Consider the following 144,179-nt stretch of genomic DNA (forward strand, 5'->3'; position numbering starts at 1 on the left):
ATTGAAATATTTAGTTGTTTTTAAAAGCTTTTAATTCTGATGCTTTAATCAATTTTAATACAGTCTGTTCCACAAAAGGATAACAAGGACAACAAAAGAATATTTTATTTAAGGTCAAAATTTAGTTTTGGATTGTTTTGTACTTAGTTTGATCACATTTTTTTATAAAATTGAAAATCATTTATGGTCTTACCCTTATTTGTAAATGAAGTCCATGTGCCTATCCTTCTCCACGAAAAGCTCTTTCTTGTAAAAGTCCTCCTTATTTTCCTTTAGTTTTAAAAATCTTAATCTTCCATTTTGGCAGTCAGTCAGAATAAAAAATAAAAATAAATGGACTGCAGTGCACTTGACTTTCTGATATTGATAACTTATTGGCGCCGAGGCCCTGCGTAGAAGAACAGCATCAACAAGCACCTGCTGGGCTCACATGCGCCCCCTTCAGAGTGGCACGGTACTGTCTGCTTCACCTTGTACCTTTTCACAGTAGTTTTATGTCTGATCAGCAAGACTAAATATGTCGCACACATTCATTAAAGATATTAGCCAGACTGTGGAAAGTCTGGGTGTATAATAAACATGTCTGCAAACATTATATTGGCGACACACAGACAGACAGCAACAAACATGCGCCAATTGCATGCATCAACCCAGCATGTGAGGGAGAACACAGTCTGAGTTGAGGTGAGGCTTCTTGCTGCCGCACATAGCGTTTCTGCCCCGAATTTGAACAGGAAGTGCGCCAATTTACTATATAAATTATCAAAATTATTGAAATCATACAGAAACCAAATTTATAGTACAGACCAGTGGACACATTTATTTTATGTTATCGTTATTAGTTTTTTTTTACTTTTCATGATCACCTGCCTTCCCTGACCGCACGTCCCTGATTGTCTCTGTATGTGTGATTAGCAAAAGCATTGATTCAGAAAAATGAAAAGAAAAAAACAAATAAACATTATATATAGTGAACCAAGGGCAGACGCTTGAAATTGCCAAAAATAAATCAGAAATGTTACAGAGGCAGTGGTCAAAACAATCAGGAAAAAAATTCTGGAAAAACAAAACAAACCAAAACTCAAAGTCTAGAACTAGCAAAGCCAAAAATGTGGAATTCATTGCCTGGTTTAAATATTTCTTGGGAAGAGTCTTTCCTTGTTTGGTCACTAGCCAAAGTAACCATCATTGCCCGGGTATACTTGTATAGTGGGTTAAAGTAAGAAAACAAATGTTTAGGTGTTTTTTAATTTGGCCTTGTCCCATCCATCATTTGCACTGCCTCTCTGACATGAAAAGTTGTTCTTTCTGTGCATAATTTGATTCCATAACTGTTGTAAATCCTTGTTGAGTTATTTGTATTTCTTCTTTCACTGTGGTTTCTCTAACAGATGTTTAATCCTACATTAATAAACTGGGTGGCTTGTTGAAAAATGTAATCATTAATATAGAATGTGAGCTGGGCAACACTGTCTGTTTTTGAGTTTTTCCCTCTGTTGAGTGCCTATTCACGATGAAAACTTTGAAACTCCATAAAGTATGTATGCTAGGCTGGGTTAGTTGTAATATACTGTGTATGCAAAATTTCATAAACATCCACACAGCTGTTTTGGAGTAATATGTGTTTTATGTGGTGTTGGCTCTCCCATTACGACTCCCCAGTAAATTCTTTGAATCATCTGCAGTGGCTTGGTAACACATGAAGATACCTCTGCCAGTAAATAATTACGGCAGGCCAATGCCAGAACCAGACGTTGTGCTGCATTCTCCGTCAGATACGGCCTGAACTTGTGGAATTGGTATATCATGAATTTGCATGAACGAGAGACAGTTTCAGCGTGTCAGTGAAGGATAGCTGGACATCATTTATCACCCCAAGGTTGCATGCTGTCTAGTTAGGTGTTATTCAGAGATAGGGTGCTGAATGAGCAGACTGGCAAGGATAACAAGGATCTGCATTTTTGTCAAGTTGAGCTGGAGATGGTGTTTCTTTAGCCAACTTGGAATATCAGAGATACAAGCCAAGATTCTAGGTAAGACCATGTTGTCCTCTGGAGGGTTCAACAAGTACAACTGGGTATCATCAGCATAACACAGATATGCGAATCCATTGCATTTGATGATTATTTTATGCTCATGCTCTATGTTATAATTTAAATAAGCACATTGGTAGAAAATAATGTAGATAATAACAATTTTCTACTAGGACACTTTATTTTTCTTTTAAATTTGTGCTTACATTAGGACTTCATGTGCATGAACACCTGTAGAGTAATGTAACATAAATGACTCCATGTTTAAATAAAAAGAGGTACATGGCGATGATGATTTAATTTTGTTACACACGATTGCCTCATTGTGAAGTCAGACTATCTGAGATACCACCCACTCACACACATAATACATAATGATGACACAAAGATTTACCAAATTGAAAGAAACAAGACTTTTTTTAACTGAAAAATGGTTATTCTTCCTCTTGAACTTTCCCTTTTCCAGAAAGATACCTTTTAAAAACACATTTTGAGGCTGTGATTTACAAGTTAATTATGGTACTTGGCTGGTGCCTTTCCCACCTGTAAAAGCAAACCATACTATGAGTCAATGGTATTATATTAAAAAAATTTCCACAGCAGAAAGTCTCGGTGAGTGGTGCTGCTCATCATACCTGCCAACACTCTGATATAAAAGATGATTACCTTTTAACTTGCCTTCTAAGTTACTTCATTTTACTTTAGGCAGAAACAACCTTCCATCTCTTATTTACTAATGACAGTGTTCTGAATGCCAGGGTTCCGTAAAAAAGTAGAACATGTTTTGATCAGCAAGTCCAAGCTGGTCGTAATTTCAGCTTTGAAATTAACACCAACATAAATTGAAGGTAACGGTGCTTTGTGGTCTTACATATCAGATAAAAATCCCAGGAATCCACAGCTGGAAAAGTGTATTTTCTCAACCATCATGGAGGAAAAAGAAGGTACCATGAAGGCTCAAAAGTATGAGATGAACAGTGCTTGTTTTTTTGAAAGCCATTTACATTAAATGTGTATACATTTGCATTCTTTTCATATTTAACTTTATAGAGCATATAAATATTCAGCCAGCTTCTACACCAATCTTTGTATCTTCTCATGATTTTGAAAAAAGCAGGAAATTCCAGATGGACTGTCTATAGCATAGTATAGTTGTTTAAAGAATTGTATAAAAATTCAACATAAGTATTCGTAGAACTCACAGTAGAGGACATGGCAGAATAAAAAACAACTGCAAATTAAAAAGAATTATGTAAATTAGGGAAATAAAAATGTAAGATGTTATAGATTATAAAATGCTCCAAGCATAAGGAAAGAGCTGCCTATACCCTGAGGAAGTTGCAAACATGCGCAACATTTTGGATATCATAAGAATGCAGTTATAGTGAATGGGCTGACTTTTAATTTTTATTGACTAACCTCTCATTTAATCCCTTTGTTGTCTTTAGTAAGCTTTAAAATGGAGACTAAGAAACAAAATAATTTTTCATTCAACCAAACAAAGAAACGTGCAAGACTTACTTCAACATAAATTATCTGAAATCTACCATTTTAATCTATTACATCATTTTTTCCAATAAGGAAACCAAGGAAAAATGTTCACTTCTAAACAAAATAGAGACAATGACAGATCCAAAAGATATACTGTATGAGTGTAGATATTTGTGTGTTCAGTATATGGGTTTCAAATTAGCCTTTTCCACATTAAATGTTCTGTGAATACCCTTCAAGAATGGAGGTGGCAATGCACCTTATCATGTAAGTGGCGCAATGGAAGTGTATTTGAACCTTTTTCAGATTTATGTCACATCAGTTAATAATTGCTGAATCCAGCAGCCCCAGAATTGCAAAAATGAGACAGTAAGCATCTGCTTTATTCATTTAAAAAAACAAGAAAAAATCATTTGCTTTCATAAAGCCTAGGTCCTTACACATCTATTCAAATATAATTTAATACACTCCTCTTTAGCACCAATTTTTCTGGTGAGAGTTGTGGTGGAAATTTACCAATATAGATTGACTAGGCCACCTTATCCCTATCAACTTTTTCCTTTTTCTTCTGGAGAAGTCTTAAATACTCCCAGGTCATTTAAAATACATTATGCATTTGGTTTATGCTGAGTCTTCTCCTAGTGGGTTCTGGCAGATTTCCCTCCCAAGAGATACATATGGGGGCATCATAACTACTGTCACACCTGTGTTCTTAGGAGATAACCTGAAGGCTTATCTAATGGTATTCCTCCCTGAGATGAGGGTTGGTGCTGTTTCCTATTGCTTCTCCTCCTCTTCAAAGATATTGAGAGTTCCTCACACACTTTTCCAGCAACCTCATGAACCCCATGTTCTCCCAATCCATCTACTGACCTCATAGGAAGAGTCACCAGAGACATGAATGTCAATGTAAACATGGTCAACATTCTCTCCGCAAACAAACACACTGCTGATAGTTGTGTCAAAGAGATCATTGAAGGTATGAATCTTGGTTTTTATCAAGAACACTCACAAGCCCAGACACTCAAACTTCTCGCTCAGTCTCTCAGATCCACGGTCAGAACCTCCACTGAATCTGTGAATATCACAGCATTGTCAGCAAAGTCAAGATCAGTGAATCTTTTTTCACCAACAGACACCCCACAGCTGATGGGTCCCACAATCCTGCCCAGAGAGAACACACCCTGATGAAAATTAAATTAAATATAAAAAAATAATAATTAACACATATTCACCACTTTAATATGACAGACCTAAACCATCACTGATGTAGCCAAATGATTTTAAAATTCACAGAATTAGTTCACTGGAGGTCATCTGTCAGTAGTCAAGGGGTTTCAATTGATTATAGTATAAGTGCACCTTATCTAGAAGGTCCAACTTGTGTTGAGTCAGTATGGTGATCTAATCTACACAATTAAGACAATGAACATTCCAAGCAGCTCTGTGAAAGATGATTGAAAAGCACAAGCCAGGGAATGGAAACAAGGAAATCTCCAAGTCACTAAAAATTCCCATTAGAGTCTAGTTAAATTAATCATTAAGAAATGTAAACAGTGTGGCACAGCTGTAAATCTGACTAGAGCATGGCAGCAACAAAAACTGAGTGATGTTTCAGAAAGGCGATTACAGAGGGCAACCACCAGGAGACCTATGAGTTGTTTCAAGCTACTTTGGCTAAGACTAGTGTTGCAGTTTTATGGAAAAGTGACAAAGAGAAAGCTGCTCTTTAAAAAACACACATCTCATCTGGAGTTTGCCAGAAGGCAGTTTTCCATGAGAAGATTCTGTGGTCTGATGAAACAAAAATTGAGCTTTCTATGAGAATAAACTGCAAAATTTGGCGCAAGGCAAACACTGCACATTTTTAAAAACAAAACATCCACATCCTGAAGAATGGTGAATGCGGCATTATGCTGTTGGGTTGCTTCACTGAAGCAACTCTTGGAAGGCGCATGAGGGTAGAAGAGAAAAATGAATGCAGCAAAATACAGGGATATTTTGGAGGAAAACCTGATGCCTGCACCTTGGGAGGAGATTTGTCTTCCAGCAAGACACTGACCCCAAATATAATCCAAAGCTACACAGGAATGGCTTTAAAGCAAAAATATTTATGTCCTGGAGTAGTTGAGTCAGAGATCAGATCTCAGTTCATGTGAATTTGTGACTGGCCTTGAAAGAGACACTTCACTCTCGATCCCCATGCAAGCTGACAGAGCATGAACGGTTTTGCGAAGAAGAATGGAAAAAGGTGAAGTGTCCAGATGTGCAAAGCTGATAGAGGCAGACCTGTGCACACAGACTCAATGCTGGCATGGTTAACAAAGGTGTATTTACTGTATATACTCGCGGATAAATCGGGACTTGATTTTATAGTAACCTATAATTTCTGGTATTTTATAATGTTGGTCGTATAAGTTGAAAGCGGAAAACTCACGCTATTGGTCATGACATTATGATATGCTACCGCCCACCTGACAGAGTAACCACAGAGCACACTGTCTTTTTTTATGTGGTTGTGGCAATGTGCTGTATCAGTGCATGCTCCTAACCTCTCTGTCTATCGTTCGCGCTCTCGCTCATGCTCTCGCTCTCTATTGTGCCTACGTGACCACACAGTAATACCCAAACTATTTCAAAGCAACGTTTGCACTGATTTGTGTATTTTGTATCTTACACCTTCATGCACCTTTATCGTAAGAGCATCCCTTATCTACAAAGCATTTGATCAGAAGAAAATATGAAGCTGGTTTTAAATTAAATGTTGTGGAAGTAGCGAAATTGGTAACTGCGCTGCTGAAACAAAATTCGATGTGTCTGAGAAACTGGTGCGAGATTGGAGAAAGCAAGAAGATGTAAAAAAACAAAAAACTGAGTGTCGCATTTTTTAACGGGTGTATAAGTCGGGGGTTTGATTTTATGATCGATTTTTCGGGTTTCAAGTCCCGACATACAGTATACGTGAGCATATACGGTACTAAATACTGTCTTTAAGGTGGGAAATGCTTATGTGATAAATTATTTTTTGTTTTATATTTGTATTTATTTTAGACCACTTTGCAGAGATCTGTTTTCACCTTGACATTTTTCTGTCTACCTTGTTAAGAAAAGCCAAAATCTACTGTGATTTAATGTTGTATAATAACAGGAAACTTTGAAAACGTACAAAAGGGGTGAAAAGTATAATAGGCATTGCATGCAAAACTGCTGCCTCGATCCATTGGTCAGCACATCTACCCTCTCTCATGTACGAGACACACAGTTGGTACAACTGCTTATCTATTACCTGCGGACCACAGTTTTCCAGGAGAGGAACAGCACCTAAGCTTTTGAGGGGCCACTGAAATTTTCATCATAGCACATCATGCTCACCTTTGAACCATTCAGATGCAGGCTGGATATCATAGTCTGGAAGACAACATCTTCTGAGAGAGAAGAGACAAATTTTAGGTTCCCAAACTGGATACTCTCCAAAGGCCAATCTGCACTTTGATATCTCTTTCATTGACATAAGGGAATTAGGAAGTGTTTATTCATGGACAGGATAGGAGACAAAAGCACAATTGGATGAATCCAATGCCCTAATTTAACAAAACTTTGAGGAAAATTTGACACGTCTGAAAATTTTCATTCTTAAGCAAATTAACTTTAAGAGACAACATAACAGGAATGTCAATATCTATGAACATAAACGTGATGATTAGTTTAGTCAGCATTTGTACAAAAACACAGGGGCACAGATGGATGTTTGTAAATTTGCCAAAAGAGTTTTAGGACACGTTTATTGATGGACTGGAAAGCACAAGACATACAGCTGAAGGAGTCCAAAACCGAAATTTAATGTACTTGATTGAACCCCAAATATGTAAACACAAGTCTCACATGCCAAACGGAAGATCTAAATCTCATACAGTAGCAGCCTGGGAACCCCATATTCCTGTAGCGTTTTATATGAGATATCACGGGTACATGGCATTAAGCTTTTTTGAATTCCACATTCTGCATATTCATGGAGTACTATGAAATACAAAACAGCATGTAATAATACACAAAAAGGCAACACGGAACACAAACATTACTTGCAATGTGACAATTATAATGCATATGCAAAAACTGGAAAAAATAAACTTGAAATGAGATGTTTGGTTTTTACTTTGCAGAAAAAAAAATCTCCCAATTGGGTGGTAAGCAAAATTTACTTGACAAGATTTCTTAAATTAAGCTAAATAATTATAAATACACATTGATAAGTCAATACATCTTGCAATAACAAAAAAAAGGTTCATATAAAAACTTTTTATTTGTTGCAGGAAGTTCAATGCTACATACATATCATAATTATCACAGATGGTAAAAAAAACATATTTTTAGAACTAAAAACAATTTGTAACTTTTGAGAAGATGTAATTGGTTCTTATTTGACAAACAAACTGATTGCTCATTGAAATGATCATAAATCATTCATTTTTTTATTTTACCTTTAGCCTGAAAAAACAGAATAAAAGTATTTCCATAACAGGCTAGTCATACAAATGTAGTGCACCACTGGATCTCTAAAGCACAGAAATAATGGTGTAAAGTGGCGCAATTAGGTGAAATCAAAAGTGAGGTCTGACAGGAATTGGCACAGGGTTTGTTACAGTTGGAATTAGAGAAAAATTCAGTTTTGGGTTAAAAAATGTCAAATAATATAAATTTAATATAAAGTATTACATCTTACATACTTAAAATAAAAATATTCCATATAATTAAACATTTTGGGATTTGAGCTGTGAAGTGTGACTGATGAGAAAGAGTTGGCAATCTAACTGTATTCCTTACCGCCCTCAACTGGAGAGTGCAGAGGAGTGACTGAAAAGGCTTTTGGGGGTTAGCAGAATACTGTGTATGCTATACCGTGTGGAGAAAATGTCAAGAAACGTAAAACAGTATAGCAGACTTGTGAAGCCACATCTGAAAACCAGTGAGCTCTTTTGATCTCATTTATTACAAGAAAGATGTAAAAGTGCTGTTATGAATCCGGAGAAAAGACCTTCAACTTGTTCAATTACTGTAAAATATGACCTTTGAGGAAAAGATTGAGTTAATGCTTTTAATTATGGGATAAGAGACTTTAAGATATAATGTACTATTAGTATTTACAGGATGAAAGGGGTAAATAAGGTGGATTTACTTTTAGTCAGCATTTCTACAAAAGCATGGGGCATGGGTGGATGATTGTAAAATTTCATGTTTTAGTATCGGTAAGTGTTTATTCCTGAAACAAGTTACCAAGTAGTAATGCTGAAAGTAACACCTTATGAATCTTTACGTCTGGAGTTAGTGATATGTTGGACATATTAGACTAGGCTGGTTTGCCTTTTCATTTTTTTTTTGTTTTTATTATGTGTCATTCCCTGCCTTTTTCATTCCTAAGGGTGTTTTGAGATATGCACAATCTATTTCTGTGCTTTAAAAATGTATTGGAATTGTTTTTTTCAATATCATTTTATCTTTCCAAAGATTTTGAGAGGAAACAACTCATGCAGAGTTTGGTATGACTGATGCAACACTTTAAACACTCAGCACTCTGCACTCCCTGGTCATCCAAAATTGGATATGAAAGCCTTCTGTGTTTTGTCTTACTGTAAAAAGACTTCTTTTAAGCAAAACTTCTGCCTTGACTTTAAGACAACAAAAATTTGGTTTCTTACTGACCTTTTATGAAGATACATTTGTTGAGGGTAATTTGTTATGAACTTCACTCTGTTATTGAAAACATCCCTTACCACATCTGAACACTATGTAACTGAAAATGTCCTGGAAATTGTGAACTTTTTTGAGGAAGAGAATGTCAGTACTTTCTTGTGAGAGCAATAGTAAAGTGAAAACTCCTTTTGTTATCTTTTCTGTAGCTAATTCTATTTTCACAAAAAAAGGTGCTAACCTTGCCAACTAGCAGTGATCTCTGTTACAGTGTAGAGTGCTCATGAGGTCTTCAAGGAACCCTGTAAGTTAAAAGTGTTCTCATTTGCAAAGAGAGAATTCCATGTGATTTTTTTTTCTAATTCAGAAGTAAAGAACCTCACTGATATTAGTTTTGGCCTTTTCACAGACATATTGTGGAAGGAAATGTTTACTGGGAAATGTTCTCTGGCTGTGAATGAGGCCCAAGTGAAATTATTTTGAAGTGTGCACTAGGACACAAGAAAACAGCCAATGATCCCAACGGCTGTGGAGACAAATCCAAGTCACCAACAGCACAGTTAAAGAAGGGATAAGCATTGTCCTGTCTTTCCATGGACCCTGAAAGGAGATTATCAGAAATGCAGTGGATTCAGAAAGTATTCAGACTACTTCACTTTCATGTTTTGCTATGGAACAGCCTTGTTCCCTAGTCATTTTAAATTAATTTTCCCCTAGTCAAGCAAAACTTAATACCCCAGAATGACCAGGCAAAAACAGGATTTTAGGAATTGTGCAGCTTTGCACACCTGGATTATGGGATTTTTTTGCCATTCTTCTCTGAAGATTGTCTCAAACTTTTATATTGGATGGAGACCATCGGTGGACATCTGTTTTTTGGCCTCTCCAGAGATGTTCATTTGGGTTCAAGTCCAGGCTCTGGCTGAGCAACTTTAGGGCATTCCCAGAGTTGTTCCTAAGCCACTCCTGTGTTGTCTTTGCTTTGTGCTTAGAGTCATTGTCCTGTTGAAAGGTGAACCTTCAGCCCAGTCTAAAGCAGGTTTTATTAAGGATATCTCTATGCTTTGCGCTGTTCAACTTTCTCTCAACCTTATCCAGTCTCCAGGTCTCTGTTACTAAAAAACAAACCCACAACATGGCATTTCCACTAACATGCTTCACTGTTGCAACTGTATTGCACAGGTGAGGAGTGGTGCCTAGCATCCTCCAGACATGACACTAATATTAATTTCATCAGACAAGAGAATCTTGTTTATCCCACTCTGAGAGTTCCTTAGTGGTCTTTATGCAAACTCATGTCTGGCCACTCCGTCATGAAGCCCAGATCAATGGAGTGTTGCAGTGATGCTTGTCCTACTGGAAGTTTCCACCATCTCCACACAGGTTCTCTGAAGCTGAGCCAGAGTGAACATTGGGTTGTTGGCCACCTCTCTTACCATGGCGCTTCTCTTACAATTGCTCGGTTTGTCTGGGTGGTCAGCTGTATAGAAAGTGTTGTGGTTGTTTTAAAATTCTTCCATTTATGAATTATGAAGGCCACTGTGCTCTTGGGAATCTTCAGTGCTGCACAGATTGTTTTAGCCTTCCCTAGACCTGTGCATCGATACAATCCCAGCTCTATGCTCTGCAGGCAATTTCTTCAACCGCATGGTTTGTTTTTTTCTCTGATACACATTGTCATTTGGGAGACTTTCATGCCCAATAAATTGAATTGGACCAAGGATGACTCCAAGCAAGGTGTAGGAACATCTTAATGATGATTAAAAGAATGTGATGCACTTGGTCCAAATTTCAAGTGTCACACATAGTAAACGGTCTGAATACTTGTTTATCTTTAATTTGCAAAAATTTCTAAAATCCTGTTTTCATTTTGTCATGCTTAAGCATTGATGTGGGAAAAAAATGAATTAGAATGATTTTAGCACAAGGCTGCAACATCACAAAATGTGTAAAAAGTGAAGGGGCTAGAATACGTTCTGAATCCATTGAAAATAACAAGGTCTCATAGAAAAATAATTTGGCAGATGTTTTATTTAAAGTATATGTTATAGTATTTTCCCTATAAGTTATTTATTTTGGCCAATAAATTATAGGTCTTTACACTTTCAAAGACCTACAGAATATATACAAAATAAATGCAGATCAAAGTAAACCTCATTTGTAACAGAAACACTGAATCTAATGTCAAATTATAGTAAGACTGACATCTCAAAGGCTAACAGATGCAAAAACATCAATGTATGATTTCATAATGTCTCAAATATTTTTTTTTCTACAGTCCTTAATTCAGAAATCCCAAATGGTCTACTTTGAAGACTCCAGCTGTTTCAAAATGCAGCTGCAAATGGTTTCAGTAAAAATAAAGATCGATCCGTATGTTTCGCCCCCCATTTATTTCTAAGCTACATCATTTAAATACGTAAATGGTTCAGCATTTATGCTCCCATTTTCAACGCTGGCCTGATGACTGTGGGGATCCACATTCATTTTCTTAGAGGTTTTGGAGGCAGGACAATTACTGCTTGCTATAGCCAGACATCACAGTTGTGGCGACAGGGCACTGGAAATTTAGGACTATAAATTATGTAGTACTTTTCCAAGTAACTTCAGGATGTAATATTTTCATGTTGCCGCAAAAATATTTTTTGTAAAAGTTGCCATTTGTTAGAATTATTTATTTTGAAACATTAATGTGGTATTATTGGTTTTGCTAATATTAAATTTATTTAACATAACATTTAAAAATAGCTTATTTTTTAACGGAGATGGCACAGCGGTATAACAGTCACTGGTGCAACCTAATAGCTCTGGGATTCTGGGTTATGATCTTGGTCTGGTCACAGTCTATACAGCATATCCTTCCTGTTTCTAGATGGGGTTTCTCCAGGTACTCCATTTTCTACACTCATCTCAAAATATGCCTTATGGCTGATTGATAGCTTTAAAGCAGCCAAGGTGACATAGAATTTATATGAGTGTACCCTGCGATAAACTGACACCCCAATGACTGCTGGTCCTTGAATTACATGTGACCTAAACTTTGCAACTCTTGAATGGGATAAGTATATTTTAAAAAATACGGCAGCATAGTTGCCCTGATGCTTCAGAAGCCAAAATCCCATCCCAGTCAGTCACACTCTGTTTGAAATGTGTACACTCTTCCATGAGGTCATTTCTGTGGACACTTCAGCTCCTGTCCTGTGGTAGGTTGGCACCCTGCCCGGGATTGGTTCCTGCCTTGTGCCCTGTGTTGGCTGGGATTGGCTCCGGCGGACCCCCGTGACCCTGTGTTCGGATTCAGCGGGTTGGAAAATGGATGGATGGACTTCAGCTACTATTACATTTCAAAACTGTGCACTTTACGTTTACAGAAAACCTGTGTACCTTACAATGAATTAAGGTCTAATCAAACGGACAGGATGGTTACTGTCATGTGTTTTGTGATCACTGCTCTATACCTAGCACCCTAAAATGAAATAAAAAGAGTGGCCAGTATCTATGCAAACTCCAGCCACAGACTTAAATAACCATCTATTTAAAGACTGAAACTTCAAAGCATACAGACAATTCACAAATCCTTCCTTCATCTTTCTTTCTCCCAAATCTCAATTAGCAAGTGTTGTCCTCCTCCTCCAAAATGTGACTCCCGAATGAGATGAGGGGGCCCCTTTAATGTCATACATGAGAATACTTCAAATGCCGCAACATTGTATAAAGCGGAAACTTCACAAAATAAGGACAGCTCTCCATAGCGGCATCCACAGGACAAAACAGGGCTGCCCAACGGGACTACAGTTCCTGGTATGCCCCGCAGGTTTGTGCTTGGGTGCACAAGCCCAGAAACGCTGCCACCTAATGTATCAGGGAAGCATACTGTCCTGGAGGGCCACCTCCTCCTCTCCATCCATTCTATGGTCTCATGTGGCAAAGGGAATGACATCCATTCTGGCCAATGCATCAGTCCAGTGTTGGGGCATGAATGAATGGGGTATGCTGTACTAGTCCTTTAAGTTTACCTTTTCCCTTATTATATTTATGTACTTCAGCATACTGTATTTAGTACTTTAGTATACTGTATTTAGTCAAATTGTCAGCATATCAGTTGCCCTGCCATGACTTATAGCCCCAAAATAATGTAATTTTCAGTCCAAACCCTCACTTTTATCTTCTGTTTCTGATAACAACCTTTTGTCTGCCACTTCACAAAATGCCAATTCAGTCAGTAGCTTTCAGTATTCACATCTCATGCTGCTGCATTACATTAAATGAGAAAAGTGGCAGCTCTTCAAAAGCTGAGACCTTTGTCATTTTTCACAGGGCACATAATTCAAATTCACAATGCCGAAAGTACTGACTGTTGTTGCATTTGTCGCAAAATACAACTTTGTTCTACCTGTTATTTTACAATAAAAAACAAAACAAAAGTCCAAACAGAAAGAAAAAAACATTCCAAACAAATACCACAAATGACATCTGGCCTTTGTTTGCATACACCCAACCCAACACTACCGCAAAATAGATGCAAGCACTTAGTCTTTTTATTCAGAAAGCCAGATAATTGTTGCAGATGTTGTTTTCTGAAACACTACAGAAAACTAAAAGTATTCAATTTGTAAATATTGACTATGCAAGAGTAATTGAAGAGTCTGGTTTTGGTAATATCTGCCACAAGCACCCCAATAACTGTAGATAGCTGAGCCAGCAGCAAAAATGTCAGCGTGATCATGTAGTGTGAGTGATAATTCAAAAATATATATTTTTTAAAACACACTTTAGCACACTATTAACACATTAATAAAATTAGTTTTAGCAATAGAGCAAAAGTTTATATAATCATCATTTTCAATACCCAATACAGTTTATAATCCATCCATCCATCCATGCATGCATCCTCTTCCACTTATCCGAGATCGGGTCACGGGGGCAGCAGCTTAAGCAGAGATGCCCAGACTTCCCTCTCCCTATCCACTTCTTCTAGCTCTTCCGGGGGAATCGCGAGGCATTCCAAGGCCAGACGGGAGACATAGTCCCTCCAGCATGTCCTGGGTCTTCTCCAGGGCCTCCTCCCAGTTGGATATGCCCATAACACCTCACCAGGGAGGCGTCCAGGAGGCATCCTGATGTGGAGGAGCAGCGGCTCAACTCTGAGCCCCTCCCGGATGACTGAGCTTCTCACCCTATCTTTAAGGGAAAGCCCAGACACCATACGGAGGAAACTCATTTCAGCCGCTTGTATTCGCGAATCGTTCTTTCGGTCACTACCCATAGCTCATGACCATAGGTGAGGGTAGGAACATAGCTTGACTGGTAAATTGAGAGCTTTGACTTACGGCTGAGCTCCTTTTTCACTACGACAGACTGATGTAGAGCCCGCATCACTGCAGACGCCGCACCGATCCGCCTGTCAATCTCACGATCCATTCTTCCCTCACTCATGAACAAGACCCCGAGATACTTGAACTCCTCCACTTGGGTCAGGATCTCGCCATCAACCCTGAGAGGGCACTCCACCCTTTTTTGGCTGAGGACCATGGTCTCAGATTTGGAGGTGCTGATTCCCATCCCAGCCTCTTCACACTCAGCTGCGAACCAATACAGAGAGAGCTGAAGATCACGGCCTGATGAAGCAAACAGGAAAACATCATCTGCAAAAAGCAGTGACCCAATCCTGAGTCCACCAAACCGGACCCCCTCAACGCCTTGGCTACGCCTAGAAATTCTGTCCATAAAAGTTATGAACAGAATCGATGACAAAGGGCAGCCCTGGCGGAGTCCAACACTCACTGGAAATGGGTTTGACTTGCTGCTGGCAATGCGGACCAAGCTCTGACACCGGTTGTACAAGGACCGAACAGCCCTTATCGGGGTACCCCATACTCCCCACAGCACCCCCCACAGGATTCTCCGAGGGATACGGTTGAACGCCATTTCCAAGTCAACAAAACACATGTAGACTGGTTGGGCAAACTCCCATGCACCCTCCAGGACTCTGCTAAGGGTGTAGATCTGGTCCACTGTTCCACGACCAGGACGGAAACCACACTGTTCCTCCTGAATACGAGGTTTTACTATCCAATGGACTCTCCACTCCAGAACCCCCAAATAGACTTTTCCAGGGAGGCTGTTTATAATGTAACTCAATAAAAAATCATTTATGGGTAAATAAATTGCAATTCGGTTTTCATTTAAATCTTAATATTGATTAAATCGAATAATTTTAGTCACTAAATGTAATTACTTCAACTAGCAGAATCTTTTGAAAAAGGCAATAATAATAATAAATAATAATTAAAAGTAAAAATGTTTAAATCCATTCAAAAGTTTTTCTTAACATTGATGAAAATACTGTTACTGTATGTCTATAATATTTTATTACAAAAGCTAATGTTATTAAGTTATTAATGTCAAGCACATACTTTGGATTTATTTATCAATGACATAAGCAAAAATAACTTCTATAAAAACCAATATAAGGAAGGAAAATATGTATTTATATCCACAGTATTACAAAAATCAGTTATGGTCTCATTCCATATGTATTACAGGACAAAATCTCAACAGTGAATTATTTAAACAATCATATATTTTCATACACACAAGCATCAGGAGTGCCACATAGGTATTGGAATATGAAAACGTGGGGGCAATAAAGAATGTGGCAGAACCTCTAACCCAGTTTCTGTTTCCTAGAAGACAACATGATCTCACTTCTGGTTCTGCTTTCACTAGCCCCGACTTTTCTGCTCCTATTGGTACCAGAAGTATTTCATTACAGCTGAAGGAGCTTCACTTGCAGACTCTGGAGTCAGCACCTATTTGTTTTTTTCTTCTCATTTCTTCTACAGACATTAAATGGCCTATCCCATTGTATTATAGTATAAATAAAATACAAAAATATATACATATATTATACAATATGATTAAAAAATATATACAACGTATATGCTCATGCACAAATGCACATCACATTTCACTTGCTACAATATTCATCCTCCATTAACGGATAAATTAGTGATGATTGGAGAAATTTTTACTGTTGACTTTGTTCATGAATATTTTTCTGAAAATGCACCTTTGGCCAGCTTATGCAAACATTTTTTCCCAGAGCCTCATGATGCTTTGTGAGGCCACCATGACATTATAGAGCTGTGGCAGCAATGCACAGCCTTTTCACACAACTATTTTAAGATCATTGCCGTCACAACACAATTAGAACTCTAGCTGGATTTCCATCTTACATGTGTTTAAAAAAAAAGAAAAACAAAGTATTTTCATTTGAGGGGTTCAGATGTACTTCTCAATGTTTCTCAACCGCTGGTTCATGGGTCACTTACAGTGAGTGACAAAGTCCCGTCATTGATTCACAATCAGTTGTCTATGAGAACGATAGTTTCATGTTTCATGAGAACGAATGTTTCTGCATTTCTAAGTGTGCCTGTTTCATGAAGTGGGCTTCATCCCCCGGACTTCCAATCACACTTGCTTCATCAAGAGGGAAACTCTACTGATTGAGCTGGAAATATAAAACTGATCCCTGTGCACTGGAAGTGCAGCAACGCATGGCTAATTTGCATGTGTCTCAAAACAAGCCTTAAAGGGTTCTCCCCCCTCCCTACTCATGTCAGAATAAGACCCCATTCAATAATAATAATTAAAGATTTATTAAAATTTAAGAGGAACTTCTTTCTTCTTGATATAAGGAAAAGGTGTGAAGCATGTGCAAAGATACATGAGAAGCTGCACCCGAAGTCACAAGTTCAAACAATCGAACAAGCTTGTTCAGCCAATGTGAGCCCAATAATCTATATTTTATTTACTTAATGCTAGTTTGTGGTCATTTGGTGTTTTTTGTTCATGGTATTCATTCCATCTGTATGTTTTGTTGCTTGAGGCATGGTGGTGCAGTGGTTAGCACTGCTAATGCACAGCTCAGATCACATTTTTGTCCACAATAATTGGGCCAGCATAGCTGGTGAATACTTTCGGTATTCTCAAGGACACATAAAAAGCCATCATACCATTATAGTCCACTCTAAACTAGTTCAGCTTCTCCTTCCTCATCAGCTTCAATTCATTTTGCAAAGTTTGGCAATGCTCACGAACATTTCCGTGACTTCATTAAATGTGTGGCTAAGCAAACTCCACTGGGTTTGCTCATCACTACTGCTAATCACTATCAAATTTTTATTTTCCTTCTGGTGGTTATCTAATCAATGGACTGTCTTTAATCTATGTCTTTATGATTTAAATTGTGTAAGTGAAATTCACCACTTCTGTAAGTGTTATTTCATGGGACAATATCAAAGTTCTTGTTCCAGGTCTCATTATTTAAACCTCCAAAGCGACTATTTTTTACCCTATAAATAAAAAATGTAATATAGTGTGCAATTGAGTATGAAGTTCCTCCGGAAGAAAACTTAAAATTTGATTGTCTGAGGTGAATGACAGTCCGGTTACAACAACTTTTTTTACAACAATTGTTTTTGTAGGAACAACAGGAACCCAACAATATCAGACTGATCATTATTTCACACCATAATAAAATAAATGAATTATACTGAATCAAGGTAATTTTGTGTGCAGTCTCCTTCTGTTTCTACATACTCCAACCTTTTCATTATATCTGAGTTCCAATTGTGAAGAGAAGACCAGTCACAGCTGCCAGCAAATAATGTTGCAGAAATGAAAATGTCTGTGTGGAATCTTGGGTAGAAAACACAAAGTTTTGGGTTAAAATATGTTATAGTCAGAAGTACTGCGGTGCCAGCACAATGTCTTCAATAACAGTGGCAGCTAGAATTTATGAGCAATGGGAGGCTCTTTTGTGGTAACTTTGTTTCCTAGGTATGTTCTAGTAATTAAATGGGTTTATAAATTTGTTTGCACATGGAATCTATTACATTCTCTTTGAATATTTATGCATTTGTGTTGGGCAAAGCTTTTTGTTAATATTTCACATATTCATATAAAATTGCCACAACTGGATACTTACATGTTTCACACGTCCACAGTTTTAGGTTGTTTGTAACAGTAGTGCCACATAATCAACCTGCATAGGTAAAGAAAAATAGTCAGTTGTAATAATTCATTGAGTTTTCTAAGGGAAGTGGCAATATTTAAACCATATTATTGTCTTCAATGCTCATGTAATAAATCATTTTAGTTGAGGTCAGTACAACAATAGTTTTTGGGCTCACTTAAAGGTAGGACTACTTTGTGAGTTAAGTATACATATTCATCCGTGTTCAGCTGAATTTTCAAGTTTTTTGGCATCTTCCAACCAGTCTAACCACTATTGGATACATTTTTGTCATTCCACCAATGGATTGTTGCAGAGTGTAAAAAAAGATGTGCTATGCCTACTTTGCATGCGATTGTTTTTTTTTTTTTTTTGTAAATAAAACAAACTTTACAGTAAGTTTTACAGCTAGATTTTTTTTTTCCTAGTGCTGTAGGTGAATACTGTAATTTTTGTTTTTAAAGGTAGGTTTCAGTGAACAACAGAGCACAACAAGCCCATTAAACTAATAATCAAACAGTTAAGCCCAGCAAGTTAAACATAGTGAAGCCAACACTTTCACACAATTCCTCCCGTTGTCTTTTAACCAACTCTGTGGTGAAATAAAGATGAATAAAAGGATGGTGGTAGTGAGGCTTAGCATGTTCCCATTTTTCAAATTTAGGTTGCCCAGACAAACCTGTTATGTTATTTGCCTATTTTGTAATTAGTTCTAAATTACTGAACTAGTCTGTTAATCATTTTCAAAGTAAACCTATAAATTAACTCCTCACTTCATTTAACTTCTTGTTAATCTGCATCTGTATTCAGAAGCATGTCAATAATCTGAATTCTTCTTTACTTGTAAATATTAGCGCATATATTTTTTTAATTCAAATTTCAGTAGTCTTGTGACAGATGAAGTTTAATGTAACAAAATGGGAATGTAAAAATGCTATATTATCTTATGTGAAGGGTTTAGAAGTCATAGTGGACTCTTCTCTTTCTAGATCTGCAGAGTATAAAGAAGCAGTTAATAGAATATTAGCTTATGTAGCCCCAGATGTGAAGTACAACTCAAGGGAGGGTATGCTTAAGCCAAATAACATACTTGTAAGATTATATGTGGATTAGTACCTGCAGTTTATGGCTTTATGTTACAAAAAAGACATAGACACACTAGTGAGGCTCCATAGGAGAGTGACCAGGTTAAGGTGGGAGCCAAGAGGAGTGATTGAAGAAGTTGATCCTTTTCAGTTTGAGTAAATGGAGATTAACAGGTGGTGTGTGTAATGATTATCACACTCAAAATGAACCAAAAAGGTGAAGACGTGTCTAGAATAGGCCTCACCTCAGACAGACTGTCCTCCTAACTCCAAAGGCAGGCTTTGAACTACACAGACCCACATAGGGTATTTGGCTTCAATTATCAAAAAAATGTCATTCAGGAGAGAAGAACTGTAAAAAATATCTTTCTTGAAAGGACAAGACCAATGCAGATTTTTTTTTTTTTTTATAAATGAACATATTTATTTTAAAATCACAGTTAAAGCACAAAAAAGCAAAAAAAGGCAAAGTAAGGGCATAAAGGATTTGCCTAAAAAGGCATTCCAAAGCAAACAATCCACAATCCAGTAAACAGTAATCCCTAACGCAAAAGCAAGAAATCCAGAAGCCAAAATTATCAAAGAACAGTAATACAAATTCCAGCAACAATCAATGAACCCTTAAAGGATAAGCTCAAATATATAGGCTGAGGACAGTAGATCAGCAGTGACTTAAGAATGGTCCTACCACAAAGCACAAGGAACATAGGTGAACAACACAAATAAAACAGAAATGAAATAATAAATAAACAGATAAACATGTATATTAATACATCAGAAATAACAAAAATGATAAAAGAAATGAAAATAAGCATAAGCCAAGGAGCACACCCAGGCAAAAACATAAAAACATCATTAAGTGTTCAAACATATGCATGGAATTAGAACAGTGGACTTTAGCTGTTACCTTTAAAATGAAGTAGGACTGCAAGCATAACATCTCACCATTACCTCCGCATTGCAGTTTCTCTGCAGCGTTTGAAGTATTTCAACCTGAAAACACAAATGAGTGCCATTAAGAACAATGCTGCACATCCTCTCTCTGACACACTAACATTAAACACTTTCAGCAGAAGTATATCAAGAACCGCTGCTGTATCTTCTTCATTCTACTCACAATATGAATTTATGATGCCTTGCTATGGCTGTGCCTGCTATTTTTGTCTCAGGCTTAGTAAGAATCTTATTTCTTTTTAGCAATTCCTTTATGTGTTTGTTTTATATAATATTTATGTATTTACTTATTTAGTTATTTATTGAGCTATTTTAACGAGGCAAATTTTCCCCTTGGGATAAAACAAAGTGTGATCTATCTATCTATCTATCTAATAGCATTCTCAAACTTGTTTCATTCAATTTTAAAATTGAAAGCTCAGGACATGGCGTCAGTCTATCACTGTCCCACTAACAGACAGACATGCACCACTTACACTTAAGCAGGGACAATTTCAAATCTATCTATCTATTGTACCATATGTAAATAAAGATGATTTGGTGTGTGTTTGTATATGTTTTTTTTTTTCACAAAAATAGCTGTCCAGATTTTACTCAGTATTTCTCCCATCTTAATGTTCCAGGGGCATAAGTTATAACAAGTGCCATAAAATGCTACACTTTAGTTAGGTTACAATGGTGTTATGTTGGAACTTGGTTTTAATACATCTGAGTCTGGATCTGGGTTTGCTTTATTTTACTATCTTTTCATGGTCCCATGCCATCCCAGAGTGTGGGCATATTCAAGGCCAGGTCAAGGGTACATGACACACCTTGGCTATATTGATCCCCCTTGGAGACTGGATCACATTCATATTTGTACATTGTGTAAGTGTACAAGTGGGGGGATTGGGCCACTCTTGGATGATCCGAGCATATACATGTTCATTTTTAATATTTTATAATATGCAGTGGGGGAGAGGGTTCCCCTTAGAAATCGCAGTATGTTCATATTGGTACTGTTGAAGAGCAGGGATCTCTGGTCCTCTTGTAATTGTACTATTATGCGCTATAATGACATTCGATAAAAGAGCAAAGGATGAGGGTTGGATATGCCGTGATGCCCACCAAGTCATGGTGCCCTGAGGCTTATGCCTACTTGGACTTGGCCCGAAGCTGGCTCTTATAAGGTCTCATTGGTCAATTTCACACATGTGCAATTAAGCGATATTGCATGAGTTGATTTTTATTTTTAATTCACATTTGACAAAAGTGAGGCGAAGTGGTGGCTCTGAGGTTACGGATCTGTGTCAGCAATCGGAAGGTTGTCATGTCGAATCCTGTAAATGCCAGAAGTGATTCCACTCCATTGGGCCCTTGAGCAAGGCCCTTAACCTGCAATTGCTCAGTCCTGGGTATGACGTTAACTTGCATCCAGCCCAGCAAGCAGGTCCTCCAACTTGCATGAAAAACTCAGGGGTTGGTAAAAGGATTGGCACTCCAGCCACTGTAAAAAAAACTCAAACTGTTCCATTCCATTCAAACTAATATGGTGCTGATGTGTTGTTCATTGCACAGCTGCACTCGGGTCCTAATTTGTGGTCCTGAGGTGGTCTGTCATGTGGTGGATGTGGCAACCTTTCTCTTTGACAAAGGCTTTTGCTCCATAAATAGTAATAATAATAATAAAAGCAGGTGGGCATGAAGGCAGAGTAGGTAGTGCTGCTGCTTTAGGGATCCAGCATCCTGGGTTTGGAATCACATTCAGATATTGTTCTTATGGAGTTTGCATGTTCTGTCCACATTTTCATGGGTTTTCCTCCCACATCCCTAGAGACAAGTGCAAGTTAGGGTACATAGGTAGGGTATGCAATTTAATGGTGTCCTGTCCAGCATTGTTTCTTGCCTTGCACTTTTGCTGCTTTGAAAGGCTGCTGTCTCTCTGCATATCACAAATGGATTATACTGTATATGTGTATATGAATGTAACAATACATCACATTAGAGATTATAATATTATTATACATGTGATAAAACTATACACTCATAAAGTGTGACAGAAGTCTGTTACAGCAACCAAGGATCTTAGCTTGTAGAATAAGTTACTCCTTTTTTATGGTGTAAGAAATGGAAATGCTCTGTCCGTATTTAAGTCGCGTCTGAATTCATTTTACTTGTTCCAAAATTACAATGAGGGAAGACCTTAGAAATTAAACATATTAAAATCAAGTACTTTGGTACATTACAGACTAGTACTGTCTCTCCAACTCTGACTGATAGGAGTCTGGAAGGCTAATGTATATGAACTTTAAAAGTCACAATTTGATATAATCATCCATGCATTGCCCAACCCGGTATATCCTAACATCATGGGGGTCAGCCAGCACAGGGCGCAAGACAGGAACAAATCCTTAGGCAGGGAGCCAGCCCACCACAGGGCACCCACACAGCAAGGGACAATTTAGGATCGCCAATGCACCTAACCTGCATGTATTTGGACTTTGGGAGGAAAATAAGAGCACCTGGAGGAAACCCATGCAGATACAGGGAGGCTGTGCAAACTCCACGCATGGAGGACCCGGGAAATGAACCCGGGTCTCCTAACTGTGAGGCAGCAGCGCTACCACTGCGCCACCATGCCACTCCCTGAGCTACTCAGTCAAATAAAAAGAAGCCTGAAAATATATTGCTGGCATGAATTGTAATACTTTTCTACAATAGAAAGTTAAAATATTATCATATTGCAACTCAAAATATTCAACACTGAGGCACCTGTCCATTCCTGTCCCTGTTATTCAGTTGTTAAAACTGATATTGTACTATAATGTAGTCAGCCCTTCTACATGCCTTGTGATGATACAGAACAAACTGCTAATGGCATAACATAAAAATAAATATCGACTACCAAGAATTTGTGTTTGGTGTCTGCCCTATCTATCTATCTATCATATCATTTTCTGTGAGATTTTTTACTTTATTACTTTTTTCAAAAACAAATGGACACAGATTTCTAGATTGTTACAAAAACGTTAAGCTTAAACGTTTCAAAAGGAGCGTTACCTTCTTCAACTCACAGTGCTTTGAGTGAGTGTATGGCATATGGGTGTTGTGCCCCAAGTTGCTTAAAAGTAGAAAAATAATAAAAATGTCTAGCAATGGCATTTGAGTCTTCCCTGCATGTGTTTGCTCACATTCTGCCTGTTCTGTGCACATGGCTTTAATACTAGAGATTTGTGTTATTGGAAGAATGTGAATTGGGATCATTGCATTTTACATGGAATTAGCTTTGCTGGAAAAAGAAAAAGAAAGAAAGAAAGAAAGAAAGAAAGAAAGAAAGAAAGAAAGAAATGTGCTCAAAGCTCCATCACCCACACTGAATTATTTTTGCATGGACATTGTGAGACGTAAATCATTGCCATTCTAGCCTTTCTTTTATTTAAGCATGTTTATTGTTTAAAAGCAAATATTTAAAACCCTAATTTTAGCCCATTTCATTGTAACATGTTCTCTTTGCTTGATCAGCCCCCCATGAAGCCTGAATATAAACCATAAGCAGGGAGCTAAAGCTGAATTTAAAGTGATTCCCCCCCACCAAAAAAAATGCACAAAATATTTAAAATATAACTTCTTAGAACAAAAGCATATTTTCTGTGTGTCCTCATTTTTGACAGACTTTCCACTAGCAGGATATAGTGCAAGGCTGGAAAGACGGCTAAAGCTGACGTAGTCGAAGGTGTGCATGCCTAGGATTTGTCTCATATTTCTCTACTTGATCATGTGGATGGAAAAAACAATGCAAGCAGGGTGAAGAAATGACGTGGTGACTGGAGGTTTCCAGCAGAAACCCTCATCCTCAAGCTATCAAATTCCTGCTATTGTAGCATCATTTTTCCATTCTACTGGATGGATTACTGTTAGTAATTGATGTTAGATAAGTATTAGGTTCATATTTGATACAGAAATGGAAAACTTTCCACAAAAATATGCCTACATGTCTGATTCTTATTTGTGTAAAGCTGTCAGTTAAACTGCATGCATTTAGCTGGGAGTGTATTTTATTTTTGATGAAATGCTGATATTGAGCTACTTTAAACCATTCGGTAACATCTTTGATTTTCATATTTTGAGGATAGCAGTATGAGTTTTATGGATACATTAATGTAGGATATGCTAACATTGCATAAACATACCAAAATAATGGATTGGTCTTGGTTCAGAGACAGAGGTGTGATTCAGCACTTAGACAATGCTGCTGGTGGGTAGCCACAACCACCATGCCAATCTTCCATCCATCCTCCAACCCGCTACATCCTAATTACAGGGTCATGGGGGTCTGCTGGAGCTAATCCCAACCACCACAGGGTGCAAGGCAGGAAACAAACCCCAGGCAAGGTGCCAGCCCACCACAGGACACACACACACACACGGGACAATTTAGAATTGCTAGTGCATCTAACCTGCATGTCTCTGGGAGATGCCAGAGTACCCAGAAGACGCCCACGCAGACACAGGGAGAACATGCAAACTCCACACAGCGAAGACGAGGGAAGCAAATCCAGGTCTCCTTACTGCAAGGCAGCAGTGCTACCCACTGCGCAACCATGCTTCCCCCAATCTTCCACACTCTTAAAAGTGTGGAAGAGTGATTCTTGAAAGTGATACCATTGTGGAACCATTTTTGATTTCCAAAAGAGTCATGCATGTGAAGGTTCATTCCAGAACCTTTATATATTTAGCTCTGTAATAGGCTCCATGAATAAAGAATAATCTAATAAACAGATGATAAAAAATTACTAAAACACCAGTGGGTTCATGGTTTTTTTACTGCACAAAGCAACACAGGTTGAGTTCAGGTTTTCTTGATCTGTTAGTTTCCTAGGTAGGCGATTTGACATTAAAGATTTCAGTTTTGTTCATATATTAGGAACCTTTTGCAAAAACCAAAGAACCAACTTCATATGCAAAAAAAAAAAAAAAACCTTCACAGAATAACATGGCTTTTTGAAGAACCATACAACCCAGTAAAGTGCCATTAAAGAACCAGTATTTGACTGTGGCTCCATGTGTGCTTATCTAACTCATCCACTACCTGCACATTCAGACTTGGGGACAAAGACAAAACCATCTGTGTCACCTTCTTCAACTTCTTGAGCCAATCCAAACCAGAATTATTCTCAAGATTCATTGACAGCAACTGAATTAACAGCGGAGGAACACTTCTGAAACGTTTGCAGCTAAGTATGACCCTAAGATGTAAATCTTCTATTGATAAAGTTGCCCCATTTGGTAGTCTGTGGATAAATGAGCAACCTGTCATCTCTCAGGTCGGGTCCTCTGACATTACAATGCTTTAAAGTACAAAATTCCTCTTTGTTCCATTAAATAACATTCTTTTAACAAAACTAACAGACCACATATTGATGTGATATTTTTTGAAAAGGAAAACCTCAAAGGCCATTGGAATGAAAAATAGCTGACGTAGGGTACAAACTGCAGAACAGTACTGTAAAAGCGTGTGCCATTCCCTCTTTTCCCCTTCATACAATATTTGGCATGATGTACTTGTTATTTTCATCGTAATCGAACACATGTGATTTAAAAGGTGCGTGAAAGTGTTTTCTAGAGTAAAGGGTCAGGGGCCTTTTTGACTAGTTCTGTCCATCCATGTAATAGCGGGTCGGCAGTACATAGCCTTTACCGCTAGAAAACAAAGCATTTTGCATAACCTCAATCCAAATACCAAAACTATACGTGTAAAAACCGTTGTATACGATTTCAAGAATTATTATAAAACTATTTAGAAAACCAAAAAGCGTGTTCTGCCGTTTACTTGATTCAACCAAGCCCCGCTGCATCCCTTCACTCCCCTCTGTGTTTTTCTTTTGGCGTAAACTTTCTGTGTCGTCTCGTTGTGCTCATCCTAGCTAAAGGTGTCCGCGTCGATCTTCACAATCCCCTGGAATGTGCGGCGGCAGCTTTGCATGAGGAATGCGTAGAGCGACGCGTCCCGACAGCAGCCAGGGAGGCAGGCAGGCTGCGAGGCTCCCGGCGCGCTCCAGCGGCTAATTCTTTCCAGATTCACTAGGACAGAGTGCCAGCGAGGAAGCGTCATATCCAAAAGTCTCAAGTCCACGTCAGAGTGTTATGTGCTTCGAGCATTGAAAAGAAAAAATGTGCCGTTTGAAATGGCAATGGACCGTTATTACGGTGATTTAACGCCTGCATTGAGACTAGTTACACCAAAAAGATGATCAAAACAGTCAAGTGCGTGTACGCTTAAACCCACACTTGAAGGTGTCGTTTATCATATTGTTGTGACATTGAGTTGCGCTTACTAAATTAAATAGAGCTGTAATTTGAAGTCTTATTTTTTAGAAGCGGCAGGCATTCAGTTCCATTAGAGATCTGAATGTTAGTTCGCCGTTTATTTTAAATCATCATTACAAGAGAAAGTAGTACTAGGGAGAAGCCTGAGAGCATTTCGTGTCCTGCTTTATCCATTGAAGTCCCGAGATCGCACCCAAACCCCCCACTTCACCGACACACACAGTTACACACACACACACACAGAAGAGCGCGCGCGGGCAGACAGACTGAGTGCGCTCTCCTCCCCCCTTCACCCACCCTTTCCTCACTTTCTCTAACTCCTCCTAAAGAATAAGTTCGGGACAGCCTTATTTTATTTATTTATTTATTTTATTGTAAATGGGACCGGCCTGGAAGGGAAATGGGCTGGATTTGGGAATGCCTGCAGGTATATGAAAGGAAATTTCTTGATCAGAGGGGAATTATGTAATTCCGCTGGAGGAATGCATCCAGACATTTTCGATTTAAATTGATTGACAGCATTCGGGAAGGTCGTATAAAAGTGAGAGCAGGCATATCTTCGCCCACTTGTAGCAAAAAAGTTGTATCGTACCTGGATCAAGTGGATCTAAAGACTGTGCTCGTTTTTTATCTTAAGTTTTTTAAAGGGATTTGTACTGCTTCCCGAGATTCTTCTCCTTTATATTTTGTGTTTGGAATACTGAATAGTACTTGAGGGTTTCTGACATTTTACCCTTTTAGCAGGTAAGCTATTTAAATTGTAATTAATTCGTTTATTATTGTTATGCACTGATGCTGGTAGTATTCTATTAACAGATATTGCTTGACTTTTATAAGCAATCTTTAGTACAATGGCACAATCTAAGTATATACTATACTATAAACTATATACTCTTTTATATACTATAAAAATGTGATTTATTATGAAAAGTGCCATTTAGCTTGGATGATTAGGGCTGTGTGTCATATATGAATGTATGATACAATCAAATGATTGTAATTATTTTGCTTTAATTAACCACAATATATGTATATATGAATTGATTAACAATGACATTGGGTGAGCATATATGTAATGATGCTATTGCTCCCTATACAGAGATATTTGTTTGCAATATTTATTCTTTTGAAGATATAATAGTTTTAATAAAATTTGTTATTTTATAAGGTATAGTATTAACTTAATAATAAAGACTTGTTTTTTTAACTTCAGTAAAAACTTCTATATATCTGTTTTTAAACGTGTGTATTTATTAGTTGAATCAAGTTTTTTTTTGTTTGTTTTTTGTTTAAGGAGTGATGGTTCGCTGGAGTAGACTGCTATTGCTGTTAATTCACATATGTTTTTGTGGTTTTGTACAAGCACAAGGTAATACAATTCTTCCATGAATATGGCACGGTATATGATAAAGAAGATGAGTGGGGTTTAATGAAGCACATCTTTTTAATTGTTTTAGATAAGCCCACAATTGAATATTTGTATTCTTGATGGTCGAATGTAGATTGCCAGAAAAGTTGTTGGAAAAGAATTTGAGCCGTTACATTTGAGCAACTCTCACAGAAATGTTTTGCTTGCAGAGTAAGATGTTCCTTTAAATATATAGCCATGCTCTTGGAAAACTGTGTCCTGCTTCAGAAATAAAAATGAACTAATGTATTCGATATATCATCAGATATCACTTTAAAAGCAAATATTTGCATTCTTTCAAATGATTTACTTTTCCTCTTATTTCTAACATTGAATTGGATTAAGTAGTGAGGGGACAAATAGATGGATGGATGAAGAGTGTCAGGTTCAGTTTGTTACTTTACTATTTCTTGCTGTAATAAGGAAGTAAAATATTATTTGAACTGATCAGCGTTCTCCTCTTGTAGATGGTGACTTAGAAGAAGAATTTGAATTTGACCTGTTTGAAATCAGTAATATCAATCGCAAGACACTGGGAGCCAAACTTTTCCGGGGTCCAGACCTTCTTTCTCCTGCCTATCGCTTCATTCGATTTGACCACATACCTCCAGTAGAGCAGAAGACTCTCAATCAGATTCTCAAGCTGATCCAGAACAATGAGGGCTTTGTCCTTACGGCCACTTTGCGGCAGGACAAGGGCTCTCGAGGCACTCTTATATTCATGGAGGGCCCAGACGCCAGTCAGCGGCAGTTTGAGATAGTGTCTAATGGCAGGGCAAACACCTTGGACATGGTATATTGGGTGGAAGGCTCTCAAAATGTGATATCTTTTGAATATGTGGACCTTTCTGACTCCCACTGGAAGAACATAACGATTCAGGTGCAAGGAGAGAATGCCAATTTCTATGTTGGCTGCAGCCTCATTGACAGCATCATATTGGATGAGCCCTTTTATGAGCATCTAAAGTCAGGCATTGGCAGCCGAATGTATGTCGCTAAAGGAGCATATCGGGAAGATCACTTTAGGGTAAGGTAAAAGAATTAGTTGAATGGCATTAGTTGATTTTGTATACCCCAGTGTTTTGCAAGTTGTTTAGCATATACCTATTTTTGTTATAAGGGAGAAACTGAAGACAAAAAACAGTAAATGGAACCTTTTTATAAATGAACTACAGCCACTTTACTAAGACAGTGTATTCTTTTAGGTACTTTAATACATTTTCTAAAACCTTTTCAATGAGAAGGTATTCTTCTAGAATGGCTTTACTTTCCCTTTGCTGCTCAGTGGCGCAGTAGTTAGTGCAACTAACTCTGGGGACATGAGATCAGATCCTAGCTTGGCATGTTGCCCTTGTGTTCACACTGGCTTTTTCCAGGTATTCCATTTTTCTCACACGTCCAAAATATATACATTCAGGGTGATTTGGAGTTGACCCAATGCTTGGGGCTGTGTTGGTTTGTAAAATTATGCACTGTGATAGACTGCCATCCCATCTGGGGTTGGCTACTACCTTGTGATTCATGGTGCATGGATTAGCTTTGGCTCCCTTCAAACCTCAAACTGAAAAAGCATGGATTAATTATATGCCCTACTAATTTGAAGCCAAATATATTTTTCTGCATGTTTCATTATGTGAAATTCCAAGGCATTGGGTTCTTTGATAAAATGAATGTTTTGTTTTAATGGTCATATTTCTCTGTTATTATAGCCTTCTGTGTAGAATGCAATACTATCATCCTTTGATTGATATCAAAGACTAGAGTTTCTTAAAATTAAACTCTCCTATTAAGCTGCATGTTAAAGAGTTAACATCTAAACTACAAACATCATAACACAGCAATACTAAATGTTTATTCATTTACTGCAACATAAAAACGTCTGAGCCAGAAGTGCATCACTAAAATATATTTGTACTTTGACACAATTTTTTTTTGTAATTCAAAAGCTTTCTTGTATCGTGATATGCAGTTTTACACTTTTTGTGAGCCATTAACTTACGTCTTAATATCTCCTCTAGGGTTTACTGCAGAATGTGCGCTTTATTTTTGACACCTCAATAGATGACATTCTTCGCAACAAAGGCTGTGATGTAAATGCACCTGGTAAGTGCTAATGCCTCTTTCAGAAGTGTAACTAGATCATTTCCTCTAAAGATAAAGAAAATAATGCAAGTTAAAACCAAAAGGCAAAATACACACTGCATGTGACTTCAATAACTTGTATTTTATATCTTGTGTGCATTGTGAAAAAAAAAATGTTATAACTTGAAGCTGATATTTAACACCAGGGCAATGGTAGATATGAAGTTACATCAAGGCACTGTGTGCTACTGTATCACCAATCGAGGTGAACCAGGAAGTCATTTATAGTAGAAACATGTGTCACATTTGTCATTTAATATTGTAAATATATGGTTTTATTTAGAAATGCACAACTAAGATTAGTTAAACAATATCAACATTAAAAACTAATACTAATGTAATAAGAGAACTGTACCCATCAGTCTCAAAGCCATATATATGATTGAGAAAGTCACGATTTAATTCTCTGTAATATTTCTCCTACAATCAGACGTCTTCACTGAAAGCACAATTACTATCCGCTCTCCTAGCAGTGGATGTAACAAGTCAGCCTGAAGTACTAAGCTCCTGCAGGATTTTTATATGAAAAAAAAGTTATGCCTAAATACATTCATTTAATGATCTGTGTGACTCATATGCAAGCAGAGTAATGAGAGAGTAATGGGAGTATATGGAATCATTTTGGTCAGCCTGTTTGGCATTCTTCTTGCTGCTGCCTAGAATAGAAGAACGATGATTCACATTAGGAAATGTATCTAGTATTCTGACATCCACTATCACTGTTACCCAGCTGACATAATGTTTGTTAGTCCACAAATTTAAGATTTAATTGAAGTGAACTTAAATGTAACCACTCAGATTTAGAAACTGGAGAAACAGCAAAAATCCACAAAGTTGTATATTTTATTGAAAAGGTTTAGTATTGGAGGAACAAATAATGGATTAGGAAATCTTTAATCAGAGTGGGAATGATACTTATTAAAAGTGGAGTATGAGCAAGCTAGTGAAGAATAATGAAGTGTTTTCTCTGTAACAGAAGTAGACAGTACAGATTGAATTTACATGTGAATAATAGCCTTAATGTAGATTGATGTAAGTCCTATCAAAATTCAGTAAGAAAAAATATAAATAAATATTTTGCAAAGTAGAAAGCTTGCTCTTAATAACATATTAAATTATTAATTAATGGTTTTCATTTGTAAGCTGTTTCAGGTACCAGTAAATTCTACATAAATGAATTACACAGAAACTCATACTTCAAGTGTTTTTTCACTGTACACGATATTTCCCTGTACAGCTGCAGCAAATGAAAATGAATACATTTTTCTTCTCCTCTTTAATATTTGGTATGAAATCTGACGAAATGCAATATATATTTTCAAGACAATCTTATATAATAACAGCCCATTGCTTGTTACTAGTCGCAAATAGGTAATTGTTTATTAAAAATCCATCCACCCATTATCCAACCCATAGCATCCTAACTACAGGGTCACGGGGGTCTGCTGGAGCCAATCCCAGCCAACACAGGGCGCAAGGCAGGAAGCAAACCCCGGGCAGGGCACCAGCCCACTGCGGGGCTTTATTAAAAATGAATCCACAAAATGAAATGATAGTTAAGTATACATTTAATTTTTTTATTGTATCATTAAATAAGAGTTTGTTTTAATCTCTTTCATGACTCATTTAAGTAGTCTATAAATTCAACACATAAGATTTCCTGATGCACTGTTGGAGATAGTGAAACAGCTGTCAGAACACTACTATTTATCTACATATGTTAATGTAGCATACTAGGCCACAATCTACAGAGACCTCAGACAGCATCAAAAATAATATAAAGTGCATCGCTGTGTGCAGAAGATTTTAAATGAATAGCAAAATATGCTACAAATGAATTAGTCTGCACTCTTACATATTTGTGTACAAATGAAGAATATTTGCAACTATTGTGACTGTACCTGCAAGTGGACATGCTTCAATATTTTCCCATAGAATGAGAAAACTCATATTGGTTGGCTTAAAGAGCCTGGGGCTGTACTGTGAATGACTTCCAGATTTTTATTTTTTTTTACGGACTTAATGGTTTCCTTACAAAATCCATATTACCTGACAATAAGGCAAACAATGTTACCTTTTAAATCTACCATTCATACCCATATACCTCTTTCTGTTTCCACCAAGAGGGAGCAAAGCTGAAAGAAGTGAATCAGAAGTAATCATTCTAAAATAGCAACAATTCAGCGTGTTCAGTTAGTCGAGTATAACACTCAATACTGGTAAAAGCTTCAAATGTTCTGTAAAATTAGTTATTCCTTGAATTGTGAATTTAGTTTTTTCAAATGTAAAGTATGAATTCAGTTTGCTTTCTGTTATAGTAGGTGGGTTAACATGCTGCCAGTTGATAGATGATATGCTAGCATTGTATACACTAATTTATCACAATACTGAGTTCTTTAGGCATTAATGTCCCATGAGGCAGTGGCTCAAATACAACTGAGAAAAGAATTATGGGTTATTAAAATGCTAAAGCAATTGGTAAAATACGTGGAATTTTTATCTTGGTAAGATTTTCAGCAAAATATGTACTCCAAGGAAGCAGGGGCTTGGAAGCATCTCTTACAAGTTGGTTCATTTTTGAGAAAAACTGCGGCTCTTATTATATTAAGAAATAATGCATGACTCTGTGTTTTAGAAGAATTTTGGGTTATACTTTAGTTTAGGTATTGCAATAATCCATGTATGACTCAAACAATGTTATGTCACAAGACTTAATAAAGTCATTGTTTGGTCTCAATAAATCTGACAAAGCATCAATAAAGTGCTTATTCAACTCTGCAATGTGGCCTACTAAATCTGGAATGGTCAAAGGTGACTTAAGTGAGAGTTTCTCATGATATTGCATACTTCAGTATAAGATGTGAATCTTTCATATTCACAAGAAATTTACCAGCATACCAAAGGCTCTTAATCCACATGGCACTGAGATGAATCACCGCTTTACTAATGCATTATAAACGTTATTAAGACCAACAGTATATTCATCATAGATGTATTTTTGCAGTATCTAAAGTGTTACCAAATTTTTTACCTGTTTTAATCATGGTTGTGGGATTTTCATTTTTTCCTAACCAATGAATTGTGAATCATGCCAAAATATTAACAATGAGTCAAAGATAAGTTAAAAATGGTTCAGGATTTCAATCAGCCTGTAAACCTACCAAAGAATGCATATAGAGGATGAAGTTTTGTGTTTTGAATCGGTCAAGTCAAAGAGCAGTTCTTACTCAAAAAGTGATGCCATGGCAGACTTGTGGATAGAATGTGCAAAACAGCTAACAATTTTAGAGCAACTGACAATAGTACAGAAGAAACTGCCAAAATTCCTAAAGGCATATGTGAGAGGGAGATTTGGTTGCTGTCAAAGTTACCAGTGGATGTGCCAACAATTACTGAATTCAAAGGTTCACAGGGTTTATTAACAGTCTGTTAAATAAAAACTATACTGTGGATGTGTGTCTATTACTTGAGTTATCTTAATTGAATAATCATTTGAAATATTTGTATATTTACTTTATAAGACATGAAAAGTTCACATACTTTTAAGTAGCACTGTACTAATAGGATTGTTCCTTGCATCTCCATACAAATAGAGAAACACAATTCAGGAAAAAGTAAGCACTGAACTGATAACTGCCCATTATCCACAGCTGTACATGTCAAGGTTTATGCAGCACTGTGTAATCATGCTGTTCCTTCTCAAAATCATAACTCTTCTAAGCAAGATATTAATGGTTTCCTGCTCTGCTGAATGACGGTAAGCCAGCCTTTATTGTAGTAGATGAAAGACATAATTAGCAGTTCACTTGTGTGTGTAATCCTGAGCAGATCTGTCACCATGAAAGAACTTTTAAAGACTCTAATTTAAATGAATGAAATTTGACTCTTAGCATTTACCACTGAGCTGAAAAACCGCATTTGCCAATTTGTAAATAAAAGCTCCTGAAGCATGCAAAGTCTCTAAATAAACAGTTATGTAAAAAAAATTAATAAACCAGATCAAAGGTTTTCTTAAAAAAATCTCTGCTCCTAAGCTGTTTTACATCTGGGCATTAACAATTTAGGGAAAAGATAATTTGGGCAAGAATCACTGTTAAAAGTCGGCCAATGATTTTCATTTTTATTATTTTACTTATTAAGGAAACTATTAGGGTTTTAGAAATAATGCATAACAAATTGTGAAATGTGTGAATAGCATGAGCACTAACTTAAAAGGTATTTATGAATTACATTTAAAAGACAGATAAAAATAGCCCAACCACAGCCTCACATATGGTATGTTCTGTTCCTCGATCCCCTAGTAGACTGGTGCATGAAGTGCTCTTCATGTTTACATTGGACCCTAGACTATCATACACCAATTCAAAGTGACATGGTGTTGCCAAAGGCGCTTCCCAACCCCGGACTGGATTAAGTAGGTTTGAGTATTTTAGGTTACATTACAGTATGTCGTGTAGAAGCTCTGATATGTTTGTGGTGAGTACTTAAAATAATATAAATAGTTCTAAGTTTGTTAGAGAAAGTTCATCTATCACCTGCAGAACACTGAAACTAGAGTAGAAGGAAAAAGAGACAAGGTGGCTTCAATAAACACAAAGCAAGGTGAGCAAAAGTACATCTGGCATAAACAATAGTCACATTCACATTATCCTTTAGACAGAAATTCTGATGAGGGGTTTATTTCTAGCCTTGATGTTGAAAATGGCAGTCCTTCCAGCAAGATGGAAACAAATTTACTGAATGCAGAAAATCGTGAGTGTGTGTTTTTTAACGTGTTGGCGCCTAGTCTAGTGTTGGATCTTTTCCTTGAATACAGTGGTGTTGGAATTGGCTGTAACCCTCCATGGTCCTGAATGTAATTAAGTAGATTGGAAAATTGATGAAGGTGTGTGTGTGTATCTGTGCCAAGAGAGTATGGGACCTTCTTTATTTTTATTTAGTAAACAATAAGTAAATGACACACTTTCCTTTGGTGAAATGCGAACCATCTATTCTATATTGTAATTAAAATATTAAACATGTTTTTTATATGAATATTTAAATACTTAATGTCTGATGAAGTGTTTATACAAAACTGTTTCATTACATCTGCTTGATTGCCTTTCTTTTTTAATCTTGTGTGATGATACAATGTGTTTCTTGGCAGCTGTCATTCTGGCAATATCACATTTGTTAAGGAAGTACAAACAGCTTTATTTGTCATGAAATCAGATGCAAGGCCAAAGAAAAGGCTGGACAGCTCGGCAAAACACCTCTGCCCATCCATATCAATGTGTCATTTGCACATATTCCATGTATGGTCGACACTCCAATTTCCATCCACATTCTGAACACATGAATGTTAGGTTAATTGCTGGGCCCTAATAGTCCCAAAGTGAAGAGCGTGCTGTACATCAGACTGGTGCTACATTCAGGTTTTGTTCGTTCACCTGAAAGTTAACACCCTTGTGACCTCTGTTTTTCACAAGCCAACAGACAGACGGACATACCTGAGAAGTGATAGTTTCCATCATTTTCACCCAAGCAATATGTTACAATCATATTTGCTCAGACTCGAGAGACCGGGATAAACAAATATAGGAGCTTAGACCAGATTTTATTAGACAAACATCCAAAACAACAGACATGCAAATCAGAGGAGGTACTGCCAAACACCAGGACAACATTCAGAAATATAAAAACAAACACAACAAGAACTGCGTCTCCCTTGTTGTCAATTGCAACCCACTTCTTGAAGTACTTCTACAAATTATAAAAGAACGTTAGCCAATACTAAATAATGATGACACGCTGAGAGATGTATTCCCAGAACCTCCGCTCTTGGCATACAGACAACCACCAAACCTGCAGCAACTAGTTGTCCGAAGCTCCCTGAGTGAGCCAGCAGATAATGGTAATTCTCCCTGCCTACAGCAAAGATGTTAAATGTTTGCTCGCATTAATATTACAGATTATGTAGTCATACCACACTGCCGACAAGAACATTGTATAAAGGGATCATTTTCCTGCAGATCATCTAATGTGGTCTAACTAATCATGTGTTTAAAATGTCCCAACACTGCACTCTGTGTGGTAGAATCTGGACAAACACTCTGCCAGAGAATGAATTTACACAGGTTTCACATTAAGCCTGACAATAGGGATGTTCCTGTAGCAGCTCACTCCAGCAGCAATGGACACTGTGAGAAGGATTTTAAAGTCACAGTGCTTATGGGCAGCTTCAGGACACAGCAAAGAGGGAAAGGAATGGGAAGTTAAACTGATGCTAGAATTTAACACATTACAACATGGTTTAAATAGAGACAAGCATTGTATGACCAGATATGATGATTGTTTACATCTCTCTGACTGACCCAGACAACCTGACTACAAATCCAATGTGTATGGAAAAACTCATCAGAAATTTAAAAAGACTTTGTTAGACAGATCTTGACTATATCTTGACTCTCCTCTCCTGCCAAAATAATCTTGGCTTGGAGAAATCTACATTGAAGATGATCCACTTAAATGTTTTCCAATGCTGTCTCTGTCCTAGTGTCTATATAAACACAGGGAGCTCTAACCTCTGTATTAGAAGTTGCCTGAAGAAGGGACCTAAGCTACCTCGAAAGCTTGAATACTGTAACCTGGTCATTTCACCAATACAAGGTGACATTTTGCCTGACTTCTCATTGTTCTTGCTCAAACCCCAAGAGAATAAAAAAAATGATAAAAGCTTGGCCAATTTTGTTTTATACACTGCTCCTAAATGTAGTTTCATCTGCTTCACGTTGTAAAAATGTACAATACATAGGCAAACTAATATTAAAGTATACAAGATGTCTTGTGTAGAAACATTAGAGTATTCAGATATCCTGTATAAAACCCATCTAGGTAGCCCTCAGAATTGGCTGCCTTGCAGTCTTCAAATAAATATTAAAACCTCTGACATTATGCGCTCACAACTATAAAATACTATATCATTCCATTATAATGTTAACCGAATATACCGTACATAAAGTAGCTACCATCCATTCTTTTCATTTTAGCAGTATAATGGCAGTTGTCCATGCATTTATTGAAATCACAGGAGCCTATCCTGTCAGACTCTAGTGCAAGGGAAGAGCAAAACTTGAGGTGGGTGCCAGTCCAGGCCTGAACCTACATGACACCGAGTTGTCAAGCAACCTAATGTAACGTATATCCATTTGGGCTGTGGAAATAAAAAATGAAAACCTAACATATTACTGACAATTTTCTGTGGCCCTCCAACTACTACCCTACCCTGCCGCCCGAGTTGCACGGCTGCAATTGCAAATTTAAATTGCAGTGACCTGTTTTTCCTGCAGACCTCTGCAAATGTGTTCATGAAAATTATCACCCCAGCCATCTTGTTTTTCTCACAGTGGTTTTGGATTACAAAAACACATGCCGGTCAATGTTGTTAAAACAATGAGGAGGTGATCATCTTGCAGATGTCTGGGAAAGTATGGCCCAGTAAGCTGTTTCCTTTGGGGTTAAGCCATTTTAACTGGTTGCATGCCAAAAAGGGCCATAAGGTTGGAATCCAAGTTTTGGACATGATTTGGGGAAGTTCTTGCTGTGGTGAATATGTTGACAAATGCTCCCTCCGAGACCAGCATATCACTGTAATCGACAGTTGCTTTAATTTATACCAGCAATTAGCTGCATTGTAGTTTCTTTGTTGTTTAGCAACAGTGGAATAATAAACGGATGGCATAATTGCAAAGAAAGCAAAAAGAGATTGTTTCCATCACACTATAGTATCATAAAATCCCTGCTATAGGCATTAAATGTAAAGTCTGTCTAGACATTCTCATAGAGCCAACTGTTATTTTGGCAAAAAAACCTTTAAAGAATTATCTCTTCATATTTCTGACTTTCTTAATTGTTATTACTATTGTTATTATTATTATTATTTAATCTTTACAATTTGTACACCATCGGAGCAGTATTCCCTCCTGCTTTTCTCCAGATGGTTAGCCACTTTAGAAATGAAATGTTTGCAATTAGACAGACTTCCGCAAATGACATCTTTCCATTTTCTTTACACTAAAATACTGTGCCAGTTTAAATAGGCAACATTTTAGCTTTGCAAAAACACAAACTACTTGTATAAATGAAGTCACTCTATCAAGGAGACAACTGGGAGTCCAGTGGCTGTCAAAGAAAGGCACTTGATTGTAAATCATTGCATCTGGCTGACTGCATTTGCAGTGTTTTATATTAATAAGCCGCTGTTTGGTCTCTTAGGAGACATACTGTTTCATTTGGCTGATCTGATTTTAAATCAGCTATGATGAGTAAGTCTTCATTTTCAAAAGCTGTTTTGAAGAGAACTTATTTTACTATTTGTTACAGAGCTGTAGTGTCGCCAAGCAACTCCATGGCAAAGTCCCACCCTAAAACTAACTTTCTTTATTTTTTCAGCAGAAGTGAAAACAGAAGGCATAGTAATTGACAGCCCTGACTTACCGGAGATTGTCAGACCTGCCATAACCACTAATGTCATTGAGCACAAGCCTGAGAAGGGCGTGAATTTCTGTGATCGCTCCTGTGAGGAGTTTGGCAGCATGTTTCAAGAGCTGACAGGAATGAGGAACATGGTCAGCAGTTTGTTTGATCGATTGCAGAAATTGGTAAGTATGAGTGTACAGTAAGTTAAACTAAAACCAAAGAAAATGATTAGCCCTGCATCAAGGTTTAGACTTGTAATTAAAAACACAAAATGACAATTTAGTCTTTAAATAACTGTGCATTTTATCAATTTAATCAGTCTTCATTTCCTACAGAGCCTTTGCATAGATAGTCCTCATTTATCATCTGAAAATTAGAGCCATAAATTGTTCTTATCAGTTGAACTGGTATACAGTAGCTATACAATTCAAATGCCTTATCTATTACTAGAAAATTCAAACAGTTGGTGGGCTACCATTTACAGCCAGTGCCTAAAGCCTAAGAATTTACTTATGACAAAATACATTTCTCATTGCTGTGTCTGTGAACTGGAACATGCGATCTAAAAACTTATTAATCTCAAACTTTATCTTCAGCTTTTACTGTTTGTGGCAAACAAACGGTTGCTTTAAACTCTTTTTAACATAACAGAAGAGAATTTTCAAACACACTTAGTCAAATTTCGGGTTATAGTGACCATAGCCTATCTCAGCAGCATCTGATACAAAGCAGAAATTAACCCTGGTTGCACATATACATAAAGTAGGACTAATTTTGAATTACGTAAGTAATTCAGTAAGACATCATCAATAGAGAATATACAGCATTTTGTTTCAGTCATTAAAAATACAAATCACAGTGACATGATTGTGGACTGTTTTCTTACTGTTTATGACACTTATGTTCACTTGGGTTCTCTGGTTTACTCCCACAGTCCAAAGACATGCAGCTAGTGGTTTTAGTAACTCTTAAATTGGTATGCAAGTGTGTATATGTCTGGCTGCTATCCCGAATCCTGGAATCCTGTCAGTGTGTCCTATGACTCTCTGACAGGTTCAGAAAATGCTGACTGCTTCTTCTTCTTCACTGTCAATGCCTACTTATTTTCAATGAATTGTTTTGTATTCTGACTTTGTGGGTTCAGAATGTGGAGATATTGATGGATGGCAGGGTTTGGTCATGCTCAGGGATCCCTTGTCATTTAGATTTGATTTCAGTTACCTTGTCATTCGTCTTGTTTTGCTACCTATTATGTAAGCAAATGCTGTGTGGGACCACCATTATATCTTTAACAGAGAATGCTCACCAAGGCTGTTCATGATAAGGTGAGACAAAAACCTTACACACATAAATATGTTAGTAGAAAAGAGCAGATCGACCCAAAGAAAGCAGACCTGTAAGGTTCTTATCTTGAGCTGTTTTTTGCTCATTAAGCCCGTAACCATTTCATTACTTTTCATAGATAGTGGGCATAAAATTTAGCTACAAACCAAGAAGGTCAAGTCTCGCTGCTGGTTCACTTTTGACCGTCAGCAAGTCACTCTGAATGTACTCCTGGTGCTATACAGTAATTGTAAGAATTTCAATATGGTATTACAGTGTATTGTATGAGCAGGTAACTGTGGGAGTAGTAGAAATCCTGGTAGACATAAAAGAATGGAAATGTGGAATGTAAAGACTTTATTACAGACTTGAAATACTGTTCCGACTCAGATGCCAGACTGTCTTCTGAACTGAATATTGCTAGTACCTTCATTGATACCACAATCCATTCATCCTCATTTAGGCTTATTGGTTATAGCATTATCTGGAGTCTTCTGTAATGTCTATAAATATACAGTAGATTCAGAAAGTATTCAGATCCCTTAAGTTTCTGCACATTTTATTGCGTTGTAGATTTAATTGTAAATGGATACATTTGTTATTTATCTGCATCAGTCCACACTCAATAAATCATAATGACAAAGTGAAAATGTTTTCAAAAAGATTTGCAAATTTATTTAAAATCAAGTATTTAGACCCTTAATGTAGTACTTTGTAGATGCCTGTGTACATCCTCAAGTCTTCTTGGGTAAGTTTCTATAAGCTTGCACACCTGGATTTGGGTAGATTAACCTATTCTTCCTGGCAGATCCTCTCAAGTTCTGTTGGAATGGATGAGTAACCTCCATAAACTTCCATCTTCGGGTCTCTCCGCAGATGTTCTGTGGGGTTTAAGTCTGGGCCACTCAAGGGCAGTCAGAGACGTATCCCAAAGCTGCTCCAGAGTTGTCTTGACTATGTGTTTGGGTCCTTATTGTGCTGAAAGTTGAACTGTTGTCCCAGTCTGAGGTTGTGTGCTCTCTGGATCACGCTTTCTTCAAGGACCTCTCTGTATTTAGCTGCATTCATCATTCCCTCAATTCTAACCAGTCTCCCTGTTCCTGTCACTGAGAAGCAACACAAGATACTGCCACCAGTATATTTCACCATAGGAATAGCATTAGGCAGATAAGCAATGCCTGGTTTTTCAAGAAATTTTGTTTGGAGTTCTGCTCAGAGAGTTTAGTTTTTGTCTCATCAGACTGGAAATCTTTTTCTTCACACTCTGAGTCCTTTAAATACTGTCATATGCCTTTTACTCAAAAGTGGCTTCCATCCTGCAGCTGTATCATAAATGCCTGATTGATGCAATGCTGATGAGATGGTCATACATTTGATAGATTCTCCCATCTCAGCAGAGAACGTCTGAAGATCTGTTAGAGTGACCATTTGGTTCTTAGTCATCTTCCGCGTTCAGGTTGCCTGGTTATTTAGTTTGGCCGCCCTGGCAACTCTAGGAAGTTTCCTGATGGTTCAAAACTTCTTCCATCTTACAATTATTGAGCTCACTGTGCTCCTGGGAACACTCAAAGCTTTAGAAATGGTTTTATGGTCTATGCATTACCATAATTTAATCATGGAGGTCTACAGAGAGATCCTTGGACTTAATAGCTGGCTTTTTGCCTTCACATGCAGTATGACTTGTGGGACCTTCTATACACAGGTGTGCATCTTTCTAAATGATGTCCAGTCAATTCATTTTGCGACAGGTGGACTCCAATCAGGTTCCAGACACATCTCAGGAATAATTAAAGTAAAGAGGATGCACCTGACCACCCTTTGTTGCACCACAGCAGTAGGCCTGAGTACCTACGTGAATTCAAGATTTCAGTTTCCGATTTTTAAAATTTTTTAAAAATTTTTCTGAAAACATGCTTTTACTTTGTCATTATGGGTTATTAAGTGCAGATTGATGGGCATGAATATCAAATTTGTCCATTTAAAATTAAATCTACAACATAATAAAGCATGTTGGAACTGGATAGGTCTGAATACTTTGTGAATCCACTTTATCTAAGTATCTCCTACAAACTCCCCTTCCCCATCATAAAGAGAAATGGAAATTACCACAGAACTTTCTCTGTTTGAAGCCCCCTCACAAGATGTTTAAATTAAATTAATGGTTTGTGAATGTTTTGTACTCACTTACCTGCTGCAGATTTCAGACATTTTCGGCACCAATAGTCATTTAATGTTTTACAGAGATTCAATAAAACACAGCAGTGGACGCAGGTGGTTAACAAAGTTAAACCAATGTTGTTATATTTTTTATTATTGTTTTTATGCCAATGTCTGTTATGACTGACATCTTGACTCTATTATCTGATACATTTTTTCCTCCGCATGTGGCCCTCTCACACTGTCAAAGAAATTGAAATGGTCTGCAAGCAGTAATGGTTAAGCAATCATCTTGAAACATTTCCAGTTGTTAAATTCTGTACATGCAGTCCAATAAAATTAAAATCGGACAACAACACACAATCTTTGCTTAAGTTTAAAATCTGAAGAAGAAAATGTATCTTTGTCCTTTCATTGGTAATCATTGTTAGTGTACCATATGCATTTAAATGATAGAAGTCTCTAAGAGGATACATTGATTACATAGACTAACAACAGGTTACCAATAGCTCGGTACAAATCACACAGTGCAACAGTAAACTTTATACTGTTTGTTTTTAGGACAGTAAAAATGTTCATACAATGATACAGAAAGATATTCCATTGAACCTTGAGCTGTACAAAAGTCAAGTTCACGTTGCTACCTAACGTGTGCTTATAGCAGAGCAGTACCTCAAGTTGTCTTGTTTTGTGACAGTACTGGCCTGAGTTTTCTTCTGGGTGTTATGTTTTCTCATTTAGTCCGAAGACATAATATTAGCTGCAGTGGATATGCTAAACCAAGTGTGTATATATTGTTATGAACTGATGTACCATCCATGGTGAGTTCCTGCCATACAAATATTGTCTGAAGGACCAGTTTTGTACCATTTTGTATGTGAATACATTTTTTCTGAAAACTGATGACCTCTCTTAATATTCTTAAACCTGTGTAATCCAGTTTTGAATGGATACAAATTGTTTCTTCATGTATTAAGTTCAGTTACATTTTTATGTCTATTTATTTATTTTGCCAATCCAAATTTTGAAGTAGCCTTTTCAAATTTAGGGTTGTGGGTAACCAGGATCCTCATTGTTGAGGACCCAAGCAGCTGGACCAGGCCAAGGGGACTCCCACGTAACACCTAGCTACGGCAGATAGATGGTCATTTCAGGAGGATGGGACTGGACCACTTGTCTGCCTAGGGAATTGCCAACTAGAATCCCGAGCAATTTGATCATGTGGTGGGTGCGGCAATGCTCCCCAACCTGACCCGACCTAGTAACCATGCACATCATGCACAAAAGGCTCAACCCTCCAGAGATCATCAGTTTTGACTCCATTACAAGCCACACTCAGTCTTACAATTTCCGAATACAATACAATTGTAATTTTTCTTACAATTTTCTTATAATTTTTTTCTTTTTTTCTGTGTTTAAAATCATATCATATTAACTCTTTTAGGGCTAATGTGAACTTTTGTCAACAGCAGGGCTTGAGGTTGGATGTTGACTTTAGTTAACATCCAGAGGTAGAGGGTAATAATCAGCTGTAGACGTCGACAAAACTCACCATCACGATACGGTAGGCCACCTTTGCTAGGAGGACTGTTAGACTCATTGACTTGACATCGAATCCCTGTGTGTGTGTGTGTGTGTGTATGAGGAGCGTAGAGTGAACAACATCTAGAATGGCACTGATGTCGAACAAAAAAGCAAAGCGATTGTGCAAAGCAAAATACTCTTTGGGCATTATTAATTTTTTTTTGCTTTATACATATTATTGCTATGTCAGACGGACTTATCAAACTCCGATTTTGATGCAAGTGACCTGGAAATCAGAAACTAAAGGCAGGTAGCTGTCTCCTTTCTGGGAAGTTCCTTTCAGAATATAAATGGTTAGACAAACAGGTATGTAGTAAGTATGTAAGCCGTGTTACAGATGATCTTAGAAAGCTAATGTTTAATGTTAGTTAGTTTTGGGGAACAATATTCAGACCTGGGAGAAAAATGAAAAAATAATTAGCCCTGAAAGAGTTAAGATATGGTATACTCCCAAAGTCTTACCAATAGTCAGATGTAAATCTGTTACATTGGTGCCCTAAGATAGGGTCCATATTTTGAACAGAGGTGCAGAGAATTGTTAATTTGTCCCTATACACATCATTCATTTAATCACAACTTTCTTGTAAAGTTTGACCATCACTGAGTGAGATCAGTTGGTAACCTTCATGCAGTTGTATCTGTGTATTTGTTTTCCAGTCAGAAGAAAATATACTCTTGCAGAACATGATGAAGTTGTATGAAAATCGGACAAATGAAGGTATGTGCTGGCAAGACGGTCGACTATTTGAAAAAAATGAAGAATGGACTGTGGACAGCTGTACCAAGTGTACCTGCAAGGTGAACATGAACTGGTGGTTTTTATACATTTTTTCTTTATATAAAAATAATTTTATAAAGGATTTCTTTTTTTGACAATTATATACAGTAAGGCATACAGAGTCTGGCTAATGTTAAATGCTGATATTTAAAAATGAACATGATGACTAAAGTAATCAGAAGATTGCTTGTTTTCTTGTATATCTTTCAACTGAGATTTCAAACAAATATATTTTCAAAACATATGTTTATGATTTGAAGGGATGGATATTTATTTAATTTTGATAATATTAATGTTGTTTATGTTGATTGAATAATTTATATTTTCTTTTGCTGTTTCTGAATAGGAATCTAAAATCGTTTGCCATCAAATCACTTGCCCAGCTGTGTCATGTGCTAATCCATCCTTTATTGAAGGCGAATGCTGCCCAGTTTGCTTACGTAAGATGAATAATTTAATTGCATTCAAGTGTTTTCATTTATTGCATGTTTCATGTATCTTAAACTGTTATTTCAATTTCAGATGAACATTTGACTGATTACTCCATTCCAAGTCAATATGGAACAGATGAAAAGCTAGCAGTGCCAATACCGTTTATTCTTAGTTTAAAAAGGAAAAGCAAACATAAGTATCATGATAATTGATACAGCACAAGACTGTTATTTATTTAATTTAAAGATACAATAGTAACACACAGTGTAACTGTGCTCGAATTAGTGCTTTAACATTATCAATAACAAAGAAGTGTAGATTTCCACTCTATACCTTGGCTACATGAGATGTTATTGACCATCATACAATAAGTTGCGTAGCTGAAGGATAAATTATTATTTGTAACACAAACAAATACGTATAAAATTCTCAAACCATGTTAACCCAGCTCAGCATTTTGGGGGACTCCAGCAAGGCAGGAACAACCAGTTTTGTGTACGTCTCACTCAAACAAACCTAAACCTACTGACATTGAGTTTATTTGGAATTTCTCCTTAAGCTAAATAGCAGGATTTGGGAGAAAACCCAAACAGACATGTGGGTAAGGTGCAGACTTATCACAGAGAGATTCAAAATCAGGACACTGGATCCAATGTGCCACCACATAATATTTATTTATTTTTCCTTTCTTGTTATTTCCATTTCTGTATGTGTAGTTGACTGTAATAATGTGCAGATAAGCACAAATTGTGCTTCTAATACAAGTGAATGAAGACGGTTTGGTTAGGAGCTCACCGCACGGTACAGGATATGTTATGCTCAGTGTTGCCTGTGTAAAATGCAAATACTATAGTTAAAAATGATGTTGATGTTTTGCTGCAAGTATAAATATTTTAAGTCTTGGTCCAAGCTTATATTTTTTCCTACTCTGATGCAGAAAATGGCATTGACTAATCAAGTTCTAACTATTTTATTGGTAGTACTATCATTATTTTACCATATATTGTAAATCAAACATACTGTATGTACTGTACAACACTAAAGACATTTTATATTTACTTAGCATCACATTTAGCAAATACCTGGAAATATACTATGGAAGCATAAGCGCTTAGGCAAGCAAATAGTGAAAAATCTGGAAATAATAGGAGACTTGGTTGTTTTTATTATCATCTCAGATTTCCTAATCCAATAAATTTTCCTAAAATGTTAATTAAAAGATCAGTATTTTAAGGTTTTATTACCTAGGAAGGTTTGGGTTTCTCTCATCTGTCCCTACACACTTGTTTCTAGTTATTTTTAATGTAGCTGTTCATGTTTTTGGAATAATATGAACACATGGAAATGAATGAAATTCATGAAAGCCCTCTATTTCGTTTGGCTAGAACTTTTATAAATATCATGTTTAAATCATTTAAATAAGAACAAGTTATTTATGGCAGCACAAGGCACAAACTAGAGTTCCCTTATGTTTCTAAGGAAATAGGTAAGATTAACGGGTTTAGATAAAGGCTACTCTATATATTATTAGTTAATTTACTCAGTATTGTATATTAACAATATTTTGTGCATAAGACAACAATTAATTGTATTGTTTTATAATTTGAAACAGTACTGTTCAGCAGCAAATAACAGATTCAGCTGCGCATGAACCCAAATGATGAAGAATGTTGAAAATAACAGGGGCATCTTAATGTAAAATAATCCACACCCTCACCTCTAAGTAAATTTTAGTTCTTTTTCTTTAAAGCCAAGGACAGTGAAGATGGCTGGTCACCATGGGCAGAATGGACTGAATGCACAGTGACCTGTGGTACTGGTACGCAACAGAGAGGAAGGTCATGTGATGTAACGAGCAATCCTTGTGATGGACCTTCCATCCAAACAAGAAAATGCAGCCTTGGAAAATGTGACAGCCGCAGTAAGTTCTATGTTAATATTAATTTTTAGAGATTATTATTCTTGACTAGTTGTTTATACATCCATTTTCTCATTTCTGATACATGTTGTAGCTTAGCTAGCATTATAGAGACACAATAGTGTAGCCTAGGTGTAGTGGGTGCTAGAGAGGAATCCTTTCATGAATTACAGTGTTTTTCAATATACGTGTAACATTGTCTCTTCATACAGACTTATGCAATGACAACAAAACAATACAATGACACAGTGATGTCTGTATTCTAAGGTATGCCAAGAAAGATCACATGATTTCCATTGGACTGACTAAATAAGAAAATGCAAAGGCTGGACATTTCATTACAGTGAATATATTTATTGATTCTTGTATAAAGGTTTGCTAGATAGACTGATAATATGTGAATTCCCCTTGCTGAGTGCAGCAATTCAGTTAAAGTGGGCATCTGACTACTTCTGTTCTCTTGGATGTTTTGACCAAGATAACTGTCAGTGTCAGTCTTTTGTAAAACACTTGAGTATATTTTAGTTCTAATAAGGGCCATGCAACAGTGTGTCGATGAGCTTCATCTAATTGAACAGCATGGCCAGGGACAGGATAAAAGAAGACAAGAACTTTTTGACCAGCATAAAAAAATGACTAGGCTGGTGGAGTTATCGTCTAGTAGATTTTCTGTATTGGAACATGTGCCTGATGCCTATAAAAACAAGAGCAGGAGGAAATGGTTGGAAATTTGTTAAGTCCTGATTTTGCACAAATGTTGAAAGTTGTTCTTCATACACAGAGCAATAGATACATGGAATAAATTATCTGCCATGTTTAGAAGTTCTTCAAAATGTTCCTTTCACCTCTCAACAATTTCTTCAGCTGAAGTCATTGTTTCCCAACCACTGCTGAGAACAGATTGGGAAGTATCTCCCGTGTTTGGTCTATGACTACATCTCTGTCAAATCTGGAGATCATACGGAGCCAGCTCACTACTAAGTGGTGATCATTGACCATTCAGCAGCCCTTATTACCTGAGTGTCCAGAACATATGATCTCAGATCAGAAGACACAACTAAAAAGGTTATAATTTACTTTTAGACCAAGATACTTTGACACTATAGGTACACTTACTGTATGAGGGACGTTGTTTTTGAACATGGTACTCAACAAGGACAGTTCATGACTGACCTAGAACTGCCACAACAATTCACCGTTTAGATTTAGATCAGGTGGGCCTTTCCTCCAAGTCACACCTCTCCAGGTTCTGTGTCATTTCGCAGGTCAGAATTGACATCTCCTAGTAAGCTGTGGAGGGTAGCTTTACAAACACTGAATTTGCCGTCTCTAAAAGGCCAAACACTCTGAATAGTTCTTCAGTGCATACTCACAAACAAAACTCAGTTTTTCTCTCTGAATTTAATAATTGCATCGAGGCATTTCTGTTTTCCTAATTCTAATTGTACAGAACCCAGTCATGCTTATAAGTATTCACACACCCACTTGAGACAATTCTAGAGGACGAAAGAGACCATCCTAGATTGAGAAGTTTGGTTCCAAATTCAATAAGGTGCATAGGCAAAGGTCTAACTATCCAGCTAATATCTAGCCTTTATTTTTTAACCCCTGTACATAATATCAGCTCCTTCCCCACCAGAGGAGTTACATTCCAACTCCCAAGAGCCATTTTCTATTGTCATGCAATTACCATGCCTGTGTCCACCTCTTGCCTATCATCTAACTGAGTTTTCATTTGACTCTCACTCCTTGCCTTGTGGGTGGTAAGCATAAATGATGATTGGATGCAGATTTTTGAGACCATGGCTAACCATGCTCCAAGAGTCATTTGGCCAATAGGAGCTTCACTGAATATCATCCCAGGGCTAGACTCCAGACTTCATAAAGGATTCATAGGGATTGTCCAAGCAACAATAGCATAAAGATCAATGAGGTACACAGGCTCTCCCTAACCAAGCAAAAGTCACAGTTCTAGGAGAGATGTTTAAATATAGGAAAATACATAAAAATTTAATGTTGTGTGAGGTGTAAAAGGAAAAAGCTTTAGTCACCAAAAACATTTGAGGTACCAGTTGGTCACCCCATTTAAGTACACATGGGTAATAAGCGACTCCAGGTCAAAAGCAAACCAAAGGTTCATTGAGATTGCTCTGCCTTCTTCAACAACAGCTTGCCCACAGAATAACCAACTTCCTGTGGCTTTTGTGTCAGCCACCTGGAAGTGTTGAAGCTTCTTGCCAGAAGTGGGACTGGGTGACTGGTCTCCCGATGGCCAAGCACTGGAATTGTGGGTAATTAAGGAGAGGTGATCAGTGGCAGTGCCACCTCTTTGCTTAAAATGGTATCGATGATGATGTTCCCTAAATATAAATGCGTGAGAGTGGACACTATATCATCCTATATAAATACACCTTTAAGTTGTTGTTTCTTTGCACTTGGTGTGGAACAACAGTTGTGGAGTGCAACAAGCCATTATAGTGGGCCTACAAGCCATTATACAGTATATGAAAAGTGAGAAAAGTTATCAGTGGGTCACAATGCTTTCAGGACATCTAATGGATTTCAGTTGGAGCAACCAAGTGTGATATTCTAAAAACAATGATGGGGAGCAATAGCTTCTAGGTCACTTCTGTTTGATATAACAGAAATAAATTGGCGGGATGGAGGGTAGCAACACATGGGAAAAAAGCAAGTTGTTTTGATGTGACTTAGTGTTGCCTTGACAGCAGTAGTTAAAACACAAAGCAGTTCAGAATTTCAAGAAATAAAAGAGTTTAAAGCCAAACATTCACCCCATTTTAACACTGTGCATATCTAGAATGAAATCATGTAAATTGTTTTTTTCGAAAAGGGAAAATATGAAATAGTTTTCACATCCTCTGCCATGTTTTATCAACTGATACAACTGGGAAAATCTATAATGAGACCAGCCAGTTGGAGAAGAAACAAAAAGGGCTTATTAAAAGCAACAACAGTATGGGGCAAGATCCATAGTGGCTGCTAGTAGCTAACTTTATAGTTTTATGGGCAGCTACAATACATTGTGTAATAAAGGCTTCCATGCAAAGGGATTTGCTGAGTGTAGACTGTACAACTACTGGCTTATTTCTTTGCCATTTGGGATAAGAGCTGAAAAACATAGCAGATCTTGTTTTGGATTTGAAAGAGCAAGAGGCCTGAGTAAACCTTGCCAAGGACCATACTGCAGTTGTAAATCCTGTTTATCTCTGATTTGAATTCTGCACAAAACCTGTTTATACAGAAGTACAAAAATAAGGAAACTATCTGAAAGTAAATTGCTCATAGTGCTTTTTGTTCCTAGAGTATTCCCCTTGCGGACATTCTTTTTTAATTAGACTGCTCTACCTCACCTATTCGTGCACAAGTTTAAGAGTGTTAGAGCCAGCTGGCTTGCAGCACACCGACCATAATAGAGATTTGTTTCAGTGCCAGAATTCTTCTAAAGGTAGATTCTGGGTAAACTGCAGGATGTAAAGGTTTGGATTTTGTTTCCTTTATGGAAATACTTTCATGTAGAAATTAACAAAAATTACCTAAGGACTTAAGAAAGATTAAGATGAAGGAAGACCATATGCTCCAGTCCTGATTGCCCAGTTGTATTGGCACCACCTACCAGCGCCACCCATAAGTGAAGAATAAAATACTAGTAACAACTACTGTTTTCCTTCTTTTAAATAGGCATGGTAAAACAAACAAACAAAAACAAGCTCATGTCATCACCATGTCCATCTACTCGTCTGCTTATCCACACATAAAGTTTCTCTTGAACCAATAACTATATTTTTAATTTTTCATTTGACCATGAAGAGAGAAGAAGGTCTAGTTTTAGCATTTTGAGGAGATTTGAATGTGTGCTGTTTAAATAAAAATAACATAAAAATAATAATAATAATATCAGGGCCTAACAAGGAGTACTGATACCTTTGTGACATCCTATGAGTCAATTGTACCATTGGTGGCTTAACTGTTGCATTTGATAGCACATGTGTGACTGATTGAAATATGACGTTTTTATCTTAATCTTTTTTTTTTTTCTTAACTAAGCCAATATTTGAGAAGTCTCAACTAGCAAATGATTAAATTGTAACTGTGGTACTGATTGAACAGTTCCTCTTATTAATCATCCTTATGCATGAGGCAGATTTGTATAATTCATTTCTGAATGTCATGCAGGATTGTTTTTGTAACTTGTAACAAAAATATGAAGAAACTAGCAATGGGATTCTAAGCACTACATGGTAGTTAAAAAGTAAAAACTTATTTTCAACTTTTAAAAATGCTCTTGCACTGAACAATACCACCCATTCCCTGGCCACTTGAATATTCAGAAAGAAGCTTGCAAAATACTCCCTATGACAATAGATCGAAAATTGCTATGACAAATTTAACATGGCACTCTTTTTTCAAACACTGATGGAAAATATTGCATACCAGCAATGAATTCTTAGTGTTATGAATGACACCAATTCCGAGGCTTATACTAAGAAATGAGCATACAGCCAGTAGATGATTGACATGAGACAAGAACTGTAGTGAGAGTTCAAGCTGGGGACATAACAAAAAGAGACAAAAGAGCAGGCAACCAAAATCCAATGCCAAGAGAGAAATCAGTAGTTGAAGGCAGAAAGGAGTTCAATAAACCAAAACAAAATCTAAAAGTAGGGCCTACTTAGTTTGAAGCTAACTATAATTAATAGGAAGTTCATTGTGCTAAAGTTTGAGTAATCAGTTGCCTTTTGTACACTATGGGTGTTAGGCCATCACCTACAAAAAATTACAATCATAAACTTACTTAAAGTGAATAATTTTATCAAATAATTACAGCACGATTATTTTCATTTATGTTTAGTGTTGTGTTTTTCAGAAATTAATCTGATTTTCAAAATAAAACAACATTTAAATTTATAAATTACTGACAGTCAGAATCTGTTCTAGGTTATCAGTCAGTGCCACATGGCTTATTCTAAAAGAGCCCTGAGGGTTAACACTTCTGCATGTCCTGAATCGACTTAATGCCCTTTTTATTAGCCAATCAAAAGCACAGAAAAGTATTGAGTTGGAGTGGTGAACACTCTCGTACAACTGAGTGGGTGTAGCTACATGAAATGGTCACATGACATGAATTCTCAAAAAGCATTTGAGAAGAGGATGTTTGCCTAAAAGTTAAACATTAAGCAATTGGGACAAGATGAAGTTTGTATTATCATAAAGCAGCAATTGAGTGACTGTGGCAAAGTTTTTTTAAGGATGTTCTGTCTGTATGAGGACAAGCCCATTATTGTGATGAACTTTTGGCAGCATTTACTGATAGGCATACAAATCCCATTAGCCAGTAGGAGTATGCTGGAAAGCCTTTGGTGTATAATTAATCAGCCATAAGCTGTAGGAAAAGAATTAGGGTGAAGCTGCTGTGACCTTTAACACACAACATCTAAGTGTGTTTTTGTAGCAAAAAGTGGAACTTCCACTTGATGGTAAAAAGTGCAAGGTAATGTGACTTTTGTCTGAAAAGTGAGTATCTATGGATAATGTGAATTATTTACTTAAGATATGTAGATTCTAATAATAACACTCTTTGTAGGAGATATATTGTATGGTAGAACCTCTGTATCCCTTGGTGATATGTTCCAAGACCTACATAGCAAACCCTATTCTGTATACCAGTCATTTTTCATTTACATACATTCTTATGATAAAGTTTAAGTGCAATAAGACATTACTAAAATTAAATAATAACAAAATGTATTGTGCATTATTATACTTGTACTCACTGTCTCTCTCTCTCTTTCTTTTTTTCTTGAATGAACAGAATTCTGATAATTTAGCTTAACCCTCAAGGGACAGTGCAACAATGAAAAATATCTTGAACACACACATAGACTTTAAACACATTTTTCCATTACATTTTTATATATATATTTTTTTTTAATATCTTAGCCTATTGTGGGTACTCACCAACGTATCTGTTCTTCATTGTTTTCACTGGTTGGAAGCTGTTCACTGCTTTTCTTAGGAATTAAAAAACTGCCTGCATCTCCTACATATACTTTGGTTCTTTGAGGTCATTATTAAGCAAAATTAAAGGTTATTTTCACAACAATACTGTGAAACTGTGGAAACAGCAGAAAGCAATTATGGTAGATGCTAAAGGCTGGTTTATAGTGTATGTAATGTTTCAATGCGGCGGAAATGACATCAAACAAATAGGCAAACCCTGTCCCCCCCCAATGCACTGCCGGAGCATGCTGTGTTTTTTGCAGATGCAATGAAACAATCATTTGTTTCTGGAATAGTTCATTGAATATTTTTGGGCCTCGGAAATTTCCAAATAACTGAAACCACAGAAACTGAATTCATGGATATGAGAGATCTACTATATTGTAGCAACCCGTGGTTGAGTATTGAAGTTTTCGGAGCCGAACTCTGCCGTGCACTTCCCCCAAGCTATTGGCTAGCGGAATGCCAGCGTCATGCACGCAGCTGTACCCAGCTCATTAAGTAGGCGAGCACTCGTGTCCCATACACCGCACGACTCCGAGTGTCTCCGTAATAATTGCATAGATGAAATCTAGCAACACACAGCTCTGTCCTTTTGTATCTCTTTATTAGAGCAGATAGTCAGAAACAAAGCTCAACATATTGCAAGGCCATTGCCAAGGTCATTTCTGAAGACATCTTTCTCATTGATGGTAACTGTTACACTTATTATACTTGGGCTACAAATGTCCCAAACCCCCCAAGCAACTGCAACACAATACACATATACATTCCCAATACAAAAGGAAATCGACTGCCTTGCTTGCCCAGCGCAAACAGTGAACGTTACAGAATTACCCACAATGCACCATGCCGCCAGCGCTGACTGCCGGGTCATTACACAATATTCCATAGAACCAGAGTAAGATTTCAGCAATTAGCTAACAATCCACCGTGATTACCAAAGGGTATTTCACGCACTGCTTAAATCCTATAATTTAAGGTATAATTAGAAAATATTAGCCTCACGTTGAGTAACCAGTATGACTGACTGCCCCAACAGGTGTAGAAACCACATGACACCACTACTTGAATTGATTTTGTTTTGCCTGTAACAATCATAATGATTTTTCTATGCGCCTGCTTCTTTGATCTCCACCTGTTAGAACAATATTTAGGCTTTCCCCACTGTCTTTGTCTTGGCATTGTACCTCAAAAGACTCTTACATGTCCTTCTATTGATATTGTCATAAGTATCTCCTTGTTATTTAAATACAGTTCGACAGGATGGAGGTTGGAGTCACTGGTCCCCATGGTCTCCGTGCTCTGTCACCTGTGGTGAAGGCATCATTACACGCATACGTCTGTGCAATTCTCCTGTTCCACAGCTCGGAGGCAAGGACTGTGAAGGCAGCGGGAGAGAGACCCAGCGTTGTGAAGCGGAGCCCTGTCCCAGTAAGTGCCCGGCTTTAAAAATTCAATGAAGGGAAATCTCACATGAGTTAAAAGGGAAATATACTTCTTGTCTTCTCTAAATATTTTCATCAATTGTTTATTGTGTTACTTTGTTGTGTATTTGTTGTTTTTATAATAATGCAAATTACTATGAGGTACTCTATTCTACAAAAACAATGTGTATTGTTTATATTAATTTTGTAAAAGGGAAAACTATACAGTATTTGTCCAATTTTCTTTTTTATTGAATTTATTAAAAGCAAGTAGCGTTCCATACAAATGAATCAAACTTGACAAAACTAATATCAATTAAACCCTCACCCTTGAGAAAGAGAGGAAGGCCAACAGCCAGAGTAAAACTTTAAGAGTAGAAAAGAGGGAATAGAATCCTTTCTCCTAATATAAATGCTTATTCTAAAAAGTTATTAATTAGATCCTGCCAGGTTTCAAAAAAAAAAATCTGATTGTTTTACCATCCATAAAAAATTCTTACAGAAAATGAAAATCAGAGAAAACGTTCTGTCTATATACTGTAGTATCACTTGAGTTACCAGAGTTGTGGTATTGCATAGTTCCCTGTGAAAGAGGAGCCCAAAGCACTGTACCCAATGATGACCCTGCCATTCATTTTGAATCAAAAACTCATGTGTTTGTTTAAATCGAACTGTAGTGGTTCTGAAGTATTATGGAAAAGACAGTGGTTAAGACTGACCTTATGGGTTTGCTTACCAAAACGCATCTCTATTAGGCTGATGAGCTCATTGCATCATATGTGTAAAATGTCGGTCCAGGAGAAGAATCAAAACAAGCTGTTAGCTTCTTTGGCTTTCATTATGATTATCAGAAATAATAGGGAGTTTTCATTTTGTATTGGAACAGAAAAATTAAACAGTTCTAGAAATATTCTAACCTAAAATGAGTTTGCAGCCAGCTCCAAAATAAACCATACTAGTGGTTTTTATGCAACATTATTTTATTGACATACTTTAAAAGTGCTGTTAATGCATTGCACTTAAGCAACCACTGTGTGTAAAAAACATTTTAGAAATTTTTACTTATAATAAGCTGAAAAATAATTCAGTTCTTTCTGGAAAAAATGTAATCACTGTCAGGGTTTAGATTACATGATCAGCTATTAATTATATTTGTTTTCTTTCTGATAAAGAACCAATCTCTTTACTAAAGGAATTAAAGGTGATGCTTAATGATAATGTATTTATTTAACTGTCTTAATTATATATGTATTTTCAGGAGGTGCAGCATTATTTGTTCATGCATGTAAACCTTAGCACCATCCATAATAGTTTTACAGTGAACTCATGATTCAGCCTGACTAATTTCTGGTTTTGCTCCATAGTTGATGGAGGCTGGGGCCCCTGGTCACCATGGGCTACCTGTTCTGCTACATGTGGAGGAGGTCTGAGGGGACGGTCCAGAATCTGCAACAGCCCCCTGCCACAGTATGGAGGCAAGAAGTGTTTGGGAGAGGACAAAGATAGTGACATATGTAACAAGAAAGAATGTCCTATTGGTATGTTATCTCATTTTCTTCCGGTTTTCTTTGGGGACTTTCAAAACTCAACTTGATGTCATTTCAGAGAAATTAAGGGACTAGGGTTTACGAACTTTGTTTCCTGTTCTCATCAAAATGATTGTGATGCTCTAGTACACATGCAAAATTACAAAAAAAAAAAAGTGAAGTTTTGCTGGGGAAAAAAGAAGAAATGCAATGCCTTCAGTGTGTCTAGCTGCAAAACCTCAGTGCCACATCGCTATAACACCCCAACTAATATGGTTCAAATGAAAATTGACAATGTGGACAGATACTAGGATAAATATTAGGATGAGGAAAGGGTGCTTACTTATATATTTTTAATACATATACATTTTTTTAACTATATTAATAACCAATTAAATGACAACCTTTCTGCCATTGAAAGACTGTTAGATTTTAAAGCTCAATGAATATATTATAAAAGGGAGAGTTGTTTTCTTTTAGTGAGCTGGTATCAACTTGATTTTGAACTCATGGCAGCTTTTGCACTCGGACTTCTCTTTTCTTCATGCTGCTTGGCAGAGAGGACAGAAATAATGACATCTAGCAATTCAACAGATCATTTAATTCCACTACAGTTTCCCTTTCCTAAACCTTCAACTGTTTAAACTGTCAACACTAGCCATTAACTGCTGGTTAAGTACATTGACAGTTTGTCTGCAGTCACCAGTACAGGGCAGCGACTAAATCCTCAGATGATGCCTGACAATTCCTACAGCATGCTCTGGCTCAGTCTCAAAGGTGTGGTCCAAGAACATTTCTGAGATTCCCCCTTAGAGAATGAATCCAATTATCTGTCAGGCTAAACAATTAGTCCCTCCACTCCACCCAGGATTGTTCTGAAACACTTATCCCAGCTTAGAAAGAAAAGCTGAACTCTAAACTTCTTGAGACTTAAAATTCCTTCTAAACAGGGCTAGAAATCCTACAGAATAGCAGGCAAGGACAGGCTTGATTTGTTCAGATATGTCCCTGTAACTGGCTGGGTGTTTAATGAGATTTGAGGTTTGGGGCGGTGACTAGGGGATGAATAGTTAAAAAAATATATGGTTAGCTTAAATTACCCTAAAGTATATTTTCATATTAAAGAGAAAATCTGTCATAAATATAATAATATTCTTTACATTTATATAGAACTTTTCTCACTACTCAAAACACTCTCCATGCAGGGAAGGCCAGGGACATGAACCCATGATCTTCTTACTGTGAGTCAGCAGTGCTACCACTACACCACCTGGGTGGATACTATTATTCATACATTTTTCTTCATGTGTAAGGCCTTGTTCACACGGGCGTTAAAATCGAGCGTTTTTTGCGTCAGAAGGCGTCCGTGAGCGGATCAAGCGCCGAGTGTTTTCTACACGTAGGAGTCAATAAGAGTGTTCACACGGGCTTTGGTGACGTGCGTTTGTCCGGCTGCGCGTTAATACGGCATCAAAAAAACGTTGCATGCAGCTTTTTGGCGTTCAAAACCCAACGAACGCAAGGAAACCACTTCTAGTTCGTTTTCTGCGCGTTTATTTTACGCTTCGGGGCATTTCAGTGCATAACACCAGTGTAAGCGCACACTCGACTACTGTTTCCTTACCTCAAAGTGACAAGTAGTCTCTCTTCGGGGCTAACACCAAGTCGCATATTGGTTGATCGGCGTGCAATGTGGCATTGCACCAGCTGCAGCAGACAATCAAAAGTGGAAACCGACATCCGACAGTAATTAAAAAAACTTGCGTGGAAATTTTCGCATTTCCTCATAAAGCACAAAAAAACTTCCTTTAACCCGACGTTGTGCAGTCAGAGGATGAACCCAGTAGCGGCGGGGATTTTTTATCTCCCTACGTCGCCGTATTACGAGTATTTTTAAAACAAGAAGATTAATATCTAACATAGCAAAATGGTCCATATTGAAAGGAGGCACCTCAAATAAAACGACAAGGGCTTTCATATCCAGTTCCCGACACTGCCTCCACAGGTTAACACACAAACTACAATTTGGGCTGCAGGCTGGCGTTAGACAGAGACAAACGAACGCCGGTGTAGAAGTCAATCGATCGCCACCACAAAATGCAACTTAAACGTCTAGGACGTTCAGAGCAAGTTCGTTTGTCCAAAAACTTAACGCCCGTGTGAACAAGGCCTAAGTGTGTCTAGTAGCACAAACTTTGTAAAGCTTTAGTGCCATATCGCTATAACACCCCAACTGACATGAAAACGGACAATGTGGACAGATATTAGGATAAATATTGGCATGAGAAAAGGGTGCTTACTTATATATTTTTAATACTGTGGATTGCATTACTGCTCAACAATTTCAGACCCAGGCATTATTCTGCAAATTATCTTCCTGTCCTGGAGAGTTTTCCTCTGAATTGTGGTTTCCTCCCACATCCAAAATATGTACAGTTTAAGCTAATTAGCAACTCTGTAGGTTTTGCATGAGTATTATAACAATAAAATGGCCCCCATTTCCTGACATTCACTTCATATTAATGGCTTTGCTGCTCCCCAAGTAACCCTTTTCTCAACTTGTATTTGAATATCCAAGTTGGGAAAATGGATGTATAAACAAACAATATTTGTAACCACATTAGTTTTCTGGAGTTCAGGAACTGAGAGAATAAAAACATAAGACATCAGTTGATTCCCAAAGCTGCTTGTTTTACTGATGATAGGAGATTAGCCTTTATGTAAAACACTGTCTGGAGCATTTATAGCAGTAAAGGTCTCATAATACATTTTTGCTGCCAAACGATTCCTTGAATTTGTATCTCTTGACTGGATTATCACAGATGGGTGCCTCTCTAACCCCTGCTTTGCTGGAGTAGAATGTAACAGTTCCCCAGATGGCTCATGGGAATGCGGACCCTGTCCTCAGGGATTCCACGGCAATGGGATTTCCTGTGAGGATCTCAACGAGGTATGCAAACCTATGGAATGACTGACATTTTCTTTTAATTAGGGAGGGATTTGTACTGGTTGACCTAACCTTCTTTACCCTTTCCCCAACAGTGTGATTTGGTATCTGATGTGTGCTTTAAAGTGAATAATGTTCAAAGATGTGTTAACACTGATCCCGGATTTCACTGTTTGCCTTGCCCACCTCGATACAAAGGAACCCAGCCATATGGAATGGGCGTGGAGGCTGCCAAGAAAAACAAGCAAGTAAGTCTCACTTTAATGAAATTCAGCAGACACGTGTATTTATCGTGCAATGTCAGAGCTGGGAAAACTGAGTGGATCAATAGTAGCTGACACTGCTGCATCTCCTGAGCTGGACTTGTAGATCAGTTGGGCTGTTCTGGACTGATGTAATGGCCAATGACAGTGGAATTTATACAGCAGTGTTACAAGTGAAATCAGTTTATGCTGTAACATGCAGAACCCCTCGTGTTTATACAAATACCAAACAATGCGGATCATCTAACAAATGGGTTGACAACACAAAACCATATAAATTAAAGAGTGACCATACTGTGCAATTAATAGTGGAACTGCATTGTGACTTACATGTTTAACATGTTTACATGTTTTGGGGATCCCTGAATATGTCTGTGTGTCTACATGAATGTGTGTCATTGTGTAAGTCCGTGCACATGATACCAAGAAGGAAATCAGTCAGTATGAATGAAACTTGGCATGGCTATTAAGATTTTAAAGTGCTATAAGTCTGTCACTTTTGAGCAAAATAATTTTGCCTTAAAGAAGTAACTACATATACCTCAGGTATGTAATAGCGTTAGGGAGAAGAAAAAGAGATCTGCAATATTTTAAATATATATATATATATATATATATATATATATATATATATATATATATATATATATATATATATATATATATATATATATATAAGTGGTGTTACATCATTGTTACACTAGGGCAGGCATCAGGATTTCTTTTTGCATTTCTCCATTATTGTGATTTGTTTATGTGTGAAACATTAGTGCAGTATGATAATGCAAGCGATGCACCATCTATTAGAATGAAAAAAAAACATTTTATTAGTACATGTGCAAAAAAAAATGTAGATAGATTACGTATTTCAAATGTTAGGTGCAATATAAATAAAATTTATTATTAGTATTATTTTTTATTTGGAATTGCTTCATACATGTCTATACCAAAAGCTCTAACCCACTTATCTGGGTTCATTTTGGGTTTTTCAAAATTATAGTGAAGAAACAACTTAATATGAAACATGCAGTTTGTAAGTATTGTATTAAAATATAATACTTCGGAATACTACAAAGTAAAACTGTACCTCCAGTTCCAGCTGCCAGGAGCGATTAAAGGCTGATTTAGACTTAATTTAGAATTCATAAACTAATATAATCATAGGGATGGCATAAAAGCAAGAAACCTCATCTGAAACTGCATGTCCTATGCAAGCTTTTGCCAATATGTTGTGAGCTGCAAAAACACTCTGAGAACAAAACTGTTTCACCCCAAGAACTGTAATCACATTTCTATCTATTTTAAGAGTATTCTACTGTTTATAATTCTGAAGTACCCTAATGCCAGTTATTGGTTGATAGCCCTACCACAAACACACAGTCTCATCCAGCACAAAGGTTACCTTATGTACCAATATGTGTGTTATGAACTGTAAGTGAATATTCCCAGTCTTACTATGGAGAAAGCAGAGATATTTAAATACGCTTCCACAAAATGGATGGACAGAGTCAAGGTTTCAATGATTACGTATAACAGATTATTGTTATTTTTATAAGAATATGATTTCATCCTCCGATACAGTCACATGAAAAAGAAATAAAGTGAACTGTACTGTAAAATATCAAAAAATATATTGTGTTCTAAGTATTGGGAAATATCATATTGTAGGGATCCCTGGTAATTCTACACCTTAAAACATGAAAGAAATGTTAAAAGTTTCGGCAAAGTGTTTCTAAAACTTTACAGCTCTTATTCTCTGTTCTGATTCTTGGTCGGGGTGCACATTGTTTGGACTTTGCATATTCATTTGATACTAATATGAAGTTTTGGTACTCTGCTTACTGCACATGTTTCTTTTAAAAGCATGTTTTTCAGTGGATTTTTTAAAATCGTCCTGGCATAGAGGTGTCAGTGAATTTGCACTGTGGAGGACTCATGCCAGCCATGCCCTCAAACACCAGCACATTTATGAAGGATGCTTTCAGATTTCATGGCAGTGTGTTTGCTGTTTGATATCTGTCAAGTCTTAGAGCACTGAGTGTGTTTGCAATTTCTGAATGGCAAAGGCAAAAACAAAATTTACACTTCTAGAACTATTATTTTCAATATGTATTGTGTTTTTACAACATAAACACTAAAGGGACTATGGAAAATGATGAATAGTAAAGCTCCTGACTTTCAAAGATGTTCACACACACACAAAGTGGCATTTATGGTTTGTATGTGAGGGATTTATGAGAAATTTAACAATCCTGCCAGTGGTATTTTTGTAACACGACACAGCATTTATTTTTCTAGAAACCCCCTAACCAGCAGACTGAGCAAAACATGAGTGATGTGGCCTACAGCTCTAAGTTCTTCTTTCAGACCACACAGCACTGAACATGGCTCTATTACCATTATGAGTGACCTTTTTAGTTCTTCAGAACAAGGAATCCAGGAACAGAATATACTTATTGCAAGCATCTGTCATTGACTGCCACATGGACTCACTGAACGTTCACAATTACATATTTGTTCAAGGAAATATTAGGTGCAATAAACTTCGTTAAAACCAACTGCAATCATCATCTGACAGCCAACTGAGTGGACCATTACATTTGTTTTATTTCTATTTCCATTAGTTCAGTTGGGCATTGTTGTACTATGGTCGAAATGAGCAACACATCCAAATATCTAAAAATCTACAGCATTGTGCTGGGAGAAGCCCAGTGCTTGTCATGCTTGATACACATTTGAGTCAGGCCTGGGGAAAAATATTAGCGTGACTGATTGGTCTAATTTTGAAAAATACTTCTTACCTGTGTGTATTGTTTTTAAGAAATTTAGATTTGTGTTATTTCTATAGATGTGGAAACAAGTAGTCCAATAGTTTTAGTAGAATTAAGTCCTGGAAACTGACTGTCCCTGTTGCATGGGTTATTATTCACTGGCAGAAGATCACACATTACGAGGTATTGGGATGAACAGGCTTTTAAAGAAGCATGAGGTTGTCAAAGCTCAGTAACAGATAGCAAACACATTAAAACATCCTTATTCATTACCTTAAAAACTTCCCGCAAAGCCGAAATGTGAAAATTTCCCCATCCTTCTTATTCTGTGTTTTGAAATTGTGAAATTCAGTGAGACTTGAATTGGCCAGTCCTGCGGTGGGTTGGCACCCTGCCCAGGATTGGTTCCTGCCTTGTGCCCTGTGTTGGCTGGGATTGGCTCCAGCAGACCCCCGTGACCCAGTATTCGGATTCAGCGGGTTAGAAAATGGATGGATGGATGGATGAATTGGCCAAGTTTTTATTTCTCTGTTTTATGAAGCTTAAAGTTTCAAAATTAAAATAAGGCAAACAAACATACTTAATTATATTGTCATTTAGCTTTGAAATATAACAAATTACTTAATTGTGGCATTCAGAAATATTAGACATTTATTGAGAATTTTTCAAATTGAGCTTAGTAATAATCAGTCCTTCTCTAAAACTTTCAGGGAACTCTGAGTATCCCAAATAAAGAGGGATAAAGCATAACTGCAAGTTTTTGTTTTTTTTTTGCTTTGGTTTTTGTTTACAGTGATCTTTAGTCATATCTACAAATGTCTGATTTTAACAACATGAACATTTGGTCATATATTTTTTGTTCATAAAAATGTAAAATGAGCAAATTGAAGACCTGATTCTTTTTCTGAGCTCACATATTTTCTTAAAACTTTAAAGAAACTGTAAGAATCACAAATGTTCCAATGGGACCTGCCACCTGTTTAAGTTAGCCCACCCATCCTCAGAATAGTAGTCATCCAGATATAAAGAAACTCATTAAAAAAGAAACCAGTTTTCATTAATAGAAGACAATATTGAACTAAGAGACAGAGCATCATAGGAGACAGCCCATACTGTGGGCATTATTATCAAATGTTTATGACTGGGGTCCCACTCAGGTTCTGGAGCCTGTGCCCCTTAACTTACATAAATGACATCCCTCATTTTGTTCAGCGCCCTAGGGAGCCACCTATGCTGCCTAATGGATTCACTAGCTCTGAATTGGGGTCAGTATTGAGGGAGAATGTGTAGATTCATTGGTGACAGGTACTGGCACAGGAACTTAGTTTAGGTCACAGGAACTGTTAGGCAGCTGCACAATCCACCATGATTTGATTATATTATACAAGATCCTAGACTGGAAAGTGGTTTTATAATTGATTCACTATTTAGACTGATACTGTATCTAAGTATTTCATTTTGTTTTGTTTTTAGCCTTTTTGACTTCCAAAAGAAAACAGCAAAAGCAGAACTCTCTGACATTTAATAGATATGAATATTCTAGTAACCTGTTATTCTGTGAGATGGCATATTGCCTAAGAATACACAGCACCAGACCATCACGTTATCCTATTGTAATGGATGTCACCATGTGTCATTTAATAGTGTAGGATTCTTGTAAGGGATAGAAAGTCATTTGGTTCACGTCATGAGGTCTCTGACTTTGTTTGCTCCCAATACCAGAGACCCTTCAGAGAGTAATTTCACTCTTAATTGGAGCTTTTGTTTTTCCTCTGCTTCATTGTCAAGTGTCTAAATCTTTTGTTAGTAAGATCTTCTTTTAGCATGACTTCAATTACATTCTGACTAAGGTTTATAGATTTCTGTATTGCTCTTTCCCTAACTGGACTTGGGTGTTATGTATGTGAATGTTTTACGGTTATACTAGTTGAGTCATCTGGTGTAGAAAATGGAGAAGTGGAAAGGTAAAAAGTAATTCCAGTATATACCGTTTTTCATATGTTTCCTAACTTAAAACTGGGGTGCATTTTAAACTTGAGGTATTTAATTGTCAAACCTCATTACACTTTCTGCAGCTAAAAAAATATGGAAAATAAGCTTCTGTGGACTTTTGAAAGAGAAAAATGTTTTGGTGTGTATTGGTCTTGTCTATGTAAGGAAAAAACAATGGTCTTGGTATACCCATGTATTCACTTTTAATTGTATGAAATTCTTTATAAAGGTACTTTCTTGCCTTAAAATATTTTTAAAAGAGGAGTGCGTCTTAATTCTGAGGGCATCTTAATTTGAAAGCAATACAGTATTATATATTACCAAACATTACCCCTAAATGTAATGCGTTTACCATATATACTCGCATATAAGTGGATTGTATGAGTTGAATGCAGAAAACTCATGCTATTGGTCCAAGAGATTATGACATGCTAACACCCACCTGAAAGAGTAACCATGGAGCACACTGCCTTTATTTTCTGTGTATTGTGACTGCGTGACCACACTGTAATACCCAAACTATTGCGAAGCAACGTTTGCGCAGTTTTGTGTTTTTTGTATCTCACACCCTCATACACCTTTATCATAAGAACATCCCTTATTTATGATGGAGCATTTAAACAGAAGAAAATATGAAGCTGGTTTTAAATTAAATGTTGTTGAAGTGGCGAAAGAAATTGGTAAGTGCACTGCTGCAACAAAATTTGATGTATCTGAGAAACTGATGTGAGATTGGAAGAAGCAAGAAGATGTAAAAAAATATGTAAGTTTAGTGTTTTTAAACAGGCGTACTAGTCAGGGTCTGGTTTCAAGACCTGACTTATACAAGAGTATATATGATAATACCTAACTACTATTAGTATTAGAAAACTTCTTAATATATTATTCTATTGTTTTTCTACTTGTAAAAAAAACTCAAAGTACAAATAAATAGCTTAGGAGACAATATGATCTGCGTCCATGAGAAAAATAGTGAAGGAAATGCCTGAGTAAAGATAAAGTCGAATGTAATGGATGGGAACTGAACTGCGATAACTTGGTGGAAATGCAAGTGTGGAAAAACACTACACCACCAACACACCCTGTACAGAACTGCGTCACTCTCAATAGAACACATTACAATATTTCATTCCACTTGCTTTTTTGAAACAGAAGCCCTATTAATGAGATTTGAGTCAGATGTGGTGTTACAAATATTTGCTCTCTCCTCAAGCCACCGACAGTCCTGTGAGAGACAATGCAGTAAGTTATAAGTCATAAACCTGACTTATGTTTAGAAGCCAAATTTAAACAACGTGGCTTTAAGCTGTGCATAAAGAACAGAGAAACAAACAGGTTGTGTGGTATATAGAAATAGTTTCCTATTGCTGTATTATGTATGAAAATCTGTACGTTGAATCATTCAGCCAAAGTAACATCATGGACAGGTGCAACTTTCTAGTATTTTTCAAAATATTACACTTTTCACTATGCTTATTAACTTAGTCATTTATATTTCTAGACTAGGTGTGGTTGACATGACATTCATTTGGACAGAGTGGGTACAAAAAATGACTGGAAAGATGGATAGAAGATCATCTGTAGACTAGAACTTCTAAGCATATAAACCTATTTTGTTATTTATTAGGTTGTTTGGACTTACATTCCGGAGAGACATACATGCCCAAGGGTGGTCTGAGGTGGTCTGTCTTGGTTTTAGAGTGTAACAGCTTGCTCACTGAGAAAAAAGAAATCAAACCTAATCAGACACTTCCTTGTATGAAGCATCTAAGGTATTTTTATGGTCTTACTTATATGGTTAGACTGTATAAGTGGAACCACAGGAAATATTAACTAATTACACTTGTTCAGAATAAATGGTAAAAAAGACACCATGCCTTTCATCATAATGTGAAGGTCATATTCTGTGAGGAAGACAGGCAAGGAATTAAATGAAAGTTTACTTTTTATAATCTTTAGTGAGCTGGACGTATAAGAGAAACTGCACTTAAAAAAGTAAATTGAATTGATATTTCGCTCCTTGTGTATGTCCCATGGTTTGATTTATTGTGAAACATAACATTTAAAAAGACAAACATCCTGATCTCAAGCTTGACTTTTTTTGCCAAAATGTTTTATTTTACCTCAGGTATAAGTGACAATAAAACTTAATTGAAAAGAATGCCTTGTCATCAAAACAGCAACTTTTCTTTTTTTAAAAAATAGTTTAGGCTGCTATAAAATATTTACAGCCTTTTATTTTGGAAGAGCCCCCCTTTGTCTGTTTTATTACAGCCTAATACTTAAGCTATTTACTGCACAACTACCATGCAGAGTTAATGGCATTTCATTCCAGACGCTACCAATTTGGCTGCATGCTTTAAAGGACCAACACAAAGCTTATCCTAAAGTAATAAAATGTTTAATTACAGAGTAAAGCATTGATGTTTAAAACATGATATCAGATATTTCTGAAGATAGAAAACTAATAATTTACAAACTGCTGTGCAGATCCTGGCTATATTTCAAACTAAAATCTCTGCATACATTTTATATAAATACCCCAAAAAATGTGTATTAATAAATTGACCAAGGAATCATTTGTTGACTATATCACAACAGGAACCTTTCTTGCCCCTTAGGTATGTGAACCTGAGAACCCATGCAAAGAGAAGACCCACAACTGCCACAAGTTTGCTGAATGTATTTACCTTGGCCACTTCAGCGATCCCATGTATAAATGTGAATGTAAGATTGGCTATGCTGGAGATGGAATCATTTGTGGAGAGGATTCGGACTTAGATGGCTGGCCTAACCAGAACCTCGTCTGTGCTGCTAATGCTACATACCACTGCAAGAAGGTAAGCTTTGACAAAGTGAAAGGAACGGAGATCTGTCTGTCTTCTGGCACTGAATTGTATTACAGCTATGTAATGCCTCAGGCCTTTAACCTAATTTGATTGAATCATAAATGGTATTGAAAAGTACTGAATTACAAGAGAGTAAATGGAATAAGAAGTGATGGAAATTCCAGTAGTCAGGAATAAAAGTGAATTGTTTATTATAATAGGTAGATTTACGCTGCTCACAGATGACACCTTAGACTACTGGATTTTTTTCCCCCTTTTTTAAGTAGTGTTTATGCAGGTGGCTTTTAGCAAAAGTTAAAGGAATGTCATTTGTTTGGCTCCCTGGGGACCCTAACAGCTCTAACTAAGAACCAGCAGTGTTCAGTGTGGCTGGCAGGAACAATAAATTGTTTGTAATAACTATAAAACCCCTAGAACACTGAGAGTGACAACACAGAGAAACACTAAAGGATTATAGGCAAATAAATGAGTTCTGTAAATGAATAATTGGTTTGGTATAAAAACTATTTATTTCTTAATTGCATATAATGCTGAATCAAACCTGCGAAACAGATGATAATGGCAAATAATGGTAATGATAAAAAATCATTTTTACTGTAGTAAAGAATTGAATGAGGTGACCCCAGAAGCTCGATCCAGTTCTTTCCCAGCTAGGCGTGGGTTTTCTCTGTCTGGCTAATTTAGTTTCATCCCACATCTGAAAAATCCATGATATTATCCTGAGTTATTTTATTTCTACTGCCCACTGCTGCAGTGATAAGTTTAACCTCGCCACACCCTATAACCGAAAAATCTTGTTTAGGAAATGTATGGATGGTTAGAAAAAAAAATCTATAAAAACAAAATAGAAGTTTAATAAAAAAAACATACCACATTTTATAAGATAAAAAGTAAAAAAAACCTGAATCAATAGCATAATATATTATTAGTAGCAGTTGCAGTAGTGGTGTTGCCACATTAGCAGAATGGAATGAAATTCATACTTGCATGTCTGACCACCGCACAACATCTTGCAACTCTCCAGCACAACAATAAACACGAATGTATTAGAAATGATTTATTATAATAGAAAACACAAATCAGCTTACCTCAGGGGATAGCAGTGGTGCTATTGGTTACTACTTAATTGAAGGATTTATTGTTCCAATAGCATTTGCATAAACTATATAAAATATTGAGTAAAACTATATAAAATATTGAATGTGGCCAATAGGGATATTCTCATTTGTTCTCCCAAACAAAATGCTATTTTTCTGTAACTGTTTTAAAATTAGGTTAAGAGGTGCACACTTTTTAATGGATTATTTATTAGTAACTTCACCAAGAAATGTTAGAGCTAGCCAGCTAACCTTCCATCTTTTCATTTTATTTTTAATCATATGCTCAGCAGTCTTGATTCTGAAACATGAGGACTGTGGTTGGGGGTTTGTGATTGGGGGGTTAGCTGTTGTCTGGGTGAATATTTACATTCAGAGACCTTTCTGAGGGGTCACCTTTCACCTTTCCTGTTAAACATTTTAAGGTTGGTTTTGTTGTTCAAATTGCTTAAAGTCAGAACACATGAGGAAAGAATGTAAAGTATGTTTTAGCTGATTTAAAAACACATTAAATTCATTTATTCTTCAAACCTACTTATTCCAGTGCAGGCTTGTGAGGAGCCACAGGCCATCCTGATGGCATTAGTAGCAAGGCAGGAACCAGGCTTGAATGGTCTTCTATGCCATCGCTGGTCACATCTTCTCCAATCCAACCATTTTATGAATTACCAGTCATCTTCAAGTGTACATCTTTGAAATGTGGATGAGAACCAGAGTGTCTGGATTAACCACACTTTGGTGGTTTCTTTCTATTGATTTAAAGATATTTTCAGTTGCTTATAAACAGTCTGTGAACATAGAGTAAAGCCAAAAATTAGAAAGACGAACTCTTTATTAAAAAAAGAAGAAAGGGTAGGCCTATTACACAGGGTAGATTAAAAGTAACCAAGTAAACCAAACCTTGGCTGCCCACACTGTGCCTATCTAAATATAGTATTTATTATTCACTATTTGAGACATTTGGTGCCTACTGCATCAACCCACATATAAATCCACATATAAATCACAATAACCTAAATCATCCTAACTGTACCTTCCATAGTGTAGTCTTAGTCTCGCTTCAAGCATTTTCTACATTATTCCTTATGATTACTTTCGGCTTTTAAACCCTGGCCAAAAATTACTTCCAGGGAAGGTCTAGTTATCATTTCTGGGGTCAGGAGTGGCCTAGTGAATACCCTGCAGTTCTGGACCCCAGCCTTATCTTAAAGCTCCAGAGAATACCCTGGTTACTTGCCTATCATAAAGGGAAGAGGAAGCCATGACTTACTAATTAGGGCTCTCTGCTGTGACCTAGCAGCTTGTAAGATTCTTGTCCTGTCTCCATTGTCCCATGAAGTCCTCCATTTACATCTAAGCCCCAGGAATAATCATCTCAAATTCTGCCTCCCTAATCATCCCCTGTCCCTTACTGACTATCTATCTGTCTCAACCCTTTGCCACCTAACAGCTAATGTGTGGTGAGCATACTGGTGCAAAAATGGCAGCAGTCGCATCAACCAAGTGAATGTTACACATTGATGGTGGCTCAAGTGGTTGTACTTTGATTAGGTTAGAAAAGCACTATATAAATATAAGTGCTTCTTCAAGCTTCTGTTGTTGGTGGTCCCCTCATTGTATTGGTATCATCTATCCACATCTCTGCCACAAAGGAATAATAAAAGTAGCTTGTAGAATTCTTGTCCTGTTTCCTGTCACCCCATGTTCTATATTTCAAAAAATATATATATTACACAATATATTATATTACATCTGCAAAATTACCCTTATAACTCATGTTAAGTTTTCCTTAGTTTGGTATCATGGAATATGGTGTTGCCTGCAAGACCCTTTCCTATTGTTGACTGCTTTTCTGAGCAAATATTGAGGGTGTTGCATTTTTGTTATATGAAAGGAATGCTAATACAGATAATCCAAACATCAAACTAAAAAGACAACTGTAATCTATGATTGATTTAGTATGAAATTAAATGACTTAGTAACTTGAAGATAATAAGCAACTGACTAAAAAGTCAACTGGGGGTTATCATAAGAAGTGTGGATTTATTGTTAAAGGGTACTTGCTCACTGTGAGGCACTGAAAGGTCAGAATCGAATCCTTCTGGCGTCAGTGAGGGGCTATGAAGATTTCACTGCTTCCTTCCAGTCTGTCTGGTTTGTTACAAAGCAGTCATATTTCTCAAAGAAGCTGAAACTATTCATATTATTACTCAAAATATGTTCTCAGGAGTGATTAGTGCAGGAGCCGGTCCTGAAGGCTCTCAGTGGCTACAGGTTTTTGCCACCACAAATCTCACATTCATAACGGTGACTGTCTGCTTTTGCATTCAGGTTTCCTTTCAAAGTGTATTACAGTGCCTCATATTCATATTGTTTTCAAATATTTCAGATACGATGTATTCATCCTTTCAATTAAAAGTAATTAACATTTAATGATGAAAGACACAGCTGGAAAAAGCAATGGATTATGGTTTTCACTTCTAGCTACTCATTATAAGATGGTCAATGCTTACTTCTAAAATGTTTCAAGTAATCCACCTTGCATTGGCAATTAATACAAAAAAAAGTTTCTACATTTTGGTGGTGTTATATTTCATTCTGTAAGTATACAGTAAGTTATATTTCATTCTATAAATGTAAGTAAAGAACTAAGTCTTTTTTAATCAAGATACTGGAGTAATGAGTAATTGTAATGGAAATCTTTAAAAGGTGGTCATCAGGATGGATCTTGATCATCACTTAATATGTTAGTATATGTAAGTTGAATGATCCTAAAATATGTGCATATACTGAATAAACAAAGAATCTTTTGTAAATCAATAGTGTATCTTTATACAGCAAAAATGCAGAAGAACAGCGATTTCAAGCTCTGTGCTTATCGCATAATTAGACTTGTTTTAACTTTTCCAAAAGTAAAATCTTCGCAAACATTCCTTTTTTCCATCTGTGTTGTTTAAGATAGCTAACAGGCACTCATCGCTATCAGCGTAGCCAACACCTCTCAAAATACTCTGTTTCTTCCTTAAACGCAGCCCCTTGGAAGACTGAACATTTTAACAACTTAAAGGTCACTCACAGACAACATTGCATGCCCTCTAACTCAGAATAACACTGGAGTAAGTAGAAAAACAATCCGGTTTAATTCCAGGTCTTTTATTTACATTTAAATAAATGCCAATAAGACATAAAACATAAAAGAACACTGTGGGGTAAAAGAGTTTAATATAAATTGACTTTTAACTTGAAAGCAAAAAGTAGGCTTGTAAATTTTTGTGCTATGTCAGTTGGAATGCTTTAGAGGAAGACAGCATGGCTTTTTCACTTTTATGAGTCCATGTAAAATATCGTTCATATACAGGAGAGTAAATGAATGAGTGTTTTATCATTTTCAAACACCAAATTTGAATGAAAAATTCTGAATTGTTATTAAGCAGGAAAATGCAAAAACCATTAATTTCTGACTGGGTGCAGTGTGCTCGGCTGGGGGGGATGGAATTTGCTGACTTAGCACTTAGACAATAAACACGGCTAAGATAATTGGTAATTGTTTCAATGCCGTGCTAAAAATAAGGTCTGCATGATTTCTGACCAAATGTTTTACTTTTCATAGGCCTATTCATTCTGCTAAACATAAGACATGCGCATATTTATTTGTGGCCACACCATTCTGGGCAAATGTAAAACAGACGTCACTGTTAAAATGAAGGCAAGCTTCTATACATTCTTCAGTTTACTTTAAATACAAGGTTAAAGGATGATGTCATTTTTGTAAGTAATTTTTTTTATATATTTTTAAAGAAAAAATAAAGAGAATAAAGTCTCCAACCCACTGGCGCCAACCAATTTCAGACATAATTGAGAAAACAAGTAGAGAAAAACTCTGTGTCACCCCACACACCCTGATTAGAGTAAAAAAAAACAGTTTGTAATAAGAGCAATTTGTTTTTCTAAAGATGATATAATGGATAGAAAGAAGAAACTAATATAAGCAGCTGGAAGTTCCAAACAAGTTAAGTTACCAAGTCAGTTCCTATAGGCATTTATTAATCTTGGTTTTTCCAGCGAGATGCCTGGAGGATGTTTTCAGCTAAAGAACTTACCGAGATCTTTTTTTTTTTAATTAATGCATAAAAAGGTGTATGATGGAAATCAAGAAGTAAAAAATCTGTATAGAACAAGCAATAAAACCGCCCACAAAAAGGGTGGAAATGGAAGATCACAAAGACTCAGCAGGAGAACAGGACTAAAACATGAAAAAAAAAACTTTAAGAGAACACAAATTACAAACTAGGCCAGGGGTTTAAACCCATTAAACATTGCTTTAATACAGTTGTATAAACCTTATGGATAATTTTATACTGAATAAATTGCTGCTGCTGCGGTGGGCTGGCACCCTGCCCATGGTTTGTTTCCTGCCTTGAGCCCTGTGCTGGCTGGGATTGGCTCTAGCAGACCCCCGTGACCCTGTAGTTAGGTTATAGCGAGTTGGATAATGGATGGATAAATTGCTGATTAGAATTTTTTATGTAATTTTTGACTTCTTTAAAAATTGAATCCAAGCTTAAGGCTTGGGGTTGATTTGAATCCCATTTGCCTGAAACAGTAAGACGTCTCTTACCTGCAACACAAAGATGTGTGTATAGTTGTAGAAAAAAAATTGAGAAAAGGGTGAGAAAAAAAGGGGACAATAGGTAGATAAACATTGTTACAAGTAATGATCTTAGCTGTAGATAAAAGAAAAGTGTAAAGGAAGGTGATGAAGGTTTAGAAGAAAAATCGTGGAATGAAGGAACCCCAACTCCCCCAAAAAGACCAAGACTTTATGACCATCACCCTCTGAACCCCACCTCATCAATCCCCAGCCCCCTTGCTACATCCACCTACCCTCCCCTCCTTATTTACTATATATTGCCTTGGATTCCTGTAAGTCTAATAATGTTCCTCTGATGATGATTTTTGGTAGGAATCAAAAGCATATGAATAAATATATATATATATATATATATATATATATATATATATATATATATATATGTTTTAAGATATTTGATTCATTTCCTCCTTTGTGGATTTCCAACTACAAATATGCTGACCGTATCACAGACCTTTTCTTCCATATATTGTCAAATAATAAGGCAGCAGACATAAAAAGGTTAGGAAATGGCCAGCCTGTACACTTGAAAAAACGGTATGCAAAAAAGAATCACGTCTTAAAAGGCAGGAGTCCAAAACAGAACTGAGCTAACAGGGTGAGTCTGGTCTATAAATATGGCAGAAAACAGGAAGAGGTGGGATTAGGAAGACTGGGATGGAAGTGATGTCTCCCATAGAGGAGAAAGATGACAACACCAACCCCTGGACTGACAGAAAAACACTATTTGAGCTCATAAACCATCATGTGCACGTGTGTGAAAATATCTATATTTATTGCTCCCTTGGCTCAACAATTTCCTATTCCCAGGCTCAGTTTTATTTTGTCATCTGCTGGTGCTTTACACTGTCTAACTTTCGGTGAACAGGTAATGGAGCTCCAACCTCCAGCTTCAAAGTCAATGCCTTACTTAATAGGCAATCAGGTTTTAATTAAAGTAATATTTAGTTGCATTTTATAAAATTCATGTTATAAAGAGTTGTTTTCCTTTTATTTCATAGGACAACTGTCCAAGCCTGCCAAACTCTGGCCAAGAAGACTTTGATAATGATGGCCAGGGCGATGCTTGCGACAAAGATGACGACAACGATGGTATTGTGGATGAAAGGGTAACTTTAACTTTTATTGGTTTGCTTTTTCACATAACATTAATATTTTACAGCATTATATTAACGTTGTAAATACACCACATCAACGTTAAAACAAAAAATAAAGCCACAAGGCTCTTTTTGCTCCTTAACTGAAGGCATAGTATCTGGGAAGTGAAATTATTAAGAGATGCTAAAGAGCTACAAGTTGAAGATATGTTTTTTTATTATAAAGTGAGAAAGGGAATTTGTTGCACTGCACTTTTATAATTTTATTTGGAAGATCCTCATTACTTGATGGAAGATTAAAAAATTGCCATCTCTGCAGAGACTCTAAACTTGCAATGTTCAAAGTGAAACTGGAATATAGAGTACCATAAACTACTCTCAGGGACAAACGCGTTTCATTCTATGTAGCCACAAAAACAGCATTCATAGTCAACTGGTGCATTGACATAGGTATGAAGAAGCCCCACTTATGTTGACTATTTCATTGGCTGAAATTACTTCATGTTAGTATGTCAGAGGGTGGATGTGCAGCATATAGTAAGTTTTTAATAATATACGTTTTCTCCATATACTTTCCTACTTCCAGTGTATTGAGAGTGTATCCCATAACTAAGTCTTCCTTCTTAAACAACTTCATATTAGATGAATTATTTTTGTATGAACCACTGTGGTCTTTGCTAGGCCATTATCATTATAGAAAACTGTAACTAAAATGGCTAAAAAAGCATTTTGTTAAATAAAATTAACGAAATTAAAGATAGACTAAACTGAAATGAAAATCTCTATACACTGAAACTATCCATCCATTTTCTAACCCGCTGAATCCGAATACAGGGTCACGGGGGTCCGCTACACTGAAACTAACTGAAATAAAATTATCATGGGTGGAAAGGAAGATCTGTTGTTTTTATTGTTTTGAATAAAGCCAATGTCCCCTCTAAGGTGAAGCCATATGTGGGTCTGCACAACTTAGTAGTGCACAAATGAGTGACTCTGGCAATTCCCCAGCTAAAACTTTACAAACGAGGGATGGCAACACAGCCCTCCTCCTGGTAATCAGCTATTAAAACTTGGCATGGAAAGCCCATGGCAAATCTTTTGAAAGCTGACATTAAAGTTACCTGATTAGTTTTGTTTTACACCCGCTCATCATGAATGTTATTTGTGCACAGTTAGCTAAAAATTACAAAATTACTTTTATTCTGACTTACTTTTAGAACTGCCATAGGTCAAAGCAATCAACAACTTTCTAACTCATCTCTCTGTTTTTTTTAGGATAACTGTCCCCTGCTATACAATCCCCGTCAGTTTGACTATGACAAGGATGATGTTGGCGACCGTTGTGACAACTGTCCCTATGAACACAATCCTGCCCAGATTGATACTGACAACAATGGGGAAGGAGATGCCTGTGCTGTGGATATTGATGGTGATGGTAAGTAATGTCAGTGCCTAGAATAGTAAACTCGTCCCTCTTCTTTCTTTTTGCCATGTTAGATCTGAAGATGTGAAAGTAAATGTCTCACTGGACAGTAGGACAACGTTAGAAAAGAAAAACACATCAATGAATGCAAAAATAACAAGTCAAAAATATTAACTGTTTATCTTATAATAGGATGGATTTTAAACTGATAATAATAATTCTTTACATTTATATGGTGCTTTACACACTTCTCAAACTACCCTTCATAGTGAGTGAGGAGTCACAACCACCATGTGACTCCAGCCATTTTTGCTCCAGTATGCTCACCACACATTAGCTGTTAGGTGGTGATGAGGTGAGAGATAATTAGCCAGTTAGAGACAGGGTATGATTAGGGGTTCAGAATGACCAGGCTGTGGTGGGCAATTTAGCCTGGACATCAGGATACACCCAACTCTTTACAAAGAAATCCAAAAGATGTTTTATGACCACAGAGAGTCAGGACCTTGATTTTACATCTCACCCCAAAGACAATGCCATTTTTTACAACACAGTGTCACTGCACTGGTGAATTAGGATCCACATTCAGACGAACATCTCTTCCATCAGCAACCCAAGCTTTTCCTGGTTGGTCTCCCATCCAAGGACTGACTGGGCCCAAACATGCTTAGCTTCAGGTGGATGACCTTTTCTTTCACTGCAAACTGAGCCATTACATTGCATACTTTAGAAGTATTTACTATGTAAAGAACTAGAATGTTTTACATTAAATGCCTGACCTGTGTTATGGTTTATGCAGCCCAGTCTCCAACATACTTAACATGTTCACTTAATAAATCAGTTAACTGCATTTCACATTTATACAGAAGCATTTTATTAGTTTTTGTCTTTGTATATATCCCTTATACCCTCCTTTCACTTCAATGCCAACCATATAGGAATTAAATATGCATACTATTTTAAAGATTCACCTCCCATCCAAGGATCGCTTAAGTCACTACTATACTCGGAGTACCGGGGAAAGTACCTTCAGGAAATGCACCGATGAATAAATATACTTCCTCCTAATGTCTTACTAATATTTGTTTGTTCATATAACATAAAAACAGTTTTCACATATAAATCTATACTCCACTTCCACAGAGAACAGCAAAAGAAGATGCCTGAGGTTTAGAAAGCCACTGCTGACAAGTGTTTAGTTGATAAATTGAATATGCAGTAGCACAGCTATCAATATATTGTCTGCAATGTCTTCTCTATCTATCTATCTATCTATCTATCTATCTATCTATCTATCTATCTATCTATCTATCTATCTATCTATCTATCTATTATCCAACCCACTATATCCTAACTACAGGGTCACGGGGGTCTGCTGGAGCTAATCCCAGCCAACACAGGGCGCAAGGCAGGAAACAAACCCCAGGCAGGGTGCCAGCCCACTGCAAAGCACACATACACACACACACACACCCCAAACACACACTAGGCACAATTTAGAATCGCCAATGCACCTGACCTGCATGTCTTTGGGAGGAAACTGGAGCACCCAGAGGAAACGGGCGCGCCCGGAGGAAACCCACACACAGGGAGAACATGCAAACTCCACGCAGGGAGGACCTGGAAACTGAATGCAGGTCTCCTTACTGCGAGGCAGCAGTGCTACCACTGCGCCACCGTGCTGCCCTCTATCTATCTATCTATCTATCTATCTATCTATCTATCTATCTATCTATCTATCTATCTATCTATCTATATATCCATTCTTTTGATATGTAATGTAAGACCATTTCTGGATCATGTTTGCTCATTTATTGCAAAATTTTATAATTAGAAGAACATGCACAAAATTTTGTTCCCTGGGAAAAGTTAAAAATGTTTTAGTTGATGAGAAGCTTTGAATATCTAAGAATTGAATTTATAATCCATACATTCTGTGAGTTCTTTCAGATTAATAAGAATTATATCAGTACGAACCCACAGAGATGGCTGGTTGTCTTCATTCTTTTGGTTATACATACAGTATTCTAGCTATCTGTTCTCATTATATTACATTAACCATACCAATACTGCTGTAATTGTACTTTTTCCTTATCATGCTTTTTGGTTGAAATATATTGTTTTATAATATATGGTGCAATAGCCATTGAACATATTTTGTGTAAATTCTGTTTTTCTCACAAGCTATACAGTACATGATCCCTGTGACCCTGGATTAAGGTCACTTGCAGGTGTATAGATCTTCAGCGCTTAAAACGCCCCAGTGACAACACTCTCCTTTTCCTTTTTTTGCATGCAAGAATTCAATTAGACATTTGCCCCCAACACGTCTTACATCTTGCTATATACCATTTGAACAACCTCAATTAATTCTGCTGTTGTAGTTGATTTGTTGTTGTTATTTAAATGGTGTATACCAAGAAAATAAACTTTGCATCTCCTGAATGATGAACAGTTTTCTGGTATAAACCTGCTTTACAGCCAGTTTACAATATACTGAATTTTAACTTTTGATGAAGCATATTGTCATACTGCATTCAATAAAGTTGTTTGCTGTTTATGAAAAGTATAGTCAGTTGCAAAATTTCAACTAAAATCTTGGATATTGCCTGTTGAATATAAAAGGCTGTAGGATGTTTTCATTGAAATGAAAGTCGGCAGGCGTTTATCTTGAACTGACTATGATTGATTTACTGAGGAACCCTTAAGAGTGGCTGGAAATAGTATATGCTGAATCAAACACCATTGAGGAGTAACTCTATGAAAATCTCAAAAATGGTTTATTTGCCTGATGTGGCCTTTCCCTTACAAAGATTACTGAATCTTAAATAAAATTGGTATAAATAACAGGCATCCTAATCTTTCCTAGTAATGGTGGGTCAGTGTTTACATCAATGGCAGCTTAAACACTTGTTAGTTTTTTGCTTACTCTTGAATCTCACCTGTGTAATATGAGAGTTCAAACAATACACATGGACATGTTTTTAATTTGCTCCTTTAGAAATTAGATGAAGTTACACTAAATACAATGAGCAGTAAGCAGCTTCTATTGTTCCACTCCAAAGATATTCTCTATTTTCTGTTACAGAAATTCTGAATGAACACGATAACTGTCCTTATGTATACAATACTGACCAGAAGGACACAGATCTAGATGGAGTGGGAGATCAGTGTGACAACTGCCCACTGGTGCACAATCCTGACCAGGTACAGTAGCACAGTTTCATTATTTAAATAACAGAAGCAGTAGTACAGTAGCACAGTGGTTAATGCTACCTTCTTACTATTTTATGATCCCTGGTTTCAGTTCACAAGGTGGTTGCTCTCCATGTGGAGTCTACATGTTTAATTAATGTGCATATTGATATTCTCTGGTTTTGAACTACATTTTAAAGATATGCATGTCTGTGTGGGCCTGAAATGAATGAGCGTTGTTGTGTGCACTTTGGGTTGGACTAACAGCCCCCCTAGGGTTGGTTCCTATGTTGTGGTCAATGATACCAGAAAAGACTGTCTGCCATTAACCCAACTCTGTAAGGGGTTAGAAAATGAATGGATGGAAGAATGGATATATATTTTGGCAAACCCAGTGTCAAATAACCTTGACAACACCTGATATTTTAATAAAATATTACAATATCAGGTGAAACTTAAACTATTTTTTGCTACATAATAAAGATATGCTTCAGCACAGATCTGTATTTCAAATTGATTTTTTAATACCTTGAGGATTGTCTAAAATTCCTGAAACTCATATCTGCTTCATTTGTAGCAAAAAAAGTAAGAAAACAGAAAAACGAATCTGAATTTGCTTTCAGCAATACATTTATTTTTGCTTTTTCAAATCTCTGATGCAACATGATTAAGAGTGTAAAATGTAACCTGTGGGTTGATTTTTTTTCATGCCGTCTCACCTTGTTTAGACACAAATTAATTAAATTCTATTCTAAATCAGGCGTGTTACTAGTTAGTGCCCAATAACGAATATGTCTTACCCTGATGGAAAAGCCATCGTTCTACTCCAGCTCTTGAAAAAACAGCTTAGCACTGCAGCAATGAAGGATCAAGAAAAATGTTTTGCTTTGCTCACATTGATATGCTGTATTTATTAATCTAGTTCAATTTTAATCAAATATGCATATTAGAACTTGATTTATCCTTAGCTTTAATAAGCTAAAGCCCTCTTTTTTCTTTTCTTTGCTCAGAGGAAGGGTTCCTTTTGATTCCAGGAAAAGTAAAAAAAAAAAAGTTGGCTTTTTCTGGCCAGCCATTTGCTTGGAAAAAAGAAATAAATCACAGGATGAATAAATAAATAAAACTTGCTAAGCTAAAGGGACATCAATACCATCATTCTTCTTCAATGCAGGCATGGTTCCCTCCTTAACTTTGTTAGACCATCCCAGTCTTAAATTCTTCAGCAGTGGCTACTTTACTTCTTATGAGTGCAACTAGCAAGTTCTTTATTGTTATATTTATTGCCACAGATGACCGCGAGTTATCCATGTCTGATGGCCCATGTGGGGCAACACACTTCTTTTAAGGTGCCTTTTAACACAAAAAAATATGAACAAGTTATATAATAAGATGGATCTACAAGGAATGGCAAACCTAACTTGTTGTAAATTCTAGTAATTTTGCTTTGCAATGAATCAGCTGTATATAGTGCTATTCTCACTACTCAAAGCACTTTACGTATAAGACTACTCAAAGCACTTTACTGCCCCCTCTAATGTGTAGCATCTGGCTGGAAGATGCAATAGCAGCCATTTTACATCAGTATGCTAACCACACATTAGCTGTTAGGTGGTGAAGGGGTGAGAGAGAGAGAGCCAATTAGAGACAGGGGGTGACTAGGGGGACAAAATTACTGGGCAGTGGCGAGCAATTTAACCAGGACTTCAGGATATACCCTGCTCTTTACAGAGGATGCCCAGGGATCTTTAATGACCACTGAGAGTCAGTAGATTTGTTTAAGGTCTCATTTGAAGGACAGCATTATTTTTACAGCTGAATGTCCCTATCACTGCACTGGGATTCAGACCACAGGGTAAGTGCCCCCTGCTGGCCTTATCAACACCTCATTCAGCAGCAGCCCAAGTTTTTCCTGGTTGGTCTCCCATTCAGGTACTGGCTGGGCCCAAACATGCATAGCTTCATGTGGATGACATGTTATGTGCATGTGGTACGACTGCTAGCTACTGGCAACTGCCTATGTAAACACTACAACCCAATAAAATAAATTAGTAACATATTTTTTTTTTAATTTTCTTCAAGTATTGTAGAAGAACTTGGAATGCTGAAGTGGTAATCAAGTATTTATTTTACAAAGCAAGGATTAATTGATTTGCCTTAGCTATAATATGTAGAGAACATAATTAAGCACCACTGACTTAAACCAACTAAAAAACAGTGTGTTTACATGCACATGCATAATTGTGTAAAAGTGAATATCCTGATTAAGCCAGAAACCTGATTTCTCAATAATCTGCGCTTACATGAAAAGTAATCTTCTAGATTTCTCCTTTTGCAAAACGCTCTGACACCATTAATCTGCGCAAAAAAAGTGTTAAACATCACCTTGAATGAGAATACTTGCCTGTGATCATTTTCTCGTGTTTTATAAATTTGTTTAGTCAGATCGACACTTTATTTGTTTCTGTTACCGGAATACACGCAGCAAAATCTTTTCTGCTTGGCTGTGCGATTGAGCCCTGTAAAGAACATGTGCTTCTTGCCTTACAACCAGTACTGGTGGAATAATAATGCAGGTATTTTCACTTCAATAAAATAAGTATTGAATTAGGTTACTCGTTGCTTTAAAAAGTAGTCGGACTACAAAACGCACATTACTTTTAACATGTCATCATGCTGCTCTTGAGAGCATTGTATGTGCAGCTCATCAACACAAATTTAGCAATTTCTAAAATATTGATACAGATTAATTCAGCCAAAAGAAGGAATAAAGCAATTGCATAAACATTTGCCTCTAGAAATGTATTTTGTGGATGCTTCTACCCGTGGCTCTGGCTGCAGAAAGTGAGTGTGAAGCAAATAATGTGCAAGCTTGACAGGGTGCAACACACATACTCAGACTACTAAATCCTTAAAAGTAACCCAGTTACGGGTTTACATGGCCACATAATCGAGTTATTCACGGAAAAAATCTACCTTAGATAATCAAGCTTCTCAGCGTCCAATAACATGCTTTCTCTATACAGAATAAAGGTTTACATGGTATTTTAAAATAAATATTTCTGTGAATAATGAGGTTATTGACGCACATGTAAATGTGCTACATGTGAAAGAAGTGACAAAGGTCTTTTTACCTTATCCTAAGAATGACTGCTGGTAAACTCAGTTATAAATTAATGTTTATCCATTCCAGGGGTCCTCAAAGAGAAGCACTTACTCTTTACCAATAATACTGTACTTCTTTATTGCCAACCAAATTAAGGCTGAAGTCTATATGTCTTTAACAATTAAATTTGTATTTTGTATTCTATTTTGTATGCTTTACATAACAGAAACCTGAACATTACAAGACATAAGCAAACTTTCAGCTTTTTGCACATTTTTTAGATGGAATCTGAAGCTCATTTAAAAAGGAACCAAGGTGCCACAGTTATTCCATGTACAAGTGAAATTTGACATCAAGTCTAATAAATGTATATATTTTTATTTTTACACAGACAGACACAGACAATGATCTTGTTGGTGACCAATGCGACAATAATCAAGATATTGATGAAGATGGACATCAGAACAATTTGGACAACTGCCCATATATTCCAAATGCTAACCAAGCAGACCATGATAAGGATGGCAAAGGTGATGCCTGTGATTATGATGATGACAATGATGGAGTTCCTGACGATAGAGACAACTGTAGACTTGTGGCCAATCCCGACCAAGAAGATTCTGATGGTGAGATTTATATAAGACATTTTTAAAGCATTATTGTTAATTTCTTACATTAGCTAGTCTGGTTTTAGTGAAATTGAGGGACATAGGGGCTTAGAATCAAATGTAGCAGGAAAACAACAACACAGTTAATATATTTGTCTAATTTGAAATACAAAAGCAGCTACCCTATAGTTGTCTTTTTGTTAAATATTGCTATAACCTTTTGCATTTAGTGAATTAGTAAATTATAGTGCCCATGTAAACATTCTGCATACTTCACCTTGCAGTTTCATAAGTCAAGATTAGTATCACTTCCGGGAATTCATCTTATCAGCAACTGTGTGAACAATTTCAGAAAAGTTTACAAATCGTCATGTTGTCCACATGTTAGATGTTCTGACTAGTGTTGATCGATGAAATTCCCAAAAGCATTTTTTTGCAGCAAATTTAATGGTTTTGTTGGTGACCTTGCTTGCCCAACATTTTTCTGGAAGTTCACAAACCTGCTGGCTAAGATAAAGTTTGTTCTCCTAGTTCCCCATGATGCTTCGCCAGCACGATATGCCAGAACTGTAGCAGCTAATGTTGGAATGGACATTCCCTTGAGTTTATGATGCTGTCTGCAATAATGGTATAAAAAGTAGTGGAAAACTTGCAAATACATTTAAAGACAAAATGCACATGCTGATGGAATCTGAAAATGTGTTGGCATTTTCCAGTTTTAAAAGTAATGTCTTTTTGTATGGACTCGTATGTGACCTGTCCATAATACATGAGCCTACCCCTTTAATAACATTACCCAAGGTGCAAACAGGAAGGAGTGAAGAATCCAGTGTTGCACTTATTTGGTATAAGCGACAGTGAGCAAGCAAAAATCTCAGAGAAAATTAAAAGACAAACTGGACTATTGTGTTGAAGAGTGAACAGTGAATTCATGTCTTCTGCTCCTGTTGGAACTGTTCGTGAGAAATTTTACTGTTCTGATATTTTATTCTATTAGTTTTATCTCAGGGAGGCACAGTAGTGCAGTTTTTAGCAGTACTGTCTCACAGCTCATGTCACATTTTTGGCCACAAACAATCAGCCTGTTATAGTTATTTTCCTTAGCCCTCAGGGACACTAAAAGACCATTGAACCATTATAACCTACTTGAAACGAGTTCAGTTTCTTCTTCCCTATTGACTTCCTGAACATTTCCGTGATTTTGTCCAACTTGAGGCGAAGTGAATTCTGTGAGTATTGATCATTACTAGTGCTGACAATGAGTGAGTGAATCACGCATACAAGACTTGAGTGAAGATGCATACAAGTCAACAAGTTTTGATCACTTTGCAGAAGTTAGAAATTTACAAGGTATTGATTAATTGGGCAAATTCTGAAGTAACAAACATTTTTCTCCAGTTAAAGGAGAGAATTGTTAAGCTATATCATAACTAGATACAGATTCATTGCATGGCTACTGTTTTTTAAGGCAGTTAAGGAAATATCTTTGGACCCGTGCTTCTTCAAATTTTGCTTTTTCAGTTTATCTCTTGAATGTATCATGGAATTCTAGAGCAAAAACAAACATGAACACAGTATACATCCTCAAAATGTGATTATTTTGTAGGGACTGTACAAAATTGTGATGTTTGTCATACAAACCTTTGTTTAACTTTTTAGGATTTCCATCCCTTACCTGGAACTTTACAGGTACACCCCATTGACCCAAAAGATTACTACACTGTCCTGACAGGTGTTAACAAGAAAACTAAAGACATCTTGGAGAATAGTTAAATTCTATAAATTGTTTGTGTGAAGGAGGCAACTGTAAAAGTCATCTGCTTTATATACATTCTTTAAAAGAAATGGATTAAAATTAGGGAATTTACTTCATTTTGTTAATAAAAATTGGGAGTGGTCTCCCTTAGACTTTCTCATATACTCAACTACGGGGATGGATATTTGAAGAGTAAACTGCAAGACATTTTTATGTTATGTACATTAAAGAACCAACAATAACACATTAAATCAAATTAATAATATATTGAACAATTATTATAAAAGTAAAGTTGAATAAATCAGACTCTGCAGCTGCATGAATAAAAAGTAATGTACCACTTCCAGTTAACAGAAATAGCCCAAAAGTTGACAGAAATCTACGTTTTGTACCTAATACTTGTATGCAAAATTTGGTTGACCTAAGTGAAAGTGTACTGAAATTATCCTGTTTACACACACACACACACACAGAGACATAATTCCATAAATTGTATTTTCAGACTCAGGGACGTCTAAAGTGGCAAGATTCTTCAAAATCTTGAAATGGAATTTTTGGAGGATTCCAGTACTTTCCCTATACTTTATATACGAGAAAGTCAGGGAGATCTAAAATGTTGAGATTCATCAAAATCTCAACATTGAATCTTTGGACAATTACAATCCTTTCCCTCTACTTCTTATATTAGAAAGTAAAAATCAACAAGATTAATTTTGTTATTTTAAAAAACTTGGCCATAAGGTACTGTGTAGCAGATTTTCCGTTTAAACTAATGTCCTTACCTCAGACAATATCCTGCCTCTAACTAAAATCTTACCTTCATTAAGCTTGTGATCACCATGATGACACTACTCACCATACTTGTAAAGATTTGTATCTTTTTCATTCTAAAGCAGGCATTTGAGACTTATACACTTTGCTGTTTCCAGCTTCATTAGACTTGTGGTCATCCTAATGACACTACATACCTAACAACTGCTTTGCTCTTTTGTGTGAAATGGCAGATATTTTTGAGCTCCTTGTTAAATATCTGTGAAACAGTCCTTTGAGATGTTCATACAAAGCTGGTAATATGAAGCATTAACTCTTTGGACTTTGTTAAGACTTCTATATCTGCTGACAGTTAACTCATTGTGATAAAATATAGTAAATGAAGGGAGGAACACTTAATTAAAAGATTGTGATATGGAATACATAAATCGTTTAAGGTATTCCTACATATTAAATGTTGTAAACTAATTAATAAATTTCTGCTCTCAAAAAACCAAAATGTTGTTTATCTCTGATTGAAGAGATTAAAGCAAACAGTCCAACTGCACAGAGATCAGTTAATGGAAGAAATTGTCGTACATAAAACCTGCAAGCAACCACAGGTCCAGCTTGGGAGCTTCCTTTAAAGGAGCTTTAGTAGGAAAGTGCAATGCCATAACAGGAGAGATGACTTTGAAGACAAATACTTGTCAGGACTGTGTGCCCAAAACTACTCAGGGGTTATATTTACATGAAAGCCATTCCTATACACATTTAAGAAACTTTTCCTGCTTCCCTGTGACCCTATAACCTTGAGGTCCCAGTTTATTTGTAACAAGCATGACATTACTAGCATTCCTCAGTCCTATGGTAGCAGGGTGTAGTGTTTCACATTAAAGACATGGACTCATTTATTAGTGCTTTTTAAGATGTCTCTGACAAAATGTACCTAACTACAGCTTTTGATGGATTTAAATGTCTTAGAAAGTCCTTGTAAGATGCAGATATTTATTACAGAAGAATGGGTGGACAAAGTGAAAAATCAGCAACAGTATCCCTTTTTGACACTTGGGCTCATAACAATAATCACCAGTACTTGTGTCAGTAAATTAGGCAGCTTGTTGTATCTGTTGCATGCACAAAAGAGATATATATCAATGAGCTTTAGCTGTTATCCCTCCAAATTCCCTAAAAAACACAATCAAAATAAAATCTGTCTTATATGTAGTGGATAAAGGAATTATTCAGACCTAGACCCCCTCACTTTTGACATATTCTGCTATGTTGCAGCATTGTCCTGAAATCATTTAAATTCAGTATTTCCCCACATTAAACAATAGTCAGTACCCCAGAATTACTACATTAAAACAAGATTTTAGAAACTGTTGCAAGTTTATTACTATGGTGGGCTGGCACCCTGCTCGGGGTTTGTTTCCTGCCTTGTGCCCTGTGTTGGCTGGGATTGGCTCCAGCAGACCCCTGTGACCCTGTAGTTAGGATATAGCGGGTTGGATAATGGATGGATGGATGCAAGTTTATTAACAAAAATCAAGCTGAAATATCATATCGACAACAATATAAAAACCCTTTACTTGGAATTAAGCTGAAGCAAATTTGGCAGAGATTATAGCCTGGGGTCTTCTTGGTATAACGTGACAAGCACTGCACAGCTGGATTTGGGGATTTTCTGAAACTCTTCTCTTCAGATCCTCTCAAGCTCTGCCAGGTTGGATGGAGAGTTACAGTGAACAGCTAGGTTCAGGTCTCTCTAGAGATGTTCCTTTGGATTCCAGGCTGAGCTCTGACTGGGCAACTCAAGGATGTTCCATAAATTGACTCTAAGCCAGTTCTGTGTTGTCTTTACCTTTTGCATAGGGTCATTGTCCTGTTGAAAGGTGAACCTCTGGCCCAGTTCGAGGTGTACAGCACTCTGGAGTAGGTTCCCATTAAGAATATCTCTGTACTCTTCCCAACGACACCACATCATGATTCTGCCACCAGCATGCTTCACTGCTGGAATGGTATTACACAGGTGATGAGCATGGCTGGTTTCCTCCAGACACAACACTAATCTTGCTTTCATCAGAACAGAGACTCTTGTTTCTCACAGTCTAAGAGTCCTTTAGGTGCCTTTTTGCAAACTCCAGGCTTGCTTTCATGTTTCTTTTACAAAGGAGAGGTTTCTGTCTGACTACTCTGTCAAAAAGTCCAAATCAGTGGAGTATTACAGTGAATGTTGTCCTTCTGGACGTTTCTCCTATCTGAACACAGGTTTTCTGGACCTCAATCAGAGTGACCATCAGTTACTTGGTGACCTTTCTTGGCACTTATACCATGATTGCTCAGTTTGCCCAGGTTGGCAGCCCTAGGAAGAGTTGTAGTTGTTCCAAACTTCTTCCATTTAAGAATTATGGAGGTCATTCAATTTCTGTACCTCAACACAATCCTGTCTCTAAAATCTGCAGACAATTCTTTTCACCTCATGGCTTGTTTTATTTCTCTGAATGTCAACTCTGCAACCTTCTACAGATGTGAGTTTTTCCTAATTGTGTGATTCAATTAAACTGACCACGGGAGGACTCCAAACAACATTTAGAAACATCTCAATGATGAACAATAGAATAGGATGTACCTGAGCCAAATTTCAAGTGAAATAGCAAAGGGTCTGAATACTTGTGTCAGTTTAATATTTCTAGATACCTTTTTTATTTTTAATAAATTTGCAAAAAAAAAAATGAAAACAATGTATTCTTTTCACATTTTTCAATCCGGGGTACCGAGTCTTGCTTGATGAAAAAAAAAATTAATGATTTTCACTCAAGACTTGAAGGGTTCTGAGGACTTTCTGAATGTACTGCACCTTAAAACACTAGTCACACTTTACCATAACTGCAATATTCCTCATCAAATGTTCATTAGTGCAATTACATATCAGAAATTGATTTCTAGTTTGCTTGCTTTCCCTGTGATTACCTGGAATTTAGTTTCTTTGCACGTCCCAAGTTTCTCTCTTCAAGGACTAATCTGCAGTTGCACAAATCTCCTTATAGAAGCATATGTGGGTATGTGTGAATGAGTGTGTCCTGCGACAACTGACTTTCTGGGTGGCTTTTTGCCTTGAGCCCAAAACTTTCAGGATAAGTTTCACTTTCCCACAACCCCATGTTGGATAAATCAGTAGCAGAAAAAAAGGATAGACGGAGGGACATTTAAGATAAACTAAAAGGTTATTTTATAATGCCTATGTAAATTAAAAATCAAAATATGAGGTTCTAGTTGTTTAATTTTTTCCAGTCTCTCAGTTCCTTTGGCTCAACTTGGTTTTATGCTCCTAGTGCCAAAAGTCTGACTCAGCTTGGGTTGGATCAGCTATAAAATATTTGTATTACCCACTTTTAATGCCAAATGGCAAACAAGCAGAAGATCTACATTAAGCAAGGGTTAAAAGAAATGGCTTCAAAACAACTGCTAAAGATGGCATAACCTCAGAATTATACTCATATGAATGCGCTACTCAAAACTATGTTAGTATGCCATAAAGCAGTAGAAGATATTCTGCTACTTGATTCGACAACTGATTAATAGTATTATATTTGCACATTTGATAAAGTTATCATATCTGCTTGGCCTAAAGATATATTTAAACATACTGACTATGGCATGGCCTCTTTCTCACTAGATCAGTGCTTTTTGAGCTGCATGTCTGATTTTATTTTATTTAAAAGGATAAAATGTATTTTGTAACCCACAATTATGTCAAAGATACACTCATATGACCAATATAGAAGTAAAACAATTGTGTTGCAAAAAGAGATAAAAACATACATAAAATGTACATCAAACCTAAAAGAAACACACAGCCTCGTTCCCTTACCTTATATCAGAGAGCTGCAGTATATGGCAAGAAAGGCCTTATGTGATTCATTACTGTATATACATTAAAACAACATATTGGTATTACTAATATGAATGGAAATTATTATTCAATTGTATGCCCAAAATGGCTTCACATACTCCAGTCAGGATAACATTAGATTCTTATTGCACAATATACCTCTCTCATTCTCTTGTGTATATATTATAAAATATAACACTCCTATTGTCACTTTCCATGCCTGTAATATTTCTACTACAGTTACAAGCCATATTAAAAATTTTGGATGCACGAAGTATACCAGTGGGTGGCTTATCCACATCACAGCACCGCAAAAGCACTTGCTTTCCCTACACTTTTCCCAGACACCAGTTTTTCAGAGTGATACTGTCGGGGAACCATTTTTGGTTCCCAAAAGACTCATCCATATGAAGATTCCAGAAAGAACCTTTATTTACTTAGATCCATAACAGGCTCCCTAGAGTAAATTGCCATGAATAGATGGTAATAGATTTGTGAAATACCAATGGGTCCTAATTTTAAAAAGATTCTTGCTGTATTCAATACCACAGGCTAAGTCCAGGGTTTTTTAATCTGTTGGTGTCCTGCTAGGTATCCTATCAAACATTAAAGATTTTAGTTTTTTTTCTCCATATTAGGAAGTTTTTCAAAGTACAAAGTACCAACTTCATATGCAAAGAACCCACCATAAAATAAAATGGTGCTTTGTCAAGAAATGGCTCTATGAGGAACCAGACAACCCAGTAAAGAACCATAAAGTGCCATTAAAGAACTATTAGCCTATTTTTAACAGGGTACTTCAGACTCAATAGCCCTATGGAAAGGGGGTACCTTTAAATTCTAAACTTTAACCACTTCCAAGGCCTTGTTTTGGAATCATTTCCAAGGTCAGGGTTGAATCTTATAGATCTTAGAGGCACTAAACCACAGTACTCTTTGGTAGCAATGTTTTCCCTGGAGTTTTCTCTTCCTAATTGGATTTTTGCATATAAGGATTCTATTTATTATGCAGTTTTTTTTGTTTTGACACTTCTGCGAGATTTGTGTATTTTATTTTATTTACTGGTGCTCTCCACCATTTGCTTCTAGGTTTCCTTGGTAAGATTCTTGCTGTGTGTGACCCATGCTGTCACTGAGACGATAGGATAAAAAGCCCCCTAAATAATGATATTTTTATCTGAGATTGTGGCTAACAACCCTTGCATGTGTTTTTGATAAGTTTTTCTTTGTACTTTAGTAGTGAATTTTGGCTCACCTTTCGACTTTGATTTTTGATGTTTTTGTGTTACGGATTTGGTGGTTATATTTATGATGCCCCCTTTGCTTGCCTCCTGACCATGTCTCTTGTCCTGATCCTTTTCCTCATCTTGTATTATATACTTAGCACACTATAGCTGCTGTTGCTTCATTCAGATGTATAACAGATGCATACCCATGTATTCTAGCTACCAGGGTCAGCTTCTGTCCTGGACCATTCTAGTACCATCTCTGATCCAGGTGACCCCCTTCATGGTAGTTAACTAAAAAGTATAATTGTTTCCATTAGTATAATTAAAAACCTGTTAGGTTTTGACTTGTTTCTAGCTACAGAGTAATGTACAATGGACTAAACCAGGAACCTTGTGGTTTACAGTGTACCTCTTTATCCTATTGGTCACACTGACTACTTGAGTAGCAGAAGCAATCAGAATCATGTCAAACAGATAAACGTACTCCTTTTAATGGGCTGCAGTATTCTGTTATTTCCATAAGAACATTAACAGCATATTGTCTTTTCTAGGCGATGGACGAGGTGATGCATGCAAGGACGACTTTGACAATGACAGTATTCCTGACATCTTTGATGTTTGCCCTGAGAATGATGCTATTAGTGTGACAGACTTCAGGAAATTTCAGATGGTCCACCTTGATCCAAAAGGTACCACTCAGATTGATCCAAACTGGGTGGTCCGTCACCAAGGCAAAGAGCTTGTTCAGACTGCAAACTCTGATCCTGGCATTGCGGTTGGTAAGTGCTTGAAGTGCTTCTGTGGGATACATATCCTTTAACTTTATAAAGCTGAACATCCTTAATTTTAATTCATATGCTGGCATTTCTGTTTTAATTGTAATGGTAGGGAGGTTTGAAGCACATTTTATTGCCTCTCTCATCGTGAACTCCACATTTTGATTGGATTAGCTACAGCAGTTTATGAAAATTAGTGCATGAATATATAATGTCTTCATTTACCATTTATTAAATGAAAATGTATTTCAAATAATCTTCAAAGAAACTGCCAAAAATGGCTTTTAAATGATTGCTATTTTCTGCTCTAGGTTTTGACGAATTCAACGCTGTAGACTTTAGTGGCACCTTCTATGTGAATACAGATCGTGATGACGACTATGCAGGATTTGTGTTTGGCTACCAGTCAAGTGGTCGCTTTTATGTGGTTATGTGGAAGCAGATTACCCAGACCTACTGGGAGGATAAACCCTCTCGAGCATATGGTTATTCTGGGGTCTCCCTTAAAGTGGTCAACTCAACCACAGGCTCTGGAGAACACTTGAGAAATGCCCTTTGGCACACAGGAAACACCCCAGGCCAGGTAGGCACAATCATTTTTTAACTGATAATGAACAACTTGAAACACTGATCTTACTGTAAATATTTGTTTACTAAAACAGACAGTCACATTGGCACATTTACTAAATAATTACTGGAATGCACATATGGGTTGTGTAAAGTCTTCCCCCAAAAAAACAAAAAGAAAAATTATGGCTTAGCACGCTTTTGTGGCCTTGTTGTTATTTAGAACAGAAAACTGTAACCATTGTGAATTTTTCTTTTGTTATATGTTGTTTATGAGGATATGAATGTTCATTATTGTATATGTACATTTGACACAAAACACCAAAACCACAGTCTCCTTAACCCAAATATCATTTATACCCTCAGACTGTTTATAGAATTCCCTTTTTAATATTATTTTGTACACCATAATAAATTTAAATTAGTAGTATTTACAGAATACACTTATTGTAACAGGAAGTCTGTCCTGGTAACATCTGGAGCAGTGACCATCATGGATGAGACTTAGTCAAGGGTACAGCATGCCCAGTCAGTCACCCACTCATCCACAATCTTACACAAAACCAGTTCAGTCACCAATCAAAGTGGAAAAGTGGAAAGTGGCAAATATAGCGAATGTACAAACTTTAGCTGGCATTTAAATCCTGACCTCTGGATGTGTGAGACTTTAGCTTTTAGTTCATAGCAGGAAAACCTTAATTCATATGATGCTCTTTGTGTAAGTTTGTGTTGGGTGTTTTCTCACTACTTACCTTCATCATTGTGATAGTAAAATGGGAATCTCATACTAGACTAATGAAACCATACCCAAAAATACCTTTCCTTAAAGAGTCATGTCTGACAAAAAAAGTAGTTAAAAGATCCTAAGGCCAATGTGAAAAGCAAAAGTGTCAACACTCAAAAAAATAATGGTGTCATTCATTCATTTTTTTTGCAACACTAGATCTATAGATACCACAACCGATTCCACCAGTATTGGACACAAGGCAGGAATCAATCTTAGATAAAGCACCAGTCCATCATGGAGAACACTCACACATTTACCGGCACTTATTCATGCCAGGCTTGTTTCAATTTACCAGTTAAATAAATCTCATCTGGGGTGAGGGTAGAAACTAAAGTACCTGAAAAATGTGAGACTGGGACCTGAACCAAGTATTCTGGAGCTGTAAAGCAGCACTGATAAACAGGTACACAACAGAATGTATAAGACAGTTCCAATCTGGAAATCATTTAATAAGTAGAAATGTACTTAAGTTGAAAGTGACCCCTCATTTCACCCCAGAGGAAATGTATGCATGTATATAGTACTCTATATTATATTATTATGTCATTGAGCGTGTTTGAGATGTATAAAATATTTAAACCACACAAATTGAATTTACATCAACAGTTTATTATTCCTAATGTATTTGCTAGCCAAATGTAAGCAGCATTATATTTGTCAGGGACAAAGGACTTATTTTCTAGATGAGGATTAGAGAGACTTTGCAAAAAACAACACAGGGAGTGAAAATGCTTTACTAACTGATCAGAAGTGAGTACAAAGCAACATTCTAGGCTGAGGGATTACATGGAGTGAGCATTGCAAAGCTCCTGGAAAGAGTAACAAAAATATTTCATATGTCCAAATTTTTTACTATTGACCCATTAGACTAATTTACAAAAGCTCAACATTACATAAGTTGCTTATTATATAACCCGCACTATGTCCAACCTTTGTCACAATGCCTCCCAAGAAATAAGTAATACACTATAAATGACATAGCATAACACAGGTTGGCACATATCTTGGCAACACCGGGCACAGGTCAGAAACACACCCTTGATGGACGTCGGTGTGTTACAACTGCCTACTCACAAGCACACCCACACTTATCCAAATATAGAAAATTGAATATATAACTTTTTTGGATGTAGCAGGAAAAACCAAGTACCCAAAGTAATACACAGAAAAGAGGAGAATGAACAAACTTCAGCCAGACAGCCTTCAACCAAGTGGGGATTTAAATCCAGGATGCTGTGTTTAGTAGACAGCACTGCTCCAATTTACTTTTCCTACTCAAAGAAATAAAAAAACTTAAATGTTTTTAGCATGGTGTTATTTATAGAAACAAAATGTAAACAAACTTTTATCCTATATATATATATATATATATATATATATATATATATATATATATATATATATATATATATATATATATATATATATATGATAGTTAGGACAGTTGGGGCTAGTGCTCCCTTGAACCCTCAGGTACAACTCCAGACACCAGGTAAAAGTCCAAGACTTTTTATTTTTTCCACAGTGCACCAAGCACCTTCCAAACTACTCATACAAAACAATCAATAAACCAAATATCTCTCTCCTCCCAGACACTTTGCTCCTCTCCCTCCCAGCACAGCTCAGTGTCTGGACTGGCCCATAGTCCTTTATAGCCCCTGACCCGGAGTCGTTCCTGTCCAATCAGACCACAGTTCCTTATTCCTTCCGGGTCAGGACAAACAGTCCTGTTCTTCACCCCGGGAGCACGTTGTTCCTTCCCATCACGTGACCGTGACGTACTTCCGGGTTATAGGGCACACAACCCCCTACAACGACTCCCGGTGGTCCCCAAGGTGTCTAGCAGGGCTGTGTAAAAACACTACATAGTCCATAAGGCCCTGCTGGAACTCGGGGCACGATCCTGCTGTCGGGAGAGCTCCTCCTGGCGGCCTGGGGGGTGAGGGCCGGAGCACGAAGCCGGCAGTTTTCCACAATATATATATATACATAGTTATATATATATATATATATAGAGAGAGAGAGAGAGAGAGAGAGAGAGAGAGGGAGAGAGAAAGAGAGAGAGAGAGTAGTTAAATGCCCAAATATTAAAGTGGGTGTAATGGTACAATAGTAAGCCTGTCTGTTTTGATCACGTTGTTTATTTGAAAGCCATTGTTTACCAGATACAGTATGCTAGTCCTTACATCCCTCTTTCTTTGTGCCTCTTGTTGGCTTTTGTTCATCAGACATTGCAGCCCTCTTGTGGACGCCAGACAGCATTACACCCAGAAATGAACTCCAGGTGCTTTTTTACTGTTTTATATACAGTACTAGCTGTTCCCTGGGACTCTGCCTGTGTAGTAGTGAAAAGGACAAACTTTAAAAATCATTAAACAAAAAGGTATTGTGAGCTAAGCTGAGGCAATTTATGCTCCAAAACGCAGAGGTAGACCAACTGCCCTCTCCTGACATTACGCTTCCCCCTCCCCTCCGTCCGCTGCATCTCTCTCGGATTCATGCAAATAAATTGGTACCGCAAGCGAACTATGATACTTAGTGTGATGAGAGAGGTCACAAAATCTACCGGAATGTTCAAGCAAATTATAGAATAAAACCCAATCTAAATCTGTTAAGTAGTTATCTTGTGAAAAGCGGAAAGACAGACAGACTTTGGATTATATATATACAGAGATAATAGGTGAGTATACACATTGTATGTATATATGTTTGTGTATAGTGATAATGAAGGACATACAGGGGCCAACCTGATTATTCACATATAAATAGAAAATAAAGAGTACACCAAAATGACTCAGCCACTGCCATTTAACAATAAAGGCTCTATTCCAATGAGGAGTGATTTTCTAACTCCGTGCCTTTCTGTATGTCATATCTTGCTCAAAAAAGACACAAAGTTCAGTTGGGCTGTCATTTAAATACCCACAATCTCAGAAGGGGAGGGGCTTTTGAAATCTGAAGGTGCATAGTCAGACTTCCTTTGGATGTAGTCCTTCTGAGCTGTGGACGGAAAGTTAAGGTTGTTAGTGTCAACACCTCCTCTCATCCCAGAGTGGTAGTGCTTACATTGTCCTTGATGGTGCTCCCCATGTTCACGTGTGTGATAGGTATATAAATAATATGTATACATATTTTATGGGACATGCTGTACAAAGTCATAATTCAATGAAAAATACCTACAGAATTTTTACTGGGCCAAAGGTAGACAGCTGATGGAGTTTACATTCATGTGTAATTATAAAAGGGATGGAATGGAAATAATGCTCTGGAATTAATTCCACAGACAAACACAATCATTTTGAATTGAAATAACATACAAAATGATAGCTATTGGTTATGGCAGTGATTATATGAGGTCACCTGGCAAAAATGTCTGATTAAAACAGTGATGTTATAAAAACAGGCATGGTGTAGAAGAATTAAGTAGGAGGACAAGTGGAGGAGTACAGTTTTCTCCAACATTTCAAAGATGCACTTGTCAGGTTAATGAACAGTTCTGAATTACCCAAATACCAGACAGTTATGGTGTTTGTATGCGCATTCCCTGTGATGACAGCAAGGATCATCTTTAAATCCCAGGTGCCTAGGTTCAGATTTAGCTATATAACATTCAGCTTTATTCATCTAATGTATTCATCCTTTTCAGTTCAAATTGAGGACCTTACTGTTCACTTAATTCATCATTGTTTGTTCACATACTACAACTGCTATGAATTTATAGAGAAAGGCTTTCATCAGTTGCAGGCAAAGCACTTGACTTTTTAGCGTGATGAGATGCCTGGGATAGTGCAGCACTGCACACTCTGTTGTCATTTTCTTTTATTTGCACTTCTTATAAATAGGGTTTTCTTAATACATCCATTCATTTTCTCAACCTACTTAGCCCAATTACAGTATATGTTCTTGAAAAGCCTGAGCCAGTACTGGTGACATTGGATACTCAAGATGCCCCTTTCATCCTGTGTCAAAATTGATTAACAGTGAGCATTTAACCATAGGAGACAGAAAATGATTTAACTTGCTGTGAAAGTATGTTAAATTCATTATTGAGAAAGGAAAGATTAACAGGGCCATTCACAATGACTTACAGTTCTATTTTAATTTTTGTTGTCATTTGTTCCAATACATTAACTAAAGATGAATATCTGCAAAAAGAGTCTGTCCAAAATGCATCATGGTGGGAAGAACCCTCTGGGATTTGAAGACTGCTAGCTAAAACTTTAATTTATAGGAATTAAAGTAAGCAGTTATCTTTATCAGGTGTTTCTAAATGATTAAAAACTATCATTTTTAAATTGTTTCAATTGTATATTATTTATTCTGTTTTATAAATTGTGCAGTATAAATGAGAAACTCTAAATTTAAATATTGATTTAACACTCTAATCAGCCTCAGAGTATGTTCTGCTCATTAACTTTTTTAGAACATTAGAACAATCTAGATGAGAACATGCCATTCAAACCAACAACATCCCATCCACTTAATTCTTCTAAAAAAACATCAAGTTTTGAAAATCTTACTGTCTACCACACTACTTGGTCGCTTATTCCAAGTGTCTATGGTTCTCAGTGTAAAGAAAAATTTCCTATTATTTGTGTGAAATTTACTCTTAACAAGTTTCCAACTGTGTCCCCGTGTTCTTGATGAACTCATTTTAAAATAACAGTCTCGATCCACTGTACTAATTCCCTTCGTAATTTGAAACACTTCAATTACGTCACCTCCTAATCTTATTTTTTTAAAAAGGGTGATAACACAGTTCTGAGCCAAGGGCACTGACTCGAAGTAGCTAGTGTCTCATAGGTGCTATTCTTCATGAAATTCTTGAATCTTCTTTATGAAAAGATGAATAGTCTGTGGCACTCTTTAGCCATGTTAACATTTAGAAACATCTTGAATTGTGGACTTTTCTCTGAAACTCAAGGGAAAATGAGTTTGTTTAAATTATTCTATTTATATTTGCTATCAGGTTCATACTCTATGGCATGACCCTAAAAATATTGGTTGGAAGGACTACACAGCCTACAGGTGGCATCTGATCCACAGACCCAAGACTGGATTTATTAGGTAAAATAAAAATGATGACTATTTGTGCATGTAGTGTCTGTGTGTAGGGTTAAAATCTCTACTTGGGGCCTTCCCTAGCTTTATGCTATAAATCATCTTGTGTTCTCATCTATATTACCCTCACAAAGTTTGTGGTAAATCTTGGGGAGTACATTTATGTTTAAAGGATGGCATGGGGACACAGTGGGTAAATGTGCTACCTACCATGTCACTGTTCACATACTGTCCTGTATCTGCATTGGTTTTCTTCTGCATCCTCTGGTTTTCCTCCCACATTTCCCAGGACATGCTGGATGCAAATTGGCCTAAGATTTTTGTATGCATGAGTGGATCCTATGACAGACTAGCACCCTGTTCAGCACTATTCTTTACTTTGCCCAATATTGTAACGACCTGAAGTGTGTAAGAGATGGAGGAATGGATTTAGCCTCTTTACACCAATTGTTCTCCAATTGCTGATGAGTGGCCCTTAAAAGAACCGGTTGGTTTCTTCAGTGTGCCTATTGTGCAATGGCACCACTTTGCTTTATCCCTGTGTATACTTATACATACCACCCAGCTCCACTTCACTCCACTCATGCGGGGTCAGAGCCAACACTATACCCCCGGAGCTCTGTGAGCCGAACCAAGCCTAGTGTCCAAATCCAAGGCTCACAATGGCCACAAATCTGGAATGTGAAACACATCCAAAGTGCTCTGTAAGTGCTATATCTGCACTCTTTTCTATCTGCAGCTCATGAGGCCCCTTCATACCCAACTTCTCCAGGTATTACTGTCTCCTTGGGCAGTCCATGGCCACCTAAGGAGCATGCCCCTCACAGGTCCAGATCCTGAGGTCACTACAATATGTTTTGTGTACTGTAACATGTTTAGGTGTTATACCTGGCATGACTAGCAGTACTGCATCAAATTGATTCATGATTTGTAGGCTGACTAGAATTTCTAAATTGTTTCGTCTACACACTTATGACCCTGTATTTAGAAGATTCATAAAACTAATGAATGTAAGTGCCCTATTCATGACATAATCTTCTTCCCACAAGACCAAATCGTAAGTCATGGAGAAGGGAAAGATTTGAAAAAAGATGGATGATCAACTTCATGATTCTCTGACTTTTTAAAAGAAGTAATGTCAAAGTCCCAGGGGAAGATGCAGAGTCATCATTTTGATAGCTATAAGACTCTACATACTCTAAGAACCTTTAATTCTTCTCTAAGGTGTCACAAAGTGGGAATATTCATTGACATTATTTACAGACAGTTGTAGAGAGATAGAGGCTGAATGAACTCCACACTCTGAGCCTCCACATCTCTCCGGCCAGAAAACCTTCAGACTTCTTAAGTCCACAGCTGTCACAGTTGCTACGCATGAAGTGATGAGATTAGTAGCTGCAGGTTTCTAATTAGAAGAAAGTCCCTGTTGATAATGAAACCTGGCATTAAACCATATTGCTTGTCAGTGCTTTTAGACATTCAAGACAAACTTTACATTGTAGTTTCCTTTTCTGAGAACATTACCCATATGTCTTGTGGACCAGAGCATTCTAGCACTTTATGATCCTCCCCTTTTCTCTCTCATTTATTTCTAAACATTCTATTAACACAGATTCTACATGATGCACGTTTACTATTGTAAACTGAACCAAGTTAAATAAGAGCTAGTGGCTTCTTTGTTAACTGCATTTGTATTAACTATGGCTGGTTAAGAAATCAGGAAACAATTAAAACCTAAATGAAACTGCTTAAAATTAAATAGGTAATTAGAAGTTCTGAATTGTAACAAGTGAGGTAAGTAAAATTAATTAAAACTGTATTCAAAATTAAAAATTAATCAAAAACATACCAATGTAGCAGCAAATAAACAGGTTCTGATTAAGAAATCAGTTGAAGTGAAAACCTGCAGCCAGTGTGGCCCTCCAGAATCAGGAGTGAGGTTCTTTTAAAATAATAAAAATTTGCCTTTCATTTATGAATGAAAGCACAAACAAGCAATATAGATTAATACCAAGTTTCATTATCAGCAAGGACTGTCTTCTAATTAGGTAACTGACTGGAGTGAAAACCTGCAGCCACTGTAGCCCTCCAGGACCGTGAGTGAAGATCGCTGGATTAGATAAAGTTAAGGATTGCAAAGTGATGTGCAGAGTGCTGTTTGGTTCTAATTATAACTAATTATGGGATTTCTTTGACCTTGAAGATATTGTAACAGAAAAATAATTTCTCTCACTAAATAACTGCACTTTTTTTGGCTTCTTTTAATAGAGTTGTAGTTTATGAAGGAAAACAGATCATGGCTGACTCTGGTCCCATCTATGATAAAACATTTGCCGGTGGAAGATTAGGACTGTTTGTCTTTTCTCAAGAGTTGGTCTTTTTCTCGGATCTCAAGTATGAGTGCAGAGGTAGGTGAAGATTTTTCCTTTTTCCTACAGACTGTGCCACTATCTCCCATCACATTTACTTCATAAAATAGGCTGACTCCATGCCTTAAAATGTATTTTGTCTTTAAAATAATTTATTTTTATATAACAGTAAAAATGTATTATAATGTAAAATGAAAAAGTGATGTATTTAAATATTGAAAAATACATTTAATTTTTTAGATATGGCAGAGATCCCAACTGTGTTCATAAGGTAAAAAAAAGGAAAAGCACGTTTAGTGTCAGTCATTGTTGTCTCCTGTGCTTTCTCTGTGTGAGTTTGTGTGCATTCAAATAAATAAATAAAATTCATTTATTGATTTGTTTATTTATTTCCATGGATTGTAATCTTTACAATCTCATCGAAAGTTTTATAATTGTGACTTTTGATGTTTGCTTATTCACAAATATCCAAGAGGTGCTGCACTTGATATATTACTTAATAAAATACGTTGGCAAAGAAACGCAAGAATGCCACAAAAGCTGCACATGTCAGCCATGTCGTCAAGTTCTTTTGTTTTGCTGTTGTGTGTCTTGCATAACGAAGGCCCTGCGGTTACAAAAATGACATAAAACTTGGAATGACATATTTTCCATTTTTTTCCTCCCCAGATAATTGAACTTTGGTTGCTTCAGAAGTGGCAAAGTACTGTACAGGCTGTGCAACCTAGTCACCTCAAAATGTTCCTAGTCATCCCAGTCTGTCTCCTGCCTTCATTTTGCTCTGCCTTTGGAGACGGAGATCCTTCCTCCAGATTTCAGCTGCCATGGTGTGACATTGATCCTGCTGCAAATTCTGCCGGCAGTTGGATCCAAGATTTTAAATGAACCAAATGACTAGATACACAGAGGACTGAGTTACAAAGTAATGCTGATCCTTCTTTATCACAAGTACTTGCAACACTTTAAGAAATGAAAAAAGGAAAAAAGAAAAAATTAAAGAATGTGCTTACTATATTTGTTTGACTATACCTACTATTGTCATTGAGAAAGGAATTTGTTGAAGAGTGCTACAACCACTTTTTTGTATGTTTGTTTTTGGTGGGATTTTATTTGTTAAAATTTGTAAGACATTTTCACCTTGACTGGCTGCATATATAAACCTACCTATGTGAAATTGTTCAAGCCAAACGTTGCAGCCACTTTACTTATGTTATGAAAAGTAATGTTTAGTGTTCTGATGATTCTAATAGATGATAACACACTTAGTAACATATGACACAGGAACAATTCTGCTACCCTGGAGCATCACGTTAAAACAAAAACTGACAAAGATGTTTCCTATTTCCCTGCTTCATTGCACATTATATTGCTTATGATTGTTACTAGAAGTTTTTTTTTTAAATTTTTTTCTGGCATCTGTACACTTTTTTATTTTGTATCCCTATTTTATTGGGATGTATTTCATTAAATGTATCTGTTACAATAGAAGTGAAGTTTTTTGCAAGGTTATAAAGTAAGGAGGAGTGAAGATGTTAATATTTAGACTGTATCATATTTTCCTATGTAAATTATTTATGTTTTCTTTTATGGTGGGAAGCAGTGAAGTTCTTTTTTTTTTTTTAAGAATTTTTTTCGTGCTGCCAAAGATTGTAAATAATTATTTATTTGTTTACACTGACGAAATTCCACAATTGAAAAAAAAAAGAAAAAACATTATTTTAGTCCAAGACCCTCCTTTTTTTGATACATTGAGTCAAAATAATACATCAATAAACTTTCAATTAGATCACTTTGTTTTATTTTTCTCGCCTGAAATGTTAACTCCAAGCAAGTGCTGTGTGTTAACCAGCCATCTGTTTCCTTCATTCTCAAGCTGTGACACCTTTCCAGTTATGCTGTGCGTAATAATTCATCTTTGGCTACCAGCCTAAATACGGAATTAACATTCATTGATAGAATAAAAATGGTATTATGTAGTCCTTACGTTTCCCATTACTCCTTTCTCTGTATAAATTATAGAACCAGGTATAACAAAACTGTAATCATAATTTAGTAATAAAGTAATTACTATGTATGATAAATGCAGGTATTATTAGAAGGACCTAAAAGTGACCAATCACAAGCATTTTCAAAATGTAATTGCGTATTGCTAATCATGTAAGTTTTGTTAATCTAATTCTGAGGCACAAAAATCAAACTAATATGGTATCAAGTGTGTTAGATGACATTCTGATTTGTTTCTATATTACTCCTTTCTGAATCACATTTGAGAACATTTAGCTGATTTTTAAAATGTTATTTTTGTTGTTCTAAATTTTTATTGTTATATTCTCTTTTCCACTGTTCTTTGGGAGCTGCTGTTGTGTGTTTTTACACAGGTACCACAGTTACTTTGCTAACCGCAAGCACTAGCAACAAGGCAATGCATAACATCATCACTCGATCACTATAGAAGATGGATGGCAAGATATATTTATTGGCATTCTAACTTTATTTTAAAACAAGGAACCAACCTCACACTTAAGAACACAAGAACTTGACAGATATGAGGAGACTATTCAGTCCATCAGGCTTGTTTGTTTAGCTAATAACTAAGCTGTTCCAATATCTCATCTCATCTATTAAATAAATGAAAGTAGAAAATGAAATGGAACTGCAAATTTTTAGTCACTCTTTCAAAATTAAATTCTTATTTCAGGCTTAAAAACAGTGGAGGTGTAGAAAAGCCCATCACTTCTTCCAGAGTTTTAGATTATCACTAACTGATGACTATGAGTTGTACTCATTGCTGGCAGAAGTTAAGTTGAGTAGATTTACTCCCACTTTTAATGCATTTCCTTGTACAGACCATAATCTACACGAATACATATACTGAGGCATGATGCAAAGCAAGCAATAGTAAGCTAGCACATAGGTCCCACTGTATGTAGTCTCTGATTGAAAAGGACGTACTGGTCTCACTTACATACCCACCCAGTAGAACTGCTGTGTTAAATAATACTTAACTAACTACCCAGTAAAAATCTCTTGCATTCACATATGGATATTCCAACTTTATACTTTAAAGCCCATGTCACCAAAAACAAAACCTGCACATATAGTAATGCTTTCATTGTTGTTCAATAAATTAGACTTTTCTTAAAAAGTTAAAGCAACAGCACAATTTAAATGCATTGGTAAAATTGAATGCTTACTTCATGACTCGTGTAAGTAATCCATAATTTTGCTGTGACTCTTGCCGGCTCACAAAATTCAAATTGAGGCTTTTTCTCCTAGAGTAGGCCTTAAAGCTCCAATGAGATCTGTTATCAAAGTGAGACTCATCCCAAAGTCTAAAGGCAGGCTTCTAGCCTGCACAGTCCCAACAAAAAGTGGTGATCTTTAAAAATTCCAAAAAACCCAGAAAGGGAAGAAGGGTACTTTAAAAAACCACTGGCCCAAAGGTAAAAACTTTTTTAAAGATCTATTTTCTAGGAAATAATCAAGAACTTCTTTTTTTGGCTGCTCCCATTAGGGGTTGCCACAGCAGATCATCTTTTTCTATATCTTTCTGTCCTCTACATTTTGTTCTGTTACACCCATCACCTGCATGTCCTTCTTCTTCTTCGGCCAACAGTAGCCCAATTTCCGCCAGCACTCTGTTGGCTAACAGTACTGGTGGCGGTCGTTTTTAACCCGATCCGGTATGGAAATTTGTATTGTTGTCCGCATATTGATTTGGCACAATTTTACACCGGATGCCCTTCCTGACGTAACCCTCCCCATTTATCCGGGCTTGGGACCGGCACGAAGAAACACACTGGTTTGTGCATCCCATGTGGGTGGGTTCACAACAATATTCAATAACCAGGATCAAAAAATGAATCAAAAAGCTATCTGTAAAAAAGGGAAATCCTAAAATTTACATAAACAAGTCCTAAATCCAAAAATCTTAAATGTTTAAACAAGCCTAAAACTAGAGAAACAGAACAAAGTACTCTACTGCCATAAAGGACAAACATAAATTAAATAGATGGATCAAGAGGACAGGGAGAAGAGGAACAAGCAAGAATCGAAAACTGAGACAACAAAAGAGCATAGCAACTAAACCAGGATTAAGGCTAGGATCGTAATCAGAGCAAAAACAAGAACAGAGACAAAATAAACACAACAAAGCACAGTGAAATATTTTGAAAATGTGACCTTTGAATGATCTGTCAGGAAGCTATTTATACCATCACGGAATGAAGTAAGAAGCAAGACCTTTAGCGCAGACATGTCTCTAGTAACCGTGTAACAACATAAGTCCACAATGACAACGTTAATAGAAAAACAACATAGTATCACAGGACATTCCCAATGTAACCAAGATTATTTTACATCTTTTCAAAACAAATTGGTGTAGAAGAAATAACTAATGGCTAGGATTTGTGATGTTCAAAAACATATGTGAAGTTAACATTAACTCCACAAAGACAAATTTACTATTTTCGTAATAAATTAAAAACAACAGTGATTCAGAACGAGTATATTCAAAAATCTTAATCAAAAGAGAGCCAAAAGACAGAAATTGTAGCTATTCCTGTACCAAACATCTTTGGTGTGCTAGGGTTTTATAAAAAACACTGGCGACAGTCCCCCGGCTGCAGCATCAGGGGGCCTGGACTCCGATTACACTGCACAAGGCACATAACTGAAAGAACAAATATTAAAAGTAACCTGTAATTCATATAGAAATTCATTACGGTATATATAAAAACAAACAAAAAAAAAATTTGTGAATTGATAATTAGAAAACAACAACAACTAAATTAAATTAAAAGACAAAATGTCAGTGATGAAACCCTCGCTATTACCTAATAAGTCTCTTAGAAATCACTATCTGTACTTTAATTTTTCTGTTGGTGTCACACCTGGTCTGAGAAAATCATCAGTTACCTAATTATTTGGATAAAACATTTTCAAGGAGTACCCCCCAAAAGTTCTGATAGGAGGGATGACCCCTCCAAAATCAAAACAGTAACATTTTTAATAACATAGCTCTGATTTTATTAGTGGGGAACTTTTCTCTCCCTGGAATCTATTTTTCAAATTTATGATGTTTGCACTTTTGATCTTAAAAGAACGCAAAAAAATGAAGTTTAAATTTGTTTGTTACAACACTACACACCAATACTTACTTCTAAGTGTTGTCACTGTAGAGTGGCCACAGCTCACACCAATGCATTCATCCATCCATCTACTAAGCATTTTTCATATTCTGAATTATTTCTATTAAGCATTATTTTCTTAGTAGAAAATCAAGACATCTCTCAATTTAAGATATTATTGCATTAAATGTGTCTTTATTGGATTTTTGCTGTAAGAAATGGGAAACAGAGAGAGATGGTGTGAAGAAATTGTAATCAACAGAACATCTTATTCTTTAAAACCTTTCTAATGCAGAGTAAGGAATGTACACCACTCACTCTTGTTTAAAAATGAGCTTAAAATGGGTTCTTAATTAATTTTGTGTAAAAGTTGACAAGTTCAAGTTTATTGTAAAATTTCACTGTACTCCATTTTTACATATATATACTGTATATGTATATATAACATATTATATATATATGTATATATATATATATATGTATATATATATATATATATATATATAAATATATATGGAAGACAAAGTCTGTGATACGGTTTGCATATTTGCAGCTGGAGATCCACAAAAGGAGAAAATGAATCATGTATCATAACAGTTTTTATTCCTGAGCTTTCAGCCCCTGCCAGGGGCCTTCATCAGAGAAAAATGCTTAGACTTACAAGAATGAAAGGCAATATATCGCAAAAATTACGTAAAGAAGGCTATGTCAGTGTGATCGGGTATTGGTTGTAAAGTTTTATTTATTATGAACATGTACTTCTTAAGTTTGCATATGCTGGGTTTATGTCCAAATGCCTGTTGATGGCGTTCTCATTTAATAGCCAAGATTCAGCCAGCTCTCTGGCACTTTTAGTACTGGCCTTAAATCTTACTTGTACATTGTCCCAGTTAAATGTATGTCCTGTTGATTTAGTATGCGTGTAGATCAGTTCATGTATACGTGTTGCGATTCGTTTTGATGTTTGTGCTATGTATACCGCTGGGCAAGAACTGCACGGAATGCTATAAGCTATGTTTCGTGTTTCTGCTGTCGATTTCTTATTTTTAGCATTAAAGAGGACCGTGCACAGATTGTTTGTGGGTTTGTGTGCTATTCTGACGCCTGACTTGGCCAGGATGCGTGCTGCACCTTCAGACACCTTGTGGTGATGAGGAAGTGAGTACCAGGTGGGGTGGGGGTTCTGGTTCAAGTCAATTGTTTGCTGAGTTTTTCGGCGTACTATACGCATACTAAATCAACAGGACATACATTTAACTGGAACAATGTACAAGTATTAAGGCCAGTACCAAAAGTGCCAGAGAGCTGGCTGAATCTTGGCTATCAAGCTATCAAAAGAGAACGCCATCAACAGACATTTGGACATAAACCCAACATATGCAAACTTAAGAAGTACATGTTCATAATAAATAAAACTTTACAATCAATATCCCCCTCCAATCACACTAACTTAGCCCCCCCCGTACTTTTTGTTATATATTGCATTTGATTCTTGTAAGTCTAAGCATTATACTCTGATGATGGCTGAAAGCTCAGGAATAAAAATTAATTTATGATACGTGATTAATTTTCTCCCTTTGTGGATATATATATTTTATTGAATTTATTAAAAGCATGTAACATTCCATACAATCAAGTCAAACTTGACAAAACTAAATTCAATTCAACCCCCACCCATGAGAAAGAGAGGAAGGCAAACAGCCAAAGTAAAACTTTGAGAGTAGTAAAGAAGGAAAGAAGCCCTTCACACCGATATAAATGCTTATTTTAAAATTTTATTGATTAACTCCTGCCAGGTTTAAAAAAAGTTTTGAACAGATCCTCTAAGTGAGAATTACATTTTTTCCAAATTAAAAAAATACATAACTTCAGTTATCCACTGACTTAAAAGAGGTGGGCAGGGATTCTTCCAGTTAAGTAAGATACGCCTATGTGCTAATAGTGAAGTAAAGGCAATTACAATTTGTTTGTCCTTCTCCACTTTAAGCCCATCTGGGAATCCACCAAACACAGCTGTTAGTGGATTAGGAGGTATTGTGACACCAAGGCTGTCTGATAGGTATTTAAAAAACTTTGTCCTGAATGATGCTAATTTGGCACAGGCCCAAAACATGTGGCCTAGTGAGGCTGGGGCTTGACTGCAGCGTTGGCAGGTTGGATCTTGCCCTGGAAACATTTGGACAATTTTAAGCGAGGCAGATGTGCTTGATAAAATATTTTAAGTTGAATAATTGAATGCTTTGCACATATGGAGCTCAAGTGAATTCTCTGCATGGCTGCCTTCCACTCTTCCACTTTTCTGAAATGTTGTGTGAGAGATCCTTTTCCAACTGTACTCTGGGATCTTTAAAAGGAAGGGACTTTTAAATGGTTTTATATATTATAGAAATGCTGTCTGAATCTTCAAGACTGATCAATATCTCTTCTGGAAGAGAAATATGGGGAAGGTGAGGAGAATTGAGCTGATTTTGTTTAGTAAAGTTTCTAATTTGGAGATCTAAAGAAAAATTTTGAAAATCTCAATTTGGAGTGTAATTGTTCATAGGATGCAAAGACATTATTTACAGTATATACAAATCTTTAAATGATTTAATCCCATAGGTTTACCAAACAATAAAAACTGTGTAAGTTTGAGAAGGTGGAAAAAGGTGGTTATCATGTAGAAGTGCCACAGATAAAATACTCTCTAACTTATAGTGCTTCCTACATTGGGTTGTTAGTATATTGACGATACCTTGTATTTACTGGTGTACAAAGCGAGGAATATAAAGAAGTACTTCATTCAGTATTTCATTTCCATTGCAGATCAAGCTTGTGTGTCCTCATCCATTTGTGTCAATGTCCAGGTTTTTATAGCTTGTATATTTGACGCCCAGTAATAAAACTGAAAATTAGGTAGAGCCATGGCACCTTCTGATTTAGGTCGTTGTAGGGTCGTCCTCTGGATCTGTGGTTATTTTGAATTCCAAATAAATGAAGTTATGATTATATCTGATTTCTTAAATAATGATTTGTTAATGTATATGGGGATGTTTTGAAATAGAAACAGAAGCTTAGGGAGGATACATCTTGATAGTATTAATTCTCCCTGCTAAAATAAGATGGAGGATAGACGATCTATGCATGTCTTGTTTAAGTTATTCCAAGACGACAGCGAAATGTTGAAATACTGCTTTATATTTAATTGTGATATTTACCCCTAGGTATTTAAACTGATCTACAATGATAAAAGAGAAGGTGTCCAATCTAATGTTGCTTGCTAGAGAATTTACTGGAAAAAGCACACTTTTGTTCAAATTAATTTTGAGCCCAGATATCTTTTAAAATTCTGCTAGTATAGTTAGGGCTGCAGGCACAGAATTTTGTGGGTTTGATATATATAGTACCATATCATCTGCTTATAGTAATATTTTCTTTTCCAAGTCCTCTGAATATCCCATTTCTCTCAGTTAAATTTCAAAAGTGAACAGCCAATGGCTCAATGGTGATTGCAAACAGCAATATCTCATTTATGTCCCAACCCCAGAGTGCAGTAGTTCTTGCAATGGTAATTAACGCAATCGTTACCTTCAGCTCTGACTGTTCTTTTCGGTCGTCTCTGTGCTCTGCAGATGAAGTAAGCAAGCCCAGTCGGAGTCTGTGCCACTGACTCACGGTGGGTAATTGACAGTGTGCAAAGTAAGGCCATATTCAGTTTCAATGAACTTTCTGGAATCGACGGGTTCTCTTGGCCCAACTCTCTTGCACTTTCGCTCTCGGCTGATAGGTGATGATGCTGCAGCGTCACCTATCTGTGAGATCTGTATTTTCCCCTGTCTGTTTCAGGTCAGTCTCTGAAACGCTGCACCTTGAACTTGAGACCTGTTTAAGCTTGGATGAAACTTTAGTTGTCTTTTCCATTTCTTTCTGAGCTTTTTTCTGCCATTCATTCTTATATATACTTGCATATACTGTAATTGAAGCCCCTTGGGTTGAGTAAAAACAGGATACCTCAGTATGATAAAACAGAAAAAAAGGAAAAATAATACTGCTGCTAACGGAGTTCAGTCAATATATATTAATATAAATACATTTCATTGAAGGCTTCAGCATCAAGTGTAACAATGCAATTTTCAATATTTATGTCCTTGAGAAAATTTAAATGTCTGTCTTGGCATCATGGTTATTTAGGACTCTGCTATGGTCCTTGGTGATTGTGCTGTAATAATGCAATTTAAATAATATAAATCACTTGATACATGTTTAGATACACCAGTTTCCCCACTCTTTTTTATAATAACAATCAAATATTTAAAATTTGCTGAAGTACAGAGCAAGGTTATTATAGTTAACAAAAACTAAAATCAAAACTGAAACTATTATTAAAAAAACATTTTCATAAACTGAAATAAAATAATTAACACAACCAAAATTAAAAACTAAAACTAAACGAAACCATTAAAGTAGCTGGAAAGACTAACTGAAATAAAATAATAATTTACTAAAATATTTTTAGTTTTAGTTTTTGAACGAATATTCTTGCTGTTAGTCTTTAACCCTTGTAAGTTTTGTGATCCTACTCTGGATAAACAGGTTTAGCTAATGTATATGTTGTTCTTAATCTCGGATGCTGTCTCTGTTGTTTAGTGCCTGTCTATACTCTTATTACCTGCTCTTGCTCTGCTCATTATGGGTTTACTGCTCTTATGGTGGGCTATTCAAGACTCACCACCCCTAACCTTGACACTACATGCTTGTTGTTCTTTGTTTCCCTCAATACAGCCAGGTGGGGTCTGCACCCTCATTCAAGCCTAAGAGTCCTGTTCTTCCTAAGCCCTTGTGATTTTTATGAGAAAATATTTTATAAATTATAAAATTGTGTAAAATTGTTCATATTCAGTGTCTAGTTTTGATTATGTTTGTTTTAATTAGACAAAAACAAAACCAGATAGTAAACCATGTAGTGTAGTAAGCTTCCACTAACATTAAATTCATATCCAGATCTGTTAAGTGTGCAGTTCTGTCCGATTGCGACACAAAAGTAACTCCGTAGGAGCTGCATGCCATAATTACTAAAACTAAAACTGAAACTAATATATATAAAAATAAAATAGAAATACCTTTGTGAAATAAAAACTAAATTAAAACTAAAAATACACAATGAAGGAAAACTAAAACTAAACTGAATTTCCAAGTAAGATCAGAAAAAATATAGAAATAAAAACTAATATAAAAAGGCAAAACTATAATAACCTTGGTACAGAGGGTGTACTGCATGCCGACGTTATCCCTCGGAGCAGAAGTAGTGGTATTGGAACATGTAAAGAGTAAATGCTCTTCTCAGAAATTGTTAAACAAATTAAATTAATCCTTTAAGTTCTGACATTAATATACTTTATGACAAAACTTGATGCACTTGGCGTCAAGGTTTAGGGCATGCGTATTGCTCACAGCATTAGCTTGAACGTGATGTTCCCCAAATATTTAATTTTTCTCAGCAAAGCACTGACTAAGCCATAAAAAAGTCCAGCTCATGTATGTGTAAATCAAATATTTCAATAGTTGTAACAGCCAATTAAGTCATCGGATTGCTTGTGCATCAGATGTACATATAACGTAAAGACCAGAAGGCAATAAAAGTAAAAGCGTTGAAAGCAAATAACAAAAAATGGCACCTCAAAATAATAACATACAGTTTTGATAACCAACACAAAACTAAACTAGTGCTAATGAGCACTTCTGTATGTGGGTAATCAGAAACAGAAGGTCCTATGACCTGACTTTTCTGCATATGTGAGACTTTTCTGAATTTCTTAAGAGTAATGTTACTAAACAAGGGGTGGGTACATCATCAGGGCAATCTGGGTGCACACAATGATACAATGTCACAATTGAGGAAGTAAAATGACCGAGTGGGGTGGGACACCCTTCTTGTCGAAATGATTGAATCTACACACGCTGAAGTGACCAAGGATGACCCCTCCCCACTTGATGAAACGAACAAGTCTTCACGCAACAAATGCAAGAGTGACTGACATTCTGATGTATATGTGCTGCCAGAAAAATTGGGCAGTCACTGCTTAGCAAATATAAATTGCTCTTAGAGAACAAAAACAGCTTGTCATGTAAGAAACCATAATGTCAGCTTGGTCTTAAAAGTGCAACATTGCTGCTGTGGCCAACCAAATGAGAACAAAAGCAACATAATATTTTTCTTTTTTTTTCCCGGAACCTCTACTCATCCCAGGGCATGTGTTCCAAATACTTAGAGCTACGTGTGTACAGAAGCACATATGTGCCAATGACATTGGTAACACTACAATGCATAGGTGTAGTTAATCTGTGCTTGGCCTTTACTCAAGTCATTTTGTCTCATTTTTGGAATTATTTATTGGAAGTTTTTTTTTAATTATTTTCACAATGATTTGACTTTGGCACAATTTTACATGATCATTTATTTCAGGACCTCATGTGATGCTGCAAATACCTAGACACACCCAAAATAAAAGAGAATCCAAACAAATGCCCCACACTAAGAAAATACACCCAACAAAACTAATGAGCTATAGGCCAGCACTCCTAAACTCCTGACCCTAGGTGAATTTATAAAAAAAATGAACAAAAAAATTCACAACAGCATCCACTGTTGCCATGTTTACCTAATAAGCAAATTGAAATTTAATATTTAAAGCTTGTGCTTGATCTATCAATTCTTCTTTAAACGTTTTTCAAACAGATTTATTACTAATTATGTAAAAGGCGCTGGTTTGAACTCATTTCAGGTTCAGATGTCCTTTTTTGGCTAATGGTATTACTGCAGCTCGTTCCCACAGATTTGGAAGCTTCTAGAGATAACCTAAAATATGATAAAAATTGGGCTCAGCTGTCGTGTATAGAATTTGAATAGTCTGTCAGTAATGTGATATGCCCTGGGACTTTTTAACTTAATGAAACTGCTTTCCACTCTACTTGCATTCTCTTATCAGTAACCTTCTGCCTCAAAGTTTCCATCTCCTTACTAATTATACTTTTCAGATGTCAAATAAAATTCACTATAACTATTAGCTAAGTCTGAATTTGAATGTAAACCAGAACCGCTCACATAATTATTATTTTCTACTGTTTTAAGCCAAGCGCAGTGCCTCCCTATACAGAGCTGTGATTATTCATAGAGAATTTTTGCTCACTTTTGTCTCATAAGCAAGTTTATCATTTTACGTTGAACGTTCATATCCCTTTGAAGCTGACAGGCCTTATTGTGATGTGCTTGTCTAAATGCAAGTTGTGTGTCTAGGGATTTTTTATGTAATGGGGGGTTTTTTGTTAAGCTGGAACAAACTAAATACTTTGAGTCACTTAATGCATTTCTTCCTATAAAGTATGTAATATAAAGCTCTTTTTAAATCCATGCTTCTTTTTTTAAATAAGCCCCTAGATGTGCAATCCATAGATCAGTCAGGGACATGTTTTTGCGCATTTTGTTTTTTGTACCTTTCCACTTTTCAAAGCTGTCTTACAGTCTGGATGGTGTCATAATGAAACTGGGAGAGTAAGAAACATTTTCTTGGCCTAATGTTTCTAACGAAGATTCTCAAAATATATGCTCATGCTCTACTAATCAGGGAGATCAAAATAATACTGTGATAAGCCAAGTCCACAGACACTTTAAAAGTAGCAGTTATTATAGCTATTTATAATTATCCCAGATTTTAGTGCTCCAGCAAGTGTAAACTCGGTGACGGAGTAATGTCATACTGGAGTTTGGTGCCCCCTTCCTAGTCGCCCACTAACTTAAACGCCTGTGAGTCAGAGGGTTTCTCTGGGCTTGAACTGGCGCTACACTTTGACGCATGTCCAATGCAACTACATTATCCACAGATGCACTTTCAAATTAAGACATTCAACAGGAAATTGCATGCACGAGGAGAAAAGCACTGAGTTAAGAGTTTGCCAGCAGAGAGAATGCGTGTTCAGAGAAATATAGTAAGTGAAAGTGAAAATGTAGAGATGAATGAGCAGCCTGTATGACGTGGCTGCAAATGCGTACACATGTGTGAGAAAGGGAAGCTTTAAAATGGTGACACTGCACCTGATCACAGCAGGACGGAGGGTGCGTGACGTAACGTCATTTTTCTATTGGGTGCATCCAGAAATTGCAAATAATGAGTGGCTAGGCATAAAGGAGTAGCAATATAAAACAGAAGTCCAGACCGAGTTTAAGACTCTTTTGGCCAGTCTTCAGGTTTGCAGATACTTCTTTACTGTTGAGCACAAAGAAGACAGTTTAAGTCTGTATATATTAGTGAGCACAATTTACTTAAGATTTGTATACATTTTTGTGTAGAAGTAATCTGCATTTGTGGAAACAAATTTTTTTCATCATTATCTTTTTTGTATAGTTTTTTCACTTTTTGTTCTGATTAATCTTATGTCTATCTTTTGTTAATTGTCTGAAGAAGAAGGAGGAAGAAAATGCTTTTTGTTTATTTTTATAGGATTTTTTCTCATCGCTTTTGGCTTTTGAGTCACTGTAAATACTGTATAGAGCACCTGCACTTATTTTTTTTGTTCTTCTCAATCCCCTTGTGTTGATTGGCTAGGCATAAGGGCTAGCAGTATCTGTTTGCAAAAGATTACTCTACGTAGTTTTTGACACATCTAAAATAAATTAGAATTCTGTTTTTTTGAACAGTCATTATTGTCTGTGTCTCTCCAATCCCATTTGTGGAAGAATAATTTTAGGGTAACATAGCATTCATCTTAAAGAAGTACCATAAAGGGTTAATAAATGTCAGAAACCTTTTCCGGTATATCAGGAAAACAGATAAATGTAAAGTGAAATGTACTGAAAGATGACTAAGAAGTCAACAGATGTCCTGTAAAACAACCAAAATGGACAGTTGTTATATGCACAGAAATTTCGAGGGTGGTGGCTCCGTTCAAAGGTATAAGAAGAACCAGAATCTTATATATAAACGCCTTAGCATCGAAGTGTGTGTGTCTGCCCAGCCCGGAAGTGAGTGGTGGAGTCGGGGTAAGGGCTCCATCTCCAAGGATACACAAGCAAGGCCAGCAAGACGGCAAAACGAAAACTCTGAAGAAAAAGTCACTCGCTTAGCAGCTAATACAGAATCGAGGCAAACTCATCAGCAAAATGGTATCCATTTTACTTTTCCTCCCGCCGCTAATACACAAGCGAGGTGAGCACGCCAGCAAAAGGAAACCCCCGAAGGAAGACAGTCGCTTAGCTGCTAATACACAAGTGTTGTAAGCACATCGGCACCACGAAACCACCTAGGAGAGAGAGATGCCCAGAGCAGTTCCTTCCAATTACCTGACATCTCTACATTTCAAATTTTTTCTGACGATTTCAATACTTTTCACAACACATTCTTACACAGCTAGTATAATATAAGCCATCCATTATATCATAACTACAGGGTCATGGGGGTCTGCTGGTGCCAATCCCAGCCAACACAGGGTGCAAGGCAGGAAACAAACCTCAGGCAGGGCGCCAGCCCACCGCAGGGCACACATACACACACACCAGGGACAATTTAGAATCGGCAATGCACCTAACCTGCATGTCTTTGGACTGTGGGAGGAAACCCATGCAGACATGGGGAGAACATGCAAACTCCACTCAGGAAGGACCCTGGAAGTGAACTCGGGTCTCCTAACTGCGAGGCAGCAGCACTACCCACTGCGCCACCATGCCGCCCGTATAATATAATACATTTTTATTTTATAAGTCATTTGGGTGTAAACCAACGAACCAACCAGAGTAAATGTATACATTGATTGACACTGTGTGTAAATGCAGTAGTTTATAAAATTAACCTCTTTTCTTTGTTTCTCTAATCATTCTCACCATGCTGTAACAGACTACTTTTGGAGAATGCTCACTCTAAGGCATTTTGCCGAGGAGTAATTAAAAGATACAATGAACAACTTTTCTCCTGCCTGATTACTGATTTGTCCTGTTAGAGAATAAGTTTCTTTCTTTAATTAAGATATTGATTTCTACAACACCTATTTGTTTGGTAACAGCTCCTTGTGCCCAGAGTCTGAGACCCTGCAACGGTACCATTTCATGGGGCACCACAAATACATACTTTTAAGTTACACAACAAACTACAACTCAACATACTCTTACTGGTAAATGATAACTTCGACATACAGAAATGTTTAGTACTTTCTTAGTCTTTTCCTTTAAATGACAGTGGTTAAGCAACCCAGCACTAGACAAAATCACATACAGAAACAAATCCGGGGTTGTTTAAAACAATACTCCACACAAAATAGTGTTTTTTATATGTTACTTATCCCTTGTAGTTTGTAGTGATGGACAAGAAAAAAATTTAATCTAATGTTTTCATGCAGATCAGAGAGGAAAAAAGTTTATGATATAATAGACTTCAATGGTTACCATTTCTATACTTGTGTCCTAAATATAATGACATTCAACAAATTAGTCACAAAAAGTTGAACCTGAGAAAAATATTGTAATTTTTAAAAATTATTTGCTCTCAGCTTTTACTGACATCTTTTTTACAATTCATTGACTGCATTAAGCATCCACCCTTCAGTTTGAAATAAATAATTAATGATGAGCAAGTCACACAATTCGTGTTTATTTGATTCTCAAACTAAATCACTACCTGAGAAAGAGACACACAATTCTTGTTTTTAATGATATGCATTATCAGCATGGTTAATATATGATTTAATATAGACAATAATGTATGAATTATTTGATTATACATATATTTGCAATTAATTTAATGGGGATAACCAAAAGGAAACTCTTGTATTTTTACTGCCATCACCCTCCAGATCCTATTGATGATTCAGGTGAATTAAATGAATCAAACTAAATGGGTAGTTTAAAACAATGGAATCACTAAACAGAATCAAAATGCCGATGACTAAGAAGCATGTAAAAAGGTGACACACACAATCATGCTCAAAGGATGTCTAATGTATCACAACAGTGTGTGGCCACAGAAACCAAAAAGCTAAAGAGGGAAATGGGCAGAAACCAAAATAAAGCCTCAAAAATAAATAAGCAGAGTTGTGTTGTGGTGCAGCAGTCTATTAGCCAGCGAAAGCACTGTGAAGAAGCTGTCTGTTGTTACGGTTCTGCCATTGTCCAGACACTGCTCCATAAGCTTTATGACCACAGACTCAGAAAGTCTTTGCCCTGGGTTGTAACTCAAAACACAGCTCTCAACAAAACATTGCCAGATGTCTGAAATCGCAGCAAATCTGTTGTTTTTCACACATTCTGCACGGGTGTCAAAGCGCAAATGCCACATAATAGCCTGCTAGCAGTCAAGGGACATCATATCTTTGATTGGCAGTACAACAAATAGTTCTGAGCAGACATCAACTACAGCAACAACTGTAGTCATTGCTGGTCTTGTGAAAAGAATGCAGATAAATGCCATCAACTCAGAGAGGGAGAGGTAAGTTCATTGTACCATGTAAACGTCACTGACAGAATAAAACTAAATAAAAAAAAAAGGGCACAAATTTTTACAAGTAGCAAAAATTTACACCAGGTGTTACAGACTCAAATCAAATATATGTTTTTATTATATTATAATAATAATAGCAGCTCACTACTCAAAACGCGGCACACCCGGACTGAAACCCGGAACCTTTTGGCTATAAGGCAACAGTTCTTACCTCTCCACCATTCAAGAATACATATCAACCTTCTGATGATTGACATTTGAGCTTCGGTTTTTAACTCATTGACAGCAAAATATAAATTGAAGGATTTATTTTTCTTTTGTTATATTGTTGAATAAAAGCACACACGTTTATTTGATATTTAGACTGAAGTCTTTACACATTATACACTTCATTGTCATTATTAGTATAACATGGAAACAGTTTCTGCTTTAGGTATGTGTTCAGCATTTCTTGCCTCGCATTTCTTGTCATTCTATATTTACCCAGACCTTGGTAGACACGGAACACACATGAAATTTATGTATTCCAAATAAAGATATGTTATTTATCCTATATAACTCCAGGCACCTCACATCCAGATAAACACACTTGGGTTCTTAGAATTTTGTGACCGACTTCAGCTCCGGCAGGGGGTCGATGGGATAGCAGGCTGCTTGCTACTTGTGCTGATAAACACATTTGCAAAACAAAAGACGCTGATGAGGAGAGGTGAGAAGGAATTTAAGGTGGCCCAAGATTACAAGTTTCTAGTGTTAATAATGTTAATTTTGGAATATTTAAATTATCATATCACTTTTATTAAGTAATATTATGGAGTGTCGTCATCTGTCGCATAGGGTACTGCTGTTTGTTTCTCATCACCTCTGTACAGTATGTGTTTTGATCAATTCAAATCACAAGAGAATGTACATTTTTTTTTCTTCTTTTTCCTTTCTTCAATAGTATGAGGAACATGTAGCCGGTGCTGGGCTTGCTCTGATTCGTAATTGTGCGTCTTGTTTTACGCAAATTGTGTCACGTTTGTAAAAACGTTTTTACTTTTTAATTGCTTTTAATGCTCCATGTTAGTCCACAATGCTGTATCAAATGAAATTCCCTAGTTACTTAAAACAGATGCTTAGCTTGACTACCATAGCCCACACAATTTCACCCATAATGCACAGTATTTCCTTTAGTTAGATCAGTCCTGTGTCAGATCACATTCATACCTCATGCAAACTGCTCCAGGTTTTGTTTGGTACTGCACAGAGACCACCCTTTGCAAAGGGTATCAGTCTGGTTGTTTTGGTCTGCACCTGAGTACATCAGGCATGTTCACATCTACCTAAATGACCTGGGGCCTCATGTATAAACGGTGCGTACGCACAGAAATGTTGCGTAAGAACTTTTCCACGTTCAAATCGCGATGTATAAAACCTACACTTGGCGTAAAGCCACGCACTTTTCCACGGTACCTCATGTCTTGTCGTACGCAAGTTCTCCGCTCGGTTTTGCAAACTGGCGGCACCCAGCGTCAAAGCAGTGCTACTGTTCCTGTGTGATTACTCATTATTTTCATGACGCGGCTTTATAAATACACAGAAACTAACCGCATATTGTTTATTAGTGTAATGCATCTGATTGTAATTAACTCATAACAATATAATGGTTCAGGGAACAGCCATAGTATTCCAAATACCATAACTGCTTTAGCATTGTTACTCTCACTTCTTCTTCTTCTTCTTCTTCTTCTTTCAGCTCCTCCCATTAGGAGTTGCCACAGCGGATCATCTTTTTCCATATTACTTTCACTGCACGACTCGGAGTATTTATATCACTGTATCTGAGTGTGAATCACAGCAGCAGCTGATCGGAAAGAGAATTATCGGTATACGGCATTAAGCACACGCTGTCTCTGCCACGGCAAAACGTTTCAAAGCCTTTCCTGTACGGACCTCGCGGTTCAAAACAGTTTAATCCCAAGAACTTTAAATGCACTCAATCAGTTGCTCCTTGTAGAACTGTTTGTACTTATAAGTACAATCACCTCACTGTAAACTTGCATTATAGTTATAATATCGCACAACCTGGGCCACTTTATAAAGCGCGTATTTACATATGATGACGATATCATTTTTAAGGTGAAATGCAGCGAAATATGTTTGTTAAATTATACAGATAAAACTTTAACTTCATTTAAATAATCTATATTCTTCACTGGGAGTGTCTTTAAGGATAGAATAATTAAACATGTACTACGAAGATATTTCAATGTTCTTTAAAGCGTTTTGAAGAATGCGCTAAGCTTACAGATGGCTTAACGTCTATTACAGAGCTGATTGTATGGCGATCGGTTACTTGGGGAAAGAAAAGCACTGACTGCAGTGACGGCTACGCCAATATATATTGAATATAAAACAGAAAGATAAAATAACAACACAGCTAAAAACGCAGCGACAAATTTTGGCAAAAGTTAAATGCTTGAGTCATGAGCACGAGGCTGCTAGTGTCTGCAACATACGTGGCCATCCACCGTGCATAAGATACTTTACTGACATTGGCGGCGAAGGAGCCAGCCACCGATTCTTCCTCTGCCCAGTGCCACCACAAGCTTAGAGCCGCCCCTGAGTACTGCTGCAATAAATTATTTCATCGAAGTGAAACATGTTTAATAACGTGCTTTAACTCCTATCATCATGAAAATGACATCACGTATACATCTCAGTATTTTAGTTATTCAGAGAGCTGTAATATCACGAATGTAATGGATTCTGTTTCCAGTTGGAGGAAGAGAGCCGGTTTAAGAAACAAGTAGTGATTCACACACATAGAGCACATAGAAAATCAAATACAAAACAAAGCATTTAACGTGCTACTTTAATTACGATGTGATTTTAGAAACTGGTTAATTAAACAAATTTAAGATGAATTTTATGATGTTCTACTTTAATGGCAAAATAAACTATGTGATTAAAGTGGAAATGTCGAGATTGAAGTTGACATTTCGTGCTTTTTCCCCACCGTGTGGCTTTTTTTTCTGTACCCTAATAAGCTTTCATATGACACTCAGACAGTGGGCTTACAACTCGGCTTTCCACGGCGACTTTGATATGTGACTTCTTTTTTATTTTTGTGCTTACGCCATGTTATAGTGCGAGTTCTACGCACAGCGTTATACATGAGGCCCCTGGACTGTTGAAAAAATCACATCAGAGTCTGAAAAAGCTGCCCCAAATGATCTAGGTCTGAAAACACCTTCAGACTTGGTCCACACAAAAATGAATAGATTTGAAAATGGAATTTTCATTTTCTGTCCACTCTGGAATTTTCAGATTATTTCTTCAAAGTTTGCCATCCACACTAAAACACCAAAATGTATAAATCCTGCCTATTAGGGGTGTATATTATAAGTTAAATGCACTGTTTCTTTACATTGCAAACCTGAAATAAATCAAAATGCTGAAAGAACGAAGAAAAGACAATGGATGAATAGATGTACTAAACTTAATATATACTGAGCTATCCAACCTTTGCAACTTTTTACTAAACCAAAACTCCAGAATAGAGCTGAAAAGCCTAAACGTTAGGAAAAGAAACCCAAATTTGTCCCAGTTGTGCCATAAACTCTTGCTCTGATGATGTGCTGCCTTCCTGTTCCATAATTGATATTTGTTTCCTGAAGTTAAATCAGCAAAAAAAAGTAAAGCTAAGACCATTGTTTGTGTAATTTTCGGATGTTTTGTGTATTGCCACCTATTTTGAGGTGCATTTGTCAGAGTGACTAGCAATGGGCTAGGAGATTAAAGAGTCTGTTTTGCAGGGATTGTGGGTGAAACAATCCCTAAATCTAACATAAGAATTAAATGCAATCAAAATCCAAAGTTAGTATAATAAAATCAGTATTCCACTTATTGAAAAATATTATAAGTACCAGTGAAGCAACTAGTGACATTAAATGCAGAATATGCATGTGCATATTAATTTTCCTGTATAATAAAAGAATGCATAATGAAAAATGTTTTTATATCCGTCAAACTGTTTTTGCTAATTGTTTACTCCGTTGTATGCTCTTAAATATTAATATGCAGTCAGTGTCTTTACTTGAAATTCCTTAAACATAAAATGACTGTGCCCACTTCTTTTCCTTTCTAGAAATGCCAGACATAATTTTATAATGCTTTGCTCCCACTTAGTTGCTTCAGCTCTGTTTTCACAACCTGCTTTTCATAATATAAGTCCTTGTCTACCATATGTTTTTTTTTCTCTATGAAGGCTCCTTTTCAACTTTGTTTCCTTTCTATTTCTTTTTTAGTCTGTACAGCTGGTACCTGGCCTCGCTTCAAATTTCCTCCAGTTTTGTATATGTGTGCCATACATTTGGCCAAAAGAGTTCCAGGAGACAGAATGTTGGCCTGTATCTTCAAACCATAGTGGATGTTTCCATAGACGATCCAACATCATTTCCATTAATAGACTAAGTGCATAAATAAAAAATATTTTAAATATTTAAAAGAAATTTCAACCAAAGTATAGGTCTTTTGTTCATAAAGTTGAATTAGTGTCAACTAAAGATGATTCCTATGCTTACTGCAGTTCATTTTTCAAGACACAGACTGAAATCAAATGTATGTTTTTATTCTAAAATACTGTAGTAAGAATAAGAGCAGCTAACTTCTCAAAATGGACTTGTCCGGTCTCAAACCTGTGAAGTTTTGATTATCAGTCAACAGTTCATACCATTGCACCACTAAAGCAGTTGTAGCAAATGTGTGTCGATGTCACACCCTAACGCGAGTTCTTTTTCTGCAGTTATATTCCTGAATAGAAGCGCATTTGTTCTGTTATATTTGTATCTTTTGTGAAAGTGTTTATCTGATATTTGGACTTAGGCTTAACACATTAAACACTTCATGTCTACATTTTGTCAATTATTACTAAAACATGAAAAACATTTCTGTTTTAATGATGTATTTACATAGAATATTGCAGACACGGAACACACATGAAATGCATGTGTTCCAAATAACGACATAGTATTTATAAAAGGTGTCATTTTGCTTGACTTCTTACTCTATACAACTGTAAGCGACTGACATGCAGGTAAACAGACCTGAGCTGAGAAAACTGTGTGGCGGGGATGTGATAGCAGGCTGCTTGCTGCTTATCGACACATTTACAGGACAAAAGACGCTGATGGAGAGGTGCGAAGCGATTTAAGGTGGGACGTATCTACGAGTTTTTTCATAGGCTCTGGTAATTCTAGTGTTTACTGTCATTACAATACCATGTCAGTTGTTACGGAGCGTGTCTCTGGAAATACCATAAATAGTGCAACTGGCGTGACAATATAAAAAGCATTGCATCCTGCATGTAATTATATGTGTTTCTGAATATCCCTAAAAAACAATCTTAACATGCATGTGTTTTTGTGTCTTGTGCTTTAGATTCCTTGGTTTCTGACTTGGTTTATCTCCTTACTATGATTCTTTGATTAGCGTTTTGGTGGCAGTAAAGATTAAGAGAGATCTCTGGTTTTGTCTTTGACGTTGGTTAATGTTTTCTGTCCCAGCCATCTCTATTTCTTAATCTGCTTTTCATAGGCAAGGAATAGCAGGAATTACCCAATTTCTGCATTAATTACTGATAACAATGTGCTTAAATAATGGATTAGAAGTGCTGTCCACATTGAGTACATTTCAATGGTCTATCTGTGACATCAGAAGTGTGGATTTAATTGTATGAGGTAAACTTTAGATTTGATGAACCTCTGAAATGTGGGTAGCTTTTAGAAGAATGAGTATTCCTTCCCCTACCAGTAAGAAAGCATGGTGGATGAGAAATAGGTTTTATATTATCTCAGTGATAAGAGACCAATAAAAATTAAGATGACGAGCTTGCTAGAAAGACAGAGAGAGGAGACTAGAAATCAGACCAGATCTGGCTACAGGGATAATTTGCGAGAAAGAGATGACCAGAGATGATAACCTAATCAGAGGCTCTGCATAACTACAAAGACTATCTGCCACCTAGAATGGACACACATATGGAATGTGTTGATGATCTTTGTCAGCTTTCAGAACTTCAGGGCCATCCAAGTTGTACTGATATGAAAAGCATATTTGCTTTTTCTATGGCACTAATTCTCATAATTAAATATTAAAACTTATTAAGCCTGCTTTCCTTCTTGCAGCAACGCACTAGAAGCTCTCAACCTGTCTCGTTCCCTCTTGTACATCTTCTCCTATTTATTCTGCTGAGATTTGGGAAAATGAATCCTTTTCTCAGCTGGGTATAAGAAATAAGCTACAGTGACAGCCATACTGTACATTTAGAATTCTGAAACGAATATACTATAGTCCAGAGCATGTGCATTGTTATGGTGAACTGTATATCCTTAGAGAATGAATGTATATCCTTAGAGAATGAATAGTGAAACGGCAGTAGTGACAGAGGGGTAACATAGAACAATAGTAAGTTGGGAGCATGCACAGATAACGCGTTGCTGCACTCCGAGTGCAGCGGGTGACACCTCAGCACCATACTGGAACAGTGTGTGGTGTTATATTGTGGCTGGAGTGCCAATCCCACCACCAACCCCCAAGTTTTCCCTGTAAGTTAGAGGACCTGCTTGCAGGACTGGGTGCAGATTAATGTCATATCCAGGATGAAGCAATTGTATTCTACAGGAAAATAAATCTGTGCATTTGATTTTTAGTAAATGTATCCCCAAAACAACAACAACATTTATTTATATAGCACATTTTCATACAAACAGTAGCTCAAAGTGCTTTACATATTAAAGAATAGAAAAATGAAAGACATAATTATAAAAAATAAATCAACATTAACATCGAATAAGAGTAAGGTTCAATGGCCAGGGGACAGAAAAACAAAAACTCCAGACGGCTGGAGAAAAAACAAAATCTGTAGGGATTCCAGACCATGATACCGCCCAGTCCCCTCTGGGCATTCTACCTAACATAAATGAAACAGTCCTCTTGGATTTAGGATTCTCACGGAAGGGCTTGATGATGATGATGGTCACGTAGACTTCTTCCTTTTAATCCGTCCATCATTGTTGGAGCATCATGAAGCTTTGAGTAGGTGGAGGTGGCGCAGGCCACCACCCCAAAGAAACCGGAAAAAGAAACAGAAAAGAGAGTAGGGGTCAGTACCGATTTTAGAGCCACCATGAATATTTGTTATGATGAATTGAACATACAGAGTATCAGGATTAAGTTAAATTACGATTAAAATGAAGTTATAAAAGGCCATGTTAAAGTAATGTGTTTTCAGCAGTGTTTTAAAGTGCTCTACTGTATCAGCCTGGCGAATTCCTATTGGCAGGCTATTCCAGATTTTAGGTGCATAACAGCAGAAGGCCGCCTCACCACTTCTTTTAAGTTTTGTTCTTGGAATTCTAAGGAGACACTCATTTGAGGATCTGAGGTTACGATTTGGAATATAAGGTGTCAGACATTCCGATATATAAGATGGGGCGAGATTATTTAAGGCTTTATAAACCATAAGCAGAATTTTAAAGTCAATTCTGAATGACACAGGTAACCAGTGTAGTGGCGCTAAGACTGGTGTGATGTGTTCTGATTTTCTTTTCCTAGTTAGGATTCTAGCAGCTGCATTCTGCACTAGTTGCAAGCGATTTATATCTTTCTGGGTAGTCCTGAGAGGAGTGCGTTACAGTAATCTAGTCGACTGAAAACAAGCGCGTGAACTAATTTCTCAGCATCTTTCAGTGATATAAGAGGTCTAACTTTACTTATGTTTCTTAAGTGAAAAATGCTGTCCTAATGATCTGATTAATATGTGATTTAAAATTCAGATTACAGTCAACAATCACCCCTAAGCTTTTTACCTCCGTCTTGACTTTTAATCCTAATGTATCCAGTTTATTTCTAATAGCCTCATTGTATCCATTATTGCTGATCACTAAAATTTCAGTTTTCTCTTTATTTAACTTGAGAAAATTACTATTCATCCATTCTGAGATACTAGTCAGACATTGTGTTAGTGAATCAATAGAATCGGGGTCATCAGGTGCTATTGATAAGTACAGCTGTGTGTCATCAGCATAGCTGTGGTAGCTCACGTTGTGCCCTGAGATAATCTGACCTAACGGAAGCATGTAGATTGAGAATAACAGCGGACCCAGGATAGAGCCTTGTGGAACACCATATTGGATATCATGTGTCTTGAGTTGTAATTCCCACAACTAACAAAATATTTTCTCCCTGTCAGGTAGGATTCAAACCAATTTAAGACACTGCCAGAGAGGCCCACCCATTGAGTAAGGCGATTTCTAAGAATGTTGTGATCAATGGTGTCAAATGCAGCACTCAGATCTAAGAGGATGAGAACAGATAAATGGCCTCTGTCTGCATTTACCCACAAGTCATTTACTACTTTAACGAGTGCAGTTTCTGTGCTGTGATTTGTTCTAAAACCTGACTGAAATTTATCAAGAATAGCATGTTTATTTAGGTGGTCATTTAACTGCATAATGACTGCCTTCTCCAGAACTTTACTTAAGAAAGGCAGGTTAGAGATGGGTCTAAAATTTTCAAGAGCTGAGGGTGAGATTATGGTTCTTAAGTAGGGGTTTAACTACAGCAGTCTTAAGACAGTCTGGGAAGACCCCAGTATCTAGTGACAATTTACTATGTCAAGAACATTATCAATTAGCACGCCTGATACTTCTTTGAAAAACCTTGTTGGTATCGGGTCAAGGGCGCAGGTGGAGGGTTTAATTGAGATATTATTTTTTGTAAATCAGGTAAATCTATCCTAGTGAAAGAGTTTAATTTGTTTATAACAGGATGTTGGGGTTTAGGGGGATCCTTAGTGTTGGGGAGATATACTATGTTATTTCTAATATCATTAATTTTTTGATTGAAAAATACAGCGACAGCCTCACAGGTTTCACTGGAAGCACTTAGGAGGCATTCCTTTGAGCTACCTGGGTTTAGTAGGCGATCAATTGTAGAAAATAAGACTCTAGGATTACTAGCATTGTTATTTATAATATTAGAGAAATAGCAGCGTCTCTCAAGACGGACAGTGTGATTGTATTCTGTTATTTTGACTTTTAATATTTCGTGGTGGATAGTAAGTTTAGTCTTCCTCCATTGACGCTCAGCTCTACGGCATGTTCTCTTTAAATCAGACACTCTTTGGGTCTTCCATGGTATACCAATGCTAGAAGACTTTTTCACTGTCTTTTCAGGTGCAACTATGTCAGTCCCCAAAAGCCTTCTAATGACAAAACAAACAGAAAACAGAGGTGCTGAGGAGCTCAGGAACTTGTACGACTTATTAGAATGCCAACGTAATTTTATTGACGTATATACATAGCTTCAAAATGTGTGATGCCCTAATGTTCCCACATTCCAATCTTTAAGCATTGTTTTTTATTACATTTTGAGAAAACATCACCTTTTATTGAAGCAACCAAATAATATGAAGAGTAGCACTACAAAAGGAAGAGATTTCACAAATGAAATGACACATTTACAGGACAAAAGACGCAGATGGAGAGGTGTGAAGCGATTTAAGGTGGGACGGATCTACGAGTTTTTTCGTAGGCTCTGGTAATTCTAGTGTTAATCATTTTGACAAAACTGCAACAGAAATGGCACACTTATTTTTATTAATAACTTAAAATAAAAATAACAAAACATTAAAAGTAGACCAAATCATAACAATTCCAAATGACTCCAAAAAATTTTTTGCAACCGTGTATGTTCTGATAGATTTATTTCCACAGTATTTACTAGAATTATTTTCTTTGTCTAGACATTATTGAATTGAAATAATATAGGGCTGGGAAGTAACTTTCATCAAGGTGGGGAATGACATGCTCTCAAATTTTCAAAACTGATTCTTCTTGAAAATATAAGTGCATTTTGCCAAAGATTAGCAGTGTCCTGTACACTTTTTTTGAAAAGTTTAAATTAGTCTACTATGTGTAAGATATGGGAATAAACTATGCATACAGGAGTAAGATACACCCATTTCACATCAACTGCTCCCCTAGTAAACTCAATTGCAATAAATAGATATACATTATTAGTTTGCAAATTTTTTAATTCCTAGAATAACGAAGAATAATTAATGTCCCCAAATCAATAAATTGGACTTGTTAACAAACTATTTAATCATTTATTGTGAAGTTTTTTTTTTGTTTTTTTTTTTTGTTAAAAGTTTTATAGAAACTAATCATGTGTTTGTATTTACCCAAGCAACAGAGAAAAAGCCTTGAGTGGACAGAGTGATGGTAAAACATACATTTTATCTTGGGAGAGCTGTATACATTTTCTGTTCTTTCTCTTTTCTGTCTGTTATGTCCGGAGTCTAACATTTAGAGAATACTGTTACAGTATTTACATTCAATAACATGGCTGACACGAGGCTGCAAGGTGGTCATTTCTATTCCATTACTAACAGAGCAGAACTTTACAATTAACTAACAGACACACATGTAAGTAGATTATCTTAATGGAAAACATTATGACTCACATATAGAGCATTTCAAATTAAAAGCTGCCTCACACAGCTCATTGTACTGTCTGGTCTTGATTAAGTTTTTACGGTACGCTGTTAGTAATATTCCGGGTGAAAAATACCTGCATACTTTTCAGGACCTTAAATTCTTAATTGTACATTTATTTTATTCTGTTTCCACCTGCTTTCTCCTATCAATTTATAATAATTTGCTTAAAATGAGTTCAGTGAGAGCACAGGTACAGAGTTGGAAACTTGTAAAGGGTAAATTTCACACAAACGTTCAAAAGTTTTTCTTTATGCAGAGAACCCCAGACACATGGAAGAAATTATCAAGCTGTGTGGTACAGAGTAAGACTTTAGGGCCTGTTGAATATCGACTTGATGGTATTTCGAAGAAATTAGGTGGATAGGATTGGTGAGCTTTATTAGTATGAACGGCCTTTTTATGTCAAAATATTTTTGATGTTCTGCCCTGCGTTGTTTTCTAGTTCCTAACTATTCTCTTATAAGTTAGGTAAAGTAAAATGTTTACTCTTATTGAATCTGGCTGTTTCTATTGTTTGGGATAGATAGATATTTTATTTGTCCCAAAAGGGAAATTCAGATTTCAGAAGCTAAAGAATCTGCAAAAATATTTCCACTTTTCAGCTGTAGCTCCTTTGAAACTGCCATAGTCTTCAATAATGCATTATACTAAAGAAATCTATCTATCAATCCATTTTCATAACCTGCTTATCCACAGCAAGGTTGCAAGGAATTTGGAGCCTATCCCCAGTGTGGTGGTTTACAAGAAATTACATGTACAAAAAATAAAGTAGGCACTTAAATCATTGATCGGTCTAAAGCAAGGGATTATTACTGCACAAGCATCTACTGAAATGTGTGTGTATGTGTTGCTCTGAGCCAGTTACAGTTATGAGAGGCCGCATACATCACAAAATATATTATCAATTGTTATTTCTCAGAAAGTACAAAGTTATTTAAGGCTTAATTAAAAATAAGTCATGCACTCAATCAAGCATGTCTCACACCTGCACTCATTTCTGATGTCTTGGCCTATCAGTAAGCCTTTTAGCAGCTAGCACAAACAGTACAAAAACAACTAACCGCAGAACTTTCAACTACAATTGTTACACACTAATTAATTTTTTAGTTAATATATAAATTAAAGCAATAGATAAAAATAATAAGTAAATACTGTATGAGCTAAGACAAATCTGAGGATAGATAAAATATAAACTGCATGGTTAGCAAAACCAACTAAACGTTAGTACTCAGCCGCTAGAAGTCAACCTTCAAGTCACAAGGAAGGAACAATTCCTGAACAGGGCACCAGTCCATCTTAGGTATTATAAAGCATATTCTGAATTTCCTCATATAAAATATGATTTAAATTGGCCTGTAAAAGGCATTTTAATACATTCCAATAAAGTTAATAATTTTTTTTATGTCATGGTGAGCTTCCACATTTTAAACTTTATATTCAAAAACTTTAACATTATCTTGTCCAAAAAAAGACTTATGCAAAATTACAGTACATGAAATGGATCTGTGTGTATAGGGAAATTTAGTCAAACCTGTAATGACAAACAGAGATTTTAGAAATGTTAAAAGAAAGCAACAAATTAAAAAAAACACTGATACATGCAATCAGGTGAAAAAACTTTTTAAACAAGAAGTTACATTTAAATTAATATTTAGTGAAGAGAGATAGTGACAATTTAGGCCCTGTGATGAACAGATATTTTGTTTCTGCACCGCACCCCAACCTGCCAGGATAGGCTTCCTACACAATTTACAACTGAATCGGATTAGTCAGGTTTGACAATGCTATGTCATAATGGCTACTGACTTCACTAAATATTACATCAGTGATCTAAAAATCTATTATTTGGACCAATTAAAAATTTATTTCACTATCGTAATTACCTCCTAAATGTAAAATTAAAAGCATAGTGCTTAATAAACACTGGAAAGTTACCAGTCTTAACACTTTGAACTTGAGGTATGATTTAAATCATATCTCATTGAGAATGTCAAAACGCGACATATGAGAAAACTCGTACCTAATTATACAGTAGACTCAGCCAGCTTGCTGATCTTTGCTTTCACATCTCAGTTTCCTACTATAGTGCTGCCATCTTGTGAAAAGTCATAGAAATTTCTTTTTTTGGTGAAAATAGTGTTATAAATAAGACACTCCGCAATTGTGTCATTAAAAATGTATAAAGCCTCTTTTTTGAAACAACTAGATTTGTTGCAAGATGAATATTTTGGTGATAATAACGATAATCGAGATAGTGACAATCAATTGGATGACAATCTGTAGACTCTGGTACTGGTGTAAATAGTAACCCTAAAAGTGTTTCTTCATCACAAGGTGTCACGACTGTCAAGACAGCACTACATGGACATTGTGCTGCTCACTGAGCAAAAACAGTTACCAGCTACTAAATGTGCTGTGTGCCACAAGCATAGACAGTGCCAAGAAACATGATATATTCACAGCACATGGTGTTCTGAACCTGCACTTGCTGTGGTGTGCCATACTTCAAGGACTCTCATTCAAATGGAGATTTTTAGTCAAGTTACTAGTGAAAACCAAGTAATTAACAGTTTCTCTATATTTTTGTCCGTGTTACTGTTGATAATAAAACTGTTGATTTCTAATACATTTATATACATTTTTATGAGTTTTGATAGAGCTCATGATTTATTGTATATACCTAGACCAGTATTGCAGGGTCCTGGTAATAAATGGTCCAGCTGTCAATGTCTTGAACAAACAATGAAAACAGAAGCAGTAGGCAATAAACATGCTAAAAAATTAATTCAAAGAATATCATGGGCAGAATCACAGGCACAAATCTAAAATGTCCCTTAAGGTCCACTTCTACAGTGTCCCAAAAAAAGCTGCCAAGCTCATGTAACCACAATTTGTGACATCATACATATACCGTTGGTATGTACACCATGCCATTCTTATGATAAAATGTCATGGTGGCTGGCTTGGTCACTGGAAACAAAGACAAAAAATAAATAAACAAATTAATGATTAAATTGCCAGAATATGGTACAACAAAAACACTCCATCAAATGGCTGGCAAAACTACCAAGCAGTGGGCAAAAACATCAAAGTTCTAACAATAAAGCCAAGAGCAAATTGAAATATAGATTAGAGCAATAAAAAAGAAAGTTCACAAAATTAAAGAAAATTAACATACAAAAGCCAGTAAAAAAATTTAAAAAAAGCATCAATAACGTCCAAGTCTGTCCTATCCCTTATTAAAACATGACATTCTCAAACTCCTCCCTGACACATTACATGCAGCCACAGCCCATACAATCTTGCTGTGGTAGTTATCTTGGATGCCTGATACATCTATTACTAGCTTGATAGTATAAATTTAAAAATTGAAATATATTACATAAGTAACAAAAAAACTGCACAAAATGCTTCCAGTAAGCTGACAACATGAAACAAGAGCGGCATTTTACATATAATTCGTATATTTCTGCTGTTTAGAAGGATTTCTATAAATTTCACATGATATTTTCACAAACATTGAGGATTTTGCTCTGTTTTAAAATTGTTGAATGGCATAAATTGTATTTTACAATTAGTATGACAATTCGAGTAAGTCTTCTCAACAGAGGGAAGTGTCAGTTTAGGCAATAATCCAGTTATGTTAGTCAGCTAGCTCTTGTGGGTCAGTTGCAGGATGTCAATGATTATAATAAACAAATGTAGAACCCTACATAATGTATAATGCATTGGTGTTATTTCAGTGATAATTTAATGGAATATTTGACTGTACTACATGTAGATATGGAAAAACATGGGAATGTGTCACACATGTGCACTCCTCTCAGGACTACCCAAAAAAGACATAAATCGTTTGCAACTAGTGCAGAATGCAGCTGCTAGAATCCTAACTAGGAAAAGAAAATCTGAACACATTACTCCAGTTTTGATGTCACTACACTGGATTGACTTTAAAATTCTGCTTATGGTTTATAAAGCCTTAAATAATCTCGCTCCATCTTATATATTGGAATGTCTGACACCTTATATTCCAAATTATAACCTCAGATCCTCAAATGAGTGTCTCCTTAGAATTCCAGAACAAAACTTAAAAGAAGTGGTGAGGCGGCCTTCTGCTGCTATGCACCTAAAATCTGGAATAGCCTGCCAAAAGGAATTCGCCAGGCTAATACTGTGGAGCAGTTTAAAACATTGCTGAAAACATATTACTTTAACATGGCCTTTTTATAACTTCAATTTAATTTAATTTAACTTAATCCTGATACTCTGTATGTTCAATTTCCTTATAATAACTACTCATGGTGGCTCTAAAATCCGTACTGACCCCTACTCTCTTTCTGTTTCTTTTTCCGGTTTCTTTGTGGTGGTGGCCTGCGCCACCTCCACCTACTCAAAGCTTCATGATGCTCCAACAATGATGGACGGATTTAAAGGAAGAAGTCTACGTGACCATCATCATCAAGCCCTTCCGTGAGAACCCTAAATCCAAAGAGGACTGTTTCATTTATGTTAGGTAGAATGCCCAGAGGGGACTGGGCGGTCTCATGGTCTGGAATCCCTACAGATTTTATTTTTTCTCCAGCCGTCTGGAGTTTTTTTGTTTTGTCTGTCCCCCCTGGCCATTGAACCTTACTCTTATTCGATGTTAATTAATGTTGATTTATTTTGTTTTCTTATTGTGTCTTTTTTCTATTCTTTATTATGTAAAGCACTTTGAGCTACTGTTTGTATGAAAATGTGCTATATAAATAAATGTTGTTGTTGACATAGTAACACGTTGCAATCCTCATTCGGCCTATCCTCTGATGATATACCAAATAAAAACAGCTAAAGCCAGGCATACACTTTTGGCATGATTGTAATCCTCATCGGTTGTTGTTTCACATGCAATATGATAGGGGCTGCAATACCTGATTGCATCTTACAGATTGAAATTTCTAACATTACATAAATACCACAGTCCAGTCATCTTGTATTATGAGCATTCTCACCAGCCATCAAAGTTCCTTACTTTACTGCAGCAACCACAGTTAGTATGGCAATAATAATAAGACAACCACATTTGCGGAGCGGTCACAAAATTCTTGTTTATCATCCATCATCTATATTGCAGTATGAAAAGAAATTAATAAAAATGACAGTTACTTCAACCTGTCAGCCAGTGTATATTGAAGTTGTCTTTGAAGAAAACAATTTTAACAGTTGTGTGAAATGGTTGATATCATACAGTATATTGTAGTATAATAGCTGGACATTGTATATTAGTTATTGCCATTGTCATGCTCATTTTCACTTTTTTGATTTCAAAAAGCTATCATATAGCTAAATAGATAATGACAAAAGCATCATAGAAATTGTTTACTGAAAGAACCCAAAATAAAACACACACAATGTTAAGTGATATAGATTATGTACCTTCAATTTTCTTTGTAAAATAGAAGGACCATATTGTGTGTGACCAATTATGCTTTTATCTTGTCTTTCTAATTTAAGACTGCAGTACAGCAGCAATGCAGCTCTTTTCTTTGTTTACATTTTGAGAAGCCTGTGTCCACATTTATTTTTCAAGAGGTTTTTGAAACGTTTTATTGCAAACTCTTAATAGGTAAAACTGCCCTTTGGGGCCACATACACATATAATCTGAGCACCCACGGCGTCAATTGAATGTGCCTCTTCAGTTCCCTGACTCTGTGCAGCATCACTTGTTGTGAGGAGTCACTTCACCAAAATTTCTAGAACAACAGCAATTTATTTCTAAAATAGCCCTAAATCACACAAATAATGCAACAACAAATTTTAGCAGGCCCTGTTTTTTTGACAGTCCCCCAAAAAGACCCTTATGGGGAAAAAATGGAAGAAATCTTGGGAAAGGCAATTCAGAGGGAGAAGCTCTTCCAGGTAGATTGGGCCAGCCAATCTGATGAAAAGACCCTTCTACCCAGTATCCCAGTGCTCCTTTATTAGAGATGATGTTTCCATGTGCAGGCAAATAACTTGGCAGTAGAGCAGTGCCACCAAGTGCCACATTAGAATAAAAAGAAAAGAAAGAGCATAGGCAAGTGTTGGTAACACTATATAAACAGTGTATTACTTATATTTTAGTACTAATGAATAACAACAGAGATGCAGTATGCACAGCTAATCAGCAGCTCTAGTCAGGGTATGCTAAACTGAAGTGGTGAGTCTTCAGTCAGGATTGAAAAGCTGAGACTGAAGGGACACCTCTTATATTAACAGGCAGACCATTCCACAGTTTTGAAGCCCTGTAATTAAAAGCACAACCTTCCATTGTTATTTTATTAATCCTTGAAATTATAAGTGGACCGGCATCATGAGATCTTGAAGTGTGCTATGAAAAAAACGGATCTCTAAAAATTGCAGTGTATGTTCAGCCTAAAGTGTAATCCAGATGACCACTAGATTACCAAATTTAGGTATGACTTTGTGAATATTGTGTACAGAGGCTTGTATACAATACAATACAATGCAATACAGTTTATTTTTGTATAGCCCAAAATCACACAGGAAGTGCCACCATGGGCTTTAACAGGCCCTGCCTCTTGACAGCCCCCCAGCCTTGACTCTCTGAGAAGACAAGGAAAAACTCCCAAAAAAAACCTTGTAGGGAAAATGGAAGAAACCTGGGAAAGGCAGTTCAAAGAGAGACCCCTTTCCAGGTAGGTTGGGTGCAGTGGGTGTCAAAAGTAGGGGTCAATACAATACAATACACAGAACAGAACAATTCCTTAATACAGCATAATAAAAAATTTTAGAAGTACGGTTTAACAGTAGATGATATGACATAATTAGGTTTGGATATTTTTAGAGTCCTGGAGACCTCATCCATCTAGCTGCCTCCCCATTTGGCCATGCCACGGCTGAAACGTTGCTCCGATGAAAGGACCCTCTTTCCCATGATTCCTGTGATCCTCCATCAGGGATGACTTTACCATAGGCAGGCAAACAACTTGGCAGGTGGGCGTGGCACCAATGCCACATTTGGGTACCGAGAAAGAAACAGAATAGGTGAGGGTTAGTATTCAAATATAATTATCATGTTACTTATGTTTTAGTGCTAATGACTAACAACAGAGATGCAGTATGTACAGTTAATCAGCAGCTCTAGTCAGGATATGCTAAACTGAAGTAGTGAGTCTTCAGCCGGGATTTAAAGGCTGAGACTGAAGGGGCATCTCTTATGGAAGCAGGAAGACCATTCCACAGTTTAGGGGCCCTGTAACTAAAAGCTCGACCTCCCACTGTTATTTTATTAATCCTTGGAATCCTAAGCAGACCGGCATCTTGAGATCTTAATGTGCTCAGGTTTGTAAGTCATGATAAGTTCAGACAAGTAAGCGGACCTTGGCCATTTAATGCTTTATATGTTAAAAGGAGGATTTTGAAATCTGCCCTAAACTTAACTGGGAGCCAGTGTAAGATTTAAGAACTGGGTTATGTGTTCATATTGTTCTTGCAATTTTGGATTAACTGGAGGCTGTATAGAGAACAGTTTGAACAGCCAGTGAACACCGCATTGCAGTAGTCAATCCTACTAGAGATAAATGCATGAATTAATTTCTCACAATCCTGTTTATTTAGAAAGCGCCTTAATTTCCTAACATTTTTAAGATGGAAAAACATGTTTTGGACACTTTGTAATATGTGCTTTAAATGACATGCTAGAGTCAAAGATAACTCCTAGATTGCGGGCTGATTCAGTAAAATTAATTGAGATTCCAACTAAGTTAAATGATGACAAAATATTGCTGTGATCAGCGTCATTCCCTCCAACAATTAACATCTCTGTTTTATCTGTATTTAAAGACAAGTAGTTCTCATTCATCCATTCCTTTAATTCACTAACACAACTAATTAAAGACAACATCGGAGAAACTTCATTTGATTTAAATGAAAGGTATAACTGGGTGTCATCTGCATACGAGTGAAAATTAACATTATGTTTCCTAATGAGAGATCCCAGTGGAAGCATGTAAAGTGAAAACAGTAAAGGTCCCAGTACTGAGCCCTGCGGAACACCATATTGAACTTCTGTGTATAATGATGGAGTACTGTCAGCACATTTCTGTACATATTGGAATCGATTTGATAAATAAGAACTGAACCAAGCGAGCACGGGCCTGTAAGCCCAACATCGTTTTCTAGCCTGTGCAGTAAAATAGAATGGTCAATGGTGTCAAATGCTGCACTTAAGTCCAACAACATAATTACAGTGGAGTTTCCTTCATCAGAGGATATCAGAATGTCATTTACAACCCGTGTTAGTGCGTTTCTGTACTATGACCAGTGCGAAAGCCAGACTGGAATTTCTCAAATAAATTGTAATGCGTAAGGTGTGACTGAAGCTGACTGGCGACTACTTTTCTAGTATTTTAGAGAGAAATGGTAAATTTGAAATAGGCCTATAGTTATTTAGTATGTGTGGGTCTAGGTCTGACTTTTTAAGTAAAGGTTTAATGACTGACACTTTTAGTGCATCAGGTACTGTGCCATGCAGTAATGAACTATTGATAATGTTAGAATAGGCTGCAAGAACATCCATTGCACTTTTACTAGTTTTGTTGGCACTGGATCTAGGGAACAAGTAGTGGGCTTCATTTTAGTAATTAAAGTTAAGACTTCCTGCTCAGTTACAGGATTAAAATTATTAAAGTGCTGAATGCAATGTGAGCAGGGTCTGCTAAGCTAGTATTTGGTTTGTACTGTGATGCTGAGATCTGGGATCTTATATTTTTAATTTTCTCATTGAAGAAGTTCATAAAGTCTGTACTGCTAATATCTGTTGGTATTTTGCACTGTTGATCTGAATTCCCATTTGTTAATTTAGCCACTGCTCTAAAAGTACCCTAGGATTTTTATTATTGCTATCTATTAATGTAGAATAGTATTCTGAGCGAGCTTTAAAGAGGGCTTTTTTATATTTATTAACACTCTCTGTCCATGCAATTTGAAAGACATGTAGCTTTGTTGTTCTCCATCTGCTCCAGTTTTCGACACTCTAATTTAAGAGCTCAGTATTTTCATTAAACCAGGGAGAGTTTCTATGTGCTTTGATCACTTTTGTTTTAGGGGAGCCACTGTGTCCAGAGCATCTCTCAAGGTCACATTATAATGTGATATTAGCTGATCTAAATTGTTTTCCACGTTTACATTTGATGTTAACTGATCTAAATGGTTTTCCACAATTACACTCGACTTACTCAAGGTATCTATAAATTTTGAAGCAGAATTACAATCTAGATGTCGCACTGTCTTTGTTTTAATCTGTGAGTGCGTTGGCATGGGCAGAACTAAATCAAATGTAATTAAGAAGTGATCGGAAATAACTACATTTAATGGAGTAATATTTAAATTTTGAATTTCAACTTTGTAAGTTATAATTAAATCTAATGTATGGTTATGATTATGAGTTGGACCTTTGACAATCTGACAAAATCCTACTGAATTTAACAAATAAGTAAAACATTTGCTAAAAGTGTCAGTTTCCACATCAATGTGTACATTAAAATCCCCCATCAGAACTACATGATCATAATTTATAGCCAAATCAGACAGAAGGTTGCTAAATTCAGTCATGAACAATGAATATGGCCCTGGTGGTCTGTAGACTAGCACTATAATTGTGTTGGAATCTGTTTTAATATTTAAAATGAATGCCTCAAAGGATGTAAAGTTGCCTAAATTTTTAGGAGTGATTTGCATTTTGTTACAATGAATTATTCCAAGGCCTCCTCCTCGACCAGAATCTCTAGACTTATGAAGGAACGAGTATCCATCTGGTGACGCCTCAGCTAGGGGAACAGTGTCACATTTACTAAGCCAGGTTTCAGTAAGAAGACACAGATCAGATTTTGTACTTAATATATATCATTTACCAAAACAGCTTTAGTGCCAAGAGAGCGAATGTTCAATAAACAGCATTTAAAACTGCATGGTTCTTTCTGAACTGCTGATATATTTTTGTTTTAATTTGAATTAAATTTCTATTACAGATGCCCCTGGTGGAGTGTCTGGTTTTATCCCTTGGTCTAATTATACACCTTATTTTTGGTTATCAATTAATTTATGGTTTGTATCAAGACTAAATTTACTGGATGCCCCACAACAGGGATTATGGGTAACAGCTTCAGGAAAATAACAGGTGGGATAAACAACAGCCTGTGATTTAAGATCACATGACTGCGGCCTGGATGGTGCTCTAATCAGTCAACCAGGCAGTTTTGCTGCCATACTTTGGGATAATACATAAGATCCCTCCAGTTAGGATGAAGACCATCTCTTCTGAAAAATCCAGGCCTTTCCCAAAAATCATCCCAATTGTTCACAAATGCTATGCTTTTATTTGCACACCAGGTTTCTAGCCAGCAGTGAAAGGAATGCAATCTGCTATAAATCACATCCCCTCTATATAATCTTGGTAAGGGACCAGATACAATTAAATTCCGACATTTTGTTTTAGCTTTGGTGCATAGAGAGATGAAGTTCCGCTTTAATACCTCAGATTGCTGTAAATAAATATCATTAGTGCCGACATGCAGCAATAAGGTAGATACTTCATCGTCGGCAACACGGTCCAATGCGGCCTTTATGCCAGAAATCTTGGCCCCTGAGGCACTTAACATTAACTGCTGGTTTAACATAGTTTGGAATTCTAACATTCCGCACTATGGAATCGCCAATTATGAGCACTTTATTATTCTCAGTTTCCACAGCGCGGAGAGCTGAGAACCTGTTCTGGGTCCGAATTGGTGACCTGGGTGCCGGGGGACTACATTTTGGATTCTTAGACCCCGTCTTACTGTTACCCACTCGCCCTGTGGCTGAATTGGTGCTGCTGATTTTGGCCGCACCTGACTACAGTGGGACCTGGAGAGACTGAAGCGAATCAGATGTAGCCGAATTGTCTAAACAAACCGAGTCGATCCAATTTTCGGTTTGCCTAATCGCTATCAGATTCCTAACGCGGTCCTCCAATTCGCGTATTTTCCCGACCAACTCTAAATTAACTAAACATTTTTGGCAGGTGAAGCTATCTGCACTGTCGGCCGGAAAACCTGAGCTGTACATACTGCAGGACACACAACATATAAACACGCCCTCGACGGGCAGAGAGCAGATAGAACTTACGTTAAGTGTTGAAGTCATCTTTGCGTTTTATAGGTGCTTCGCGCTTTCCGTGTTCAGCTGAATCGCTACGAGACCGTCAGCTTTAAGTTTCCACCACCCACTGAGCGATCGACTTTAATTTCTCACTGCCGGTTATTTCTACTGGTCAGCTGCCGGCTTTACCTCAGGTGAACTTGCTCGTGTGCTTGCAAAGGGCTGCGTGCCTGTGGGAGATGCCGCTGCTCTGTGCTTCCGCTTGCTGATCTGCTCGGTGCTTCCGCTTGATCTGCCATAATATGTATGTATAATTGCTTTATTTTTCTGAGTTGAACATTTACAGATGATCAGCTTTTGAGGCACAGCTTACATAAAATGTCTCCATGCCCATCTCTTCCAAAGCTGACATAATAGCTGACATAAACTCATCAACTTAAGAAGCTGGATAGTCAAAAATTAGAGAACAGTCACATTGTTGCAACAGTATATTCTATTGATTATTGTAAATACAGTGTACTAACTAATTATTTTGTACCACCATTGCAGTGCCTACATGATTCCATCTGTCCAGCCATATCCTAAGGGACCCAAGATGAGGGTCTGTTTTCTGTCTTTAAAACAGAAGTTTCACATTTACTTCTTGCTGTGCCAGTATAAAATAAAAACTAAATATTCATTTAACTCTCAAAGCATAATTTTAAATGTTAAAATGATTTATTTTTTCCTTGCTTGCTCTCATTTCTTGCACAGCACAAGTCTAATTTTCCCAAGAACCTTAATGATTTCCTTGTAAATATCCATCTGAGTTAATTTTTTTTTTTTGAAAAGCACAGAAAAAGCAGACATTTTCATAAATGAAAACCTGTATAGGATCAAACAACAGTACAAAACAGTAAGATTATCTGTTTATATTTAGTCCAATGTGACATTTCAAAAGCTAACATCATGATAATCATCGTCATACAGTTTCCACAGGGTAACGAAGGGCAGATGTAGCCGTCTAAAGTAACGCTTTTCCTTGTTGTATCAACAGTTCACATTCACTTGACTAGGATCATTAATTTGGTGGCTTGGCTCACTATTAGTGTGGTGAAATGAAATGAAGAAATCAAAAACAATTGATATTCTTATCCACATTTTCCAATTGGCACTATTTTATGAAAGCCTCAAATCATTTTTCAGAATGATCATTTTAGATCATTTTCAGAATGTGCTTACCACTCTTAACGGTCTTTTTTTTGTTGTTATTGGTTTACTTTTCTTTTTCTTCTTCCTCCTCCCCCTGCTGCTTCTTCCTCTTATTGTCACCTCCTCCTTGCTCATCTTTTGTGTTCCTCAGGAACTAAGTCCTCCTCTCTTCCATGTTTCAGGAACTTCCTCCTCCGGGATTTGAACCTGTACAATGAGATTACGTGATGTATTGAGATTCATCTTGCACTTACATCTACACCATCTGAGTTGGTGTTGCAAACCCCAATGAGTTTTCAGTTTTTCTACAGCTCACTTGCTGTACTGTACTGTAGATTTCAGTAAAAGTACACTGTACATCAATGGACACATTACATTTTACACATTTTCATTTTGTTTATAACCCAGGATCACACCCAGACCTGATTACATTCCTAATGTCAATATACACCTCAATATATTACTTTGTCTCATGGCATTCCTATCTTTTCCAAACAAACACGTTTTAGATGCTCACGCAAGAATAATAGGCAATGACTGATAACAAAGAACAATGCAAATTTACTATAGAAATTGATAGATACTTCAAAAACAAAATAGACTATACATACATCATGCCCAGGAACAGAACCCACAGCTTGTCCTTTAAGGGTAGATATGCTAACCACTACACCACCAGTTCTTGTTATTAGCTTGGAAAAAATATCACACCTCTCTATTGCTTCAGAGTTATATACTGGGCAAAATAAAATTATACCATAGTTTGTAAAGTTATTCCACATGAGATTCATTTCTACATTTATCTTCCACCTCACTCCCTTGATCTTGTTCAAATCATACAGTATAATGTACAGTATCAACTGAGAAAGACCTCTTGCCCAGGTTTGGTAGTAGCATAGTGGATAGCATACATGCCCATCACCATGAAGCCTAAGTTCAACTCCCATTTATGACCTTAAATGTTTCCTCTTAAAAAAATAAAATTATATATTTGTCAATATTGTATGCTGCTGCTGCTCGTCAGGTTTTCAATGATGCACACTTTGCTGCATATGCTTTACTTGAGCCAACAACAAAGTGATTCTATTTATTTCATCAAAGACTTACATATTTGACATTTATATCTAAACTCTTGCTATTCAAAGTGAGAGGCTAAAAAAACGCATTCTGTATAACATCACTCACTAAGAGTTCTATACACTAGAAACGTCTTGAGCCGATAGAAGATGGAAGACAGTAGTCAGCAAACAGGGTCTATTAAATTCTTGTCATTACTTTTTTTCAATATTTAAAAAGCTCAGACTTGCACTTGAATTGATACGGTTTCCAGGATGAAATGCATGTGTGTGATAATACATACAGTACAGTATGCATTATTCTGCAGTGTGGCCCCATTCACAATTGTTTACAGGTCTTTCTCACTTTTTACATATACAGTATTTTCTGAAACTACTGCTCATCTTATACAAACTCTATACACAATACCCACAAACACTCACACAACCCAAAACATGTCATATACCTGACACACTGCATTCAAAACCATTCTCTTCTTAAAAAAGGTTATTTTTGCATCAGAACTGTACACGCAAACCATCACATGAATAGCTTGTCCTAAACATCAACAACTCACTGATAGGATAAATGGTAAACACTGCAATCCATTTTGCTATTTCAGTGTGCAGTAGCATTGTTGGCCAATACCATACTTACTATTGCAATCTGTTGGTCAGAAGTAAAGACAGACTGCCTCTCCCTCTTACAGGGTCTTTATGCAATTCTGAAAATACACACATTTACTCATCGTATTGTATTTCTTGTGAAATGTGTCATATCTCGATCTACATTTATCTTAAGTTTTGCTCTACCGTTACTGTATCCATTTTAATTTTCAAAAAATTACATTATACCAGCCACTGGGGCCACACACGTTGACCTGCTTCTCTCATGTTCAGGTCATGGTGGATGACATGGTTAACTAGTGTTGCCTGTATCTCATTTCACACTCTTTCTCTCCTTCAAAGAGCCCTTCCGCTTCCTCTGTCTATGAACCCCACCCCACTTGCCTCGATGGTGCTACATAGGGTATCAGATAGTCACTGAAGCTTCTTCAGTTTCCTTTATATTAAGCTACTCACGTGGAGTAACAATGTGGAAACTCATTGGTTGAACCCTATCTGACAAGCATGTCTAATTCATCCAATGTGTGTCTTTTCCCCTTATACCATACACGTACACTTCAAAGATACAATCTGTTGTGATAGTGGGGTTGTAGCAGCAGTAGACATTGCCTAGTGGTCAAATACTGTAAAAATACTTGGCAATGCGTGGTTTTTTCACTATTTCTCCATTAAATATATTTAATGTAATTTCTATATAAGCACACCACACATGACAGCAAACATTCCATTTTACAGTTTGCAGTTTGAGAACAGTCCAGGATCATAGTCAATTTATTTAAAATCCAAGTGATAAAAATCTACCAGTTACTTGGTGTCCAAATGCTTACAATGATACTTTCACACTGACACCTCATACCTGCTCCTGCTGATAGATTAGGCCCCATCCACTGATAATATAGACAAAAATAAATATAAACAGAAACAGGTTTTACATGGACGGGAACTGAACCCATTACCACTGCTTTAAGGGCAGGTACCCTACTCACTACACCAATTTTACAGCTTTCAAAATTTTGTCAATCATAAAATGGCCTCCATCTGCACCCAAATAGACTAAAATTTAGGAAAGAACTCAACACAAATATGAGGTAAAGTTAAACAATTAGCTGCCACTCCAATCTCTTGTTCTTTATTCAAGTACAATAGTCTGATGTACTGTATCAACTCAGACAGAAACTCAGGACAGTTATGGTAGTGTAGTGGTTAACATACTGTAAATGGTTATCAACCAGGAAGTGTGAGTTCAATTCCAATGTAAAACAGACACATTTCTCTTTAATAACAAATGTCCACAAATGTACCTTCCATTAGTCCACACCAAGGCTGGTACTTTTTCCCATGATACTCACTTAGCTGTGTAAATATCACTTGAATAAGCTTCATTCTACACTCACGGCTGTATGACTTCCATAGTCGCAATGTGATTCTCGTTAGCTCAAAGCAAAAGTAGACCATCTACATTTATCAGCACAATCATGATATTCACAGTGAGCAGTCACCAGAACCTATCATCAAGAATATATCTTATAGTTCAAAAAGCAGAGTAGACCACAATATGTGTAGATGGAGTACTTGAGATGTTAAGTATGAAGCTGATGAGATCATTGATGTACTACAATAGAACTTGAAAGGGTTTAAAGTTTAATTTAATTGCCACAAATTAGAAATCCTTCTTCTAACCCTACTTATCCAAAAACAGGGATTCAGAGAAGATGGAGTGTATCCACACAAGTAATGGGAATAAGGAACAATCACTGAACAAGGCACCAGCCATTCTCAATGAGGACACATACATCAAAGAACAATTTAGCATCAACATTTCAATGAACCTGAACGTCTATGGACTGTGAGAGGAAACCAGAAAATGTAGAGAAAACCGACACAGGGAAAACATGCAAACTCCACAAAGGGCACAACCAGTATTTGAGTCTCACCACTGAATGGATTTCAAAATCCCGCTGTTACCAAAATAGCCTTTCCTTTTCCTCTCTCCTGTCCCCTTCCTCTCCAACACTGTCAGTTGCCTCAATGGTGCTCCATTGTGTAGCAGTCAACTAAATATAAAGACGCCTCTTCAGTTTCCTTTATATTCAGTTAACTGCTCAAGTGGAGTAACAATGTGGAAACTAATTGGTTGAACCCTATCTGACAAGTGTGTCTAATTCATCCATTGTGTGCCTCTTCCCCTTAGACTGTATATGTACACTCCAAAGATACACTCTGTTTTGATAGTGGGGTTGGAGCAGCAGTTCCTATTGCCTAGTAGTGAAAATGCTGTAAAAATGGTTGGTTGGCCATGTATATTGTGATCCTGGAAGTCATGGGTTCAATCCCCTCTTCTGACACTTGATAATTAAATCTTTTTTTATTTCAGTCTAATACCTCTTACTGTATTTGATTGATATCAGGAAAAGAACTCCTCAATGAAGTTCAGAAAGGGAGAATATGGTGAAACTTCTACAACAGAGAAGGTTGGGTGTTCCAGGAACCAAACCTCAATGTCTGCTGCCCCATGAAAAGTTACATTGAAAGGTGTGTCTAATTCATCCATACCACATATATATGTATGCATACTCTGATGGTACAATGTGTAGTGCGCTAGTGGTAGCTTAGCGGTCATATCACTGTCAATATTTGGATACGTACATTGTAAGCCTGAAGGTCATGGGTTCAGTCCCTTCTCTCGTCACCTTAACATATATTTTTCTTTAATTCAGTCTCATGCCTCTAATTGTAAATATGATACAATTTTCGCATTGGATAGCATTGGTAGAGAAGTGTGGAGAAAACATCTGCAGTGTTTGCTCAGTGGAGCTCTGTGTTAAGTTTGCTGATTTCCAAATGTAAGCATTATCTAACTTAGCATTATGAAAATATAATATGAGAGTTGATCATGAAATTTGTGCTTAGAAATTGAACACTGCGTGATGTGTTGAGCAGGAAGTGTTTAAGGGATTAGTGCAGAGAGCAAACTGCTGGATATGCATTAAGGGTTTTGTGCCTCTGGCTTAGGAAACAGACCACTGAGTTCTAACTATTGACAATTGTGTGCCAATATGCAGTACCAGTGAGTGTACTGTACAAATAACAACAACTGCAACATCCAAACAAACAGTTCGGGAAACAGCTACAGGCATGCATAGACATCCAGCAAATAAAGAAAGAATATATGTACAGTTTATATAAAAAGGAAACACATTTTAAGTTAAAAGTTATCCAGCGTTTAGTGTCTGTTTGATTTTCCATGACTATAACAATATTTCTTAAGGACAGTCTAAGGTTCCTCAAGGATTTTCAAGAAATGGGCAGACCTTGCACAATCCTACAGGGCTCTCAACATCAATGTGATTTGATTTTATATAACCAGAGTCATCTGTATGAAAGTCATCTCTGTCAGTACCAGACCACACTTCCCTATTTTGGAATGAGATCTTCAGTTTTACAGGCAAATCCTCAATTACAAAATAAATCATATTTAGCAACAAGACAAAACTATACTGTATGTACTATTATAAAAATAATAATGAGCTTGAACGCATTTCATTATTGAGGTGTGCAATTGTCCCTCTTTACCACTAGAACCACCACACAATTCTTCAGTACAATAACTGCCAAACCAACAGCAAGTGGCATCTGTTATCACTAATGACCCATCATAGAGGCATCCTTATAACACAACTGCCATCAACTACACCAAGAACGTTTAGAAAAAAATGGCACATGATGCATTTCCAGGAATGTATTCAATGAACAAGGTCTTCGGAAAATGCTGCATATTCATTCGAAAAATGCTTTGCTGAATTTCACCAATGAACACTAAGGATGAACATGCAGATACACCTCTTGAACTCAAATGTAATTTTTATTTTAATATTTATTATTATGGAGTTAATGTACATGCTTTGTGCAGTGCTCATAATGGGCCTATCCATGCAAATGAAGGCATGGATAGGCCACATAAATAGCACCACTAAACAATTGTTTGGAATGAAAACTAAGAAGGGGGCGGTGCTCCGGACAGGAATAAAGAGTCAGGATCATGACTGGCATGTACAGTGAGGTGTGAAATGGAAGGACAAAGTTCAGGGAAGCTCAAGGAAGACGCAAAGCACAAAGGTTAGTA

The 144,179-nt window shown here is 36.7% G+C and overlaps 1 protein-coding gene across 3 annotated transcripts; it reads left to right on the forward strand.

Annotated features, from left to right (window-relative positions):
* The first annotated feature begins 26,956 nt into the window (after positions 1-26,956).
* On the forward strand, positions 26,957-100,473 carry thbs2a (thrombospondin 2a). Of its 3 annotated transcripts, none has more exons than XM_039737781.1 (23): positions 26,957-27,317; positions 27,868-27,942; positions 28,449-29,008; positions 30,000-30,084; positions 38,554-38,762; positions 44,302-44,442; positions 44,769-44,862; positions 46,605-46,775; positions 54,048-54,224; positions 55,582-55,755; positions 58,566-58,693; positions 58,786-58,938; positions 66,338-66,556; positions 73,315-73,422; positions 74,686-74,845; positions 77,922-78,040; positions 81,523-81,757; positions 89,921-90,148; positions 90,457-90,728; positions 96,469-96,566; positions 98,829-98,968; positions 99,170-99,200; positions 99,599-100,473. In XM_039737781.1, exons 2-23 carry the CDS (start codon positions 27,873-27,875, stop codon positions 99,600-99,602), a joined length of 3,576 nt encoding a protein of 1,191 aa, XP_039593715.1. In that variant the 5' UTR covers positions 26,957-27,317; positions 27,868-27,872; the 3' UTR covers positions 99,603-100,473. The 3 variants fall into 3 exon arrangements, with proteins under 3 accessions (XP_039593715.1, XP_039593716.1, XP_039593717.1); XM_039737782.1 differs by having other exon boundaries at positions 26,958-27,317; positions 38,557-38,762; XM_039737783.1 differs by lacking the exon at positions 99,170-99,200 and having other exon boundaries at positions 26,959-27,317.
* Positions 100,474-144,179: the final 43,706 nt, after the last annotated feature.

Source organism: Polypterus senegalus, chromosome 16 (assembly GCF_016835505.1).
Source record: "Polypterus senegalus isolate Bchr_013 chromosome 16, ASM1683550v1, whole genome shotgun sequence".
Classification (NCBI taxonomy): Eukaryota; Metazoa; Chordata; class Cladistia; order Polypteriformes; family Polypteridae; genus Polypterus; species Polypterus senegalus.

Coding starts and splice junctions, on each gene's coding strand:
- thbs2a (XM_039737781.1), top strand. CDS start 27,873: ATGGTTCGCTGGAGTAGACTGCTATTGCTGTTAATTCACATATGTTTT. Junction 27,943..28,448: donor TGGTTTTGTACAAGCACAAG/GTAATACAATTC, acceptor CTCCTCTTGTAG/ATGGTGACTTAGAAGAAGAA. Junction 81,758..89,920: donor CGACCAAGAAGATTCTGATG/GTGAGATTTATA, acceptor TGTCTTTTCTAG/GCGATGGACGAGGTGATGCA.